General features: G+C 35.3%; 2 protein-coding genes, 1 long non-coding RNA gene and 1 pseudogene across 3 annotated transcripts; 2 read left to right on the top strand and 2 right to left on the bottom strand.

The window, feature by feature from the left end:
• Positions 1–49,300: 49,300 nt before the first annotated feature.
• On the bottom strand, positions 49,301–132,216 carry LOC149575280 (potassium channel KOR2-like). Its single transcript, XM_089815072.1, has 13 exons — positions 131,375–132,216; positions 130,981–131,205; positions 130,823–130,886; positions 127,001–127,340; positions 107,458–107,753; positions 106,341–106,421; positions 88,031–88,129; positions 64,037–64,258; positions 63,385–63,573; positions 62,805–62,880; positions 62,281–62,575; positions 50,642–50,736; positions 49,301–50,424 (listed from the first exon to the last, which is right to left on the bottom strand). The coding sequence occupies exons 1-13, from the start codon at positions 131,605–131,607 to the stop codon at positions 50,039–50,041; spliced, it is 2,601 nt and encodes an 866-aa protein (XP_089671198.1). The 5' UTR covers positions 131,608–132,216; the 3' UTR covers positions 49,301–50,038.
• On the top strand, positions 66,899–75,855 carry LOC149575282 (uncharacterized). Its single transcript, XR_016360145.1, has 3 exons — positions 66,899–66,969; positions 74,629–74,968; positions 75,071–75,855. It is a non-coding gene; the product is annotated as an uncharacterized LOC149575282 (long non-coding RNA).
• LOC149575281 (U6atac minor spliceosomal RNA) lies at positions 77,392–77,521 on the top strand (annotated as a pseudogene).
• Positions 132,217–139,209: 6,993 nt separating the features above from the next.
• Positions 139,210–139,854, bottom strand: LOC149575279 (potassium channel KOR2-like). Its single transcript, XM_089816016.1, has 2 exons — positions 139,622–139,854; positions 139,210–139,449 (listed from the first exon to the last, which is right to left on the bottom strand). Exons 1-2 carry the CDS (start codon positions 139,852–139,854, stop codon positions 139,221–139,223), a joined length of 462 nt encoding a protein of 153 aa, XP_089672142.1. The 3' UTR covers positions 139,210–139,220.
• Between the last annotated feature and the right edge of the window lie 4,325 nt (positions 139,855–144,179).

The raw sequence follows: 144,179 nt of genomic DNA, 5'->3' as shown, positions 1-144,179 counted from the left end.
CCATTCTATTAGAAATACAAATCACTCATAGGCCTTTAAAAAATTATTGGTCTAAAATGAGTTTCTTTATAATGATTTGGGGAAAGAGGACCAATACCTACACCCTAACTTCATATGCTTTTAGAGCCAAAACTACATGTCAGATTTATATGATTTCTTTTGGTTATTTTAGTATGTGAGGGTCAAGATCATCAACTGTTGAAGGGTCAAAAATTAACATTTTCTAAGTCTCATCTAATTCCCACTCAAAGATCCACAAATATATATTCACTCAAAACTACCAATACTTATGAATAAATGTCTAGTAGTCATGCACAAATGTCCTAATAGTGGTGCACACATGGACCAATTACCAACCAAAAAAAGATAAAGAGTGATTGGCTATTGGTATGCATGTTATCATGTCTAGGGCTTCTTTAAAATTAGTAATTGTGGAGCAAAGTGCACTTAAGTGCAGTTACTAGTATTCTTCCCCTAGTAAGTTTAACCATTGATTTACTAAGTTTTGTTAGACTATTGTATAGTTTATCTCTATTGTACATGTTGTATATTGCATTCACTTGTGCGAACTAGTGAAATAATATGAACTAATAAAAACACTTTATTCTTTTCATTTTAAAAATGATCATGATTTTTCTCAAGTTTATTAGTATTTATATTTTAATGATTCTTTTGGTTAATTGACTTACTAATTATAATGACATAAATTGTATGCTTGCCCATTTTTTCCTCCATTTTTTATTAATTTATAATGATTACCCATAATTAACCATGATTATCTATAAACATAATCTTCAAAATATTATTTAAAAAATATTATTTATAAAATCATCATAAGAACATTATATCAACATTATATCATAGATTATTTTTTATTATTAATTTGTAATGATTTACCATAATTACCTATAAGCATAATTTGAAAAGTATTATAAAAGTTTTGTTATTCATAAAATCATCATAGGAATATTATATCATCTTTAAGACATAACACAAATTATTTGTTATCTTCAATCTATTTTTTAAGCCATTAAATTGACCTAATTTAAGACTGAGAGGAAAAAAATTTAAACTAACTATCAAAAAGTCTCATAAAAATACTGTTAAACAATACTAATCGACTATTATAAATCAAACGCAAACAAATTTTGGTACAAGTAAATTTATTATTTACTAAATAATAATGAAATTATCATTTCCCCTTTTTAAGAAAACAATTCCTTGTTAGAATGCTCACATGATGTTGGTCTTATATTTATTTTTTTTATAAATTAAATATTGTAAAAAAATTAGTATAAGGTATTAGGAATTTTAAAACAATGTAGAATGATATTATAACAATTAAGAGTAACTCTTTAAATTCATAAAATGAACATTTGAAAATGGTTTAGTTATATACAAAAAATTAATATTCATTAATAGTTAAATTTAATTTTGAGATAGTTTTCAAATTATTACACTAAGTTTATTATGCACTTGTACAATTTATCTATTTTATATTCATGATGATCATTTATATAATTGGTTAATCAATATAAAAAAAATTTATCAATAAGAAGCAAATGTCCATTTTTTGTAATTTTATAAATATTTAGATTTTACCTAATTTAAGTGCATGCACAAAGGGAAAAGATCGAGGCTAAGAAAACCCTTGATGTAGCCCAGTGCTTATGTCCTATAGAAAAGCACAGATGCCCTACGTAGGGTCTTGAAGAGGGCATGCCCTTTTTTACAAAATTAAGAGTTACATCCATTGCAATTATGTATTTTAAAGAAGGTAAATGTTACAAAGTTCTCTCAATGGAGATATTACAAGAATCTAAGTGAGGATAATAATCCCTCTCTTCCATCCTTCCTAATATAGACTTAGAAGAAGAATAGGTTGATTTGTATGACTAATTCTGAGTATGAAAAACATTCAATTCTAAAGAGACCTATCAAACACAAGCCACAGCACCCCTTTCTCCAAACTAAACTATTTGTAAGAGCATCCTTCATAAGTGTGATCTAACTTGATAATGTAATTGATTCAGAATTGATACTAAATAGGAGCTTTCATTAACAATGAATAACTAAATAGAAAAAGATAAATCATCAATTTAAATTGGTTAAGAGACTCAATATTCCTTATCAAACCATCTCTCAGGAATGCATCAAATAATGATTGAACAAAACTTTAAAAAAACAAAGAATCCAATCTGTATTAAAAGTAAATATAAATCTAGCTAACTTCAATTATAGTATATAACTTTTATGAAAAAGTAAATTAGAGTTTTTTCAAGGACCTTCGTTTACTTCGATAAGGCTCCTAGATGTATACATCCTTTTAAGATATGTCACAATCAAGACAAGCCCTTCTATATCACTTGAAATGAGCATGACAACCTAGCCAAAATACTTAAATTTAACCAAATAGTGGAATGAGACTCGTAGTACCAAACTTTATCTTCAATCCAAACATAATGTATAATCTCGTCTCAGTGAATACACTAACCATACCAACTTAAATAGAAAAGATGGTAATTAAATAGAGCTCAATTTTAGTAGATTATTCAAAAATAACCTAATTAGTTTAAGGATTCATGTTTATTTAAGATCAAATTGTTGGTAATCTTGGGGCATAAATATGTGACACATATAACAAGAATTTATCCAAGAGCTTCTTCCTTTTAAAGTTGACTAGGCCCATCGCACATAAAAGCCATGTAAAGATAAGCTATAATTGAAATGAGACAACTTCCAAAACTATTAAAATAGGAATACTGTATAAACAAGATAACCCTTCCAAATACTAGAAGTTACCCATTTAGAAATGAGACTAATGGATCATAACTACTACATAAACTACTAAAACTTCATAAATATGTTCATACTATTATAGACAGTTTATCAAAAAATTAGAAATTTAGAACAAATTTGGATGTACTTTTATTTTAATGCAAAAAATAGTATAAATACAGAAAGTTTCAAAAGACAAAACTAAATTATCTACTACTCCTCCCTAAAGGTCGCTTGTAGGTATTCAATGGTGGTATGCAAAGTGTGTTCATGCAAGATACCTTCCTCCTCAAAGTACCTTTCAAGCCATTCATTCTCAATGGGATCGAGTATAACAAAAAAGAAGACGAGAAAACAAAGGTTCCTTTCATAGACCTTTCTATCCTCCTAGAATCCAGTCGAATCTTTTGTGAAGATTATGGGGTACATTGGAACTGGCTCCCCCCTAATGTAGAGCATATTATAACTTTCTACTAATGAAATCATAAGATCCCCTCTTATGTTCATCGGGACTGTATCTAGGCCCCTCAATACTTCATTCTTGAGAAATTCCCAGCAAAGACTAGCAATGAGGGCATTGTTCGCATAGAAATTGCTTGCTACTGCAATGAAAATTGTAACTATGTTTACATTAGAGAAGAATCTATTAGGAAAATTGATATATTGAATACCAAGGCATCAGAGCACTACCCTCCAAATGATCTTATTTCTCATAGGGATGAATTGCTTAATTATGTCCAACTTAATTGCGGCACCAAAGGCTATGAGTTGGGATGGAGTAGTAAGCTTTGTGGGAGTATCCATGGCTTCAAAGTGCAAAACAAATCCAACATTCTCCTTTTAATTGGCAAAGAAAAGTAGAAATAATGTCATCATTGGTTGAGACGCAATGTGCATTTAAGACTTGTGCATGGGAAGGAGAAAATAACACATGAAAGGGCATGCCTCCCTAGCTTTGGAAAAAGTGGGGAATAAATGTTTCAAGAAAGTACACATGATAGATGAGCCAAGGACAAGCTCTTCAAAACACAAACATTTATTGAATTTAAAGGTAGTAAATTATAATTTTCACTAGTGAAATTATAGGTATTAATAGTTAAGGTGGGTACGAGTGAGGATAAATAATAGTTTCACAAATACCATCTACTCCCTTATTAGCTAGTTTGTCTACAGTGATATTTCCCTCCTTATAAATATGATTGAGAGTTAATTTATTAAGCTTTTGGGCTAACTCCAAAGATTTAGTTAGCAAAGTACTCAATTTCCAATTATGCATCTACTGATTTCTAAGAGAATTAATCACTATGGTTGAATCTCCCTCAATTTCAACTTGATTAAGGTTCATTTTGGAGCAAATCCAAAGACCCTCTATAAGGGCTCTTAATTTAGCTCCATTGTTTATAGCCCTGCCAATTGATTTTGAGCATTTTGCAAGAAGTTCACCAAGATGGTTTCTAATACAGTGACCAATACCAATTGTACCTAGGGTGCCTCTAGAGCCACCATCAAAGTTTTTTTGACCCAATTCTTAGGAGGATGGGACGAGACACACTGAGCTCTTTTCTCCTTACTTCCCTTACCTCCCTGCCAATAAAATGGAGGAATCTTTAACCCTGGCCACTTGTTTCTCATTTTATCATCCCAAGGGGAAACTAGTACCATACACACATTATTCCTATAGATTCTACAATTTAAGGTTTCAATAATGGATACCATTATTTTAGTGGCCAGTAAGTCATAAGTCATACTCAAGTTTTTTGAATATTCTCCTACTTATCTCTTTCCATTACTCCCAAAGAATAGTAGAAGGTGATATGATCCATAATCCCTAAAAGATATTGCCTGAGTTCAACTTAGTCCAAGACTGGAGGAAGGATAAAATAGAGTTAGGTAAAGCCAACATGTAGTTCATTTTATTGCAAAACCAATACCAGACTCCTGAAGAATACAAGCAATTTAGGAGGATGTGATGAACATCTTCCTTCATTAATTCACATAAGGGGCACTAAGAAGGGCGTTCAGCCAAATATCCTTTTTTTTTTGTAGTCAAGATTCTTTTCTAGAGAGCTAACCAAGGGAAGGCACCAACTTTGGGAAAACATAAGGGATCCCAACACAAGGCTTGGGGCATCGCCACCTTGGGGTGATTCCTAAGACTATAAATGTCATTATAACCATCTCTAGAGTTATAGTATCCATTTTCAGATCCATCTCAAATAAGTATGTCTTCCTATTCATTGAAGGTGATATTTCTATCTTTTAGTAATGCATGATGTCTTTCAGCTTCCTTTAGGGGAATATTGAAAGATGAAAATGGTTTCCATTTCCATCCCTTTGGAGACTTATCATTTGTTTCCACATAGTTGATTAGATACAAACCAAGGCTTCCTTCCAAAAAAATTCTGGCTTCCTATAAATTTTTATCTTTACAATTATTTGGTAGCCTCCCAAGAGTCCATCCAAAACCTAACTTGATCACCCTTCCCTATTTTCAATGTGAATTTTTTTATGATAATGGGTCTGCAACTTATTGGAAAGTTCCATAAATTGGATCCCCTTGGTGGGTTTTAGGTTCTAAGGATAGTGAATGGATTGTTTGAGTTTAGATATTTGTTATAGAGAGTTCTAGGCAATTTTAAATGTAGAAATCTTATCATTCTCCATACCAATTGGTCACCTAGAGGTATGACTTGATCCTTAAGATTTTTGATCCCAAAGCTCCCCTCAATCCTAGGTCAGCATACCTTATCCATGCCAAAATGGACAACTTTTTCTTATTTTCTGAGCCTTTCCAAAAAAATCTTTTAATGTTTTATTAATTTTGTCTCTCTTTCAAGCAAACATATATAAGACTAATAGTTGATAGATTAGCATACTTCATAATACTAACTTAAGCAGGGTAATTCTTCCTATTAATGACATCCATTTTCATTTCCATCACTGAACCTGATGAAGGATTCTCCGCTTAATACCATAAACACATAACAGAAACAAAGACACAACAACAATTTGCGAGAACAAAATATGGGCTTCTCACTATCGCTGCAAATGTGGAATTACAAAATTCAAAATTACAATATGCTAATCCACATGGGTATTTTCATTACAATAATTTGCAAGACAAAGCTGTGAACTATCACCTAAAGTTATCTTAGACAATGTTCGGGCATTTCTTAAATAGGCAATTTTATGCCACCCAGGAAGGTTCTAGATACTCAAACTTAATACCTAGGGCCAACAAACCCCAACAATACATATAAAGTCAGTAAAATACACCTTTGACATTTATTTTGGATGTTTTGGTATGCATGACTTTGGAAGACCATAACTTTCAAACCGTTGCTCTGATTGGCTATTATAACCACTTTTCAGAAACCTCAGCTCATTAACTACAGACTCAAATATGTGAGGAAGCCCATTCATCCAGTTTTTAGGCCTCATCCGGGCACTTTAAGGACTCCAATGGTGAGCCTAAAGTTTTTATACCAAAATTACAAACCAAAAATCCACAATAAATCCATGAATACAAATGATATGACATTGAGCCTCAACTGGCAGGTTGATATATCCAAGATGAATATCCACCTCTAAAATTAGGACATTATGAGCTCATACAACTAACTTACTAAGTAGCAAGCCTCCACAGACAAAAACTCTGCATTAAGGAAACTCTTATTCAAATAACTAAAATGAAATTATTTTGGGTGATGCAAGATTTCTCTTACACCTAGGATACTCCTGCATCAGCTAATACATCCAAGATGAATATCCACCTCTAAAATTAGGGCATTCTAAGCTCGTATGACTTACTAAGTAGCAAGCCTCCATAGACAACAACTCTGCATTAAGGAAACCCTTATTCAAAAAACTAAAATAAAATATTTTTGGGTGATGCAAGACTTCTCTTACACCCAAGATGCTCCTACATCAAACACCCAGTGTAATTTACAAAGTGACCCCATAATGTCTCAGTTATTCAGAGGAAAACCAAGAGGGTTAACCTCCTCCATTGCTATCTATGATGAATCCTCTACTAACCTCCCTTTCCATTTGACTAGGTATTCTTCACAAATTCTTCTCCTTTTACTTTTTCCAACACGACTATCTAGTATCTCCTCACTCTCTTTTGTAGCCAAACTAGCTACTGGAATACTCCACTGTGCTTGTACAACTTCATCTCCATCACCTCCTTCATAATATGTTGTCAAATCTGAAATGTTAAATACTGGTGAAATATTCAATTCAGCAAGCAACTCCACTTCATAAACATTTCCAGAATCATTTCTTTTCGCTATCTTGCATGGTCCAAACTTCTTCATCTTCAACTTATTATATGTACCCACTAAAAAATATTATTTTCTCAAATAAACCATGACTTTATCTCCAATCTAAAATTCCTTATACCTCCTTTACACATCTACCTTAGCTTTATACTATGCATTCATCTTTATAATGTGTTTCCTCACCTCCTCATGGATGTTCTTCAAACGTTCAGTAAATGTTCCTACTTTACCACTATTTATCTTTCCTTTATCCAATTGTTGCAATTCAGAAACATTTTTGGGACTGCTCCCATATACAATTTGGAATGGTGATTTACTAGTAGTCTTAGTGATAGATTTATTATATGAAAATTCTACCTGTGGTAAAATCATATCCCATCCTTTTGGCTTGTCTCCAACTGAACATCTCAGCAAATTTTCCAAACTTCGGTTCACAAGTTTTGTATGTCCATTAGTCTGTGGATGATGTGATAAACTAAACTTTAAATTTGTTTTCAATTTCTTCCATTATGTACACCAAAAATACCCAACAAATTGTGTATCTCGATCTGAAACTATACTCTTTGGTAGACCATGTAGTCTAACCACTTCTCTGAAAAACAACTCTACCACATGAACAACATCACTAGTCTTCTTGCAAGGAATGAAATGTGTCATCTTTTAAAACTTGTCAACCACTACAAAAATAAAATCATGCCCTCGGAGAGTCCTTGGTAATCCAAGAATAAAATCCATGCTGACATCATCCCATGGCTTCTTTGGTATAGGTAATGATTGATATAACCTTGTATTCTGCTTCATTCCTTTTTTCCAACTGACATACTCTACAACTCTGTACAAACTTCTTCACATCTTGTTGAAACTATGGCTAGTAATAATTCTTAGCAACCAAAGCAATGGTTTTATCTCTACCAAAGTGTCTAGCCAATCCTCCACTATGTTTCTCCTTGACAAGATTCTCTCTCATTGAACTTCTTGGAATGCACAACTGACTTCCTTTGAACATACCATCTTGGATTATGAAATCCAACTACTTTGTCCTATCAAGAGTAATAGGGGGTGGAAGCACAAACCTGTGTCACCCTTTGTGATACCATAGCATATTACGACCGTAACGGTTTCGGCCAGAATAGTTACGGCCGAAACCCTGATGACATAATAAAACTGTCGTAAACCTCTTGTGGCTATCATTTTTACTATTACAGTTCCTAGGTTACCAAAGAGCAGTTGGGGTGTTTTGGCCGTAACAGGTAAGTGGTTTTTTTTTTCCCCATTTTTAAAAAAAAATTAATGTGTTTTTTGATTAGTAAATGTTAATCGTACTTAAATTAGTTATTTTTTACCTATTTTGTGAGTGAAATATTTAGAATTATTTATTTTTTAATATATTTTAATTATTTTATTTAATTAAATTGTTTTAAATTATTTTAGATTGTTTTAGAATGGTATTTAAATTAATTTGTTAGAAAAAATTTAGTTAAACATGAGATAAAAATGTATAAAATATTAATTAAAAGTGTAGAAAAACATTAGGTAAAAATATAGAAAAACATTAAGTAAAAATGTCAAAAATATTAGTTAAAAAATGTAGAAAAATATGAGGTAAAAATGTAGAAAAATATTAGTTAAAAATGTAGCAAAACTTTAGGGCACATTGTTCAATTTCTAACATAACCTGATGGATCTAGGTGAAACGAAAAAATCTTATGGTGAAATTAATTTTGACATTAAATACACCTTCTAACATAACCCTATATTAACTACAATCATAACCTATACCACATTCTAACTATAACATAGGCACTTTACTAACCGAATGAACCACACTTAGATATTCATGATGTTCATTTTAACAACTAGTTATTGTTAGGTAATAATGAGTCTTACATTACCAAACAACACATAATAGATATTGTTAGGTAATAATGAGTCTTACATTACCAAACAACACATAATAGTTATTGTTAGGTAATAATGAGTCTTACATTACCAAACAACACATTAAGATCACTTATGATACGTTTTTAGGTACGTTATCCATACATGTGTGTCTAATAGGTCATATTTACTATTTTTTATAAGTTCTAATAAGTCTTAATATGTATTATTAGGATATAATAGGTCTTATCAGGTAATGATGATTTTTACATTACCAAATGACACATAACAACCTCTTATGATACATTTCTAGGTATTTTTATCCATATATATGTTAAGGGGACCTAGGAACTCCTACTAGGTCATTATGTCTATTGTAGGTTCTAATAGGTATTAATATTTTTACTAGCACATAATAGGTATTTTTAGGTAATAATGAGTCTTACATTACCAAACAACACATTACGATCACTTATGATACGTTTTTTAGTACATTATCCATACATGTGTGTCTTAAGGGGACATAGGAGTCGTAATAGGTCATACTATTTTTTATAGGTTCTAATAAGTCTTAATATGTATTATTAGGATATTATAGGTCTTATTAGGTAATGATAATTTTTACATTACCAAATGACACATAACGACCTCTTATGATACATTTCTAGTTATTTTTATCCATATATATGTTAAGGGGACCTAGGGACTCCTACTAGGTCATTATGTCTGTTATAGGTTCTAATAGGTATTCATATGTTTACTAGCACATAATAGGTATTGTTAGGTAATAATGAGTCTTACATTACCAAACAACACATTAAGATCACTTATGATACATTTTTTGGTACGATATCCATACATGTGTGTCTTAAGGGGATATAGGATTCGTAATAGATCATACTATTTTTTATAGGTTCTAATAAGTCTTAATATGTATTATTAGGATATAATAGGTCTTATTAGGTAATGATGATTCTTACATTACCAAATGACATAGAACAACCTCTTATGATACATTTCTAGGTATTTTTATCCATATATATGTTAAGGGGACCTAGGGACTCCTACTAGGTCATTATGTCTGTTGTAGGTTCTAATAGGTATTCATATGTTTACTAGCACATAATAGACTAACCTTACTATCAATCTTAATAAAACTATATCCCATTTACTTTATTAACATTCTTAACTCTAATTCAAACTACTAAATAAAGTCATGAGTTCCAAATTGTAAACTAAAATTTGCTAACTAAACTCATTTACTTATCTAGTAAAAAAAAAAATTCTATCCCTATGTCCTAACTCTCATCTACACTCCCCATAATCATCAAAGAATTTACATCAAAATCTAGAATTTAGTCAAGAATTATATTTTTTTATTGCATATACACATGTGTACACTTAGTTATCATTTAATCAAGAAAAAAAAATTGTATCGCATATACACATGTACATGTACAAATATTTATTTTTCACATTTGCATGAGCACATTACAATGTACATTAGATATGGTCTCTAAGATAATTTGTTTTAAAATGCATACATGTTACATGATTGAATAGCACCATACATTTAATGTTGTGTATTTATATATACGTGTGTTTCAAATTAAATTTAACTTTAAATTATTTTAATTTAAATACACGTGTATGTATGTGTATATATATATATATATATATATATATATATATATATATATATATATATATATATATATATATATATATATATATATATATATATATATATATATATATATATATATATATATATATGCATGTGCAGATCTCTAGATATTTATCACTCTTGTAGCTTCACATTCATATCTTCGTATTTATATTCATATATACATTATGGCATCTGGTTATGGGGATCATGCTCCTACATCCTTAGGGGATGCCAGTATCTATGGTGGGGGTCAGAGTGTTGAGTCTGGTACAGCATGTAGATCGACATCCTCCACTTAGGATAGATAGTAGTTATTTAGAGATACAATTGCGAGATTATCTTGTGCTATGTAGATTTTGGATACCTCGCTTTCCTCTTCTACCACCCTCCCTAATAGGGAGAAGGTCACAGTGATGCGAGAGGAGTTATTTTGTATGATTCAGACCATTGAATCATACAACCCTTTTCATGATATGAGCATTGAGACATTTTATTCTTCTTTATCTCACAGTGTCATTGGCATTGTGAAGTAAAGACAGATTGACACTGAGGTTTCCACCGGCATGGTGAAATCCATGTTTCCATCTTATACAGATCGTCACAGAGTCAGAGGCTACTCTATGATGAAGTGTACTGATCCACTCATCGCACCATTGATGTATCATTGTTGGTTGGCCACTCATCATAGATGGCCATAGAAGGATGAGTTCCCTCTATATTTCTACAAACAATTGTTTCCAGAATTTCATTTACACTACAATGTTGACTATACAGATTATCCAAGTGTGAGGCCTCGCCCCGACCCGTCGTAGCATAATGATACATTATTATTATTTTGATACTTACGACTCGAGATATCGAGACATTATCAGATACTTGAACATATTATATTATTTCATGTTGTGTGATATTTACTTTCAGATATTTGAGTTCGTCATTTAATGTTTTATGAATATGTATGTTTATAAAATAAGTAAAATGCAAGATTAACACTTTGATTATGAAATTTTAATGATTAAGGATATGAGTAGGACGAAAAAAACCCTGATTGATTTTAAGATGTATGTTTTAATTTATGTGAATCCTTTATATGTATATACATATGTGCATTTGATTTTATGGGACTACTGATGTGTCCAATGAGTGTGCAGGATATTTTAGCTAAGAAACCCAACGGAGGAACAAAATTGAATTCTATGTGCTTTTTGTAGAAACCTTGTTGTTTATAACTAAATTATATTGTGAGATGTATGAATGTATCTTTCCGTGATCAGTAAATGTTAATGTTCGTAATTGTGTTATGATAGTGTCACTTCACACTCGTGAATTGCATATGCATTCTAGCATGTTAGTTAGGGTTAAATGTGTAACCTTTGGACCTGAGTCAGGCTAAGTTAGTGACCTTTTCACTAATTTGTTTCTTAATCAAGTTTAGTTACCCTTAATTTGGATTAGTACTTAATCTGCATTTTGGAGTTATTAGTTAGTCCTATATATTCCTATCTTTTGTTTGGTTCCAAATCAATTCCTAAGGCCTTAAATCATGAAATCTTTATACCCAAGGGGTATGGGTATGGGTTGGGGGCATTTTCCACCCATTAAGCCCCTTTTGTTGACTTTTGAGGTCACTCAAAAAGTCTATTTTTTCCTTAGTGCGAAAATTGAAAGTGGTTATCATGAGTTGCATAACCTCAACTCCACTTAGTGGTTAACCTTAGGTTTGGTTGGGTTAGAAACTTCTAAATTTTTAGGTGAGTGGGGGAAATTATTGCCCTTTTTGGTGGTTGAGTTTGGATCTTATTTAGAGGCCCTTTTTCGAGTAGTTTTGGTTGTTACCCAATCTATACTTTTAGAGAGAAGTCTTGGAAGATTTAAGGCAAGGAAGGAAAAGCTCTTCTCAAAATTGTTCATTTACCATTACCCCTTTGTGAAGGTAGGAGTTCTTCATCTCCCTTGTTCAGACTGTTCATGCTTGTTTCATGCTTATGCTATTGGGATTGTTTATTGGTATACTTGTATGTATATTGGGTATGTTTTGAAAGGATTGAAACTATGTTCTCCTGACTGCTTTCCTTTCATGTTTTTGTTTGAATTTCAAAGTTTTCTTGTATGGGTGTTTTGGCATTACTCACCCTTGGATAGGGCAAAAGTGGCCAATTTTAGAAAAGGTATTCAATTGGACTCCAATAGTGTAGAGTCTCTTCTCAAGACGAGAAGAGGGAGAGAGGGTAGGGTGTTATGGGCCCCTACCTATTAGCACAAACCTCGTATGAGTTTTGGCATGTAAAAAAGGAAGAATAGAAGTTCTTGAATTATAGCCCCGATTGGGCACCTATTTTGGTGTTGTGTCTAACATCTCCTATTGGAAAAATCCACCTTTCCCTAGTTTTGATTCATTATTGAATTTCTGTTGTGAAAACCTAGTATGGATATGAATGTTTGATTTTGTTCCCTTGTTATGCTTGTTTGTCACCTGGTCAGATTTTGTTCTCTCCACGATCTTAGCAATGTATTGCAGAAAATGATATGGATCCCTTGATAAGGGTCATGAAGGAAATTTAATTGGATTATTATAATTTCGGGATTGGAATCCTATGTAAATTGTATTTTAAAACTTTTTTGTAATGGCAATGATGCCAAATTTTCTTACTGGTTCTTTCCCGGCTGAGCCTTTGAATCAAGTTGCCAATAAAATAGTGGTTGAGTATTATTGTTTCTCATGATTTTACTTTGTAATTTTTGGTCTTATGAATGCACATCAAAAATAAGATGAAATGATGATGTTTAATTAGGCAAAATTCAAGTTTCATATATGTTGAAACGAAAACTATGTCATGAATGTAGGTTTAGTTTCGTGATTATTGAAAACAAAACAATTCTTGCATTGTTGTTAAAATGAATCATTTAAATTCTTGGTATATTTAGTTTGTAACAAGTCCTAATGGATTTACTTTATAAAAAAAATATAACCCCTCTTGGATAATAAATCAACTTCAAAATTTATACTTAGAAAAATAAAGACAAAAAAAAAAGTCCCAAGAGAGTAAAAACTCTCTAGTTTTTGTATGGGAAAACAATTTAAAATTTTCCCCCTTGTGATAGAGAATCTTGAAGAATCTTTATTATCCATAAAAGAAATATATAAACCTACTTTCAATATCTAAATAAACAAAATAAACCAATAAATCTATATATAAAAACACAAACTAATATCTATACTTACCCACTTTGCTTTATGCATTTAATCCTCCCTTACTTGGCGCCAGCTTTTGGTAATGTTTTGAAAAAGTTTAATAGAAAAGTCAAATAAATCTGATTTAGGGTGACATCACCCTGTACCCCCATCTTTTCCTTGTGCAGTGGTTAAATTCATATGGGAATGTGCTGGAGTTTTCCTTATATTGTGATGAGACTGCATTTAATGTATGTTAATCTCCCCCATTTGTCCTTCGATCGCCACCTTCCCACCTTGGTCAGCGCATGAAGTGGTTTTTGGGCAGGGTGTCATTGGGAAGCACTTGGACAGCGTGCAGCGATTGTGGAGGATGGGATGTGTGGGGGTGGGGGTGGGAAGAAGGAAGATTAGATGGGTAAGGGGTTTAGTTAATAGGGTAGTTTAGGATATTGTTAATGTTAGTATATTTTTTATTAAAATTTCTTTTCCTAAGATAGTATATTGCATTATTTAGTTTAGTTTACATTTTTAGTTAGTGGGTATTAAGTTTAGTTAGTATATGTTAAAGTTAGTTAGTCTTAAATTTAAGTTAATCTTAGATTTAAGTTTAGAATGTTAGTTACTAATCATGTTAGTTTTTTTTTCAGTTAGTTGTAATTTATGACTAGTTTAGATTTCCATTAATAACATTTAATTTAATATTGGTATTAGTGTTTTTTTTTTTAGCTTTATTAAAGTAGTGATGGACAAGAGGTTTTTTTTTTTTTAAGTCTTATAATTTTCAATTATTATATTTGTTTTAGTATGTCCTAAATTAAATAAAGTATGGAAAGGTTAATTACATTTTGTTATTAGTGCTTAGATTATAAGATGAAGTTAGAGATTAGTTCTATTTTAGTAGAAATTTTATCAATATATTTAGATAATGTTAGTTAGTTTTGTTTAATTAAAATCTAAGCTCAGTTTGCGTTGTCAATCAATTAATTTCAATATATTGTTATAATCTTAATATAATAAAAAATCAAATGTCGATATTTTTTTAGCAACGAGAGTTCAAATTTATTGTTTCATTTCTTCTCATGATTAAACTTAAGATGAATGTAGTAAAACTAATTTTGTGAATTAACTCTTAAACCCTTTTAGTGAACCTTATTATTAAAAAAAAAAATTACGTGTGTTTTGTGCCCACATATTTTTTGCATGATATTTTGGTATCAGAGCCTGTGTTTCAACACTAGGAACCTTAAACCATTGTGCTTCCTAAACTTAACTCAAACATTTAATTGTGTAGATGCCTCCTATTACTCGAAGCAAGTGGCGAGGCAGAGGTCATAGGACAAGGGGTGGTAGAGCAGGACAGGAGGATGGACCACCACCACCAAACCCGAATCAAGACATTATAGATGTACTTCAAACATTGATCAGTGTAGTTCAGCAGAGGGTAGTACCTGTAGTTCAGCCAGGTCAAAAAATTCTCGTAGAGGAAGCACAGGGACCCAGAGGAGGCAGACTCGGAGTCAAAGAGAGGACTAGGAGTCCCCCACCGAGGAAGTTAGAGGGACAAGGTGAGTCAATACACCAGAGAGGACCCCAACTTGATAGAAATCCTAGGCATATAGGAGATGATATCAGGGAATTGATTCAACTCGGGCCACCATTATATACCAATTCCACTGAGGGGATAGTAGCAGAGGCATGGTTACAGAGCCTACAGTGGTGCTTTGGATTACGTCCTTATGGGAGTAATCTAAAGGCACGTCTAGCAGTCCATCAGTTGAGAGGAGTTGCCTCCAATTGGTGGCATCAGGAGGAGAATAGGAGGAGTGAGGATGGATATCCTCACATGGGAGTCATTTTTGGAGAGATTCTGAGAGAGGTACTTGTCAGAGCATTTCAGACAGAAGCAAATAGAGGAGTTTCATTCTCTATATCAGAGAGGTCTTACAATAGCTCAGTACGAGAGTAGGTTTCTCGAGCTCCTTCCTTAAGCGGAATACATGAAGGATGAGAAATTGTGCGTGCATCACTTTATCATGGGTTTGAATTTCTCACTTCAGGATCCAGTTTAGATGGCCTTCCCTACCACCTTAAGACAAGTAGTGGAGATAGCACTAGTTGCAGAGGATACTCGAGGTAGGCAGGAGTCATAGGATCGGTCTCAGAACTAAAACTCTACCCAGCAGAAACCCCCTTGGAAAGGGAATCAGAACTATACAACAGGGTCCTCTAAGGGCCAACAGACTCAACAGCAGAAACCATAGTAGTAGCAGCAATAAAAACCTTCTCAGGGTTATCAGGGCTCCAATCCCAAGCAGTGGCAGTCACAGGGTCCTAAGCAAGATCAGAAAGTACAGGCCCCACAGTCACAATCAGTGAAGACTCGGCATTCTTGTAGGGGTGGATATAGTGGATCTAGCAGGTCAGGAGGCCCAGAACAGTTCGGATCATAGGGTGCATGATCTTATACCTAAGGACCATGCTACACTTGTGGTGGCATGGGTCATATATCTAGGGAGTGTCTACAAGGACAGGTATCCGGTGGTCAGAGAGGGGCTTTTTCAGAGCCGACAGTTGGTGACATGGACAAGTCCACAGAGTTTTTGCAGCGATTGACAATCACCAAGCTGAGCATCAAGCCACAGTTATCGAGGCTACAGGTATTATACAGGGTCATATGGTTGCAATTTTATTTGATTCTGGAGCTAATTACTCTTTTATATCTCCATATGCAGTGGAGCATTGCGAGCTAGTGGCAGTTAGATAGGATGTCAATTGGGAAGTAGAGTTAGCTTCAGGAGCCAGAGTGTCAGTTAGTTCCATGGTGCAAAATTGTCAGATGCAGATTGGAGACATGTCCACGATGTCTAATCTACGCATTACCCCTCTAGGTTCTTATGATGTTCTTCTTGGCATGGATTGGCTTTATGCCCACAACGCCAAGATGGACTGTCGATAGAAGAGGGTGGAATGTGTGGATGATGATGGTATCTCTAGGGAAATCTTCAGAGTGAAGAGACCTGTATCCCTTCATATGATTTTCGCTATGCATCTTAGACAGTGCATGCGAAAGGGTTGTCAATTGTTCGCTATCACCATTAGTAACAAAGAGGAAGATTCAGAGGGGGAGCCATCCCTCAATGATTTTTTAATCCTTCAGGAGTTTGCAGATGTGTTTCCTTCAGAGCTCCTTGGTATGCCTCTACCTAGAGCAATGGATTTTCATATAGACCTTGTGCTAGGAGCCAAACTAGTTTTGAGAGCACCATACAGGATGACTACTCATGAGCTCAATGAACTAAAGGCTCAATTGGAGAAACTCTTAGAGAAGGGGCATATTTGACCTAATGTGTCACCTTGGGGTGCACCAGTGATCTTCGTCAAGAAAGATGGGTCACTTAGGTTGTGTATTGATTATCAGCAATTGAACAAAGTGACCATCAAGAACCAATATCCTCTTCCTAGAATCAATGATCTCTTTGACCAGTTGTAGGGTGCCTGAGTATTTTCAAAGATTGATTTGAAGTCAAGTTATCACCAGTTGAGGATTGTGGATAGTGATATTCCCAAAACTGCTTTTCGTACTAGGTATGGTCATTATGAGTTCACCATGGTACATTTTGGCCTCACAAATGCTCCAGGTGTATTCATGAGCCTCATGAATGGAGTATTCTGTACCTTTTTGGATAAGTTTTTGATTGTTTTCCTTGATGATATTATGATCTATTCTCATGACGAGAAAGAGCATGAAGAGCACCTAAGGTAGGTATTGCAGAAGTTGAGAGAGAATTAGTTGTTTGGCAGCTTGTCGAAGTGTGCATTTTTCATACCTAAGATACATTATTTGGGTCATGTCATATCAGGTGATGGTGTCTCAGTAAACTCATCAAAGATTAGGGCCATCATGGATTGGCTAGCACCCACCAATGTCATGGAAGTGAGGAGCTTTATGGGTCTAGCAAGATATTACCGACACTTCATTTTGGCATTCTCTAGATTGGCACACCCAATCACATCTCTTCAAAAAAAAAGGGAAGAACTATGAGTGGACAAAGAAGTGTGATAGAGCTTTTCAAGAACTCAAGAGAGCCCTCACTAGTGCACCAATTCTTGTAGTACCAGATCCTTCTACAAATTTTGTGGTGTGCACCGATGCATCTTTAGATGGAATAGGGGCAGTCCTTATGCAGGATGGACAACCTATTTCCTTTGAGTCTAAGAAGTTGAAGACTTATGAACTCAATTACCCTACTCACAACCTAGAACTTGCAGCAGTGGTTCATGCCTTGGTGAGATGGTGACACTTCCTTCTAGGTCATAGATTCAAGCTTCATTCCAACCACCAGATCTTGCAGTACATATTCTCTCAAGCGAACCTTAATGCTAGGCAAAGAAGGTGGATGGAGTTTCTTTGTGAGTATGATTTTGATGTTCATTACATCAAGGGAAAGGAGAATGTGGTTGCAAATGCCTTAAGTAGAAGGCGTCATGAGCTTTCATCTGTGACTACTTGCACTGACTTGAGAGAGCAGATCTTACAGTACTTACCCATAGACAAGCTTTATGTAGAAGTGTGTCAGATAGTGCATTCTCAGAGACCGTTAGAAGGGAAGTATTTAGAGTATTCCTTAGAGTCTGACGGGATTTTGTGTCATAAAGGCCATATGTATGTACCTTCCATTGGGGGTTTGCACAAGTTCATTGTACTTGAGGCTACAAAGCACCTTATGCAGCACACCCTAGTGTTAAGAAGTTGCATGTAGATTTGAGGCAATTGTATCACTGGCCAAGCATGAGAGTGTAGATTCCTAGCATAGTTACGAGATGCCTTGAGTGTCAGAGGGTGAAGGCTGAGCACTATCATCCTGGTGGGCTTCTTCAGCTACATGAGATTGTAGAGTGGAAATGGGATACTATATCTATGGATTTCATTGTTGAGCTTCCCATGTCATCTTGCCACCATGATGCCATTTTGGTGGCAGTTGACACATTGACCAAGGTTTCCCATTTCTCACCCGTGTGTACTACATACATAGCACGAGTCATAGCTCAGGTGTTCTTGCAGGACATCGTTAGACTTCATGGTGTTCCCCTTAAGATCATCTTCGAGAGAGACTCATTGTTCACTTCTTCATTTTGGAAAGAGTTGCAGGTAGCTTTGGGCACTAGGCTCAATTTTAGTACAGCGTACCATCCTCAGATCGATGGTCAGACTGAGTGAGTGAATCAAGTTTTGGAGGACATGCTATGTATGTACATGATGGACCATCAGGTCAAATGGGAGGAATACCTACATCTTGTCGAGTTTTCCTATAACAATGGGCACCATTCCTCCATAGGTATGATGCCTTATGAGGCCTTGTATCGAAGATCGTGCAAGCTTCCCTTGAGTTGGGATAGGATTGAGGATCAAGTATCTGTTGGTCCCTAATTAGTAAAAATGATGGAGTAGCAGGTGACCCTGATTAGACAACGCCTAGAAGAGGACAGGATAGGTAGAAGAAGTATGCCGATGCGAAGAGGACAGATCGAGAGTATAAGGTTGGTGATAGAGTGTGTTCTTGAGGGTGCAACCACATAAGAGTCCGATTTGATTCGAAAAGGGCTCTAAGTTGGCACCCCAGTTTGTTGGACCATTCAAGATCCTAGAGAGGATAAGACCTGTTGCGTACCGTTTAGCTTTGCCACCTAGCCTATCATGCATCCAAGATGTGTTTCACATTTCAATACTTAGAGGATACATTTATGATGAGTCTCATATTATAGATTGGGATGCTTTGCAGGTGGAGTCGGATGGACAGCGAGCACTAGAGCCTATCCGTATTATTGTCTAACAGACCCTAGCACTTTGAGGTCGAGAGATGGACCAGGTTAGGGTCCAGTGGGATTGTTATGATAAGGTCATGGCTTCATGGGAGGATATAGCACGGATGCAATCTCAGTACCCTTATCTTTTTTATGAACTCTAGGAGGAAGTTCATGCCTAGTGGGGGAGGATGTGAGGCCTTGCCCCGACCAATCGTAGCATAGTGATACATTATTATTATTTTGATACTCACAACTCGAGATGTCAAGATATTATCGGATACTTGAACATATTATATTATTTCATGTTGTGTGATGTTTACTTTCAGATATTTGAGATTGTCATTTAATGTTTTATGAATATGTATGTTGATGAAATAAGTAAAATGCACGATTAACACTTTGATTATGAAATTTTAATGATTAAGGATATGAGTAGGATGAAAGAAACCTTGATTGATTTTAAGATGTATGTTTTAATTTATGTGAATCTCTGATACGTATATACATATGTGCATGTGATTTTATGGAACTACTGATGTGTGCAATGAGTGTGCAGGATATTTTAGTCGAGAAACCTGACAAAGGAATGGAATTGATCCCTATGTGCTTTTTGTGGAAACCTTGTTGTTCGTAACTAAATTATATTGTGAGATTTATGAATGTATCTTTCTGTGATCAGTAAATGTTAATGTTCGTAATTGTGTTCTGATAGTGTCACTTGACACTCATGAATTGTATATGCATTCTAGCATGCTAGTTAGGGTTAAGTGTGTAACCTTTGGACCTAAGTCAAACTAAGTTAGTGACTTTTTCACTAATTTTTTTCTTAATCAAGTTTAGTTACCCTTAATCCAAATTAGTGCTTAATCTACATTTTGGTGTTGTTAGTTAGTCCTATATATTCCTAGCTTTTGTTTGGTTCCAAATCAATTCCTAAGGCCTTAAATCATGAAATATTTATACCCAAGGGGTATGGGTATGGATTGGGGGCATTTTCCACCCCCTAAGCCCCTTTTGTTGACTTTTGAGGTCACTCAAAAAGTCTATTTTTCCCTTTGTGCGAAAATTGAAAGTGGTTATCATGAGTTGCATAACTTCAAATCCACTAAGTGTTTAATCTTAGGTTTGGTTGGGTTAGAAACTTTTAGATTTTCAGGTGAGTGGGGGAAGTTATTACCCTTTTTGGTGGTTGAGTTTGGATCTTATTTAGAGGCCATTTTTCGATTAGTTTTGGTTGTTACCCAATCTCTACATTTAGAGAGGAGTCTTGGAAGATTGAAGGCAAGGAAGGAAAAGCTCTTCTCAAAATTGTTGATTTACCATTACTGCTTTGTGAAGGTAGGAGTTCTTCATCTCCCTTGTTCAAATTGTTCATGCTTGTTTCATGCTTATGCTATTGGGATTGTTTATTGGTATGCTTGTATGTATGTTGGGTATGTTTTGGAAGGATTGAAACTATGTTTTCTTGAGTGCTTTTCTTTCATGTTTTTGTTTGAATTTCGAAGTTTTTTTGTATGGGTGTTTTGGCATTACTCACCCTTGGATAGGGCAGAAGTGGCCAATTTTGGAAAAGGTATTCAATTGGACTCCAACAGTGTAGAGTCTCTTCTTAGGACGAGAAGAGGAGAGAGGGAAGATGTCAAAACAAACCTCGTATGAGTTTTGGCATGTAAATATGGAAGAACGAAAGTTCTTGAATTATAGCCCCGATTGGGCACCTATTTTGGTGTTGTGTCTAACATCTCCTATTGGAAAAATCCACATTTCCCTAGTTTTGATTCATTATTGAATTCCTGTTGTGAAAACCTAGTATGGATATGAATGTTTGATTTTGTTCCCTTGTTATGCTTGTTTGTCACCTGGTCATATTTCATTCTCTCCACAATCTTAGCAATGTATTGCAGAAAATGATATGGATCCCTTGATAAGGGTCATGAAGTAAATTTAATTGGATTGTTGTAATTTCGAGATTGGAATCCTATGTAAGTTGTATTTTAAAACTTTGTTGTAATGGCAACGACGTCGAGTTTTCTTCCTGGCTCTTTCCCAACTGAGCCTTTGAATCAGGTTGCCAATAAAATAGTGGTTGAGTATTATTGTTTCTCATGATTTTTCTTTGTAATTTTCGGTCTTATGAATGCACATCAAAAATAAGATGAAATGATGATGTTTAATTAGGCAAAATTCAAGTTTCATATATGTTGAAACGAAAACTATGTCATGAACATAGGTTCAGTTTCATGATTATTGAAAACAAAATAATTCTTGCATTGTTGTTAAAATGGATCATTTAAATTCTTGGTATATTTAGTTTGTAACAAATCCTAATAGATTTACTTTATAAAAAAAATATAACCCCTCTTGGATAATAAATCAACTTCAAAATTTATACTTAGAAAAATAAAGACAAAAAAAAAATGTCCCAAGAGAGTAAAAACTCTGTAGTTTTTTATGGGGAAACAATTTAAAATTTTCCCCCTTGTGATAGAGAATTTTGAAGAATATTTATTATCCATAAAAGAAATATATAAACCTACTTTCAATATCTAAATAAACAAAATAAACCAATAAATCTATATATAAAAACACAAACTAATATCTATACTTACCCACTTTGCTTTATGCATTTAATCCTCCCTTACTTGGCGCCCGCTTTTGGTAATGTTTTGAAAAAGTTTAATAGCAAAGTCAAATAAGTCTGATTTAGGGTGACATCACTCTGTACCCCCATCTTTTCCTTGTGCAGTGGTTAAATTCATATGGGAATGCACTGGGGTTTTCCTTATATTGTGATGAGTCTGCATTTAATGTATGTTAATCTCCCCCATTTGTCCTTGGATCGTCACCTTCCCACCTTGGTCAGCACATGAGGTGGTTTTTGGGCAGGGTGTCATTGGGAAGCGCTTGGACAGGGCGCAGGGATTGTGGAGGATGGGATGTGGTGGGGGGGAGGAAGGAAGATTAGATGGGTAAGGGGTTTAGTTAATAGGGTAGTATAGGATATTGTTAATGTTAGTATATTTTTTATTAAAGTATCTTTTCTTAAGATAATGTATTGCATTATTTAGTTTAGTTTACATTTTTAGTTAGTGGGTATTAAGTTTAGTTAGTATATGTTAAAGTTCATTAGTCTTAAATTTAAGTTAATATTATATTTAAGTTTAGAATGTTAGTTACTAATCATGTTAAAAAAATTTCAGTTAGTTGTAATTTATGACTAGTTTAGATTTACATTAATAAAATTTAATTTAATATTGGTATTAGTATTTTTTTTTTTATCTTTATTAAAGTAGTGATGGACAAGAGGTTTTTTTTTTAAGAAAAAAAAGCTTATAATTTTCAATTATTATATTTGTTTTAGTATGTCCTAAATTAAATATAGTATGGAAAGGTTAATTAAATTTTGTTATTAGTGCTTAGATTATAAGATGAAGTTAGAGATTAGTTCTATTTTAGTAAAAAATTTATCAATATATTTAGATAATGTTAGTTAGTTTTTTTTAGTTAAAATCTAAGTTTAGTTTGCGTTTTCAATCAATTAATTTCAATATATTGTTATAATCTTAATATAATAACAAATCAAATGTCGATATCTTTTTAGTAACGAGAGTTCAAATTTATCATTTCATTTCTTCTCATGATTAAACTTAAGATGAACATAGTAAAACTAATTTTGTGAATTAACTCTTAAACCCTTTTAGTGAACCTTATTATTAAAAAAAAAAATACATGTGTTTTGTGCCCACGTATTTTGGGCATGACACCAGGGCATGTTGGGCAGGGTCAGGGGAGACTTTCTGACAGATTTAGACCCACGGACACTCCTGCACCCGTTAACAAATGGGCAATGGTGGGTCCAAACCTTTTGGTTATGCCGAGAGGTCCACAGATGGTTGCTGCAAGCGAGAGTGTTCCTGATGACATAATTAGGACACAGATTTTTTCAAGCATCACCACCGTCGCCACACAGTTACACGAGATTTCTTCTGATCCGTGTGGTAGATATATGCTACAATCTCGAGGTACCACATCTACATCTTCTAGTGCACTTGTTGATGATGATTATGTTGTTGCAGACATACCTTCTCCAGTAGACATTTTTGCAGTCTTAGAGGTGGATGCATTGCATCATTTGGCATCATATTTAGCATCTAATCTTTTAGATGCATATCGAGCATTATCTACACTCACAAGGATTCCACTTCATGACATGAACTCTCAGATTAGTCATGTTTTGTCACGTACAGCAGTTCCAGAGGATTCATAGAGGCAGGAGGACATTCCTGCACCTTCTACTGCTCCTACTACTACACAGGCCCAAGCTACAGCACCAACCCCAGCTACTCAAGACCTTACAGCACCCCCCCCCCCTGCTCAGGATGTCAATGCTAGATAGCCTGGTCTATTTACCTCCATGCTTTCAAATCAGGGCCGCACTATTGACTTGGATGCTAATACTATTTTTTCATTGCATGATTTAGATATCAGTTAGATCGGCAGAGCATTACATAATGCTATGGTAAATATCTCTGTATGTTTAAATTTATTTTTATTATGGTAAATAATATGTCTATATGTTTAAATTTATGTATATGTGTGTGTTTGTGTATGTGTTATAGGGTTTGTGTGATAGTATGTTACGTTTTGCTGATCTGCAGACACCGACAGATCCTACACATCGTGAGTCCCAGGTATGTTACAATTTAAATATATATATATTTGATTTATATACATGTAGATCTTGATATAATTTGTCTATACACATAATTAAATGGTCCATGTTATCATTTGACACAGGCTTCAGATGCAGCTGATAGACCCTTTTGGGGACAAGGCCCAAGATCAGGAGGGGGGATGTAGCTGATTATCATAAGTGGCCTTTTATTTTATTACCTATACATGTTATGTCCATATACATGTTTATATGGACACTTTGATGTTTTATATGTTATTTTCAGATACATACATTTTATATGGACACTTTGATATTTTATATGTTATTTTCAGAGACATGTTTATATGGGTCACACTTTGATGTTTTATATGTTATTTCCAGATACATGTTTATATCATGGACACTAAATGATGTTTTATATGTTATTTCCATCTATACATGTTTATATGGAGATTTTGATGTTTCATATATGTTATTTCTAGACATTTGATACATGATCTATTTTTATACACTTGATATGGGTACATTATATTCTCCAAATATATGTACATGTATGTTATTTCTCTTTTAATGTACACATGTGTATCTTATTGATCTTTTAATGTCTTAATCTTTTATGTAACTTATGTATGTGTTATGAACATGTTTCTGTATATGTTATTCATCTTAATGCCTTATATTCATATTTTCAATATTCAAGTTTACATGTATATGTATAGTTATTCATCTTAATGCCTTAATCTAAGTGTAATTAACTATATATTTTTAATGGTCCATGTACATAAGAATATAACATATACATGTACATAAGAACATATAAAGACTATGATCACCTAGAGAAAGAATGCATGAACTACAACATTTAATTAATAAAAGTTAATAAATGTATATGTATATGTTTTCAATATTCATGTTTATACATACATGTTACTATTTTTAATGCCTTAATTTAAGTTTAATTAACTATACTTAATGACATGTCTTAATATAAGTATAATTAAGTCTATATATTTAATCTAAGTATAATTAACTATATTTAATGGCATGTCTTAATTAACTATATAATTAACTATATTTAATCTAACTATATTTAATGTCTCATGTGTCAACTATATTTAATGACATGTATCAAGTAAAATTAACTATATATTTAATCAGAACTATAATTAACTATATTTAATGACATGCCTTAGTCTAAGTATAATTAACTATACTTAATGACATGCCTTAATTAACTATAATTAACTATATTTAATGTAATTATATTTAATGTCTTAATTAACTCTATTTAATGACATGTCTTAATTAACTATATATTTAATCTAACTATATGTAATGTCTTAAAATTAACTCTATTTAATGGCATGTCTTAATTAACTATATTTAATCTACCTATAATTAACTATTTATAATATAATTAACTATATTTAATGACATACATTCTTAATTAACTATAATTAACAACATTTAATTAATAAAATATAATGTATGTAATATGTAATATAGTTCATATAACATATACATGTAAGAACATATAAAGAGTATGAGCTAAAGAATGCATGTTACAATATTTAATTAATAAAAGTTAATACATGCAAGAACATAACGATTATATACAAACATAAAGAATGTATCATATAAGAACATATAAAGAGTATATGTACATAAATACATAACAACATTAACAATCATATGTAAGAAAACATAAACAATGTACATATAAATACATACAAATACTAAAGGGGTTGTCTTAAGGAGAGGTCAGGTAAAAGGTGGTATTAAGGGGATGTTCTAATAGGTGGTCTTAAGGGGAGTTCCTAAGAGATTGTCTTAAGGGGAGGTCCTAAGAGGTGGTCTTAAATGAGATATCCATGTCGAAATTAAATAAAAATAACAAAACATGTCTAATTTTTCATATCCAAGATAAATGATCCAATTATAAAAATTTATAAAACAAATATCCTGTCAATATTAAATATGAAAATATAAGAGCTATACAGGCATAGCTCAACTAGAGCTCCACAATAAGTACATAGGTAAACTAGAGATCCACAAACAATGTATTGTTAGGATCCTCTCTACTTTTTATTATCTCTAGAATTTTTTCATGTTCTTCAATAGGCAATTTCCACTTTTGATTTCCACGATGTCCTCTTGTTTGTATTGCTTCAAATTGTAATTTGGTTGCTATAACATGGTTACTGTAATGTAAAACCTTTTCTCCAGGCTTGTATTCAATAAATTTAATACCACTATCAATAACCCTTGTTTGTTCATAATATGTTCCTTCAATAACAACTGATCCAATTGGATGTGGCTGTTGATCAGCATCTATAGTTCCTTCTAGCAAATTGTGTTTTGCTTTTGTGCATCTTAAAAGATATTAGTCCACATTTTCTGCATTATTTGGTAAGGCTTGAACTACAAAAATATCTCTTGCATGTATATAAAAATATAGATAAATATAAATTAAATTTTAAATGAATATACATGTATATTAATTTATATATATGTATATATGCACACAAACCTGCCATAACTAAATTAGAAATGTGCTCATAATCAGTTGAATATACAGGATCATGAATGTCAATGTCAATGCCAGCGTCTTCAAAAGGAGGCTTTCTAACTATCTCCTTCAAATCCCAATGTGAAACATATCCATTCACAATATTTTCACATGCACTCACTAGATTATCCTTAATGCAGTCATCACAAAAACATGTTTTCTCTCTTACTTTAATTACTGGAGGTTTATGGTTTCCTTTAGTCATCACTTGATGTAAACTTCTAATACTAGGAATCATTTGCCAATTGTAAGGATTAGATCGATCTATATCTGTTACAAATACAAAAAATAATTATCATATTTCAAAATAAATATTTAATTAAAAACTCAACTTGATTTGAAAAATACTTTAAAAATAAGTATAACTTAGTTCACCTTTCACCTCCCAAAAGTAACGCTTATTGTATTTAGTATCTCGAGTAGCAAAATGAACTTTGCACCATTCAACAATTTGATTTGCGCTCTCTATCCTATTCCCTGTATGTACATACAATATGCATGTATATATAAAATTTAAAATATATGCTACTAGAGTATCAAACATGCACATTTTAAAAATACATATATTTACCTGCAAGTTCATGTTGTTGAAGCGCATGTTTTATACATACTCCTGCTCCATCATGCTCCCCTTTTCTATGTCCACTTTCAAGAAAATTCCATAAAAACCTAACATTGGTTCTAGCACGTTGCATTGCTAACCAATTAAATGCTTTTGTAGATTTGAATTGTCTTGTGAACATGAAACATGATAAGTATCTACAATTATCCGTGTACATATATCAAATAGAATTAGACATGTCCAAATAAATATAAGTTAAAATAAAGTTAAATAAATGTGTTACTTCATGTATACTAACCTGCACATCCATTAGACCAAATCCAGTGCTCTGAAACATTTATTCCATGATTTCTAAAATCTTCAGCAAACATTGCAAAACAATGAGCCACATAAATTCTATCATGAACTCTATCATCACTAATATAGAAATGAACCTCTTTGATGATGATGCATTCATTTTCATCCAATCTTTCTATCTAATCCACCTCAAATTGTGCATGTCTATAAGTCACTTGCACAAATATTGCAACTTGTTCAGAATGATAATATTGGCCTTGAAGCTCTATATGAGGTGCAAATGTATAATTCTCAGAAAAATCTACAACTGAAAGTATACAACCCGGTGGAAAATAATTTTTGGAATCACAAAACTATTTAGCTTGCCATCGTGCACCATGACAATGTTAGATATGTGGATATATCAATAGACAGAACTTGGTCATGAACTCATCATAATGCAATTCACTCTCCTTCAATACATTTTTTTTGGATTCATCTCCTCTCTTATTTTGGTATGTCTCATATTCATATCTCATCCATGAAACTGGTGTGGATTCATTAATATTCTCAACTTGCATAATTTTAGAAAATTTGCATAAATCTCCACAATCTTCACACTAATTTTTGATGCATTGCACTTTGAATTCATCTAAATCTTCTAATTTATCATATAATATGGACCTCACAAATTGTGTTGTACTATTAAGGATGACCAAATTAGGATCAAGTACTACCATAACTTTTTTAAATGATTACAAGTGTAGACCAAATTCAACATGATTTCTACAACAACAAGTTTCATGCATCTTATTTATGCATACAAAGGAAGGACGTAAACTCTCAAACATTCTCTGACATATTTTGACATTTGAAAAAATTTATTTGAATGTTTGAAATAATTCACTTTGAGTTATATCTGTGAAATGTTTTGGATGTTCAATTTTGGCCCCTATTTCTTGATCTTTAATTTGTATAGTATCATGCCTATTGGAAGAAATACGAGAATGTGTGGTCCAAAATTCAATAACTTGTCTTTTTACATCTTCAAAAATCTTGTCTTTTCAAAGAACTCTACAAATATTCACCCAGTTATTCTCAATGTTATCATCTAGCATATTTCTCCTCTTAATGTATCTCTGAACAGTTCTTGTAGATATATGTAGTACATCAGAAATTGCATGTACCTATTTTCTATGTGTCAATTTTCTACTAGATATAGTAGTCATCAATGCTTTATGTGCATTACTCAAATTACCTCCTCGAGTTCTGTTGTCAATTTTGTTATAAGCATTTTACAAGTTTTCAACTATTTTTTTATTAATATTATGTGCATGGCTTTTCCTATTATCAACACCCAACAACTCCAAAACAAGTCTCATATCTTTTCTCCTAAATAACTTGACAAATAATTGTGCCTGTCCAAATATACTTTTATCCTTGAAATATTCATCCCACATGTTCTAACAATGCTTTATGGTAGTATTATCATTTATCATATCTTTAGATAAAATTTGGTTAAAATTAGTTCTTCATCCAAATCCATCAAATTTTTTATGCTTTCTAATTTTTCTCTATCAATAGAACTGTCAATTTATTCCTCTTCATTACTTTCACTTTCTTCATGAATCTCATCCTATTCAGGAATTTCAGTAGGTTGGTTTTGATTATGTTTTGTATGGCCTTTCATTTTCTCATCTCTTATTCTATCATATTTCTTTGATCTTTTTCTTTTACTGCCCATTGAATACTTCAATCTATAGAAACAAAAATAAATAAATTTAGATTTCACTAAATATCAGCTAATGGTTCAATATAAAATACATAAAAATAAAAATAAGTAGACAAGAAAAAAAGCACCTTCAAAATATTCGAGCCTTTGCAATATTGATTAAATCCGCAGAATAGTTGCTAAAAATTCCTTGAAAATTAATTGTTTTTCGAAAATCCTGTTCCAATTTTCGTTGTTCTATATATTTAATTTTTTTTTTAAAAAGAAAAAACAACTTTATTTTATATCAAACAGTGACATTAACCACTGGCGGTTTAATCAACTGACAGGGGTTTCGGTCGAAACTGTTTTGGCTGAAATCGTTCCGGCCGAAACTGTCTATGTGGCAACCAAACAAGAAAAAATCAGAACTTTTGTAAACATCTCACTTTGAAGCCCAATTTGACCTACTAAATTGAAGTTTTTTTTAAAACTAAAAATATACTTTTGTAGGTCTCAGAGTCACCATTATGATCATACAAAAAAAAATTAATTTTGATTATGAATAATATGTTATAATTTGAAAATATTACAAGTAGGTATCTTAAGATTCAGGAAGATGTCTATTCAAAAATAAGAAAAAAATAGTAAATCATGTTTAAAATTTATTATTTTTTAATGATGCACTAGCGGAGAGAGTCTTCTTGAAGAATATGTAATTTGTTTTAAAAAATATGTAGATTTGATGGAAAAAGTTTGACAGGAGAAAAAAACTGTCAATTTCTGATAACTTCAACTTTGACCAGTTAAAACTTCAAAAATATTCGCCCAATTTCAATTTTTCTTTTTTGGTGGACTAGGTATACATGTCAACTCTAACATATTCCAAAATCAAACCAAAATATGAACATTTGCATATATTTGTTTGACAGGAAAAAAAACTCTATATTTTTACTATTTTTAAAAAATTCAAAAATACACTTTAAAAATTGAAAAATAAATAAAATTTTCGCTCAATTTTCTCTAAAAAAATTATAGACATAAACTTCATCCAATTTTACACATTTCATTAGTTTACATCATCTTCAAATTATAAACACAAATGCCACTTTTATGTCATTAAAGTTGAAGAGTTTAAATTATGATATCACTTTTCCTTTATAAAAGGTGACACAGGTTTGTGCTTTTACCCTAGGTTATGTACAATCCTTCCAAGATTTACCAAAATTAGGATCCTCTGGATATAAATAACTAAGTTCCTTGAACCCAACCATCTCAATCTGCATTTTTGTTAGCAAAAGTTGTCTTCTACTAAGAGCATTTGCAACTCTATTAGACTTCTCACTCATGTGTTTCAAAACAAATGTATAACTATGCAAAAACTCAACCCACTTCAAATGTCTTTGGTTTAGTTTTCCTTGACTATTCAAATATTGCAAAGTTTGATGATTAGTATATAAAAACTCCTTAGGAAGAAGATAGCGTCTCCACTTCTTCAATGCCTAAACAATAACATAAAATTATTGATCATAAATAGAATATTTTCCTTTTGCATCATTCATTTTTTTACTAAAATGAGCAACAGGTCTACCTTCTTGGCTCAAAAAATCTCCTATTACAGTAACACTAGCATCGCAGTTTGCTTGAAACACCTTGTTAAAATCTGAAAGTGCTAAAACGAACTGCTCTATAACTTTCTATTTCAACAAATTAAAAAATTTGTTTGCTCCTATAGTCCACTTAAATTATTTCCTATCTCCCTCATTGTTTTAGTCAAGGGTCCACAAATACTGCTAAAACCTCTTATGAACTTTCTATAAAAACTAGCCAGTCCATGAAAAGATCTTACCTTTGTAGCACTCTTTGGAGTAGGTCATTCAAGGATAGCCTTCACTTACTCCAAATCCATTTTCAGACCTTTTGTTGAGACTACAAATCCCAGGTACACCAACTCCTCCACAAAACTGCACTTCTTCGAGTTTATCAGCAACTTCTCTTGCCTCAACTTATCAAACAACTTTCGAATATGTATCAAATGATCCTCCAATGTCTTACTAAAGATCAAAATATCATCTAGGTAAACAATGACAAACTTACCCAAAAACTCCTCCAGTGTCTCATTCATAAGCCTCATAAAAGTGCTTGGTGCATTGGTTAGCATAAAAGGCATGACTAACCATTCATACAATCATTGTCTTGTCCTGAAAGAAATGTTCCACTCATCACCTTCTCTGATGTGAATCTTATGGTATCCACTCTTCATATCTATCTTTATAAAATATGCAGCTCCACTCAAACAGTCCATAATATCATCCATCCTTGGCAATGGAAATCTATACTTGATTGTGATCTTGTTAATAGCGCGAGAATCTATGCACATCCTCCATTCTCCATTCTTCATTGGTGCTAATACTACTGGTACAACACATGGACTTAGACTCTCTTGATCCAACCCCTTGTGCAACAACTCATGAACTTGTATGTTCAACTATTAACTTGTTGTCAGTGTCATTTTATACATTGTCTTGTTTCAAAAACTTGCTCCTGGAATCAAATCCATCTGGTGACTGATCTTCCTTATAAGGGGTAATCCATTGGGTACATTATGTAGCACAATATTAGGAAACTCTCTCAAAAAATCTACAACTTTTGTAGGTACCTCCTCTACTTCTTCTTTACCATCTTTTAGCATTACAACAAAACACATATGGTCATGCTTCATAACTTTGAAAAACTCTTTTCCATCAACAAAACATATTTTAGTGGCACTACATACCTTTTCTTCTTTGTGCTTCAATAGCTTCAACTTATATTTCACTCCATCCTTGGTCAGAGTGTAGGAATTCGTTCACCCATTGTGTACAGTATGCCTATCAAATTTTCACGATCTACCCAACAATATATGACATATGTCTATAGGTATGATATCACACAATACCTCATCCTGGTAGCTTTCAATCTTGAACTTCACTGAGCATTGCTTACTAACCATGACCTTGTTGTCATCTTGCACCAAAGCAATACGGTATGGACACAAGTGTTTTTGTCTCTTTAGCTTCAACTTTGTGACCATCATTTCTAACACCAGATTGTTAGTACTTCCACCATCAATGATCACATCACAACACGTATCTTCACATCTACACCTTGTGCAAAACAAACTCCTCATTCACATCACATTAGTACTTCCACCATCAATGATCACAGCACAACACTTATCTTCACATCTGCACCTTATGTGAAACAAACTCCTCCTTTGAACAAGTTCATTCTCACCACTCAACAGGACTCTTCTATTAATTAGAACTTCTCCTCTTTTAGCATCTTCAACATGTGATGATCTAGCATCTTCATCAACATGCACAACTCTGGCATGGCCTTCTATTCTTCAATATGTCCTTCTTCTCCACAGTGGAAGCATTTTCCATGAAAACCTCCTCTTCTAGAGCCTTGCCCTCTTCCTCTTCCTCTTTCAAGCTATTATTTTGGTCATGGAAATAATTAGAATTATTTCCTCTCTGGTTCTGACTGCTACTTCCAGCCTCATCATTGTTCTTCTGATCATCATTTTGGCCTCCATAAGATCATCTGCCAAATCTTCCACCGCGACCTCTACCACTACTTTTGTTATAGAACTTTTTTCTTAGCTTCTCCTTAGCTCTTAGGGAAAACTAGTACACCTCTTCAATACTGGTCACTCGAATAGGACTAATCTCCTCTTGAATGTTTGGCCTTAACCGATTAAGATAATGTGTTACTTTCTCCTTATCAGCTTCCACAAGTCTAGTTCTAATGAGAACTTGGTAGATCTTTTTGGTATACTCTTGAATAGATTTTCATGCTTGCTTCAACCCTTGTATTTCTTCAATGGATCAAGCTCATAATCCACAGAAATCAACTGTCGCTTCATATTAGCTACCATTTAATCCCATCTAGTGATTCTGTCATTTCCTCTTTTATATTGATACAACTGGATCTCCTACCACGAGATCTTTGCATGAGCCTTCTGTTTGGCCTTCACAAACTTGACCCTATCTTCAATATCTTCATGTTCAAAGCACTCTTGTAATGCATTGATCCAATTGATCAATTCCTTTGGGTTGAGATTTTTTGAAAATGTGGGAACATCAAACTTAAGTCTTTTTCCAATACTGGAAATGGCCTTAAAAAGCTTTGTCTCCTCTGGGTTAAGAAATTCCTCTACTACGGCTTGGTCTGTGTTTCCTTCTTCTCTTTCATCTTCACTTTCATCATCTCCTATGCCAAGATTCATCCATCTGTGCATTTGTTCTTGCAATGCTTGCATTTGCCTCTAAAGGGTTCTAAAATCCTCAGGTATAACACCTTCGACTCTTCCATCATGCTCTCTTTGTGGAGGCATTCTCGCGCTTCTATTGAAACCCTAGTGCAAATTACCTCACAATTAGTGATTTTTCTACACTCTCATCCCAAACCATGGTCCTGGTGTGAATTGCCTCACAGTCGACAATCTATCCGCACACTCAGAAACTCCAGCTCTATACCACTTGATGAAGGATATTCCCCTTAATACCATAAACACATAACATAAACAAAGAAACAACAACAATTTGCGAGAACAAAATATGGGCTTCTTATTATCGTCGCAAATGTGGAATTACAAAATTCAAAATTACAATATGCTAACTCACATGGGCCCCTTCATTACAGTAATCTACAAGACAAACCTGTGAACTATCACCCATAGCTATCCTAAACAATGTTCGAGCATTTCTTAAAAAGGTAATTTTATGCCCCAGGTGAAGGTTCTAGATATTGAAACTTAATACCTAGGGCCAACAAACCCCAACAGTACATATAAAGTCAACCAAATACACCTTTGACATTCATTTTGGAGGTTTTGATCGACCTGACTTTGGAAGACCATAACTCTCGAACCGTTGCTCTAATTGGCTATTATAACCACTTTTCGAAAACCTCGGCTCCTAATCTACAAGCTTGGATGCATGTGTGCACCTATCCATTGATTTTTCAAGTCTCATCTAGGCATTTTAAGGCCTCCAATGGTGAGCCTCAAGTTTATATACCAAAATTGCAAACCAAAAATCTAGAATAAGTCCATGAATATGCATTATATGATACTGAGCCTCAACTGGTAAGCTGATATATCCAATGTGAATATCCATCTTTGAAATTAGGACATTTTGAGCTCGTATGATTGACTTACTAAGTAGCATGCCTCTATAGACAATAACTTTGCATTAAGGCAACCCTTATTCAAACAACTAAAATGAAATATTTTTGGGTTATGGAAGATTGCTCTTACACCCAAGATGCTCCTGCATCAAAACCCTGGATTTGACTTTTCTTAAAAGAATATCCCAACTAGAAGAGGTTCTTTTCCCCATTTCGAACTAAATGCCCAAGTATTAACAGGGGAAGGAGCACTTTTGATATTCAGGATTTTACTGATTTTTGTTTCCATGGTTTCTTTAGTATTGAAAAAGATTTATTTTTTATTTGGATAGGTTGATTTCCTATCCAAATGCTAACATGTAGGTTTGGAGAATTTATTTAAAGGCTTTTGCCTCCTTAATGCTAGCTTCCTCATATAACATTGTATCATCTACAAACTCTTGGTGGGTTGTAGAAGTTTCCTTATTGGACAGATGGATCCCTTTCAGAAAATGGTTTGATTTATAGCTCAAAAAACCCTCCCTAAAGTTTCAAACATTAGGATAAAGAAAAAGGAAGAAATGAGTTCTCCATGTCTAAGGCCTCTAGAAGATGAGAAAGAACCTTCAGGGGTTTCATTGACCAAAACAAAACAAAAAATAGAAGTGGAGACCAACATTAAAAAATTAATATAGTAAAAAATTTAAAATATATTAGAATATTTATGAACAATAATTTTTAAAATTATTTGTAACATCTATTTTCTTTATTTAAATTAGCAACAAAAATGATTTTAAGAGTTATTTATTAATAAATGCATTAATTGTCAAATGCAATAATACAATTGTAGTACATGACTATAACAAGTGCAAAGAGAATTTCATTCAACTTATTAAGGAATAAAAAGTTAGAAAATGGTGCATCCCTAGAAGAACTAATGTTAGATTTGAATAAAATTATTTAGATTTTACCATAATAATTGTTATTTTTAGATTTATTTATTTATTTTTCGTGAAACTATATATCTATTGTTATATAGATATATTGTTATTTTTAGATATATACATATATAGAAAATGGTGCCTCCCTAGAAGAGCTAATGTTAGATTTGAATAACATTATTTAGATTTTACCATAATAATTGTTATTTTTAGATTTATTTATTTATTTTTGGTGAAAAACTATATATATATAATTGGTTCAAAAGGGCTCGCAGAGAAAAGACCTAGTAAAGAAAAACTCTAGTCATTGTTTGATACAAAATAGGAATAGAAGAAAAAATATTGCTCTAAGAGAGTATTAAACATTGTGAGACCAAATCTAAATCCCAAAAACCCTTATATCAAAGCTCCAAGAGAAGAGAGATGATAAAAAAGACCCCAAAACCATGCCTAAAACCTGGCCCATAAAACAATGACAACATTAACAAAATTACATGTTGAATATATTATGATTGCTCAAAAGCTCAGAGCTCATATGAAGACAAAAGTAAAGCCAAAGATTAACTAGTGCAAGAGTAAATGCCACAAAGTAGAGCCCAAAAATCAACATCTGTGTTCTTCATTTGTGCTACAACAATGAGATCATGATGAAAGAAAGAAGGCCATCTGATGTTGATACAATCTCGCTGTAATGCCCTGCCCAAAGATCCTTGGAAACAAGGATTCAAATCAAGCCAAGATTTTTTTTTTTTACAAGTATGAATGCACAAGAGAACATCATACAGGGATCACAAAAATCGCAATGGAAGACTTCAACACAATCCCGGCAACCAACGAATCTTCGAACGCCACTACCCAACTGACACACCCAAACAAAAGCCAACAACCACCACAACAAGATGAGGGCACAAGAAAAGAACACTCATCAACAAAACACCAAGCTGGGGTAAAATGCAGAATCCAGAAATTTGGCTAAGCCTGAAATCCTGAAGCCCTGAAAATTGGCTAAGTTTGGATTTCTGAAGCCCTGAAATTTCTTAAAAACATTAACTTATCTCCGAGAGGTCTGAAACCTATCTCAAACGATTTGTCGCATATATTAAAATATATCTTAAGTATAAGTTGAAATATACGTCAACTTATACTTAAACGATATATTTTAAACCCCAAGAGATTGAAACAGAACATGAAAACTCGATTTCAAGAGAAACCGACAGAATTCAAAATGCAATAGCATAGGGCCGAAGAACGCCCAGAAGGGTATCCAAAACCACTCTCAAAAAGATCAGATCACGAAGAAAAGTGCCCGCTGATAGCACGCACAGGTTTTTCACAAAAATTGTGCAACACTTTTTACTAAGGGAGGGCGATACTTCTCCTTAAGGCGTGCGACACTCTTCCAGTGTCGTACGACATTTCTCAAGAAGGCATGCGACACTTTTCAGCATCGTACGACATTTCTCAAGAAGACGTGCGACACTCTTCCAGTGTCGGACAACATTTCTCAAGAAGTTGTGCGATACTTTACAGTGTCGTACGACATAGTTTGCATGGGTGTGTGATACTTTTTAATGAACAAATGTCGCCCATAGAAACACGAAAACACTCCCAAAAGCAAAAAGGACCAAAATTAGAGCAAAGAACCTCCACACTAGGGAGTGCCGGATCCACAAAGGCTCGAGGAATGAACACTCGAGTGCAAGAACAACACAGAAAGGAGAACATCAATCCATCTAAACTACAGCAGAAAAGAACACACTGAAAGAACATTGCAGAGAACTGAACAACCAAACTAAGTGCACGGTTCCTCCCAACCGTCAATAGCATCACAAGACCATCGTGGATCCTAGCCATCCCCCGCGCATAACATCCCAAGCCACCGACCAAATCATCAGTACTGTCGTAATAGGGACGTCACTACTAAAACATGCATAATAATAGCATAAGAAAATCTAATATGCTAGTGATAATGCATAAGACAATCCTATAGTAGATAACATCACCTATCACATGCTAAACAGCAGTAAGCAATAGATATACTACTAAAGCAAATCACATCATCTAATCATATGCTAAACATCATAATAAGGGAATGCGCCAAATAAAATAACATCATCTAAACATGAAATGCAAGCATCCCAATGAAAGCATAAATCACTAGAAAGCATACTCCGGAACCCGAAGTACCAAGTGAAGACATCCAGCAACGGTCGCACTAGGACAAAAGATTGTCTCTGTACACCGATCCCTAGCATTGATAAACGTAGCTATGCCTCCCAACCACGTGGAACCCGTAGATCCACACCCGACGTGCTGATGGAGATAATGATCCAACCACAAACACACATAAAACACAACATCCATGGCTAACACTCACGCCAGACAGTATGATGGCTGAACCAAGAACCTAAGACAGTGCAAGGAGTACAGGTCCTAGTCAGACACTCAATAGGCTACTATGTAGGGGCTGACATCCTGGAGAGTCGCTTGGCATCAAAAAGCCCAAGCTCAAATCATGTGTCCTCAAACTTAAACAGGTGCTCACACATTGTGTCCTCGAACTTAATCGGGTGCTCACACATTTTACTTATCTTAAGTTTTATTAACAATCACACATTTTATTTAGTTATCACTTGCTTAAAACTTCTTATCCTCCGTCAACCTCCGGCGCCATGAACACCAAGCTGCGAAATAGAAGCCCCCTCCAGATGCTACTCTACCCTACCCATGCTCATCCTACAACAAGTGCCCGTGGGCATGCATACTCCCATCCCAACCCCAATGATCATAACTTTTGGCAAATCCACAGAAGATTGGGCCTCGCAATTCACCCAACAAATGTACGCGCACGTACTCGTGTGTGGCGCACCACCATCACGAAGATCATAACACAAGGACAGGAATGAGAACACAATGCAAAGAAAACACCTAACTGAAAGCAACACAGGAAGGATAAATTCTACACAAATCCCAAAGCCAATAAAACCATACATCATTAAATCACTCAATCAGTCTCAATCCGAGAGTATGGATTCTACACGAATCCCAATGATGCAACAAGACCAAACATCATGAACTCACTCAACCGGCCTCAATCCGAGAGTATGGATTCTACACGAATCCTAGCGTTCACGAACAAAAGCAAAAGTCCAAAAGAAACCATAACAAGTAACAAATCACTCAACCGAACACAAAGTTGGGAGTACGGGTGCGACACGCATCCCAATGCAACAAAAAGTGCAATAGAGGTCTGACTGATATCCAAACGGATCATCCACGTCCACGACCCACATTGTGCTAGGAAAACTCAAGAAAACAGGGCAGCACACAAAATGAGGTAAAAACTCCAAATTTTGGAAAAACTCCAAAATTAAAACCCATTTGGCCTTTGGGTTCAAAAACCCCAAAAATCCAAAAATAAATGGAATCGGACACCGTATGCAAAAACGGCCAGCGTAACGGTGTAAAATCTCAAACCCTCATCCCAAAAAATAGGGAAATGTTCATACCCGCCCAACCGGGTAGAACTAACATACAGAAGTGGAGTGGAACACTAGTTCTCAGCCTCCAAACAAACGGCTACCAAAAACAGAAGCTGAAATGGAGCAGAAACAACAAAACAAGAAAGCCCTACCTCACAGCCAAAAGGGCAAAACACGAATCTGAACCATAAAATAAATATCTCACAAAAGTAGCTGAAAATCGCGGCAATCCAAGGTTTTCTCGAGCTGGATCCAACGAGCCCAACCTCGCGACGATCCTGCGCCCATAGCTCCCACAACGAACAAAACAGTAAATCCTCATGAAGAGAATTTTGAGTTTTACTCTCCAACTTTCCAATTTGAAAGTGAGAAGTGAGGAATTAAATTCCTTTTTGGATACTTATTCACTTTTCGGGTGAATAATCGATTAGGGCATTTAACCAGCCAATCTAGTTAAACCTCGAATCGACCCAAATGAAAATAGGCTATTCTTATAAATAGGAATTCATCTATGGCAAAGCTGCCAGAAATTAAAATAAATCAATTAAAAAGCCCGAAAACCCAAAAACACATAAATCTCCTGAACAACTTTCGCGACAAAGCGAAACTCTAAATGCATAGACACGCTTACTGGTCTAATCACATAATGCAAATGAGTTCGAATTTAATAATCACCGAAAGGTTTAAATTAAACATTTTAATAAAGTATATGTCGACCATACAAGGACGACATTGGTAAAATATGAAAGGCCGAATCACTAACTCCATGTGCCACTGCTAGGGATATAAATCTTGCACACTAAACAACACGATCAAGTGCAATTGCATATAATAACATAGCCGAAGCAATAAATGCATTAAATCACCTAATTTAACCATTTATTTAATTATATTAAAATAATCTATTTACATCACTCACGTTCGCAAAAGGCATAGCAACACAGGAATGAAGTAAATAACCATAGCATTAAATCCATCACATAACAAAATCAGAGGTATGTCCAAATACCAGATAACCAGATATCAACATAAAACACACTGTCATCTCAAAATGGCATCATCGTGCAATATGATTAACTGAACAACATAGTAGTCTAATATCTATGATACTGGAATCAAAGTGTAACATCTGACCCTCGAGTCCTCTCAAATGTAAAACATCACATAAGAACAGATATCTCTCAGATCAAAATAAAACAAGGTAAATGTCAGCAGCACATAACCAAATAATCCAACAAGAACAATCCATTCTAATTACTTAAGCATTTAATAATGATTGATTACTCTGCATTAAAAGGGCATTTAAAACACATAAGAAAACATAGTCATAAACATGACTAACCACTGCTACAGGAACCTAATCCAATGTAGCATGGTAAAAAAACATAGTGCAATCTTTGCACACATCTCAAAGTAATCACGGAACAACCTCATGATCCACATCGATCCTGGTAACCACTGGCACAAACCTTAGTGAACCAAAATCACATCATAATCTCATCGATCAGACAAAAGCATAATCAAAGCAACTGATAAAGAAACATAAATTCAAACATCTCAACGGTGTAGACCACTCATGGTCACAATCATGATCCCATCACAACAAAAGATCATCAAGGTTGCATCCATCAGGATGACTTACAAAAGTCAAATGGGAGAGGCACTACATCATCCCCCCCAAAGACTAGGCTTACTCCTGGAAGCCTGCAATCCAATAATAGAAACCAAAACACACAAGACCCAAAATCAAAAGTGAGAAAAAGGAATGACTCAAGAAACTCTCCACAAGTCAAACCAAATCACTCCCACATTCTCAACCCATCGCGTTAACCCCCAAATAGGTTAACCATGAGAGAATGGGTGTCACACAGACACAAGGTCCTCCAACAAGGAACCTTCTATGAGCTAGGAAAAACCATCTAGCCATAAAATCAACAATACAAGGTAAGGAACAAGCCACTCTACCTTGTCAACAAGTGCCCAACAAAACAAGCACCTACCACGTGACCGCAAAATCAGGTCAAAACACGACACACTTCCAACAAGAGTTGGAATCATGGGGAAAAACCATCCCAAAATTCCCAAGAATACTATCATGTCACACATCATCATTCTAGAATCCACGTAAACTCACCCTTAGGACAAAGAGGATGAAAGTTTACCAAAAAAAGGACACACTCCAAAAGACTACTCACCACCAAGCATAGGAGCACAATGCCTCACCACGGCACAAAAGCTCAACTACCACTGGAAACTAGGGTAACATAACCCAACCAGACAAGATATCACCTTCTCACAAGGTTCAAAGACTTTCGTCAGTGGACACAATCATCAAATGTCAGCATACCAACTCACAAGATGGTAACATGTGTCCAACAATACCATGTCCCTCTAGCACCATGCTAGGAAAACTACACCTAATCTACCGCTAAACTCAATCTCTAGCCTCAAGTCAATAGTTAAAGAGAAAACTTGATTGAGACAATCCACATGAAGATATAAGCTTAGGGAGAAGGTTACTTCAGAGTATTAGGACTAAGAGGGAGTCTCTCTCAACCTCTACACAAAATCAGCCCAAGATGCATTAGGGAACTCACAATTCCCCTAACCATCAACATACTCACAAGAGAACACTAACTGAGCTAGTGGCATAACCACACTAGCCTACTCTCACAAGAGAGAAAGAATACGGAGATGTGCCAAGGTCAACATCCAGAAAAGAGAATGTAGACTCATCAAAGAACTGAGTCACTCCCAAACGATAAGGCAACATCATCCTCAAACAATGAACGCTCACAAACCACACTATACCTCACAAGGGCAGTTCAATGCAATAGAAAACACAAAAATCCAGCAGGTACCTAGTAGATTATGAAGACAAGATAACTCTTCCATTATGAATAACATGAAGAGTTAAACTTCTCCAATGGCCATAAATATGATATGTCATGATTGAATTGGCCTCTACTCAAAACGGTACTCGGAACATCAATCAACAACTCCAGAAGCCATAGCTTTCACGTTCGGACTCAGATTGAATTCATTTGAAAAGCGTCGAAAAGATATCGACAAGGACTACAACATGAAGAAGCTAAGAGAGACCTAAGACCTATGATTTGAGCCACCACTCAAATCAAAACAACAAAGACAAAACCAACAGCCTTGGTCACCAAGACAAGCAACGGACGAAATGTCCAAATCCACACAAGAGCACACATGCCCAAAACAACATAAGGCATGGAATGAAAGGTAAATCACACATTGAAACCATCATTACTTTTCTTTCATAAATTCATTAATTAAGCATAACATAAGCACTAGTGCATAAAGAACTGAAAGGTTTTCAAGCAAGGGTCCAAGAGTCACTATAGAACAAGTACATACCTTTCAATTTCTTTCAAAAATAACATTAACTTTAATCACCATTTAAACCATTCAGTTACAATAACAACTTTAGATCTAACAAAGACACACTAGCATGTTCTCCATGATATTATCCCTTAAACGTACTACCAAAGGTTCGAGATGAACATGGTAGAGTCACAACACACAACTGGGTAGCAGTAAAACACATCTAGAATAGTCATCATGAAACAAAATAAAAAGCCCAAATGGGGGAATTATCAATTCCAACAGTAAGTACCAAAAAAAGAGCTCATTTCAACAATAAGTCAAATGTGACAATTGTCACAAAGAGAGCGATAGATAAAATTTGATGACTACTCCAAGAGAGGGAATTACTAAAAACTAATGCTAGCCCAACAACATGGGGAAAGTACCTCCAGTCAAATAAAATAAGGCATCAAACAAATCACATTATAGGTGATGACTGAGTATAGTCACACAAGAGGGATAAATCACCACACAATGCTAAGGAATACATCATCCTAGCATCATTAGAGAACACACTCACACACATCGAGCAATATCCCATCAGTAATCTCATGCATATACAGAAAGCAATAATTTCCATGCAATGCAACATTTAAATATCCATCAAATTAATATAGTTTTACATAAGCTTAAGAACAATCGGATTGGGCACTTAAGTCATTAACCCGAGGATATAATGCAAACCTACTCTTTGCAATGATACACAATAAACACTCATTTTCAATGAAAGGAACCATTTCATCATTATAACAACAAAATAAAGAATCACAATAAGATTTATTCATTTACTTACAACAAGGAGAAAGAAAGGAACAATGCACCTAACTCCACAAGGAGAAACAAAGAGAGGCTCTCAAAGCCAACACATGGACACCACTCAGCGGTTCCATCCAAAAAGGGTCACACACGCAACCAACCAAACAAGGCACAACGATCCCACCTACAAAGCTAGGAAGACTCACTTCCTTCTCCACACACTGCTCTAGTCACATCTACTGGACAAGAAAATCCATCATGAGTAGATACCAAAGCAACAAAGATCACGAGTTCTCACCAAGACACTCGCACTCAACAAACGCAGCAACAACTACAAGGGAAACATAAACACAGAGATCCCAATGTTTGAACATGGGCTCTGATACCAGATGTAATGCCCCGCTCGAAGATCCTTGGAAATAGGGATTCAAATCAAGCCAAGATATTTTTTTTTTACAAGTATGAATGCACAAGACAACATCATGCAGGGATCACAAAGATCGCAACAGAAGACTTCAACACAATCTCAGCAACCAACGAATCTCCGAACGCCACTACCCAATTGACACACCCAAACAAAAGCCAACAACCACCACAACAAGATGAGGGCACAAGAAAAGACCACTCATCGACAAAACACCAAGATGGGACAAAATGCAGAATCTCGAAATTTGGCTAATCCTGAAGCCCTGAAAATTGGCTAAGTTTGGATTTCTGAAGCCCTGAAATTTCCTAGAATCCATAACTTATCTCTGAGAGGTCTGAAACCTATCTTAAACGATTTGTCGCATATATTAAAATATATCTTAAGTATAAGTTGAAATATACGTCAACTTATACTTAAACGATATATTTTAAACCCCAAGAGACTGAAATAGAACACAAAAACTCGATTTCAAGAGAAACCGACAGAATTCAAAATGCAACAGCATAAGGTCGAAGAATGCCCAAAAGGGTATCCAAAACCACTCTCAAAAAGATCGGATCACAAAGAAAAGTGCCCGCTGATGGCACGCGCAGGTTTTTCACAAAAATCGTACGACACTTTTTACTAAGGGAGGGCGATACTTCTCCTTAAGGCGTGAGACACTCTTCCAGTGTCGTACGACATTTCTCAAGAAGGCATGCGACACTTTTCAGCATCGTACAACATTTCTCAAGAAGGCATGCGACACTTTTCAGCATCGTACAACATTTCTCAAGAAGGCGTGTGACACTCTTCCAGTGTCATACGACATTTCTCAAGAAGCGGTGCGATACTTTACAGTGTCGTACGACATAGTTTGCATGGGCGTGCGATACTTTTTAAAGTGTCGCACCATGCTGAACAAATGTCACCCATAGAAACACGAAAACACTCCCAGAAGCAAAAAGGACCAAAATTAGAGCAAAGAACCTCCACACCAAGGAGTATCGGATCCACAAAGGCTCGAGGAATGAACACTCGAGTGCAAGAACAACACAGAAAGGAGAACATCAATCCATCTAAACTACAACAGCAAAGAACACACTGAAAGAACATTGCATAGAATTGAACAACCAAACTAAGTGTGTGATTCCTCCCAACCGTCAATAGCATCATAAGACCATCGTGGATCCTAGCCATCCCCCGCGTGTAACATCCCAAGCCACCGACCAAATCGTCAGTATTGTCGTAATAGGGATGTCACTACTAAAACATGCATAATAATAGCATAAGAAAATCTAATATGCTAGTGATAACACATAAGATAATCCTACAGTAGATAACATCACCTATCACATGCTAAACAACAGTAAGCAACAGATATACTACTAAAGCAAATCACGTCATCTAATCATATGCTAAACATCATAATAAGGCAATGCACCAAATAAAATAACATCATCTAAACATGAAATACAAGCATCCCAATGAAAGCATAAATCACTAGAAAGCATACTCTGAAACCTGAAGTACCAAGTGAAGACATCCAGCAACGGTCGCACTAGGACAAAAGATTGTCTCTGTACACCGATCCCTAGCAGTGGTAAAGGTAGCTACGCCTCCCAACCACGTGGAACCCGTAGATCCACACCCGTCGTGCTGATGGAGATAATGATCCAACCACAAACACACATAAAACACAACATCCATGGCTAACACTCACGCCAAACAGTATGATGGTTGAACCAAGAACTTAAGACAGTGCAAGGAGTACAAGTCCTGGTCAGACACTCAATAGGCTACTACGTAGGGGCTGACATCCTGGAGAGTCGCTTGGCATCGAAAAGTCCAAGCTCGGATCGTGTGTCCTCAAACTTAAACGGGTGCTCACACATTGTGTCCTCGAACTTAATCGGGTGCTCACACATTTTACTTATCTTAAGTTTTATTAACAATCACACATTTTATTTAGTTATCACTTGCTTAAAACTTCTTATGCTCCATCAACCTCCGACGCCATGAACGCCGAGCTACGAGATAGAAGCCCCCTCCAGATGCTACCCTACACTACCCATGCTCATCTTACAACAAGTGCCTGTGGGCATGCATACTCCCATCCCAACCCCAATGATCATAACTTCTGTCAAATCCACAGAAGATTGGGCCTCGCAAGTCACCTAACAAATGTACGCGCACGTACTCGTGTGTGGCGCACCACCATCACGAAGATCATAACACAAGGACAGGAATGAGAACACAATGCAAAGAAAACACCCAACTAAAAGCAACACGAGAAGGACAAATTCTACACGAATCCCAAAGCCAATAAAACCATACATCATTAAATCACTCAATCGGTCTCAATCCGAGAGTATGGATTCTACACGAATCCCAATGATGCAACAAGACCAAACATCATGAACTCACTCAACCGGCCTCAATCCGAGAGTATGGATTCTACACGAATCCTAGCATTCACGAACAAAAGCAAAGGTCCAAAAGAAACCATAACAAGTAACAAATAACTCAACCGAACACAAAGTCGAGAGTACGGGTGCGACACACATCTCAATGCAACAAAAAGTGCAATAGAGGTCTGACTGATATCCAAATGGATCATCCAAGTCCACGACCCACATTGTGCCAAGAAAACCCGAGAAAACATGGCGGCATGCAAAACGAAGTAAAAACTCCAAATTTTGGAAAAACTCCAAAATTAAAACCCATTTGGCCTTTGGGTTCAAAAACCCCAAAAATCCAAAAATAAATAGAATCGGACACCGTATGCAAAAACAGCCAGCATAACGACGTAAAATCCCAAACCCTCATCCCAAAAAACTGAGAAATGTTCATACCCGCCCAACCGAGTAGAACTAACATACAGAAACGGAGGTGAACACTAGTTCTCAGCCTCCAAACAAACGGCTACCAAAAATAGAAGCTGAAACGGAGCAGAAATAACAAAATAGGAAAGCCCTACCTCACAGCCAAAAGGGCAAAACACGAATCTGAACCATAAAATAAATATCTCGCAGAAGTAGCAAAAAATCGCGGCAATCCAAGGTTTTCCCGAGCTGGATCCAACAAGCCCAACCTCGCGATGATCCCGCGTCCGTAGCTCCCACAACGAACAAAACAATAAATCCTCATAAAGAGGATTTTAGGTTTTACTCTCCAACTTTCCAATTTGAAAGTGAGAAGTGAGGAATTAAATTCCTTTTTGGATACTTATTCACTTTTCGGGTGAATAATCGATTAGGGCATTTAACCAGCTAATCTAGTTAAACCCCGAATCGACTCAAATGAAAATAGGCTATTCCTATAAATAGGAATTCATCTATGGCAAAGCTGCCAGAAATTAAAATAAATCAATTAAAAAGCCCGAAAACTCAAAAACACATAAATCTCCTGAACAACTTTCGCGACAAAGCGAAACTCTAAATGCACAGACACGCTTACTGGTCTAATCACTTAATGCAAATGAGTTCAGATTTAATAATCACCGAAAGGTTTAAATTAAACATTTTAATAAAGAATACGTCGACCATACAAGGACGACATTGGTAAAATATAAAAGGCTGAATCACTAACTCCATGTGCCACTGCCAGGGATATAAATCCTGCACACTAAACAACACGATCAAGTGCAATTGCATATAATAACATAGCCGAAGCAATAAATGCATTAAATCACCTAATTTAACCATTTATTTAATTATATTAAAATAATCTATTTACATCACTCACGTTCACAAAAGGCATAGCAACACAGGAATGAAGTAAATAACCATAGCATTAAATCCATCACATAACAAAATCAGAGATATGTCCAAATACCAAATAACCAGATATCAACATAAAACACACTGTCATCTCAAAATGGCATCATCGTGCAATATGATTAACTAAACAGCATAGTAGTCTAATATCTATGATACTGGAATCAAAGTGTAACATCTGACCCTCGGGTCCTCTCAAATGTAAAACATCACATAAGAACAAATATCTCTCAAATCAAAATAAAACAAGGTAAATGTCCGCAGCACATAACCAAATAATCCAACAAGAACAATCCATTCTAATTACTTAAGCATTTAATAATGATTGATTACTCTGCATTAAAAGGGCATTTAAAACACATAAGCAAACATAGTCATAAACATGACTAACCACTGCTACAGGAACCTAGTCCAGTGTAGCATGGTAAAAGAACATAGTGCAATCTCTGCACACATCTCATGGTAATCACAGAACAACCTCATGATATCACATCGATCCTGGTAACCACTGGCACAAACCTCAGTGAACCAAAATCACATCATAATCTCATCGATCAAACAAAAGCATAATCAAAGCAACTGATAAAGAAACATAAATCCAAACACCTCAACGGTGTAGACCACTCAGGGTCACAATCATAATCCCATCACAACAAAAGATCATCAAGGTTGCATCCATCAGGATGACTTACAAAAGTCAAATGGGAGAGGCACTACACTCGCCACGTTCCTGAATTGTATATGAAATCTCAAAAGACCAAGTGAGATCCAAAAAACAATAAACATAAGTAACTAGAGAGAAATCCAAACAATTTTGCTGTGAAATCCTTTGATGCTAGCAGTCACCAAAATAAGCATAATGAGGAGCCAAAATGGAGACCCAAGCTAGAAAGGTTTTAAAGATATACTTTTGTGATAATATTAACCAGATCGGGGAAGTCAATAGGAGAAAGTAAATAATTAATAATAACCCCATTAGTACCTAGATTGGCCAAACAGTCAACTAAAAGATTGTCTTCTCTATAAGTATGTATAATCTAACATTCAAAGATTGAATCAAGAAGACACCAAACTTAATGCATTATTTACTAAATTGACTTGTTATACACATGACGTTTAATACATGTATTAATAATGATGGTCGAGTCCCCTTCCACATGCAAACTAGATATAGACAATGATTGTGCAAGTTCCAAACCAAAGAGCAAGGCTAAGACTTCAACGTTGTTATTGGTATCTGAAGGGACACGAAAAGATTTAGCTACAATCACTTGACCTTTAAAATCTCTAATGACTGTACTATAGCTAGATTTACCCGGATTCCCCCTAGAAGCCCCATCAAAATTGAATTTATAACAACCCTTACTTGGGGCAATCCACTTAGTTTGTGCCCATACCAAAAGTACCTTGGATGGGCATAATGGAGTTTGTAGGTGAGGAAAGACCAAGCCTTTCCAATGTTGAATCGCATAATTGTCCCAGGAAGACAAGCATGATTACCCTTGGTACTTACTACATCAAGCTCGATAATTGATCTTTCTTATCCTTTCAAAACTTGAGAGATTAGAGATGAAATTTGTCTTAAAATTCTCTTATTTCTCTCCCACCAAATCGCCCAAACTACTAAGGCAGGGATACACTTCCAAAGACATGAAAACATTGATTCAATGTGTACAATTGGCCATGCCTAAAAGAGACCCCACAAGGAATTAGGTAATGGTATAGAAAATTAAGCTTGCTAAGAACAAGATGCCAACTATCTTGGGCAAAGGGACAATTTAAGAGGAGGTGATATGTTGTTTCCACATCTTGGTGACAAAGTACACAATTAAAGGGATTAGAGATGTTTGGTCTGTGAAGACGATCACTTGTTAAGATCCGATGCTTTAATTCAAGCTATGCAAAGATCATGCTTATGGCGAAATTGAACTATTCCAACAGAATTTAAAAGCACGATATATGCTTTAATTATACTGAAAAAAGGAAACAAGAAAAAAATCATCAAAAATAACTAAATAAAATTATATTTCAGTATACTAACCAAACACTGAAACCACAAAGCCTAAAGCCTTTATGTATAAGGCTAGGCCATCAAGTGACAAATATATTACATAAATCAGACCATCAAGTAACAAATAAAATACATATGCCACTTAATGTTGTAATGTGTTCCACTTATCTGCTATTATACAATTAAGTACCCTATTTTTCTAGGAACAGCTCTGCCATGTACAACAGGTAGCATGGTTTGTCCTGCCACCATCCCTACTGCCATTGTCTTTCAATTATTGTCCAGGCTTCATATTTCTGCTTCCATTCCATTTGGTCTGTTGAATTTTGCAGCCTCGGTTGATACTCCGTAGATACAGAAAATACGTAAAATAAAGCAAATATTTGTTGCTTATGTTTTGAGTTGCGAGCTTAAATGCTCCGCCATTAAACGTAGCCAAAACGAACATCCGAATACATACTCCAATGTTCAACGATTTTCATCTCGAATCCCGTGAGTTTGGAGGTAAATCGCATACATCTGGACATGTGCTCTTTTAAGTCTTATTAGACAGATCAGGGTGCTCAATGATTTGAATTGAAGTGTATCTCTAAGCTGAAAGAATAGGTCAAGCATTGTCATCAAGGAACAATGACGATTTCGGAGACATCGAAGACTGTAGGAGATTTTAGTAAAGCAAACAAGCACACTTCGCAACCTTGTAGGTTTTAAACGGGACATTAACATACTTTTCAGTCACTCGTTCCGATCAATGACATAAAGTTTTTGGCAGTCTTGTATAAAGTCTGTATGCAAAATTTGCCCTGCGTCTTCTGTTAGAACACAAGTACAGATAAAACCAAAGTGTTCTGCTGCAGAACGAAGCAGATCCTCAATTGTACGAGGAACCCACATGACAAGTCCATTTTTTCGCTCCTCTCTTGGGGTCCATGGGTGAAAAGGGAACACTGTGCATGTTTTATATTTTTTTCCTACACATTGAGATACCCCTGTTCCAAACTTTCGGAAAGAATATACTTCTGAGAGATCAGAATTTTGAAGACACTCAGTGCAGAATATTGGATCCGAACTTGAAACTCTGGTATCAGGAATTGCTTGTAATGAATCCAATCTTGGACAACCTAAACAAGAAAGCAGATTGTTGGGTAGTTTAAAATCAACGGATCTTCCTATATTTAAAGTCAAGAGTCAAGAAAGGACAAATTGTTGTTAATATTTGCCTGATTGAGAAAAGTTTTAATGTGAGCTACTTCCAACATTTAACGGAACCTGACCCGATAATGTGCTTAAATTCCCTTCGAAATGCTTTAAAACTTTCATCTTATAAATAATATTTACCTTTGGTTCTCTGTAAAGCATGTGCTTCCTCTAGCATTTGGATCAAAGGTTTACTCCCGCATTTGCGTCCTTCATCCAGTGGAGTATTTCCCCACCTGCTCAAGGATGTGAAAAAATGTGAAATATTAGTATCACTGAAACCAAACAACAAGATAGAAACACCCTTCCAGTTTTCTATCCACGACAGAAGCCGAGTACATAACAGTAACATCTTGTTGCACTCGTGTCTGAGGCAAACATTGAGGAACTTTAAAGTGGAATACATCAGTAACACAAGTGCGATTAACATCTCAAAGAATCCTATCATTCAAATATCTTTTATTAAGAGCACATGTTGCAAATTACCAAGTTAAACTGGAGTATATTGCTACATATAAATAGATTGCAAACATCCTTACAAAGCCCCCACCAAAAGAAACTTTTGAATATCTCAAACAAAATGTGGGGTTGATATCCATTTCCTCTTGTCACTTAGGAGATATATCATTGAGGGGCAGCTCATCATTCCATTATCTTACATATAAGGTTTCCTTTAGAGGCAAGGTTAGCATTACATGAAGAGGGTGAATTCTGTTCATCTTTGCATTCACAAATTATGTTTCTATCAATAACAAAAGAATAAATTATTAGAATTTGTTGTCATTGATGTCAAAGAAAATCAATGAAACAATTTATATGAAGTTTGTGCCAATTCTTTCATTCACATCGCCCCACTTTGGTAGCATTACTATAGTAAAATAAGGTTAATATTAAATTGTTTTATGAGCAGTCCGAACAGTCCCTTTTTGAAGCTGCCACCGTCCAAGAAGGAAAATTAAAGCTAAATAATTTGTTTTTTTGGCTGAGGGCTGACCCCTCAAGATAGCACATCCATTTCGTGTTTTAAAATGAAAATAAATATCGTTTATGCGGCCAACCCTCCTTTTATAGTGCCACCACACTTGTAGAATTAAGAATAAATAGCATGATTGTATTTTGAGTATGTCCAACCCTTCTTGGACGGGCCATCTCCTTGGGGTAAAAGGATAATTTAAAAGGTATATGTGCAAGTAGTATGTGGGAAGAATACAACAAGCAATAGTGAATATATTTCCTATCTAAAGCACATTTAAGAGCAGATCCAAAGCAGACCTAAGTGCAGATCTAAAGCAATCTCAAGAGCAGATCTGAAGCAGACTAATGTACAGATCTAAGGCAGATTTTCAATGTGATTTAAGTTGGATTTTTAAAAAGATTTACTCTGAAGAAGACTAAAACTTTTCTGTGTTAGAGATTGGAATCTTTCAATAAAAGAGATTGCTATCTCTTGTTGAGTTGGTGCTAAATTGTGGAGATCGGTGTTTCTAGTGAGTTGGTGTCTACAAAGATAAGTGTGCATTGGTGTCTCCAATGGGTTGGTGCATACACAGCTTATAAAAGAATTTTATACAAGCAATATATTGATGCGGTATTATCCCAAAACGATTTTTTTGATGTAAACCTTCCCTCCCTCTGCATTTGTTTTAGTATTGTATTTGTCTTGATACAACAAGAAAAATTGCTATTTTGTGATGTTAGGATGCCAGCAATTATCAATACCTTTGCGAAGGGAACTATCACTCCTATGAACAACTTAGATGAAGACTTGTCAATGGCAAAGATGAAATTAATAAACTAGTCCAAACCAAACCTTGCATCTCAGAATCAACCACAGGAATACAAACATAGTCTCTGCAAAATAAATTGTTCTATCAAACAAAGAATCACATTACGTTATAATGATAGTTAGCCCAGTTGGATGTGAACCAATAGCTAACCACAGATCAAACGTGTACCATGTCAACTACCCATGAAAATATGAGAAAATTAACAGTAATAATCATGAAAGAGAACAGTAAGATGGATTCCCTTAATATTAATGTGAAGTGCATGTGTATTTATATTTTCCACAAAAGACTAGTCCAAAAAGAATCCTCGTTATAGGTATTCGTATTATCAGGTGTCTATTTTACATATCTAGAGTTATGTCACACAGTCACATGTATGAATGGATAACATATAATATATAAAGATCACCAAAGAAGTTTATAACAACAAAAACATCATTTGCTTCTACAGTCGGTTCTAATTCCATGCTTGAAGTAAGAAACCATATTTACAAACTTCAGAAAAGACTCGAACTCTGTAGAACTGTAGTTATATTTGCTCTATATGAAGTAGCACATAATGCACATGATCTGTTGTTTTATGCAATGTGACACTGTTTGTGGAATCCATTTATTGGGTGAGATTAAGAGCAAACAAGCTGTATTATTTCAGAAGTCTTTACAGATAACATTGACATTAGCACTTTCATAACCACATTTGGTTTTTACATAGGATCACTCAAAATTTACATAGAGAGCATGATTACGCCAAAGGCATACTATATTGAGGTTTCTAATCTTCAGAAGTACATCTACAGTTTATATTTATGCTGAAATAGTGCAAGACGATTGAGATATCATATATTGTCCGATCCGAAAGCTTTGTAAAGGAAGGAAAGTTTCAATGTTTATCTATTTCGGAGAGTGACGTGGAATGGCATGTTGTTTTTTTAACCCACTTGCATTGCATTTATGTTCATATTACACGTTGCAATACATGTGCCCCTCTCCACGCCACCACGCCTACAGTATGCATAATACTTATCCCTTTCCAATAGCGACCATATTCCACACATTTCTTCTCTTTTTTCAATGCACATAGGGAGTGGGAAACATTTTTTCTTTTGTTGCACTATTCCATCACCACCAATCTCTACAAAAAGTTTCCATGAAACAACTTTTTGATATTGCACCAGTTGCTTTTTCCCCCTATGGATGCTGCAAACTTGGATCTAATTCACAAGATTGGTGTTGCCGAAGAAAGAAAACCATTCCACTTAATGACATGGAGGCCCAAGTTTGGTTGAAAATCAAATCCATCGATGATTTCGACCTTCCTCGACAAGATTTGAACATTTTGCTTTCTTTGTTAGTGCAAATCTTCCCAATTTCAGGTTTGACAAGAAATCAAATCTAACGATGATGTGTGTAGTTGTGTTGATGGCTTCTCGCCCAATGCAAAACACCCATCTCAAAGATGGTGGTTGAATGGCTGTGCTCGGAGAAGACCATTACAATGCTTTGCAGCATAGGGAACAACCGATGGCTTCCATGAAGCTAAGAACAGGTACTTGCCCCAAAGGAAAGTTGTCACGTACAATGAGACAACAAAGCAGGGTTGTCGAACTGCTTGTCTAAACAATTGCTCCTACACAGCGTTTTCTTTCACTACTTCTTATCATTCCATGTGTAAACTGTGGTTTGGGGATTTATTCGAGATGTGCACTTCATCGAATAAAAGTTTGGTCTTCATTAGAGTGGCTGCTTTCGAGTTGTCGCATTCAACATCGGAGGGAAGCATTGAATCCCATGCACTTATTGTTGTACTTGTTGTAACTAGCACCACTTTCCGTGTCATTTTGGCTCTCCTCATGGCCGTCTTTGTTGTGTATAAAAGTTGAAGGCTGCGGAAGAAAAGAATGGAAGAGGACGTGCCAACGTCACTCAAAGCATTCACTTACAAAGAGCTATGAATTGCAACAAAGAATTTCAAGCGTAAGCTCAAGAGTGGCACATTCGGCTCTATGTTCGCAGGAGTCGTGCCTGACAAAATGCCTATGGTGGTCAAAAAACTGGAGGGTTCTACTAGAGCAAAAAAGCAATTTCGTACAGAAATAAGCACCATCAAGAGAATACAGATAGGGAAAGAAGCCAAATTTGTTAGCAGATTATAATAGAACATTCTCATTTCTGCTCAGAATTATTTCTCATCTTATTTTGAACCCTTCATTTTCTTTATGGCCACAAGCATACCATCAGCTGCCCTTTGTACACAGTTTTGAATCCTCCGCTCCCTAGCTTCGACCTGAAGTTCCTCTTTTAGGGTTACAGATAGGGAAAGAATCCTTTTTTGTTAGCAGATTATAATAGGGCATTCTGAATCTCTAATCAAAATTATTATTTTGAACAGAAAAAGTGAGAGTCAAGGCATAAAAAATCAAGATAGGCAAGTGTGCCCAACCAATAGCTCTTCCAACAAGGTATGCCTTATATGTTACTAATTTTTTAGAGTTAGCTAATTGTTATTGTTGCAACAATTGAAATGTGATATAATTGGTGTTTACTTAAATCTTGTTTTGATACATGTGAAAGTCATCTCAATAATTTGGTTGGTATGTGCAAAAACTTTTAAAGTGAGCTAATTGCTAGTGCAAGGAGTGAACAATTATACATGATGTTTAGAAAACAAATTCTGCAATCCTAAAAATTTGTAGAAGTTGTAATTATGGATTTGATGTTGTGTCATTTAGAACACTGGAGTCATTGTTCGAAAATATATGAAACCAGTAGATCAAAACAATAGACTTTTCCATTTATATTGGAAGTTTTTCAAATTAACGTCACAAAACATTATTAGTTGGAAGCTGTTAATAAATGACTTAAAGCAGAGTTTTGCACTGAGCCTAACCAAGTCGATTTCAAGCTCTGGCATGACAAATTAAAAACTCTCTCGAAAAAGTGGATTGATTTTTGTTTCCAATACAGAATAACATCAATTACCTGTATCTATAGTGCACACTTGCTCTCATTATAAAATTTAATGAACATATTATTCTATTACTTGTAGAAGATATACTGAGGTTTCTGAACTTCAGAAGTACATCTACGATTCATATTTATCCTGAAGTAGTGCAAGACGATTGAGATATCATATATCATCTGATTTGAAAGCTTAAAAAAGGTAGGAAAGTTTCAATGTTTATCTATTTCAAAGAGTGACATGGTATGGCATGTTGTTTTTTTCACCCACTCGCATTGCATTTATGTCCACATTACACATTGCAATACTTGTGCCCCTCTCCACGCCTACAGTATGCATAATAGTTCTCCCTTTCTGATAGTGGCCACATTCCACGCATTTCTTCTCCACATTCCACGCATTTCTTCTCTTTTTTAGTGCGCATGGGGAGTGGGAAACATTCTTTCCTTTGTTGCACTATTCCATCGCCGCCAATCTCTGCAAGAGGTTTCCATGAAACAACTTTTTTGATATTGCACCAATCGCTTTTTCCCCCTACAGATGCTGCAAACTTGGATCTAATTCACAAGATTGGCGATACCGAAGAAAGAAAAACATTCCAGTTAATGACATGGAGGCCCAGGTTTGGTTGAAAATCGAATCCATCAATGATTTCGAGCTTTCTCGACAAGATTTGAACATTTTTCTTTCTTTGTTAGCGCTAATCTTCTCGATTTCAGGTTTGACAAGAAATAATATCTAGCGATGATGTGTGTAGTTGTGTTGATGGCTTCTCGCCCAATGCGAAGCACCCATCTCAAAGCTGGTGGTTGAATGCCTGTGCTCAAAGAAGACCCGTACAATGCTCTATAGCAGAGGGAACAACTAATGGCTTCCATAAAGCTAAAACAGGTACCTGCCCCAAAGGAAAGCTGTCACATACAATGAGACAACAGAGCAGGGTTGCTAGACTGCTTGTCTCGGCAATTACTCCTGCACAACATTTTCTTTTGCTACTTCTTATCATTCCATGTGTAGACTATGGTTTGGGGATTTATTTGAGATGCGTGCTTCATCAGATAATAGTTCGGTCTTCATTAGAGTGGCCGCTTCTGAGTTGTCGCATTCGACATCGGAGAAGCAATAAATCCCATGCACTTACTATTTTACTTGTTGTAACTAGCGCCACTTTTTGCATCATTTTGTCTCTCCTCGTGGCTGTCTTTGTTGTGTATAAACGTTGAAGGTTGCGGAAGAAAAGCATGGAAGAGGATGTGCCAACATCACTCAAAGCATTCACTTACAAAGAGTTGTGAATTGCAACAAAGAATTTTAAGCGTAAGCTCAAGAGCCCTGCATTCGGCTCTATGTTTGCAGGAGTCCTACTCGACAAAACGCTTGTGGTGGTCAAAAACTGGCAGGTTCTACCAGAGCAAAAAAGCAATTCCGTGCAGAAATGAGCACCATTGGGAGAATACAGATAGGGAAAGAAGCCAAATTTGTTAGCAGATTATAATAGGACATTCTGATTTTTGCTCAGAATTGTTTCTCATCTTGTTCCGAGCCCTTCATTTTCTTTACGGCCATAAGCATACCGTCTATCAGCTATCCTTTGTACACCGTGCCAAATTGTCCGCTCACCAAATTCAAACTAAAGTTCCACTTTTAGGGTTATAGACAGGGAAAGAAGCCAAATTTGTTAGCAGATTATAATAGGGCATTTTTTATCTCAAATTAAAATTATTATCTTGAACGGAAAAAGTGAGAGTCAAGGCATAAAAAATCAAGATAGGCAAGTGTGCCCAGCCAATAGCTCTTCCAACAAGGTATGCCTTGTATGTTACTAATTTTTTAGAGTTAGCTAATTGTTATTATTGCAACAATTGAAATGTGATATAATTGGTGTTTCCTTAAATCTTGTTTTGATACATGTGAAAGTCATCTCAATAATTTGGTTAGTATGTGCAAAAACTTTTAAAGTGAGCTAATTGCTAGTGCAAGGAGTGAACAATTATACATGATGTATAGAAAACAAATTCTGCAGTCCTAAAAATTTGTAGAAGCTATAACTATGGGTTTGATGTTGTGTCATTTAGAACACTGGAGTCATTGTTCAAAAATATATGAAACCAGTAGATCAAAACAATAGACTTTTCCATTTATATTGGAAGTTTTTCAAATTAACATCACAAAACATTATTAGTTGGAAGCTGTTAATAAATGGCTTAAAGAAAAGTTTTGCGCTAAGCCTAACCAAGTCAATTTCAGGCTCTGGCATGACAAATTAAAAACTCTCTAGAAAAAGTAGATTGATTTTTGTTTCCAATTCAGAATAACAACAATTACATGTATCTATAGTGCGCACTTGCTCTCATTATAAAATTTAATGAACATATTATTCTATTACTTATAGAAGATATACTGAGGTTTCCGAACATTAGAAGTACATCTACGATTTATATTTATGCTGAAGTAGTGCAAGATGATTGAGATATCATATATCGTCCGATCTGAGAGCTTAAAAAAGGTAGGATGGTTTCAATGTTTATCTATTTTGGAGAGTGGTGAGGTATGGCACGTTGTTTTTTTCACCCACTTGCATTGCATTTATGTCCACATTACACGTTGCAATACTTGTGCTCCTCTCCATGCTGCCATGCCTACAATATGCATAATACTTATCCCTTTCTGATAGCAACCACATTCTGCACATTTCTTCTCTTTTTTCAATGCACATGGGGAGTGGGAAACATTCTTTCCTTTGTTGCACTATTCCATCGCCGCCAATCTCTACAAGAGGTTTCCATGAAAGGACCTTTTGATATTGCACCAGTTGCTTTTTCCCCGTATGGATGCTGCGAACTTGGATCTAATTCACAAGATTGGCATTACTAAAGAAAGCAAAACATTCTAATTAATGACATGGAGACCCAAGTTTGTTGAAAATCAAATCCATCGATGATTTCGACCTTCCTCGACAAGATTTGAACATTTTGCTTTCTTTGTTTACGTCGATCTTCCCAATTTCAAGTTTGACAGGAAATCAAATCTAACAATGATGTGTGTAGTTGTGTTGATGGCTCCTCGCCCAATGCGAAGCACCCATCTCAAAGCTAGTGGTCGAATGGCCATGCTCGAAGAAGATCCTTACAATGCTCTATAGTAGAGGGAACAACCAATGGCTTCCATGAAGCTAAGAACTGGTACTTTCCCTAAAGGAAAGCTGTCACATACAATGAGACAATAGAGCAGGGTTGCCAGACTGCTTGTCTCAACAATTTTTCCTGCACAACATTTTATTTCGCTACTTCTTATCATTCCATCTGTAGACTGTGGTTTGGGGATTTATTTGAGATGCGCACTTCATCGGTTAACAGTTCAGTCTTCATTAGAGTGGTCACTTCCGAGTTGTTGCATTGGACATTGGAGGGAAGCAGCGAATCCCATGCACTTACTATTGTACTTGTTGTAACTATGGCCACTTTCTGTGTCATTTTGGCTCTCCTTGTGGCTGACTTTGTTGCGTATAAACGTTGAAGGCTGCGGAAGAAAAGCATGGAAGAGGACCTGCCAATGTTGCTCAAAGCATTCATGTAAGAACCCCAAATAGGCTCTACGCTGATCACTGTTTGTTTCCCTGGGTGTAATAATTGTTTTTGGTTTGTTTTTGAATGTTTTAAGCTGTTTTTGGGTTTTTGAGTTGATGAAAACAAAATACAAATATTGAAAACTAATCTACCTCAAATTATAACTCAAATCTGATTATAATGCTAATCAAATTCATTTATTCAGATGGCTCCTAATGTTTGTACAGTACTTATTGCTGGAAGCATACATTAAAAACATCATCATTAATAGTTGAAAAAACCTGATTTTTGTCTCCGATACGCAACCACGCTGCTGGTTGCTTCCTCCTTGGGCAGCGCCTATCAAAAACCTCAATATTAAATCTCTGATTTTTAATTCACTGTAGCGCTATACTGTTCACAGCACTGTAGCTGCTGTTATAACCCCTTCCAACCTGTAAACAGATTCATCCACTTTTTCCCTACTGAAACACAATATTGACTCCAGAATGAAGTCAACTCACAGGCAAAATTCAAGTGATATTTCACACCCTCAAATTGCATCAACTCTGAAGATACTACGTTCTCCACAGTCTGAATTCTTCTTAAACTTGTAGAAACCCTTGTTGCCACAACTTCAAGAAATTTCACAAGGCAAAGTTTTTAAGCAATTCTCATAACCCCCTCTTGAAGGAAGACAAGGTTTGTTTATAAGGACTCCTCAACTGCAGAATGAGTCTCCACGCTCAATGTGGGATAAAAGATATAATAATAACATAAAAAATGTTATTACATTAAAACTTAGAAAACCCCTTTTAATTTTTCCATAAGCTTGGACCCACAATTAATTGAAACGATGGCCCCTTTTATGATATCATGACCCTCACTTAAGTTATATATTATAACTTAACAATATAGGCTCAAAACCAATAATGTTTATTTTATCTAAATAAACATTAATATCTCCATTATTACTCAACATTTTTGAATGTCGTTTGGACTGGAAGCTAACATGATAGAACTGCATATGACCATACCCCTTTTCTAAAAATAGCAGGGGTCTATCTTTATAACTCCAAAACTGCTAAAAATAGCCTGACCAAGCCAAACTCAAAGGAAAACTCATCATAAACAAACTCTGGCAACCCAGAAGAGTACTCTGCTCTGGTCCTTGGAGGATCTCCACACCAAGGTGACCCTCTATCCAATCTCATTAGCCTACGAGGGTCTCTAATAGGCTAATCACCAGCTAAAGTGATGTCTCTAGCTAGAAGGGGACATCACAATTCACTTATAAAGAGTTGTGAATTGCAACAAGGAATTTCAAGCGTAAGCTCGGGAACCCCGCATTTGGTTTTGTGTTCACAGGAGTCCTACCTAACAAAACGCTTGTGGCAGTCAAAAAATTGGAGGGTTCTACCAAAGCAGAAAAGCAATTTCGTGTAGAAATAAGCACCATCGAGAGAATACAGACAGGGAAAGAAGCCAAATTTGTTAGCAGATTATAATAGGGCATTCTGATTTCTGCTCGGAATTCTTGCTCATCTTGTCCTGAGCCCTTTCTTTTCTTTACGGCCACAAGCGTGTCGTCTATCAGCTATCCTTTGTACACCGTGTCGAATCCTCCGCTTTGCAACTTCGACCTGAAATTCCTATTTTAGGGTTACAAACAAGGAAAGAAGCCAAATTTGTTAACAGAGTATAATAGGGCATTCTGAATCTCTAATATCCCTAAATACACAGAGCCTATCAAAATTATTATTTTGAATGGAAAAAGTGAGAGTCAAGGCCTAAAAAATTCAAGATAGGCAAGTGTGCCCATCCAATAGCTCTTCCAACAAGGTATGCCTTGCATGTTACTAAGTTTTTGGAGTCAGCTAATTGTTATTGTTGCAACAATTGAAATGTGATGTAATTGGTGTTTCCTTAAATCATGTTTTGATACATGTGAAAGTCATCTCGATAATTTGGTTGGTATGTGCAAAAACCTTTAAAGTGTGCTAATTGCTAGTGCAAGGAGTGAACAATTATACATGATGTTTAGAAAACAAATTCTCCAGTCCTAAAAATTTGCAGAAGCTGTAGTTATGGATTTGATGTTGTGCCATTTAGAACACTGGAGTCATTGTTCGAAAATATATGATACCAGTTGATCAAAACAGTAGACTTTTCCATTTACATTGGAAGTTTATCAGATTAACATCACAAAACATTATTAGTTGGAATCTGTTAATAAATGGCTTACAGCAGAGTTTTGCGCTGAGCCTAACCAAGTCAATTTCAGGCTCTGGCATGAAAAATTAAAAACTCTATAGAAAAAGTAGATTGATTTTTGTTTCCAAATCAGAATAACATCAATTACATTCATCTATAGTGCGCACTTGCTCTCATTATAAAATTTAATGAACATATTATTCTATTACTTGTTGAAGATACCGAACTAGAGAATTTGCTTATGATTCATTGAACTTGAGATAATTGATAATCTAAGCAATTTGCTTAGGGTTTAAAATTTGAAGATTTGCTGCAAAATAAGCAGAGGCTGAAAATAACGATGAGTATTTTAAAATTTATTGTTCAGGGTTTTGATTATGTTTAGATTGATTGTGTGTCATAGTACTATCGAACTCACAGATATGAGAAAACTCTGCTGCTAGCTGTCAAAAATTCTACTTGACTGAGTGAAGCCAGCAAAGCTTGCTCCTGTTGGCTCAGCTCAGGTCTTTCCAAGTGTTATCATAGATGCATGGTGTCTAGAAATTATGTAATTGTCAATGTTATTTTGTGTTTTTGGGACAGGTCGGTGGACTTTGGAGGTGAATTTTTTCTTAGTCTTTCCGGACGACATTAAAATTGGTTCGGGTTGCTGATTTGTGTCTAGATTTATTTTTCCTTGGGTACAGGTTTGTTTGGCCTACACACAGACATGACACAGATTTTAATGTTTGTACGTATTATTGCGAATATTTGTTTTTATATTTACTATTATATATTATGTATTAACTGATTGTTGCTATCAATAGCATTAAGATCAAGGTTTACAATTGCAATTATGATAAGATTTAGGATTAATATTTTGGGGATATTGGTAACTCGGAGATTTTACTACAAATATCATTCATTAAATAGTTTCTCTCTTATTAGTTGTGCAAAAATATCAACCATTTTCTTAATTGATCTTCAATATCTGTTCAGCATACCCATTGCACCCTGAGGTGCGATTCTTAGTATATAAATTAGCTTAGCATGTAGTTGAGAGCAGACAAAACCTATAAGCTATTGAAATGTAAATAAAAATTATTCTTCAGCTACAGAATAATAAACCTATTTCATGCCAATTAAAATTGTAAACAAAGTCATGAGCAACATGTACTTGAGACTAGACAAAACCTATACGCTATAAAATTATAAACAAAAACTAATGTTCAACTACAAAATTAATAAATCTTATTTCAAACCAAAGAAAACTGTAAATAGAGTCATGCAAACCTGTCTGTCGCAAAAACACTGGCCCCTGAATCCAGCAAAATCTTTGCCAACAAATGTAATCCTTCAGCTGCTGCCATGTGGAGTGGTGTTCGATTGTTATAGTCCTTTGAGTTTGGATCAATTCCATAGGCTAAAAGACGTTTCAAGAACTCTGCATTCCCATTTGCTACTACTTTGCAGAGAAAATTCCCAGCATCTTCTAAAATCAGAGATGCTTTATTCTCAGCAAGTAAAGACGCAACACGATCATGCCCACCCTTGACAGCCTCTAGCAAGGGTGTATTTCCAAATTTATCTGCACAAGGCAAAAATGAATACATATTCAGGAAAGAGATGATCAGACTGCCATGTAAATTACACAATATGTTGTTACCAAAGGAGAACTTGTATTGAGGCTGTGCCCTATATATCAGGATAAAAATATGCTAATGAAAGTCTTTAATAAAGATCTTAAAATAATTATTTTTTGAGATAATGTGTTATAAAATAAAAGTGGTTTAGTCTCCTATATGAAAGAAATGTACCTATAGAATTGACATCTGCTCCGGCTTGTATGAGAAATAATATGATCTCTTCGTATCCTTTAGATGCAGCCAAATGCTGTTCAAATATTATAGCAAACGGTTGTCAGGATTTAAAACATTCCTCTACACTTATGAACACAATATACCAAGACTTATAAACAAAATTTTGAATTGAGTAGTTGCAACATCAGTAAATCTACTCTTTAACAGAAGTAACTTCAAAGGACCATAACAGCTAACTTGTTGCATAGTCTTGCCATGTTATAATGGAAATTACACTTAGGTAGTATTATTTTAATAGGCATATTTTGCGCCATAGAATTTGATGAGAAATAGGTTACCTTTACTGCCATGTAAGACTCAATTTCAATTTCTTTATTTCATAGGGATTTGGGTTATTTTAAATACAATGTGATTCCAATATTTTTGAAGGATATCATTTCCTTCATTAAGCTCAAATAATATTTGTCAAACCACTAGCAGATGAACTTGTAGGAACTTGAAATTTTATTAGCTAAGAAAGATGTACAGGAATTAGCCATATCACAAACTACGAATTCACTTTCTTTATAATACTTACCAAAGCTGTCCTTCCATCATAGTCAGCCCGAATTGGATCTTCACCAGCCCTAATTAAATTCTTCAGATGATATAAATCACCATGGTAAGCAGCACTGTTTACTTGTAAAGCTAACTCAGCTTCTTGTTTTGCAATTAGAAGAGTGATATCTGATTCCAGCTGCTTGATTCTCAGGTCTGTTTCTTTTCCCTGCATAGGACTAAGAAAACCCTTAGGATGTAATTACAAGCTACACAACCAATCAAAAGCCATACAAGATGCTCGGATATAGAATCCTCGACATTAACAGTTCTCAAATCATAAATATGCTGGTTTTGTTCATCCTCGTGCAGAATTAACAGACAATTTAGAAATGTAAAGTCAAACAAAACAAAAAACGCATGCTCATCTGCTTATTATTGAAAATAATCAATCACAAGACATCCTAGAGAAAAGGTATAAATTTCCTTCCAGTTAGTACATATCAGTGTACTGGAATCCCCACTAGACAGGACCTTACACACTAGCAAGTATAAACCTAACATTCATTGTATAAACTAAGTTAAATGAAATTGTTAAGAAACATTACATTAAATCTCAACCAAATTCCATCGAAGGATAATGATATGTAAAATCTATATTTTTGGAAAGATAAGATATAAATCCCTCTTACCTCAAGGAGGTTCGTTAAGACCTGTCGACCATCTTTGAAATAAAGTTGAAGAATGTTAATAAAAGATTGTTTTTCCAGTCGCAACAACCTACACAGCTCACAAACACGGACTGTGTATGGTTGTAGAATCTTGCAAAGCACAGCAATTTCACCAAATACACTATGTGGTTCAAGCCGTGCGATAGTCTCCTCCGATCCATCCGCAAGAGCAAGTACTTCTTCCTTCATATTTTACAAACATTATTAAGCACCAAAACATTTTATTAGTGTTCTGGTGTCAAAAGTAAGACTCAAACATGAAAATTCCATTCCTATAGTTCAGATACACAGTGCATGATTTCAACCTAGAGAACACAGGAGTATATTTCAAATTTTCAAATTAGTAAAAGAACATAGAGTTTTGAAATTTGCATTTTATTACAATAAATCAAGATTAACAATGATCCTTAATTAAATATAGCAACATATAGCTGAATTCTCCAAGGATTGTGCATAGAGCTGATGATGCCATAAAGATTAACAAGCAAGGATTTTGAAAACCTAGGACCAAATGAATGTTTTGGCAGAGAAAATTTGCACCGAGGACATCAATAAACAAGATGAGAACTACTTGGATATTGATTTCGAAGAAACGCTCTACTTTTCTCCCACACTCAAATTATGTACAATAGCCTTCTAACCCATATGGTAACCAAAACATAAATTGTTATTTTTTCATAATATGAAAATGATGAGTCCAATTACAATAAAAAAAATGTCATAGAGATAAGTTGTATTAACAGTTTCAATAAGTAGGTTATGACTGCCCAAACAAGGGAACATAAATAAATTTAATATGGGTCTCACAAGAGACTGATGTTTGTACTTATTTCTATACTCCATATAGAACGAATTAAGTAAACCTTTGTCACTGCAGGGTTACAATATTTGTGCGTTGGCAATTTACTCTGTCGTCAAAATATCTCTTTTTAATCAATTAGCTTGTGTGGGCCCTGTCTTTATTTTTCTAATGAGAATATATATGTATAGAGAAATGCCATAGTTTCATGTTAACAAATCAAATAATAATAATAAACAATAGGAGTTCTGGTTTTCCATAAGAATTTGTTGTAAGCCCTACTACACTTAGCAACTTCTTTATGACAAATTCTATGACAAGAGATTAATAAGGAGTTACAAAGAAAAGTTAGGCTATATTTAGAAAAGCGTCCCACTATCTTTGAGAGAATTTAGAAATGTACTTAGTTTTTTCTGTCATAATTTGTCCCTTGTGTTTGGTTATAGGATTCTAGTACAAAAAAATTGATTCTAGGTTTCCTAGAGATTAAAATAAAAACCCTTTAGTTTCCCAAGGCCAATCTACATGGAAGTTGCATTTGTATTCAATGCTTTGTTCGTGTTTTTAACATATAATTTGGTAGTCTTAGCAAATTTTGTATTTTTTAACATTCAACATATCGCAAAAACATAATATATATGTATAGAGAAATGGATTGTGGAAATCTAATTGCATTAACATAATAAAGTTTGTAATCAATATAGCAACACTTTACAATGGAGGAAGCCTTATTCATATTAGTGAGAAATTGTGTGAAGCTTCAACATATCTACATAGTTTTTGTAATCAACTATTACATCTATCTAACAGTGATGTCACAGATCAATTTCTACACCAGAAATTTTCACTCTCCACAATCCTTAATAGAGGAGTATTTTTGTCAGATTGTTTTCAACCTTCTTTGTAAGGTTTACATTCATCGCCAATTTTTTCATTCATTAACAAAATAAGAACATTTGCACTAACTAGTAAAAAAGGATATCATTGAAATTTTATGCAATATACTGTTGTAACAAGAGTAGATCACAGAGATTAAGCATATACAAGTTCTGACCTTATTAACCAGGAAAAGTCACCTGGTTGAGGAGGCTGCAAACAACTAAAATATCAATATCTTTTCACTGGAAAATCTTCTAACTTCAATAGCTCTTGCCACTCCTAAGTCTCATGAAAAAGCCAAGAATGACTGCCAGAACCTCTACAAATCCCCACAAATGCCCTCACAACGCAGGAAAAACATATTACCACAGTACCACCAAACCATCCCAAAACTGATCTCAACAATGGCGCTCTTCTTCATGCACTCAAACACCCATCTTAATACAATCTCTGCATCCACCTATTCAGGGTCATCAACCAGCTAAAATGATTCTGAAGACCTTCATACAATTGGTTTTCTGCTATGTTCTACCAAGTTTCCAGAACGTAGATATAAGGTGTGATGACCACCCCTAAATTTGCTTTGAAACAAATGTTTCAAGATATGAGTTAACCCTGAGGGGTTGGCTATAGATCACATGCATGCAACTCAAACCCACATATAAAAATACTCTAAGGCCCTGTTTGGTTGCGAGAATAGGAGTGGAATAGGAAAAGTTGTATACTGGAATTCACCAATTTAACGTTTGTGTGCGAAAAATAAAAGTGGAATAAGCATCCTGCTCTCCATATTTTACCTTAAAACGGGCATAGCGGAGTTCTCAAAAAAAGTTGGAATAAGAATAGTCTATTCTTATTCCACTTTTTATAAAGCAAATTTTATATCCTGTCGGGTCCGTGAGTTTTTGCCCATTTCATTTTGCCGCTCGATTTTTCCATCTTCATTTTGCCGCTCGATCTTGTTCACGCATTTGAGAAAGCCATCGTTGCAAGATTTTCCCTTCTGAGCACGTCAAGCATTTGAGAGCACCAGAAGCAGGTATGAAGCGAAGCCCTTTCAGTTTGATATGAAGTGAAGCCCTTTCAATTTCTTGGATTTTATATTTTTTTGCATCTAATCGATTTGGGTTTTGTATTTTTTGACAGGGTTTTCTTGTGTTGCAATCACCAAACACACTGCATATTAGCGAGCAAAGGGAGGGTTTCCAAGCACTAGGTATGGCATCTTCTATGCATTCTGGCTCCAGATTTGTTTTGTTATTATAAGGTAGGCTATGGAGCTACCAGTTAGCGCACCAGATGACTGTTCATTATCTTTGTTTGTGAGTGCTTATCTTGACTTACTAGGCTGTTCAATAAGACCAAAGCTACAAACCCATTTGATATCTACGTATGGGTATTTCAAGTTTGGGAGCAGTGAGTGCAGCCTCCTGAACAGCAAGCTTCGCCTCCTCATTCTTGTCATAGAAGGGCTCTACTATTTCTCTTCTTAGCATTCTTTACCGTATAACAAGAAGCCTGAGGGATGCTGACGTTAGCTCTACGATTTCTCTTCTTAGCATTCTTTACCCAACACTTTTGTACAAGACTTCAAAAATTTCAAAAGACTTCGAGAGTTCACCGACCATGCAAGGTTACCCACATATACTCTGTGCGGACTATCTACATAGCTCCTCTCTTTTGGATCCATCGCACGTCTATTGGGAAATATCCTTGTTGATTGAATCTTTTGAAAGTTCACTCTAAAACTCCGGCGCATTACAACAACTGTTTATTGAGCTCCTTTGATTCATCATAGTGGGATTGAATCTCTTGAGCAGTTGGGTTCTGCTGCATTATTTTTTCTGCAACGTTTTCCAACGTTTGCGTCAATGATCATATTGGTGGCCAGCTCTTACCTTCGTCGCATCTTGTACTCGTTTCTGACACCTATAATTTGTGATGATATTTATTCACTGTTCTATTCTCCCGTGGCTGTATGTGATGTGATCATTTAAAAACCATTCTCTTTTGAAGGCCGGTGCATCACACCTTGGTTCTTGGATTTAGAAGGATTCAGAAAAAATAATAGAACATGCAGCCATTTTCTGCATGAACAAAATAATTTAGGTCAAAAACACTAGATCAGCTTATCCAGTATCATTCAACAAGTAATATTGAATGCCACAGCCTTTGAACTTTGAATCATATAGAATCTAATATAGTTTATTGAACATAGAGCTTTAGGCAAGAGCCAGCAATACAATGGTAAATTATGAGTCTTTCATCTGGAAGTTTTGATTCTATGGGAAAATACATAACAATAATTAATCTGAACAAAGAATAATAATAAATAGTTCAGACTTCAACCTATTACCTATAAAAAAAAGAAAAAACACAGATGGAGCTTTGAGCTTTGAATATTTTGATGGGTTCCCTGTATTTTATTTGAATGAATTGGGATTCATTTTGCATATATGCTATTCATTTTGATGATCAGTACAAACATTGACCTATTTTTATGGGGTTGATTTATAGTCTGAACAACTGAAAGTTGTGGTCCTTTCTATATAGGTTCAAGGTTGAACTCTTGCTGCCAGGCTTGTCTGGTGGGTGTAGCTTGCAGGCTGCTGCATAGATTCTGTGGTGTGAATTCCACTAAAAATGAGATTCATACAGATTGTTAGATTCCACAAGTAGAATGACAACTCTGAGATTTTATTTCTCTTTTGTGCTGGGAGAGTAGTTTAAAATTCAAATCCATTTGATCTGGTCTCACACTCAAGCCATATGAATTCACTTGGCCTCTAGCTTTGTTGCTACAATTCAAAAGTTTATTGTTCTGTTTGAAAAATTGAATTTAATGATAATAGATTTCTACAATCTATAATTTTATATTTATGCTTCTGGATGAGATTGTGTATATTTTTTAATCATCAATGTTTCAGACCATACTCAATGATCCATCATCCTGATGATGGATCATTGAGTATGATCCGAAAAGTTGATTAAAAAACACCCACAATCTCATCCAAAAACATAAATATAAGTCAAACTTAACTAAAAACCTGTTTTACTGCTAAGGAAGACATACACATATGTTATAAAAACCCTAGTTTTGATGACCAAACAGCAAGGAAATTTTCATCCTTCATCAAACAGCAAAAGAGACAATATATTGTCATTTCCCATTTATCACATAAATGTTCAGCACCATTTTTCAAATCAGAGGTTTTCTATTCTCTCCATTCAGAAAATCTCAAGCAGGCTTCAGTGGCACCAGCAAATACTAGCACAAAAACTGATATTAAAGAGCTTGCTGGTATACCTTGCTTGAGTTTTGGATTAGTGTGGAACATATTACGCGGCAATTGCAGCTATAGATAATTCGACAAAGAAAGTTCTCAGTTAATTTGAATGTATCTCATTAGTTTGTTAAGCTGATCATTGTCATTTGTGTGCTTCGATTTTGAGCTGCTATAATTTAGTGTTCAAGAAAAATTCTTCTTTCTATTAGAATTAATGAACAATTTAAGAATGAACAAATCAATACCCAATTGCCTTAATCTTATTAAAAAAATGGAATCTTTGAGGCCACAAAGTTTAACAAAATTCTGAAGACAAAGCCTGAAAACTAAGTCTGAGGAGTTAGTCTGCAGACTAACTATGCACCCATGTATAACCAGCTTTCAAGACTATTCAAGCATGCCCTTGAACATCTAAAATTATGTCTTAAAATGACAAAAATCAGACTTAATCAACAAAGTAAGAACTCTGATTTTCTAAGGACTACACGTGGTAAGTCTGAAGAAATCCTTGAATCATGATCCAAGGTTTCAATACAAATTAGGGCTCAAATTGAAAATCACACAGGACAGCAAACTTTCAACAAAAAATAAGACCTCATTACCAAAGAAATAGCTACAATATTTTAAGGATAACCCATGGTAAGTCTGAAGACATCCTTAAATCAGTCCTAATACTACATCAAATTCATTTCAAATCATGATCCAAGGTCTCAATACAGATTAGGGATCAAATTACAAATCGAGCATGATAGCAAACTACCTTTCATGAGTTTGATAACATTTTACTTCTGAGGACGAGTCTGAAACTCATCTCTTTCCGGATGATTTTGACCCTTAAGATTGGTGCCTTTGGTGCAAGAAACGCCCCTAACACTCAGAAATAACCCTTATAATGATTGGACAGTTTGGTAAGTTGCATTAATTTTTCTAAAATGCGTCCCTATTTTGGTGTTTTCAGGCTTAAGTCTGAAGATAAAAGTGTTTCAGGCCCCTCTTGACCTTGGAATGAGCATCAAAACACTTCAAAAGGTCTACATTGAAGATGTATTAGTCTTGAGGGCAAGGAATAAACTTAGAAATTGTTGTAAAACATCGAATCTTATGGAGGAATTTTTCTGACTTATTCTGAAAACTTACATCTTCAGCCCCTTTAATGTGTGGACTCAGTCCTAAAATTTAGATTTTGAACTTGCAATTGATCCCCAATCATGTTGGGGATGGTTTAAAAGCTTGAGAATTTTCTATGATTTTCCAAAAGCAATCACCCCATGTAGAGAAATTCTCATACTTCAGTCTGAAGGCTCACACTTTCAGCCACCTGATGTAATTAAAATGTTCTTGAAACTCATGTTTTTCTTTGCCAACATCCCTACAGTCAAGTTTGACCTTGTTTGGTAAATGAGAAAAGCCAAGGGTTTTGCAAAACAAATCAGTCCTCATGGAAAAAGTTTCAGATTAAAATCTGAATGTACTTTTGTCACTCGATGAATTTCTTCCTTGGAGGCTAAGAAAAGTTTCTGATTTTCCATCAGCAATCAGATCTCTTGATTCCATGGCACTAGGCCTTCATACTGTTCTACATTTCAGATCTTACATAAGAATCTTTGCCATGCTATTATAATATTATAATATTATAAGAATCTTTGCATTATTAAATGGAAAACTCGGTATTACCCCATTGATTTAACAAACAACAACTAGACCTGGCAATGTGTTGTGAATCAGAATGATGTAAAATGTGGGTTTTTCAGAAAGCCTATAGGTTTGTCCTTATAAATGCTTGGTTTCTCATTTTTTGTCTTTTGTTGATTTTTGTAACTCGAGTGTAGGGAGGACATTCCAGCCTTAATTGGGCAAAGATAGCATAACAGTAAATATGTTATAAAAAAAACTAGAGTGCAGTGATCATATAGTATTGCCAATTGCTTATAGAAAAATTAAGTATGTTATTTGTCTATTAATAATTTTAGGTTGTGGCTAATGTAATGCTAGTATGATGGTTAGACTACTATGACCAAGATGCTTGCTGATGACTTGTTGATTTGATTTTTGTATTATAATAATGCTGATTGTATTCCTTTTTCTTCCTTATGTTTGATGCTTATAACATTATGTGGTTGATTATAGGATTACTACATGTGTGCACATTGTTACCTGATGTGATTACTTAAAAACAATGGACTTTGATTATAAAAGAATAATTGTAAATATTAGCGAGACATACTATATTAATCTACCTCTATGATAATATGCATGTTTCATTGCATAGCCTATAGATAGTATATACTATTGGCATTTCATTACTGTCATTTGTTTCAAATTTCATGTTAGCAAACTGATTTTTGTTTTAGATTTTGCTTTCCTCATCTTTGGTACTGATTTTTATCTAGGTCATTGATGGATCTTGCTAATGATCCAAGGATTCATGGTCTCATTGGTAGGAGGACTAGAATCATGCTTGCACTTGTAGCTGCTCTTGTCACCCTTGCAATATCCATTGCAACATCTGCACAAGAAGCAAGAAGAGAGAGGTGTAAGCGTAGAAGAGATGAAATCCCACTTTATAAGATTATTATTCATTCAAATGAGATTGATTGCCATGACCAGCTTCGTATGACTAGATCAACCTTCTTTCGTCTATCCACTATTCTTAGGCAGAAAAGAATTATTAGAGATTCTTGCAACATCACTTTAGAAAAACAACTAGTGATGTTCCTCCACACACTTGGGCACAATTTGAGGAATCGTAAGATTGCTCATAATTTTGGTCACTCAGGAGAGACAATTAGATACTTCCATAAGGTCTTGAGGGCTATTTTAGCGCTCCATGCTAACTATATGTTGCCTACTGAGCCAAACACTCCTCAAATTCTTGGGAAGGATCGTTTTGATCCCTACTTCAAGGTACATCTCGTATTGCCATATATTTGTATGTTGATTATTACTCATAATAATATGTTTTTTAATGCAATTTCATGATTTATAGGATTGTATTGGAGCAATAGATGGGACCCATATACCGATTACTACTGATGTTGACAACCAAGCTAAATATCGTGATAGAAAAGGCAACCTATCACAAAATGTTATGGGTGTGTGTTCCTTTGATTATAAGTTTCAATATGTTCTTGCTGGTTGGGAAGGATCTGCAGCAGATAGTTGTGTTCTTGCTTCTGCTTTGTCCAGATCAGATCCACTAGTAGTTCCCCCCGGTATGTGCAATCAACTTTTTAATGTTTAATTCCTTTGATTTTATGAGAGACGTGTCAAGGTTATATCAATATAATTTTCATAAATTTGTGTACGTAAATTTTATTTGGTTGATAAAGGATATCCAAATGTACCTGGATTTCTTGCCCCTTATCGGTGTACACGCTACCATCTAAAGGAGTTTTGCAGAGAAAATTTGATTAACTCTCCACGAGAGCTATTTAATCACTGACACTCCTCACTTCGAAATGCAATAGAGCATACATTTGGCATTCTAAAGCAACGTTTTCCTATCTTGAAGCATGCAACATTGTATCAAATAATGACACAAACTAAGATTGTCTTAGCATGTTGCATCTTGCACAACTTCATTACGATAGAGGATGACATTCCTTGTGAAGTTGAAATTGAAGAGGATGAGCGTGATGGGATAAATGTACCCATACTTGAGACATATGGGATGACTCGGCGAGATAGAGATGATTGGGGAAACTTTCGAGATGAAATAGCTCGGAGGATGTGGGAAGACTATAGGTCGCGGGCTTAGTTGTAGTTGGAACATTACATTTTGTTGTAGAATATATATTGGCAAATATTTTTTGATATATATATTGACAGTTGTGTGTTATTTCAAATGAATGAATTATATCTGACATTTTCATCATCATTATAATGTGGCTGTAAGTATATTGACTAGTGTGAGTTTGTATGATATTTGTTTCTTTGATTTGTAATTCAATGCACACCTATGAAAATATTTGACCTAAAAAGGTACCCACAGATATGTAATCATGCTAGCACATAATGTACTACAGATGGCTTAGAATGGGCTTTTTCTCACCACATGTTGTTTTCATGATGCCACTGTGTGCTTAATTTTTCTCTACCAGCATCTCTGCTAGCCAAGCATCCAGGCCATATGAGAGTTCACATAGGAGTTTACACAAATTTATCTTGTTGGGCAGATGTACACCATCTATTGTGCTTAATTATTTTTTCTGGCCTTCATTTTCAGCCACAAAATGGACTTTTTGGAAAACAATTTTAATTTCATTTTCATGTAGGTCTGATTCAGATATCTCTATTGTTCACTCGTCTTCCCCAATGAACCATGACCTCTATGCTGTCACATTTTCTTTATTAAAAAAACATCATGCATATGCACACATAAATGATCATATTTAAGATCTTTGTGAATTATAAGGAGGTGATCAAGTTGTCTATGTTGAGGATGACAAGTCTTCCCTGATATTATTAGTTCATTGCTTTTTATAATTTGAACATATTCCTCTGATTTGATAGATCTAACACTTTTGTTTTACAAATGCTTGGTTCCATTTACAGTTCAATTTAGGTGTTAAGTTTCTTTTGTCTTTTGACCAATTTCCCAAATATCAGCTGTAGAACTGAAGCTGTTTAACAATTACACACTATGGTTTTTGGTTATTTTTCTTTTTCTGGTAATAGATATAAATTCGCTTCAGTTTTCAACTACAACTATTGCATCCTTGCCCTCAGGATATTGGGTTTTTTGTCTCATTGTGGTCATTATTAGTTTGATAGCTTTATACATACATGCTTATAGTTTGGCTTCTCAGCCATGTTTATGTACTGTTGTTTTTGCAAGACACCTTTGTCAGTAATTCCTGTCATGCCCCACATAGAGATTGACGTAAGATTGCTGCAGCACTTGGTTAAGGAAATCTTGTACAAGCAAAAACCAAAAACTTTGAGTGAGAAGTGGCTACGGAAGTTCTTAATTGATAATAGAGAAAGTAGAGGTTGGGGTACAACATTCACCTCAGTCTCCATTGTTTGATGACTTAGTTTGGGGTTGGGGTACAACATGTTGTTTCTTTCCCTTTCATTGTTAACATTCATGTTTCATTCCTCCTTAACTCACACTATAACACTACTCTAGTCAACTATGTCAGGAAGTTGAGCTATTTGTGCTGCTGATGTTGTTTTATATACTAACAAGTTATTGAATTTAAGGGTGCTAATGTTTGTGCTGCTGATGTTGTTTTATGTTCTCTCTTAAAACTTGATTCCTTGAGCTTCTCTAACTCTATAAGATGCGTATTGCTGTAGAGGGGTTAAGCTTAATTTTAATGTGCATTTGAATTGAAGACTAGAGCTTGTAGGTTATGAGTTTTCACTACTAAATATTGATTTTGTTAAACTTACCTGTAGGTTATCCACATTTGATGCAATCTATGTTGAATTTTTTGGATACATAATGTGGTTGTATGCATATTGATTGATGTGGGTTTGTGTTATGTTTATTTATTTGACCATCTTCATTTTTCCATACACATTATTAAGGTCTAATATTATATGGTCGTATATTTTTTACCCATTTTTGTTATGTTCCTGAGCATGGCTCAAGAAACACAAGTCAGCAATGCACCTTCTACGAATAGGGTGCTATGGACTAGGGATATGGAGCACAAATTCCTTGAGTTGCTTCAAGAGCAAGTACAGCTAGGTCGAAAAGGTGAAGGTGGTTTCAAAAAGGAAGCTTGGACTACCATTTAAAGGCGGTTCAATGATGAGCTGGAGCAAAATCTGACTAAGGATAATTTGAAGAATAAATTGAAAACATGGAAAGCCGGATTTAGATTAATGAAAGATTTAAGAAATACAAGCGGCTTTGCATGGAATGAAGGTACACAGTGTGTGGATGCTGAAGATAGCGTTTGGAATGAGTTGTTGAAGGTAAAATGGTATTTAATATTCATTTTGTTTACATATAACTTTATATTTGTAAATTTAGTATTGAAAGACAACTAACCATTTCAATTGTTTCCCAATTTGCAGAGGAAAGAATTCAAAAATGCAAAAATGTATAAAAGGCAGCCATTCCAATACTATAATGAGTTAGCTATCATTGTGTGAAATGACATGGCAGAAGGTAATGTAGCTGCCACAGCTCAGGAGACGGAGGAAGGGAACATTATGGATGAGGCCATCGATCTTGATGATGTTGGGGATTTCAGTATACCAGTTGATGTTGAAAGTCATTTGGATGATGACTTTTCTTAATCCAACCAATCAAGTGCAAGTGGTAGTCAGGGAATATCACCATCTTCATCAAGGAGGGGAAAGAGAAAGAAGGCGAGCATGGCTGGTTCGATGGATACCATTTGTGAAGCCATGAATAGGATCCACGAGGGCATGTTAAAGCCTTACATTGTCAAAGTGGATGAAGAGGATTCTGAATCTGATGGAGAGAAAATATATGATGCCCTCAAAAGTATTCATGGGATTAGTGAAGATTCAATGATAAAGGCCTATGATGATTTTTTGGTTGAAACCAAAAGAGCAAAAGGCTTCTTGAGAATGACCGAGGGGGAGAGAGTCAAATACATACAACTTAAGTATGGAGGACTCTAGAGTTTTTGTTAAAACTATTTCGAATTATAGTGACCTTTATATTTGACTGCTTCATAGCATGCCTTATGCATGCCTTATTATGATATCATCAACTGCAAAACATATTTTTATCAGCTGAAAACATATTTTTATCAGCTGCAAAACATATTTTTATCAGCTTTTTTTTGACTTTATGACATGCGTATATCGAAAATTATTCATTGCCTTTACTTGTTTAAATATTTAAAGATGCTTGTACCTACTCTTCTTATATATTAACCCACACTGTGGACTTAGTCATTTGCATTAATCATAGATTTATTTGCAGATTTGATAGTTATTGGTACCAAATTCTTTACACATTAGTCCCCGACATCTATTGAGCTACTTGGATAGGCATTTGATCAAATAGTTTGCGTGGTGTCTAGGCTATTTCATATTATTTTGTTGGGTAAAATGTAGAATATTGTGATATTCACTTGTGCTGTTTGACTCCTATGAGCATTACTAACTCTTGTGCTGTTTGACTGTAGTATTCATTTGTACTGTTTGACTCCGATCAACATTACAAACTCTTCTGTTGTTTGACTGTATATTCACTTGTGCTGTTTGACTCCTATCAGCATTACTAACTCTTTTGCTGTTTAGTTATATTTACATCAACATTACTAACTCTTGTAATGTTTGGTTCCTGTGGATAATGTCTTAATTTGGACAATGTCATTTTTTTTTGGGTGTGCACAATGCTGATATCTTTTGAAACGTATTGTTTGATTCTTTGCTCCCATAAATAATGCAACAGTAGGAGATGCTATTCATACCATTTTTAGGATTTCATATCACTTGATATAATGATCCAATCGAGTTGCAAATTGAAATAGATGCAATGATGTATTTTGTTGTGAACGACTCCTCAGCTATATAAATTGATATTTAAATAGGCTTTTAATAATGATTATAAAGATTTTGTATAGTGATTTAAAAGATTGTTATTACAGTATGTGTATTTTCATATAACTAATGTATTTTTTATGTTGTAGAGTTGATGGCTTTAATCAATGTGCCCACATGTCGATGTGGTGTTGGCCCTTGTTTGTTGAAAATCTCCAACACACAAAAAAATCTTGGGCGTAAATTTTGGTCTTGCCCGAATAAGAAAAAGGTTGTTATAAATTTTCTTAGAAATTAGTGTAATGAATAAATAATTATTATACTAGGAACTAATGAAAATTTGCTATTATAGGGACACGATGGATGTGGATTCTTTGAATGGGTTATTGATGCAAAAACAAGTACAGTGCATGATGGAGTACAGTGCAAGTGTTGCAATAGTCAGAAGGTTGGAGTAGAGTGCAAGTGTTGCAATAGTCAAAAGGCTGAAATTTACTTTTTACGATGTCTTGTTTGTCTTTTAATTGCATTTATTTGTTGGGAACATATGTGAAAAAATGCATAGCTATAATTTGTATAAGGATTTTTAACGATGACAAAATGTCTTATATCAGAGTTGATATTTATTATAAACTTTTGTTGGTTGTTTCCTATCTTTTTTTGGTGAATCACATTGTTGTATTTGGGCCTTATATTGTAATATTTTTAGATTTGATGTACAAGGTTTCGGGACCTTTCAAAACCTATTTTTACGTAATCGAAACTTTTGTTAAAATTATCTTTACAAATAAATCTTATCTTTAGCCTTCTAAATAAAACTAGGTTCAAATATCGTATATTTTATTTTTTTATATATATTTAAAACAGAAATGTTTGTGTTTGTTGAAAATGAGAGACAGGTGGCATCTCCCTTGATAAGGACAGGAATAGTCTTTGGACTTTCCTTCACACACAGTTTAAGGCTATCAGTCATTGATGGTTCTTACCCAAAAATAAAATAATTTTAGTTTTGATATTATATTCAAATTTATAATTATATTTAACATAATTTTTTATATTCTTTATGTATACAATAGTATTTATAATTGAATTCTTCAAATGTAATTAAAATTTTAAAAAATGTTGTCAAATATTTATAATTAAAAATTGTAACTTTTGACTTCTTTAACAATGAACATGTATATTAAAAAAACACGCTTATAATGGAAACAATTTTAGGCAATGTTGAATATAATTATAAAATAACTAGATTTAAATCCAATGAAAAGATCAAAAAATGTGGGTATAACAAAGCAAATTGATTAAACTTGGTTGCTTGCAATGTGGGCTAAGCAAGCAAATATATTTGTGGATAAGAGAGGTCTAAATATTTAAACTTTGTAAACTTTCAAGTTTAACTCGGTATAAGTGAAATATGTGATACACCTTTCTTATGGATAAAGTCAATTTATAATGAAGAGGGTAGTAAAAATTAATTTGACTTTTAAAAATTTAACAAAAATATAGTTTTTATAAATTCATATTAAGATTTTAAAAAAAAACTTATTCTAATTCCTATTTTTATTGATGCAACCAAACACAGAATAGTCATCTACGGATTCCTCTTCTGGGACAACCAAACACCTCCAAATGTTATTCCAAAATTTATTTTCAGAATGCGCGAATTCCGGAAGAGAGCTTATTCTAGCATAGTTGAATTCTGCATTGACCAATTCTCGCAACCAAACGGGCCCTTAATGATAAAGAAACTAGTTGAGAGAGGGATGCCCTCTCCAACTCAATCAGTACAATCAAATAAAAGCCACAAAAAACAATACTCTTAAAGATAAACAACTTGGTGAGTAGGGGATATCCGCTCCACTTAATTAGTACAATAATGTAAATTAGATAATTAGCATGAAACTATCTAATGAGTGTGGATTCATCACCATCACCATAATGAAGAGTGCTTATAATTAGCAATAAACTTAGAAATACAATTTAAAGATCAAACTTGAGATACCTAGATGGTGAAATTTAATTACAAGCAGATATTTAAATACCCAATTGCTGATAATTTCTAATGATGAACATGCAGCAACAGATCAATAAGAAATGCCACTCAAAGCCCTAGACATCCAACTCAAGCTTCACAAACTGAAATGGAATAAAGAAATCAAACCTATCTATACTCAAATGCCTCCCAACAACAGATTATTGCATGCAAACCCCAAACAACCAGCTCTAGGAAGTCTCATGCACAGCTAAGTAGTATGGTCAGCCCAAGGAAGTATGGCCAATAATGCCAAGAATAAACAACAATAACATCTCCCAACTCTTCTTCAATCAACAAGCTATGAACATTTTTTGCAACCTTGGACTGAAGAAGATCAACCAAAAACAGTTGATGTTTAGCTGTGATCTCCATATGGAATCACCAACTAATGAACATTTTTATAGAATCTGCAGCCTTGGACTGAAGAAGATCAACCAAAAACAGTTGAAGCTTAGTTGTGATGTCCATATGAAATCACCAACTAATTCCTCAGATTGTATCTTCCAACAATGTGAGGAATGTTGCCTGCAAGGGTTTCAATCCTCACAAACCATCAAGAAGAAGCCACAACTCCTTCAAAACCAGCAGCATAACAATATTCAAAGTCACAACATAAAAAATGAGCTCCACAAATTTGTTTTTATATCATTTCCAAGACATTCCTACCTCTTCACCAAGCCATGTGGGATTAAATAAAATCACTATTATGGTCTCCAGGCCCCATTCTTTAAAAATATTAATTTTCTCCTCCTCCTTGGGCATTAAATTAGGATATTGAATGAAACCTTTTAAAAATATTGTGTTACTCGGCCAAGGGGTACAAGCCGCTTGAGTCATAAAAGTGACAATACCCCAAACAACCAGCTCTAGGAAGTCTCATGCCCAGACATGTAGTATGGCCAGCCCAAAGATGTATGGCCAGAAATCCCAAGAACATACAACAATAACACCTCTCAACTCTCCTCCAATCAACAAGCTATGAACATTCTTAATAAAATCTACAACCTTGGACTGAGGAAGAAGATCAACCAAAAATAGTTGAAGCTCAGTTGTGATCTCCATATGAAACACCAACTAATTCTCCAGATTGTATAATTTAACTACGAGAGGAAAATTGTCTGCAAGGGATTTTACCCTCACAAACCATGAAGAAGAAGTCACAACCCCTTCAAAACCAGCAACATAACAATATTCAAATTCACAACATAAGAAATGAGATCCACAAAATTGTTTTATGCAAATTCACAACATAAGAAATGAGCCCCATAAATTTGTTTTTATACCATTTCTAAGAAGTTCCTACCTCTTTACCAAGCCGTGTGGGATTAAATAAAATCACTTTAAAGGTCTCCAAATTTGGAGTCCAAAATATTAGAGGACTCGTTCTTTATAAATATTTTCTTTAAAAGCAACATTGTGTTACTAGGCCAAGGGGTACATGTCACTTGAGTCATAAAGTGACAATATAAGAGACTTAAGTGATTAAAATCAAAATATATTTCTCGAAAGATAAAAAAAACTTCACCCAACATCCAAATTTGAAATATTGCACTGCTAGAGAAACGAAGGCTGGCTCAACAGCTTGAAATAGATGATTACTAAAACCAGCAACTAATAAAAATAGTGCGTCCAAAAACCAAATTAACCTAATCTGTAGTGCCTCTTGTGTTTGCAGTCTGTATCTTGTCTATTTTGATTCGAGAGATACTTGATACTCTTTTATATGTTCCTTGAGATGACCTAAGCGTCAGATGTTATACTTTGATTCATTACCATAGATGCTTTATTGCTAAACTGTTCAGTTTATCATATTTGCATGTTGATGCTATTTTGAGATGACAATAGATCTATTATGATATCTGGTTATATGGTTTATTGGACATATTTGTTGATTATGCTATGAGATGAATTTTATGCCATAGTTATTTACTTCATTCTGGTATCTTTACGCTTTCTGTGAACGTGAGTGATGCAAATGGATTAAATAGGTATTTTAATACATGTTGCTTCAGCTATTATATTATATGCAATTGAACTTGATCGTGTATTTTAGTGTGCAAGAATTATATCCTTGGTAGTGGCACATGGAGTTAGTGATTCAGTTGTTCATTTTTTACCAATGTCGTCCCTGTATGGTCAACGTATCCTTATTTAATTGTTTTAAATTAAAACCTTTCGGTGATTAGTAAATCCGAACTCATCTGCATTATGTGATTAGACCAGTGAGTGTGTCTGTGCATTTAGAGGTTTGCTCTGTCGCGAAAGTGTTGAGTGTTTTTATGTGATTTTGGGTTTTCAGGCTTTTAAGCCTTTTTGGATTTAATTTATGGCAACTTTGCCTTAGGTGAATTTTCGTTGCGGAGAATAACCTGTTTTCGTTTGGGTCGATTCGGAGTCTAGCTGCTATAGTTGGCTATTTGCCCTAATCGGCTATTCACTTGAAAAGTGAGTAAGTATTGAAAAAGTGAATTCATTATTCACTTCTCACTTGATGAAATAGAAATTTGAGAGCTCTTTTGTGAATCCTCTTCTGAAGGATTCGATTTTTGCTTGTTTTGGGAGCTATGAGCATGGGATTTTCGCGAGGTTAGTCTCGTTGGATCCAGCTCGGGGAGTTTATGCTTTGCCGTCACTTTCAGCAGATTTGACGGTTTAATTATTTTATTGCATGGGTTTCGGTTTCTGCCCTTTTTGCTGATAGGTAGGGCCTTCCTGTTTTATTGTTTTTGCTCTGTTTCAACTTCCGTTCCTTATAGAAGTATGTTAGGAGGCTGAGAACTAGTGTTCCCCTCCATTTTTGTTTGCTGGTTTTGCCCAATTGGTCGGGTATGAACGTTTTCCCTATTTTTGGGATGAGGGTTTGGGATTTTGAGCCTTTATGCTGGTCGTTTTTGCATACGGTGTCCAAATTCATTTATTTTTGGATTTTCAGGGTTTTTGCACCCAAAGGCCAAATGGGTTTTAATTTCAAAAAAAATTCAAAAATTTGGGGTTGTTACCTCGTTTTGTGTGCCGCACTGTTTTCTCGGGTTTTCTTGGCATGAGTTTGGACACGAGCTTGGATTATCCATTTGGATGTCAGTCGGACCTTTATTGCATTTTTATGTTTCATAGGGATACGTGTTACATCTGTCCTCCCAAATTTGTTTTCGGTTGAGTGACTTTCTGCTTGTGTTCTCATCTAGTCCTTGTGCTTTGATCTTCGTGATGGTGGTGCACCACACACGAGTACATCTGTCGAGTGACCTACAGGGCCTGATCTTCCATGGTACTTCAGGAAGTTGTGATCATTGGGGTTGGGTTGGGAGTTTTCATGCCTACGAGCACTCATCGTTGGATGAGCATGGGTAGGGTAGGGTAGCATATGGAGGGGGCTTCTATCTAGCAACCTGGCGATCATGATGCCATAGGTATGGCAGAGGGAGTTTTAATTAAGTGATAACTAAAGAAAATATTGGATGGTAATAAAATTAATGATAATAAAATGTATGTGTGAGAGCCTTTCCGTTGAGGGATGTTGTATCCGCACGATCCGAGCTTGGGCTTGTCGATGCCAAGCGACTCTCCATGATGCCAGTCCCTACATAGTAGCCCATTGAGACATCTAACCAAGATCTGTAGTTTATGCATTGCCTATGGCTTGGATTCAGTCATCATAGTGCTTGGCGTATGTGTTAGCCATGATGTTTGTTTTGCATGTGTTTGCGGTTGGATCATTATCTCCATCAGCACGGTGGGTATGCTACCTTCACCACTGCTAGGGACCAATGTATAGTGACAATCTTTGATCCTAGTGCAACCACTACTGGATGTTTACACTTGGTACTTTGGTTTCTGGAGTATGCTTTCTTGTGATTTATGCGTTCATTGGGATGCTTGTATATCATGTTTAGATGATGTTTTTTAGTGACGCATTTCCTTACTTTGATGATTAGCATGTGATAGGTGATGTTATCTACTTTGTAGGATTATCTTGCTTTCCACTAGCATGTTAGATTTCCTTATGCTTATGATTGTAGCATGTTTTAGTAGTGACATCCCTATTATGATAGTATCGATGATCTGATCGGTGGCTTGGGATGTTACACGCGGGGGATGGCTAGGGCCCACGATGTTTTTATGATGCCATTGACGGTTGGGAGGAACCACGTACTTAGTTTGTTTGTATTTCTCATTGCAATGTTATTTTCAGTATACTGCGATGTTCCCTTCGGTACTTTTGCTTCTTACTATTCGATAGATGGTTAGTTGTTGTTTTCCATCTTTCAGTTGGTCCGAGTGTCCTTCCCTTGAAATGTGGATCCGATACTCCCCTGTGTGGAGGTTTTATACTCTATTTTACTCCTTTGTGTTGTCCTCAAGTGTTTCTTGTTTTTCTTGGGTGACCATGTGTTCAGCATGGTGCAATACAATAACATATCGCATGCCCATTATAACTGTATCGTGCATTCCCTAATTGTGTCGCACGCCTCTTGGAGTTTTATCGTGCGATACTTTCAAGTATCGCACCCCCTTTTAAGAACTGTTGTACGATACCCTTAAAGTATCACATGCCCTTGAGAGAAGTATCGCCCAATCCCTGAAAGTGTCGCCCTTCTTCTTTAGAAATGTTGCGCAATACTGGAAAGTATCGCTCGTGTGCTGATTTAAAGTCTCACCTAGGTTTTGCAAAAACCTGTGCAGGCGGGTAGCAGGCACTTTTTAGTTTGATCCGAACTTTTTGGGAATCGTTTGGGGTACCCTCTTAGGTGTTCTTCAATCCTTTGGAGTCGCATTTTGAATTCGGGATGTGTTCGATTCGAATTCAGTTATACATCTTTCGTTATTGGTTGTTTTGGTCAATAGTGGCATTTGGAGATTCGTTGGTTGCTAGGATGGTGGTTAAGTCTTCCGTTGCGATCTTTGTGATCCGTGAATGTTGTTGACATGTGCACTTACACTTGTTTTTAAAATAAAATAAAAATCTGGCTTGTATTTCATCCTTGTTTCAAGGATCTCTAGGCAGGGCATTACACAATCTGAGGTGCTAAAAACGACCACTACTAAAGATAGTAATTCTCAGAGACGTCCCAAATCACTCAAAAAAGTGTATTTCATCTCCATTTATTCTTCTGAATACACACAACATAAAAAAAACCTCTAATCCTACTAACACCAGCCCAGAAAACTAATACTAGACGCACTTCAACAAAACTAGAAAATGGGGATGTTATATATGGTATAAGGGGACACATGCTGAGGACGGTTTTTTAAGGATATTTTAGGGACAACAGGTGACAACTATATAAAAATATACTCATTATAGAATCGTTCATCATGTTAACACAAAATTATAAAATCCTTAAAACGCAACAATCTACATGTTATCAAATGTTGGATGCATTTTTGCAAAAAGCTAGCATATATGACTTCATTGAAATCCCAATAAATTGCTCAAAGCATGAGTGTCACAACTAAGGAAACATTCCCATGCCATCCATGTTCCCAGTAAGCTTACATGAGCAAAAAACCATGGGGACAAATCCCCATGTAATAGAGGTTTTTTGTGAACACCCAATCCATGATTTGCCTTTTGATCTAGCATGTATTGTATAATTATGGTGACAAGCTAGATAACAACCTCTCAAAATACTTGGTAGTCTATCAGCTATCATTCACTATGCAATCTATGGAATCTCCATTTATAACCTAAAAGTTTCAAAATTTCCAAACATTCAATTAATTTTATCTTGCTTGCAAAACTTGACAAATTAAATCTTCAATCTTTGAGCATTGTGTCAAACCTAAGTTACCAATTCGGGTTTGGGGACAGATTCGGATTTGGGGACAAGTTTGTGGGCTCGAGTAAAAACCAAATTCCTATTTGGGTTTGTGAGTCTGTGTGTGTGCATATATATATATATATATATATATATATATATATATATATATATATATATATATATATATATATATATATATATATATATATATATATATATATATATATATATATATACATATGCATTATATATACAAAAAAATAAGAGAAATGTGCATAATTGCTAAACTTAGTCATTTCATAGTATGATTATATGCTACTTGAAAATTGACCAATGCCAAATGTCAAAGATATACATTACGCACCTGCTCATTAATCTATGTCCATGATTGTAAAGAAAATCATACATTGAATTGCTAAATTGCAAAATGAAATTTCAAAACATAACATAGTTCATCAAAGAACAAAGTTTGAAACATAATGATAAATGGCAAGTATTTAGTTTATCAATGATCATAGTATCAAATGCCCTTCAAGGGTCAAATGGGTCATCAAACAATGAGGGATTAATGGCTTCATCTCCGGCTGCAACTATATCTAGATCCTCGTCATTGGAACAAACAATCTCTACAACCTTCTCTTAAAACTTGCAAAATGGACACACCAAAATGAGAGATTATATGAGATCAAGATTGTAACCTTCAGATGCATGTGTCTAGCACCCTATTATTCATGCAAATCTTTAACTCCGCCTTTTTCTTTTCTCCCCTATGTTGGTCGATCATCTTTCAATATAATTACCAGACACTTTTGGTCTTTTTTTTTTGCAAAAGTTCATTCATTAATATAGCCAAGTTTGTGATTGTACTCATTTCAAGAAGAAATATACTGTTACCCAGGTACACACACCCAAGGTAAAATCCTATCGCAAGGGGTGCGCATACGTCCCAGGTGTGGGTACGTCACACACCCGCACTCCGCCACTACCACCAGAGCAATGCTATAGTGCAACCGCACACCCAAATGATATGCAAGTGTGTGGATGTGTCTTGGGTGCATGGGTGCACGAGCGGTGCTTCCAAGGGATGCGCGGGGCCAATTTTTTTAAAGTGTTTTTTATAATGTCCTTTTTTATATGGGAACCCTAAATGGAGAGACTAGATAAAAAGGCTATTGGTCATTTATAGTGCATGATCATTTATCTTTAAAAGAAAACTAGATAAAAAGGGTCATTGGTCATTTATCATTATCATTATGTTTGAAAATTTAATGTTATTAATGTTACAACTTACTATTTGTATGTTACTAAGTTCAATGGTCATTGGTTATGAAGTATGAAGTTTGAAGTTTGAACTTATGGTTCGTGAATCGCATTTCAATTTCTATATTCATTGTTCAAATATATTTGGTATATTGAAGTATCATTCCATGATTAGCATTTCAAGTCATATATGTATACCATGCAACCTCCCCCCCTCCCCTTCCCCCCCCCCCCCCCCCCCCTCCACACCCTTTTCGTCCCCCCGTTGTCCCCAAATTAAGGCTCTCTTTTTCCCACTTCCGAAACTCGTCCCAACATCCACCCACACCGTCGCACTCCCACATTAGTGTTATACTGGAAATATATTATCATACTCAATTAAGAATACATAGGACTATGATATCAGCTAAGGAATTCATTGGAGATCATTGTCATTGACTTAAGCAAGTAAGCTACAAAGCGTAGTCCCTTAACTAGGTCGTTTTTCCTTGAGACTGTTCATTTAGTTTTTCCCATGACAATGATATTAGATTATCATTCTTAACATACACAAAAAGGGTCTAGATGGATTTTTGAATGCAATGTAAAAAAATTGTGTGGACCAAACTAGCGATATTAGACTAGTCATGACAGGAGCAGTATAGTCTGAAAAATTTGCCTATGTTATATAATATTCTTTTTTTTTCTAAAACTTATTCATTTTCGAGTCAAGGAGAATCAGTTGGTCATGCCATCTATATTTTCAAAAGATACAATGGCGTTAATTGCATTTTTCCCTTAGATTTTATGGAAGGTGGCCCATGGTTGAAAGTAAATCTGACCACACGGAATTAGTCTTTGCTTTTCTTTGATTTCTGAAAATTTATGAATACAAAAAGATAATCCTTTACATAACTACTTTATGTGTGTGTGTGTGTGTGTGTGTGTGTGTGTGTGTGTGTGTGTATGTATGTATGTATGTATATATATAATATTGCCTAGAGTACACACTAGAGATCATCAAGGATAGCCAAGAATGGCTCAAGTGAGTGGTGTAGCCCACATGAGTTGGACAGAGTATTAAACTTGTGAGAACAAAGAAATGAATCAGAACTATGTAGAATGATTGAATTTAGTTAATATGGTCAACTCATAGTGGGAACTCGACATTAGTTAGATCTATCAAGTAGAGTAGTGGGTGATCGGACACATAGTGTCCTTTGGAAATTCCTAGCCAAGGTAGATTAAGTGGCGAATGATGGTACTATGACCACCAAAGGTCAGGATAACTCATAGTTGGATGGATAGTCTATTGGGAGGTACCCAAGGTTTAGCCAGTTGTGTTGACAACTCCAACACCAGGTGTCTTATCCCATGCAGGGTAGGGCCATTCTCAATAGAGAATGAGTGAGGATTACACTAGGTCCGCGGTTGGAAGGTTAAGCCTCTGTCAATGCTTTCTCTCTCCTCCAAATGCCTAAATTTGCACAAAACGGATCAATTCCAACTACTTTTAACATGGTATAATCCAAACCTTGATGGTATTCTGTCATTTCCTTTAGTAGTATCTTTATTTCAATTCAACTATTATATAGTTACTTTCCTATTTCACATGAAATGGTAGTTAGAATTTGTAGTTGATTTATTTTTCTTATCATGTGTAATATAATTAGTTAATCTATCCTGATCATTCTTTCTAGCTTTAAAATATATAGTTAAATCTTCCAGTTGGTAGTTAAAATATTATCAAGAGAATAAAATTACTCAGTTAATTTCTGTTATTCCTTTTCATGTGAATGGGTAGCTATCTTTACTTCTATTCAATAATAGGAAAAAAGAATTTGAAGGCTTTTAGTCTTTAGGAAATTTTAGTTGTTACATGTGATCAAATTAAACTTGCGTATGTGTGCAAAGTAGCTTCTATTTATCTGAATTATTGTATCTTTGATGTTAATTGACTAAATGATGCATGAAAAAAGATTTAAATCCATGAGAATAATTGAATTTCTCTGGTCATTCAATTTGCCATGTCTAAAACAAGTTCGAGTCCTAGCCTAAAACTAGCTTGTCAAGTCCGAGTCCTATAACTACGGTATGAAGTTCAAGGTTAAATTTGTTGAGAATCAGGTCAAGCAGATTTTCAAAACTTTGAAGTGGAAAGAAGCTTCCAAAGGGAAGGGGAAGAGAAACAACCTTGATGATGTTTCGATGATTCCCTTCTAATATTGGGTTTTTGTATAACAGTTATATACAACAGTTCTTTTCTTTTGCTTCCTGCAACTAGTTTTGTTTAAATGTTGTCTTAAACTTGTGCTCTTTGGGAGCTATAACTTATTAGGATTTGTATTTCAGTAGTTCATATTAGCTATATACGTACAATTTTACCCAGTATAAAAATAAATAAAAATCAACTTTTTGTCATAGTAAATTGCACATAATCAAAATATGTAGGTTTATGTTGAAAGATATGTTACATACCAGAGAACCACTAGAAATAATATAAATTTGATCGACCGCATTGCCTTGCTCCATTATGACTTCACCAGGAAGAAAAAACTCCTCATGCAATCTTGTAACCTATAACACAAATTGAACTTTTAAAACGTCAACCATGAAAAGATAAAATAATCCATTCTTGATTTCTTAATAAGATGTCTTTAAAAGTAGAAAGAATTGTATCTATTTTGGGATTTAGTGTATGGAAGCAATATTGTGGGAGTAAGACATTCCATTTATAGCCAATTTAGAGCAGTGTGAGCTTTCAAATATTGGGTAAAGTGGATGGCCATTCTTCTATGGAATCTAAATGTTGTACTCCCATGGGTAGTTATCTTGACAATGAATTGTCGCCAACTTGAGGGTACACACTTTGGTAGATTTATGAGAGCATACTTATTCGCAAACTCTTTGAATATATTATGGTTCTCAAGCCTGGGATCCAGGGATTTGCATGATAGATGGAGTACTTCTTAGGTTGTTGCAGATTGATGAAAATTATTTCGTGTAGCATATCGATGGAGCCATATCTCTAAGATTTACATACGAACATGATATTCAAACTACCATATATGTTCAATTGTAGTTGGTTTGGTATGTAAATGCAGATCACTTAAGGGAAAGCAATATTTGGGAAGGCTGGACTATAATGTCCCCTTTTAAGCATCAAAATTTGTAGAGGTTATCCTATGACTTTGTTTTCCATGCTAATTAGGGGACCCTTTTGACGGTGTTCTATGGCTCTTCACCTGACCTTTTTTTGTTTATTTCTCCATTCCTCAATTCAATGTCCTGTTTTATTTGTGATATTCCTTCTAGGGATTGTTCAAGGCTATTTGGTTCACACTTGCTATTTTTAGTAAGTCACTTAGATGTTTTACTTATACTTAATATTTATAGTAAGTCGCCAAAGTGGTCAGTTGGAATCAAATATCTGGAAAGTGGATAGATTATTCCCACAAGTTAATATTGGCAATTATCAAGAGTTTGATTATTTAAATAAAATTATTGAAGTTGATTCAAACTTTAATTATATTAAATGATTTTATGATATAATGACACAAAGGAGGTTAAACTGAATTTGAAGTTGTTTTCGTGAAGTGACTTTGTTTTGGTACTAGGGGAGCTATAAGGCTTCAAATAATTTAATAAAGTTTTTTAGGGAGATAGGCACCAATATAAGGAGATATAAGATGACCCTATTGTAGTTAAAAAATTATATAAGGGGGTCACTTTATTATTTTTCCCAATAGTAAGTAAATATGAAAATCAAAAGAGGGAAGATTTAATGGATTTTATAGAAGCTTCCTTGGAGAATCATAAAAGGGCTCATTTGAAGCTCATTTCCATATACTTGGTTAGTTTGTTTTCTCCCTAAAAACTTGGGAGCTCTAGCTTCATTTTTAGGAAATTTGGGGACACCCGTGGAATTTTTCAGTGGTATTGGATGGAAACCCAAATCCATTTTTGGTGTAGATTCATTCAAGATTCACCATTGTGCTTCGTCATTAGACTATTGGATATTTCAACAAGAAATCTCTCTGCAAGATTTGATGGGCGTGTTTCAGATTATTGAAGGGTTTTATTATTTTCATAAGAAGAGGATGCCATTCTAGGGTTCCTAGTTTTGGGGTGTTGGAAATTGAGTAATGCAGTTTATTCAATTGTTTGTTTGGATGGTTGTACATTGTAATCAACATTAAAGGGTCTGTGGAAGATATCATTTGGGCATGGTTTGATCAATGGAAATTTTGAGGCTTTAATGTGCAGCTGCTCTTAAATGCTTTAAATCAGTATATGTTCTTGTCATTGTAGCATTCGGACTTGTGAAAGTTATAAAATCAGACCTCTTTCCTTGTTTTTCTGTAACATCAATTCGAAATATAGAGAACAATTGCATTGGTATGCTTCTATGCTGATTGTTTAAAATGAAATGAAAAAATGTGTATTTAGCTGGTGCTGGACATGTAATAGGAACTACTCAGACAGTGCAAGTAAAATACACTCCATTATTCAAGGTAAGAATTATATGGTTAATCACTGCTATATTTCATTAATTCACTGTTCATCTTAAAAGATTGCAGTGATTATATGTTTAGTCAGTGTTCTTGCTTGCATAGTAAATTAAATGTCATTATATGTCATCTCTACAAACATAAAACTGAATATTCAAACTTGCGAGAAGACTGTCTATTATAAAGACAGGATAAAAAAAGCAAAAACTAAGGTGCCTACTGTTTGGTAAAACTCCTCCGTAGATGAGTGGTTAGGAATGTCAAAAAAATTATTGGCAAACTGCGGTGGGACATTTCAGTGGGGTATCAGAAACCAAGTTCATGCCATCCTATAGGATGATTCAGTAGAAGAAAAAATATTCAGAGTTACGACGATGGCTCTCTCTTCAATAGGAGTTGTGAACAGGAAACTACCCAACTGATTGACAATTACTAAAGCATGCTTGAGGGGCTTGAATAACATGTTTCCTTTGATAATTTCTTAAGTTTGGTTGTAACCTTGAAAACTGGAGAAATGGGCGTGGTGAGGTACATCAGAAGTATTATGAAAGAAAATTTGAAAGTTAGCCTTTAAGAAGGGTCAGTGAAAGGAATAAGCCATGTCTGTGACTTGCATATTACAGGTGATCTTGGAGGTGATAAAAATCTCTCAACGTGCATGGAAGGTTGGGCTCTAAGCTGTACAGAAAATAGAGCCACAAGTTCACTTCAGCCCTATGAGGACAAGGATGTAGGAGAGTCATCTACTGAAGCTGTAGATGAAGAGAACATGTAGATTGAAGGAGATGTCGTTACGAAGGTTGCCAAATCAGAAAATCAGTCATCTATTGAAGCTGCATCCAAGGAGTAATATTTACTTGAAAATGCAATTTTCAGTCATGAGGAAGATGTTGTAGTTAGTAACGAATTTGAATTTCAGTAAGAAACACATCATGGTTCAGTAACTAATGATAGGCATATTAAGCGCGGATACAATGGAGCCTCCAAACCAAGTAATGATGACAGTTCTCCATTTGATTTCAGTGGTGATACAGGTGGTGTTTTGGATTGAACCTCAAACCAAGCCCATGGAGTTGACTGACCGTCATGATGACTGCACTCAGGAATTGGAGAATGATTTAGTCACAAAGGAAACCACCCATGAGGAATACAGTGGTTACATAATCCTTGAATAGGGAAAACAACATTTTATCACTTCGGATTTGGGAGTGATAATCCCTACATAAGGTGTAGGTCCTACTTGGGATGGATATACCTTTGACCATAGTGTTGTTCCAACTTCATCTACAGAGTTGGGCATGAAAGATGGCATCGATAGCATATATGATGATGATTCCACATCTTATATGAGTATAGATGACTATGATGGTGTGGATGTATTAGCAGCTAATCATGATAAAAATTGGATGTGAATAATTTTCCTCTTAATGCTGAGTTAACGTCTCAAGGGTTATGCATAAAGGATGACAAAAAGGGAGATAATTTTGGGAAGCTTGAGTGTGGATACAAATAATTTGTAAAAAGAGGATGGTTCTCATGGGTCCCATCATTTGGCAAGGCAACTGAAGATAAGTGAACTCATGATCATTGGATCCATAAACCATTTTGATGATACTTATTGATTGATGGAATCGTATTGCTGGAGGACTCTAGGATCACATAAGAACTTCAAAGAAGAATTTTCAGTGATACCCTTTCAGGCACTTAAAGAGGAAATGGTGGCAATAAAAACAAATTACCGACATCCAAACTCCGTAAAGAGATCATCTTCTCAAGCTTGATGACATTCATTTTTATGAGGTAAAAGAAAAAGAAGAGAAAGTTAATAGCCTTTCTCATGAACTCAAGGTTACCATATATTCCTTAACGAGCTCTCAAATGATCCTTTAAGAATCAGAAATTCAGGTTGATGAGCTTTGCTTGGAGTTGACCTTGGCACATTCTTTATCATCCTACAGAAACTAAGTCTCCTATAGGAGCCTCTTCTAATGAACAACAATACCATACAAAGAGTGTGAAGACTAGACGAAGAGATGCATAAATTGAGGGACACTATGGTAAGGTATTAGGGATGAAGAGACATGCTCACATGAAGATATAATTTGCACCCATGGCAGAAATGATGACAAAAGTTATAAATGGTTTATAGTGCTGCATTTCCTCTACATCAGCACATGATACAATGCATGAAGAAAAAAAGAAAGAAGTGCTCAGGAACCTTAAATACATTGTACAGCAATGTGAGGAAGGGTCTGATTTTCTGGTTTTCATCAGTTTTTCATTACCCTTACATAATCATGAGTTGGCAGCCATAACACACGAGGGGGATAGAGACACTCACAATTGAGGGAAGAGCCTCTTATGATGGACCAGCACATGGAGGTTTCAATTTTGCATGGGCTTGAGGGCTTGTATGATTCTAAAATCGTTGAGCATATACACAAGCTACATCATGGAGATCATGAGTCACCTTTGTCAGAGTCATTTGAGGGCTCAAGACATAGATGAAGATGTGATAGTTGAGCATGCACTTGGTAGATCAACCACTAGTATTATACCTACACGTGTAGAGGAAGACATAAATCATTGATATTTGGTTGGGGCCTTGGTCATGCATGGAGAGTTTGAGCTCTGTCTTCTAGAGGCTCACAAAGTAGAGGTTACATCTTTTGAACCAAATTTTGAAGGAGTGTACATGGCTGGTGGTATTGTTGATTCAGGATCATTTGAGCATGTGGACACTCTTGAAGAGGCATAATATCCCCTTATGTTATTTCTTATGAATAAGGGATTGTTATCTTGCAATTTGATTGCAACTGACTTCTTCTAAGTTGAAGACACTTCTTGTAACACAAAATCCTCTGCAGACTTTTATTGATGATTTTGATAATTCTTCCTATAAGAAACATACTTATGATCTGTTCTATAATTGATTATGCTTAGAATATGTAAACGATACCACTTGTATGATGATAATCTTAAATCACTGTATAATGTTCAAGTATTATGGTATGCAATGAATATCTTTGATATTCAGATCTGCCATTATATTTTTTTGTTGATAACTAAAGATGAATGATTGTTACTGTCTCTGATATGATTGTGAGAATTTTGTAAGATAATCTCTATATACTCCTTATCTCCAACTCTATGGAGTAAACCTTGTTGTGACAACACCAATTGTGCCGTAAGTTCGCTTTCAATTGCTTATAGATATGTTCATGGTTGTACTGCCCTAAAAGTAAGCACTTATTTTTAAGCACTCTTTGGACCATTTTAGCCCTCCTTGGTGTGATTTAACAAAGTGAAAGCCAAGACTCAATGTCTCCTTGAAATAGTGACTTGAATAGAGGAATGCTTAATTTGATAGGTGCACTAACTATGGAATCACAGACAAAGTTGTTGAATTGTTTTTTAAAATGCTTGAAATAAGTATCATGTTTAGAAACCTTCTTTCAAATGGGATTGAATGCAGTCAAGTCCATGTTATCCATCTTAATTGCAAATCGTTGTGAAGATGGAAAACTCATGGAGATCACAAAATTTATTTGATGAAGTGTAAGATCTTGAGATGTCAATGAAGAGCATGCCACACATTTGACAAATGCCTCTAGTATTGTGCCGTCTATGGGATGTGGAAGTCCGAGTAGACAAGAACACCAAACATGGATGCACGGACAACGTGCAAGAATTGTTTGCCAAAACTCTCAAAGAGGTAGTATCTTAAATAAGGAAGTCTATAAGTGTTCTCTTATAAAATGCATGATATGTATCCAAAAATGATGGAGCATACACAAGAGCAGCATGTATGAAACATCCACAAAGCATGTGACATTTTGACCATAGAATTTAATTAGAGCTCGTAGACTTCCTTTAGGAATGTGGAACAAAGGCACACAAATAGCTTGACAGTGTTGATTCTATGGATTGATAATGGGGTGGCAATGCCATATGGAATACAACCAAGCACAATGCCATTCTCATGTTTCGTTGATGACCTCACACTTTTTGTCAGTCAAAATTCATTGAAGTAATCAGCCATAACCCAAAAGGCCTCACAGCTAGGCATGTATGAAGATATTTTGATGAATCAATAAAAGTATTTTTGTCTTCTCATCCTTTGGTTGCTGTCCACTTGTGTTTGCTTCCGTTCTATTAACTCTTGCAGGGTGGTTTGGATAGCTGGGTGAGCCTTTGGCCCTAGTCATTCATCCCTTTGCCTGCGACAAAAACATTCAATGAGATGGCGCCTCTTCTTATCATGTCTAAGAACTTCCATTATTGCGTGTACAAGGTGGAGATTTCGCACGGTAGCAGAACACTCTTCCAACTAGCTGGTCACATGCTCTATACCTCAGCACACACTAAATGATATAAAATGCTCCATTGAAATCGCCAATATAATTTGACAAACATCTTTAACATCCTTATTTTTTTCAAGTCACCTTACTATTTGGCTAGACTTCTATGATATCTATGTGATGCCATCAAACATGTCCTGGGTATATACTGCAACCAATTTGCTTTGTTTGTGGGACCTTTGTCCATAAAGTGCAACGGCTTTCTATCGAATATTTGGTGTGCTTTCAAAGACATAATGTGAAATAGATTGCATGCTTACCGTCCATTTCTTCCCTCCAATTGTATTTATACCTATCGAGCTTTCTCTTCTTCCATGAGCAATGGTGGAATATTTATAGGCCTTCTTATCCAAGATGCCATCTTTGCATGATTTGATGCAGTTCGAGAACACGAACTTTATCATCAAAGCCCGTCCGACTCTTCTATGGTAGAGGCATCGTTTCAAGTAGTCCTATGCCCAACATAGTTCCTACCCAACACTTATCAATTCACTTCTCTTCATGGCATGTGTATCAGGAAGTTCATATGGAAGTTTTTGTTTAGATCCACATCCATGCTTCATCACCAATTTGTAGTAATGCATACATTTTGTGCATCCTCATGTGTTCCTAGTGCCCGCGGTCTCTCAGAGATGCTTTTGAGAGTATTTTGATTGTGCACATTTGACTATGCATCCACGAAGTTCAAGCTTTTTCACTTAGTAGTGATGAATGCCTTCTAATCATAGGGCAAAATGACTCTTTCCAAGAATTTAAGTTTACCAACCGCTCATAGCGAGAAGCCAATGGTCCTATTTCCAAGTAGAGTCTACTATAACACAAACATTGCATCTCACGCCACAAAAATGTTCAAAGAATCAAGTATGGCTTCTCATAGGCCATTCAAAGAATCAAGTATACATTCAAAGAAGCCATACTTGATTCTTTGAACATTTTTGTGGCGTGAGATGCAATGTTTGTGTTATAGTAGACTCTACTTGGAAATAGGACCATTGGCTTCTCCCTATGAGCGGTTGGTAAACTTAAATTCTTGAAAAGAGTCATTTTGCCCTATGATTAGAAGGCATTCATCACTACTAAGTGAAAAAGCTTGAACTTCGTGGATGCATAGTCAAATGTGCACAATCAAAATACTCTCAAAAGCATCTCTAAGAGACAGCGGGCACTAGGAACACATGAGGATGCACAAAATGTATGCATTACTACAAATTGGTGATGAAGCATGGATGTGGATCTAAACAAAAACTTCCATATGAACTTCCTGATACACATGCCATGAAGAGAAGTGAATTGATAAGTGTTGGGTAGGAACTATGTTGGGCATAGGACTACTTGAAACGATGCCTCTACCATAGAAGAGTCGGACGGGCTTTGATGATAAAGTTTGTGTTCTCGAACTGCATCAAATCATGCAAAGATGGCATCTTGGATAAGAAGGCCTATAAATATTCCACCATTGCTCATGGAAGAAGAGAAAGCTCGATAGGTATAAATACAATTGGAGGGAAGAAATGGACGGTAAGCATGCAATCTATTTCACATTATGTCTTTGAAAGCACACCAAATATTCGATAGAAAGCCGTTGCACTTTATGGACAAAGGTCCCACAAATAAAGCAAATTGATTGCAGTATATACCCAGGACATGTTTGATGGCATCACATAGATATCATAGAAGTCTAGCCAAATAGTAAGGTGACTTGAAAAAAATAAGGATGTTAAAGATGTTTGTCAAATTATATTGGCGATTTCAATGGAGCATTTTATATCATTTAGTGTGTGCTGAGGTATAGAGCATGTGACCAGCTAGTTGGAAGAGTGTTCTGCTACCGTGCGAAATCTCCACCTTGTACACGCAATAATGGAAGTTCTTAAACATGATAAGAAGAGGCGCCATCTCATTGAATGTTTTTGTCGCAGGCAAAGGGATGAATAACTAGGGCCAAAGGCTCACCCAGCTATCCAAACCACCCTGCAAGAGTTAACAGAACGGAAGCAAACACAAGTGGACAGCAACCAAAGGATGAGAAGACAAAAATACTTTTATTGATTCATCAAAATATCTTCATACATGCCTAGCTGTGAGGCCTTCTGGGTTATGGCCAATTACAATACATTCACATTCAAAGATCCAACAGCAAATTCGCACTTTCAGTTTTGTTCCCTCAAAACTTTTCCCCTCTAAAACTTTTTTAGCTCTAAGCCTAAACTCTCTATTTATACTTGCCAAAACAGCTTATAGAACATTCTAGAACATTAAATAAGAGGAAGGCCGACCCAACAACGGTTTGGACTCATCCCAAGAAAAGATCTTAACATAAATGTCGCCAATGAAATAAATCCCGCAATTCGGCTCGCAAAATCACGTCCAAATACTGGTGCTCAGCACATGAAGAAATGTTATAGTAACTTGGCACATGAAGAGTACTATAGTAACTCGGCACCAACTAAGTGCTACAATAACTCGGCACATGAAGAGTGCTACAATAACTCGGCACATGAAGGAATGCTACAGTAACTCAGCACATGAAGAGTGCTACAATAACTCAGCACATGAAGAGTGCTACAATAACTAGGCACTTGAAGAGTGCTACAGTAACTCGGCACATGAAGGGTGCTACAATAACTCGGCACATGAAGAGTGCTACAGTAACTCGGCACATGAAGGGTGCTACAGTGACTCGGCACCAACTGCAAAATGAGCAAGATAACAAGGCAACCCAGGATGCTCCTGCATCAGTTTTGCTTGAATTCCCTCCAAATTGAGGAATTTTAAAAAAATATGAACAAAATTTATTTAGCAAAATTGTTGAATTGAATATCATCTAATGGTAGAGAACCAAATGGTTATAGAATTTATACAAAATGGATTTGACTGAGAGGAGTTTGTCTGTGGCACTTATATCAAATATAAGCCATGTATGAGAATGCCCAATAAAAACAAGTCACAGTTTGAGGGAATGACTTAAAGATTCAAAAATTTAATCAAGAAATCCTCTAAGGAATTTCTATTTCTTAAAAAATTAGTTGTGATGGAAGAGTTTAAGCAATGCTCGTGCAAAGCAGATAGCACTGGACTTTCTTGTGTTCCAAGTGTTAACAGAATGCCAAAGACAAAGTATGAAACATCCATTAAAGCTCTTTGATGAGAAGATTTTTTTGCTAGTCTAATATGCTCGACACCATGCCCACATAGTTTGGAAATGTAGTTGTTGTCTTTAATGCACAGTATGAAGTCAAATACAGAGTTGTGAATCATTTTGCCTCAACGACCTATCATCTTATTGAATCAATGCTCGTGTATGTTCAGAATAAATTTGTAGACGAAGATTTGGAAATTTGAAAGCAACTGCAAGTGACTAGTATAATACAAATTTAGGCATAATCTCTTTGCTTATGACAATATGGGAGCTTCTAACTAGAGTTTGAGCATTTGCCAAAGCACAAGTCATAGATGACTCGAATATGATCCAATGGCTATAAATTTCTTGGAGGATGATTCCAAGTTGAATGGAGAAGTTAGAGGGAAATGTACAATGGATACAATACCAAGAATATCAAAAAAGCCAGAATGTTAATTATTTCCACTAACCCTGTTTTCTATTTTGCAAATTTACATAATTCCAATTGTATTGAAAAGTTTGTGATCTCACATAGTGGGGATTCATTTCACTAAAGAACGAGTTTCCTCTCGTACGAGTCATTTTGATAAGATCAACACATTGTCCTTCATGTGATGAAATAGTTTTAATTTGTTATTTCTATAAATAGTTACTTTTGTCACTTTTGATCAAAGGTTAAGGATTTGAACATTTTTGCGCAAAATAGTAAGGTTAAGTAACCTTTCCCAAAATGCGTAAAAGGGAGTTAGTTATTAGCCCAAAGAGAAGGTAGTTATCCCACAAAGCCTATAAATATAAGACATTTTGTAATGTAAGGGGGTAACTTTATGAGGGGGAAATGCTAGAGAAATTTGTAAAGAGACTTTTAGATTTGCATTATGCATTGGATATTCTTGAATTTGTATATTTTCAAGAAAATAATGAAGAACTCTTTCAGTCATATGTCTTGAATGTGTTCAATGTTTATTGACTCACTTGTTTCTCGTATGTTTAGTGATCTATTTTGTACTGATAGTCTTCCTATTTGGAAAATGTATTCATTCCATGGTATCTTATAATGAATATATCAAAATAGTATATTTTTTCATATGTCAAGGTTTGTTATTCGTGTTTTTTCATCATTACATTTATCTTCTTGGAATCTCCACTATGGAGTCTCATTTGGTCTACATAGGTCTATCAATGGGGTTCTTGTTATTCATCTTATTTAGTTTCATGATCTATCCTTTTGTACTTTCAAGTGGAAGTACACAAAAATCACAAATACACCCATCTTACGAGGGAGTGGCCCCCTCAAATGCAGAGGAAGATTAAAATATGATAGTGATTGGATTCAGTCTCTCCAACTAATGGCATAGTCGTTACTATTCACAAGTTGAACAAGGTCAGTTTTGAAGAGTACTTCACAGTGAGAAATCTGTTTACTAACTGGTATGAAAGTTGGGGAAGCGAAATACCAAGTCTAGAAGGAAAATGATTTGTTTGAGTAATAAGCATTGGGGCTTATGGTGAGCTATGTGGGGAAGTGTTGCAAAACCAACTATCTATGCTTAGCGGTATCAAAGGGGTGTTTCAGTGGGTGCGCATCCAAGCTACTTTGTGGTTTGGATTAGCATTGGGATAAGGTATCTCAAGGGTCGTGGTGGTCCAGTATGGCAATCGAGATATTGTGTTTTAGAGAAGTGCTCGAAGTGATCTGAGCCATGAGGCAGATCAGTGTCAAGTGACCAGAGATGTAGTTAATAGGCAATGGCTCGAAGAGGCAAGTCATGATGGATAGCAAGAAGAGGTATCTTGTGGTGCATGACTGAAATGGTGTGAAGTGATTCATAGGTGAAGCTATGGTGGCATAGCCAAGTTGGAAATGGAGTATAGCATCCAACGGATTGGGTGAATCATGGAACAAGGGTATGGTACTCAAGTAGGTATGCATTACAAAGGAACCCCATGAGTAAGATTGCATGTGTGCAAGGGGGTTGGTTTGAGTGCAGCAAATGCATGAGTAACAAGGTGTTCACCAATGGGGCATGTAGACATAGACATGGTATTGAGGCAGTCAAGGCTCAAGGTTTGGATTTAGTGTTTGGCTAAGGTAGTCAGTAGTTCCATGGGTTATAAGGCTGGTGCTTCAAGGTTCATTGCGAGTTGGGGGAGACCAACATGGAAAGCTAAGTCGTAGAGACATTGGGCATGTTACAATAACATGCAAGGATGGACTTGAGGACTCAAGGATGTTCAGAGGTACTCTAGTAGTGTTGAGTATGCTTTAGTAGAATGTACAACAAACATAGGAGGACTCATTGGTCCACGTCACCCAGGGTGGATGCATTTGTTTAACAAGGGAGTTATGGTGATTCTCGATGCAACGGTGCACTGCATTGCTTAGAAAACATACATAGTTGAGCAAAGGGAGTTGTGGTAATTCTAAGAATTCACGAGTGGCGTATTGGTAATTGAGGGTGATTAAGAGACTCGAGGAGTTGAGGTCACATATGGCCAATGTTGGAGTAAGGTTCTCTTATGGGGGATGTTGAGGCAAAGACAGGAAGGGCTAAGTAAGGGGTTCATCTTGGGTTGAACAAGAGTAGAGCTTGGAGCTCGAGGATGCATACAAAGTGTAGAAAAGGAAATAGAACCATGGTCATTTGTCACGCACTTCTATTCCATAGGAGTGTATGTTAAGGCAGTTGGGTGCGTAGGCACTTGATGAAGATTGGGGTAAGGCATAGTCTGGGTGAAGGAAAATGGTTGGACAAACAGGAGAGTCACCAATAGTGATCACTAGTATTGCGCATGGTTGAAGATTCTAACAGAGAAGGCCCATCCTAGGCATGAGCTAAAATCCAGCCCCGTGACAATCCATAGTATCATTTTTTTCTTTCCTTTCTTTCCTTGATGCTAGGCTCATTTCTAAAACAAAAGAAATCAAAAACCACTTTGATGTTGTCATAGAATAGTTGGAAGATCTTGAAACTTTTAGAGAACAACAATATGAACTGTCGAAAACTGAACAAAAGGCCAAATCCTAGGCCTCTACACCAATCCTGAGTCCACTCCTCTAGCAGGTGTGGAAAAGATTGACCAAGGGCGGATTACTAAGGAGCATTGGAGATACGTCTATGAACTTAATCTCAAGGTTTAGGGCCTCCCTAGCTTCACCACTGATCCTATGACAACTGGACACTCCTTTCTCATTGATCAATTAGGCATCTCAAATATCACTTTAGACAAGTGTTGGGTGAGATCTGATGGTAACCTTTTCTTGCGGTTCCTCTCACTTTCCGACAAGTTACAAGCTCTTTGATCGAAGAGGAAGCTATTCGATCTCCTTCAAAGATCTTTTTAAAATGAGGGCCTTACTAGAGCACACGTTCCCAAGTTGAGACACTCTAGGGGTTTAGTTGCAAAGGCAAGACGTGTTGGGAAGTGGGTGGTAATCCGCAACCACAAAGCTATTATTCGAGATTTCCCTCTTAGCAGATGGGAACAGAGAGAAACTCCTCTACCCAAATGATGGTCTCGCCAGCAGTCGCATGGAAGAGAGCCATCGAATGGTAATGTCACTCTTTGATCATTACCTGGTCTATTTTTGGATATGGTTGGTCCAATGGATATTTTGGTTGTCAAAAACTCATGAGAATTTGACCCACCCTCTCCTAGGGTTTTTTGGATATTAGTGGCTATCTGTTTGTAGCGAGGAGGTTTAAGTGTCGAGTGGTGTCCGTGGTTCTAGTGGTGTGGCTTGTTTGATCAAAGATGACCTCATCAGTGCTACAACGATGGTTCACTCGAACACCTCAAGTAGATTCATGTGGATATGTGGATCCATATTTTCCATTCTACTCACTATCTCAGAGACATCTTCATAGCAATTTGTTATTTCCCACAAAACACTTGTTTATATGCCATACATAGTCTGATGGATGGAGGTCCCTTGTCTAATCTATACGAGTGCATCTCCAAGTTTTTGAGCTTGGGTAACTTCAATGCATGGACTAGAGATCTTTAGACCCCTCTACATGACCACATTTCTGACTTGACTTGTACTTAGGAGACAGATCCTGCTAGTATGGGCTTTCAGCGCCACGCTCAGGACTTCCTTCGGCCTCTTTCATGTTATGGTCGCCATCTCCTCCAACTCTGTGAGTCTTCTGACCTGTTAATCCTAAATGGCCTCTCCTGTTTCCCAAGTTTTGAGCTCTTCACTTATTGGCCTCACTATGGTAGTGCTAGTGTGGTCAACTACATTCTTGCACTAGCCTCCTTTATCCCCTCAATTAGCCGCTTCACCGTCACCCGCCTCCCTTTGGCCGACCACTTCATCCTTAGCCTCATTGCCTACTTCACCCCTCATTCCTAACCTTCCCCACTCCATCCCTCCCCACCCTGTACCCCACACTTTCTCTTGGGCCCTCACATCATTTTTTGCTTCTCTGAGAGCAATTGCTACCTCTTCACCCTCCACCTCAGATGACTTCTCCTCCCTAACCTCTTTTCAGATTCCTCCCAAGCTTTGTCCTTATTTGATCTCCCGGCTGCTAGTATTTGGGAGTCCACCCTCCTCTCCATTCCTCACCACACTTCTCCCTCCCCTCTCAACCCTGCAATTCAAAAATCTATCCAATGAACCGGTGGTATGAGGATGAATGTAAGTCCTTACATCACTCCCTGCATGCTTCCTTGTTGCTCATTCCCCCTCCTATAGTCAGTTATATTCCTCGTACCACTGCTTTCTTCGTCAAAAGAAGCGGTCATTTATAGCTTTGAAGTGTACATCCTTATGTGACAAGATCACTCGTGATCCGAAAACCTGTTGGCATACCCTATTCCCCCGGCCACCCTCCTCTGCCCTCCACCCTTGGTTGGCACTCTCTGGTGTCTCGTGCCTCTACTCTCTATGATATCCCTGGCCAACAACTCATTCACCCTACCTCCTCCCCCCCACTACCATCTTTTTACTCCTTCCACCATTAACAAGTTCATAAGATTCATGAGATGCGCCAAAGCCGATGATGAAGAAGAATTCCAAGTAGAGCTTTTCAAGTTCAATAGTCTGATTCTGTGCTCTTCAACAAAGTGGTGTGTACTGGGTTCTCTGATTCATTGTCGAGGCATGTGATCTATTTGATCTATAAGTCCAGATTGATTTTGGACCCCAGCAACTATAGGACCATTATGATTGGACATACCTTTTCCAAGCTCTATGTCATTGTCCTAAATACTATTCTTTCCAGACAGCTTGACAAGATACAATGTCTGCCTAGAGGGAAGATCGGGTTCCGTGTTGACTTCCAAACTATGGATCATATACTGACACTGTGGGCTATCATTGAAGAGGTGTGACACCATTCCAAGAAAGTCTACTACTGTTTTATAGACTTTCGTACAGCTTTTGACTCTGTCCCTCGTGGAGCCCTTTTCCAAAGGCTCGGAGACATTGATATTTCAGATATTCTTCTGACTGCGATTATGAGACTTTGAGAAAATGGTTGGCAAATTTAGGACTCTTGAGGGTTTCTCCGATCTGATTCAAAGCACCACTAGGATGAAGCAGGGCTGCCCTCTCTGCCCCACTTCATTCAGTATATATATTGATGAGCTCGAGGCCTTCCTCAATAAGGCTTCGCTCCTCGGGGATGGTTCCTACTCACACCAGGTTATGATCTCCATTCTCCTCTTTTCCGATGATGTGATTATTTGAGCCTCCTCTCCAAAGGGGTTCCAGAGGCTTATTGACGAGTTGGCCTATTTTTGCAACCGACATGATCTTGTGAGTTTGAGCAAGACTAGGGTAATGGTCTTCAATTGTCTGAAGACCTCACATCTTCTCTTTAGCTTCTAGGGCCAAGCGATCAAGATTGTCTCTTCATACACTTATATCGGGGTCAAGTTCTTTGGTCCCTGCTTTAGTATAAGACCCACCCACATGCCCAGGGTTGCTAAGGGGATGGGCTCCCTTGCCCTTCTGGAGAGACAGTGCTTTTGACATCACTTTCAAGTCAATGAGTCCAAGTTATCCCTCTTGGAATCATTAGTCAGACCAACTATTTTATATGGTTCTGTGTTTTAGGGACTATCTCTCCTTGATTCGAATTGGGCCTTGGTTGAGCAAGACTAGACCCTTCTCCTCTATCGAATTATCAGATGTCACCAGTTCATTCCACAGTATTTTCTTGACCGCGTTCGAGGCTCACCCTTTCAGACTTCACACCATCTTTGATTTGAGCTGGTTCATTCACCGCCTCAAAGGCTTTGGGGACTCTATGATAACTAGAAACTAAAACAATTCATGCCCCTGGTTCCAAATAAATATCCCGAGCGAGTGCCAAAAGAAGAAACTGAGGGGGAAGCCTCTCTACGAGAACTCTGCATCTCAACCAATAGGAGAAAATATGTCACCACTCAAGGGGACTAGTGAACCACACTCAAAGTGAAAATCAAATCAAAGAAAGGTTGAGTGGAAACACAATAGAAGGTATAGCCAACTTGGCTATTTTGGACGCAGTAGGGAGGAAGGGGGAAGAATCCTGAAACCCCTACACAAAGAGAGCATCAACAGAAACAAAGCACCAACTAGACAAAAGGAGAACCACAAGGGGAAGGAGATATATTGGACTAAGATCCCAAGAATCTAGCCAGATAGGAGGGAGCATCCTGGCAAGAGGGAACAAAGGAAGGAGAATGGAGTTAGAAAAACAAAACTCTCTAGATTTACTGGGGAAGGATCTAAGGACCCCGTGCGTCATTGTAAAACGTGTATAACCATATGGCAGGGCAATGGAAAAAATGATGCAGATGAATGGTTAAAATTGTTCCCTGCCACGCTATGACATATAGCTATTGATTGGTACACAAACTTGAAGGCTGCGAAGAAGACCACATCGAAGGACCTCTATACCACCTTTGAGGAGGAATTTGGACTTCTATGGGACAATGACGAGATACTCACAGAAACTTATAATACACAAGGGAAAAATGAATCTATCAGAGCATATAGCAGGAGACTCAAGGAATTGATAGGGAAGTTGGACAAAAAACCATTCTACAGATGTTAACATTCAAGAGTGTCTAATTAGCAATGAAGAAATAAAAAAATCTGTATGGGAAAAATTTAGGAGTATCATATGGTCAAAGTAAAATGGATCAAAAATAAGTTACTATGTCACAAACTTTAACCCCATGGCAGATATTGAGGAAAAAGCAAATATAGGAGCAAATATTAAATGGAAAGCAAAAATGCTTATAGCCCTACTTAAAACTAACTCTCACCATTTGAGGGGCAGAAAATGTAGATGGTTGATAATAAAGAAGAGTAGAAAAACAAGACATGACTAGTTTACAACATGGAGGTGGTTGAGACTAAGCACCATTTTATCATGGAATGCCCAACATACAATGTCATCAGATCCGGTTACGTGTATATTGTAGAGGCCGGCAGCTTAAACTACCTATTTGAAAGAAAAGAAGTTAAGCAAAACAGAAAAGCTGATGATCAAAATCCACCATCTGAGAGCAGATTTAACTAAGAGATTACAGCTTGTTTAAGTTTCTTGCCATCTTGGCTGTGGCGTGTGCTAGTTTGTGGGTCCCATAGGCTGCTTTGGCCATGTGGATGTTATTAAAATCTTTCCTTCATCCAGATCCTTTCATGTTCTTCTTTGCTAGAGAAGGCTTAATGTTGGATGATGTGAATCTGTTGTGTTGCACTTGATTTCTACTTATCTCCCACAATCATGATAGGCTACATACTAAATCCTATCACATCCTTGTATATTTGTACAATGTCTAAGTGTGCAAATTATGGAAAGGTATTGCATTCTTCGTAAATTTGGTTCACTAGTTATCTATGCATAGAGATTAGGATTCAGATGTGCACAAGTAGCAAAGAGATTAAGCATAAGAATCATCATGGAAATCTATGTACAGATGTTACATGTACACTTACATGTGTATGCATATAGATATATTTTACAAATAGATATGTACACACACATATAATTAATAATATATACCAATATGCATTATTTGCACAATTTGTACAAAAGTAAATGCATAACAAAGCTGATAATTGTTAATTCAAGTTCTCTAACAGTAAAAATAAATGAGAATTACTTATATTAGTGTATTGGCACATATAAATCATCATATTGTTCTTCATCAAGAGAATCAATAACATCAGCTAGTATGTTAGAAGGACAAGCAACATCAATGCCACTCCTACTACACATACCAAGGAAACAATGTTGGTTTGAACCGCTGTGGCCTTATACCTCAATCGAGACTGACGACATATGATAGTGAAGCTTAGCGGTTTTCATTTTTTCATTTTTTTCATTTAAAAAAATCAGTTCAAAGTAGATTCTCCTCAATTCATTGTCAATCAATTAGGGTTCAAATCCAAGCCTCTATATTTGGTCCAGGCACAGCCAAAACCTACCCCGGCTAAATCTTCAGGTGTGAGGTAAGACCATGGGTAAATCTAGGCCAGACCAAAAGGAAGATCCATACCATTCAGAACTGTTTTCGGTTTGGCTCAGGTTCCTAGACAACTCAACATAATTACTTTATCTTATATGTAACAAACCAAGTTATTCAACAAGAAACTGATCCCTATGGAATGGTACTTCTCAAAAAAGGGGAAAGAACTAATGCCATTGTAATCAAGGAAAATTAAAATATTACATGTACATTTGAGAATACCAAGCAAAAAGTAAATAGCATGTATATCATCTATAGGATCAACAAAATATTGTTTCTTCCACTGAAAATAGAACAGAGATGAGAAGTACACTTACAATCTGACTTATAAATTCAGTACTGCATCCCTTGAAAAGAGGCACCTGCTCAACCTCCGACATGTATAATGATTGGGAGACCTGTATATAAACTAGAATTATATCAATACAAAGAAATGATACCAAAAAAGTTCATGGCTTTTCATATTTGAAGATGTTTCAGTTTAAGTATTTTCACACAAGTAGCTGAAAAACAATTTTCATTTTGTACTCTTAGCTACAGGTGTGCGTGTGGGTAAGGGTGGGCAAGTAATTTCTGACAGCCTGATATGGTGACAAGAATAACATTCAAATAAGAGTTTGGAAGTAAATGGTTAAGGATATGACCAAAAGATATGGATACAGATATGGGAACAAGGATGGGAACAAGGATGGAAATCGGGGCACACGTCTTATCACTATAATGGAGCTTCCCAGTGATTGATATTTTTATAAGTTGAAGTTCTATTTTCAGGTTACTTCATTGTTTTGATTGTTGATCTTTCTATCATAGAATTTCCTCTATCCATGTCTTTGCTATTATGACTCGGTGTATTTAGAAGTCCAACTGATCTATTTTGGTTGCTAATGGGCACTTAAGTAATTTCTTCCTTTCTTCCAGACTGTTCTGAAGTACATAATAGATCGTCTTTCCTCAATGTTTTGTCACTTAAATTAGAAGTAAACCAGAAATTTGGTGCATTCTGATCCAACAAACATTCAGAAACAAGGAAGATTATTTTTTTAGGCATTGCCAACGATATATTAAATCATTGAAATGTTTTCAAAATAGTAGTTTTGACATGTGGAGGAACCCAGATGCCAAAACCTACTATTATAACAGAAAATAGAACTTTCAGGGTCAAAATGTTTTACTTTTCAGTTCAATAATTCTAAGACAAAAGTGGTTGCAAAATATAAATCACATCAGAAGCTAACAAAGGCATTCCTTAAAGAAACAAAAATAGTCATTTGGTAGAAAAACAAACATAAATAGGGGAACAGATGCAAATAACAATAGGTGACATCAATATGTAGAAACCTGATTGTAAGAATCCAGCTCAAGCAACTAATGCTTTTGGATAAAAGAATCAACTGTAATATGAAATGAATCCATTTCGTGAATGGCTATACATACCTTTGCACGGATAGATATTGGAATATCTTGGAGAACAATAGCTTCACTATAACTACTCTCATACTGCAAGCGGACATGGCCCTTAATTTGTGCCCTTATGTCCCTCCCAAGCTTATTTCTATTCATGTATCTGATTAGATCAGTCATTTTATCTCTGAATCTTTCAGTCTTAGATCCCTTAACAATTAGTGCTGTCATGTTACCAATCAAATAGGCACCAAGAATCATGTCAAATGAAACAAATATCATAACAAATATCATTTCTCTTGTGTTCACAGCATGTATGTCGCCATAACCTGTAAGATTATCAGAAAATGGATTCAGATGAGAATCAAATTTTTCATTGATCAGCCAATAAAAATTCCCAGATTATTTTGACACGAGAACAAGATAAAATTTAAGTATTAGAACTTCTCTCTTCTCATGAAATCAACACAAAAGAGTTTGCCGCCTCATTGGTTTCACACTATGTAATGCTATGTTATAAAGATGTAACTTGATGCAATGTGTTTTGATTCCATGAAACAAGAGCTGCATAGCAGAGGAAATCCCCGTATTTTTGTTTTAATTTATTAAGTTATGAATTTAAATTTATTTTCTTTTTTTTCATGTTTTTCGTTTTACTTTCTTTTACATATTCTTTGTGGGGGTTCCAAGCAAGAAACTATTCATTGAAGGCTAGATTGAAGCAGAAGGCACTCTGCAACTAGTCAATGCAAGTTTGAAGGATCTCCAGCAACGTTGGCTCCATAAGGAGCAGGCCATGAGCTTGTCTCCCTTAAGTTGTCCTGGCCATGTTAGTGGCTTTTCCTTCCTTGGCACTTCTCCTCAGTTGTTGTGCATCATATTCTTTCTTTTGCTTAAATGTATGCTATCTTTTGTTAGTGGTATTTTATCCTTTTCTATCTCTATCTCTGTTTGGGTTTTCAGATTTTTCTGCATTTTTTCTCCCTACACAAGTAGAACACCGCATTAATTCAGGGGCATCCTCCCAGCCTGTATAATCTCATCCTACCATCCTCTAACCAGCCAACTCAGAAATCTTTCAAAGACATGGTTCTAGAAAAAATACTAATCCCCCTAATTCCACTTCCTTCATTGCTAGACTAGGGATAGTAAGCAACTCTCTTCTTTCCCTCAAATTCTCTATGTTTCTCTAAAGCCAGTTATTCTTAATGTCATTTGTGGTGAAAAGGAAAGTCTTAAAAATATAGCTAAATTTCTCTCTATTATTGACTTTAATAAAATTCCAGCTACAAAGTTTATTGATGATTGGTTTAGAAATGTTCGGTTTAAAAAGCTTGGCACTCAAATTTCATTCTGTCAGTTTATTTAAAAAGGTTTATTTATCATTTTTCTCATGTATTTGAATATGCAAGATTTAGGTACCAGAAAGTAATTCCAGAACATTGGTAACTATTCTTTTAGGGCCCTTAAATAGTCTACTAAAGCAATTAATTTGGAGATTCTAACACTTCTGTGCTCTACATGGCTTACCCTGTAGAACATCCCAACATTGTTCTAGTCTTTTATTCCCCATATCCTTGCTTATATTGGGGATACTATTTGTATAAATTACCCTAGAGTCACCCTCCTGCACCACGATGCTAGGTTTTGGTGTCTCTAAACCCATGAGTTGACATCCTAATAAATTTGAGATCGTAGATAACTGTTTTTCCTATGGTGTGGAAGTTTTTGGTGGCATTACTGCATGCTTCCTCTATCAATATGAAGGGCATATCTGTTGTAATTGCTCTATTTTGTGGAAGGGTGTGAAAACCATTCCTACTCCTGACCTTAAACTTCCAGTCTCCTCCATGGATAAGTTGGTGGACCTTGCCCCTTATAGCTTCAGATCCTCCTCTAGACATCTCACCTCCCTTCATCGGTTCCTCCTCTACTAACCCTGCTCCTAAGTCTTTAATCCTAGCTTCAGAGAAATGTGACTCAACCCCCCTAAGGAGTTACCTATCCCTTTTGTTGTGTGTTCTATCAGTTATGAACTTTTACAAAAAAGTGTCCACAGCTAAAGACAGAGACGCCAATTGCTTTGAAGTTAGAGCTTTTGCAGATCTATTATACCTAGTAAACTTTCTAACGAGGACTCCTCTTCAATGGAAAAGGTTATCTACATAGGGGGAATAAAATATGCCATCAGATCTCTATACACTGACAAGTCTCTTCGGCATGATGGTTTCCTAGCAGAATTTATAAGGCAAACATAGAGTGGAATAGCGAGAATTTTCTTAAGGTTTATAAGAAGTAGAAAGCGAAGGATCTTTGGAAAAGATATAATGAAGAGATTATTAAATTACTGCCCAAAGATGATAACAAAGCCTTAATTAAGCACCAAAGACCCATAACTTTGCTAAACGTAACTCATAAGATTTTGGCAAAAGTTCTGGAGAACAGATTGACTAATATTCTTCCCAAATATTAGCAGAAACACTCATACAGGTTTCATCCAAGGCATCTACATTCTTGAAACCCTTCTTACTAGCTAGGTAGCTATGCATTGGGCTACGAAGGAAAACCAGGAAACAAGAATGTTCCTAATAGAATTTGAAAATTTCTACGATAGAGTTGAAAGGTCCTTCCTCACCATGACTCTCCAAGATTTTGGGTCTTGTGAGTGCAAACTCTAATGGACAATGCAAAGGAAAAAATTGAAATAAATGACTTTATGTCCACAAGTTTCAAATTGGAAAGGTCCATTAGGCAAAGGTGTCCACTAGCCCCCTCCATCTTTTTTATTGCTTCAAATTCCTTACACTATCTGCTTAGATTCTTTTCATGCCCCAAGAGTCGAGGCATTTCTTTCCCTAATCATGAGTTTAATCAACATGCAATTCGCTAATGACAAACCCCTTTGTAAACATGAGTGAGAGCAACATGTTATGAAGAAAATGAACACTTTCTGCCTAGCATCTGGTGCTAAACTTTCCTCTTCAAAATTCATCCTGTTAAGCTAGAATGATGACCCTCCTCCTTGGTTTCGCTAATTTGGTTTCAGTTGGGGAGGTCACTTTTAACTTATGAGATACCTTGGCATGCCTTTTACCATTAATCCTTTCTTGAAAGATATGTGGGATTGGACTAAAAGTAAAATTGTTAGTAAGCTCAACAAGTGCAACAAGCAGCATTTATCTTTGGCTGGTAGGATTCAGGTCTGCCAAAAAATCCTATCTTCCTACAACATCTACTACTCCTATGTATGGCTCTTTAATGGATACCAAATACACAACATTTAAAATCATTTCGGAAAGTATTTGGGGTCTCATGGGAAAGTTAATTAAAAGTAACACTTAATCAAGTGGAGATGGTGTACTAGGAAAAAGAGATGGGATAGTTTAGGGCTGAAAGACCTCGAAATTCATAGTATGGCCTTAGCAATCAAATGGATTTACAAGGCTATTGAAGGAAACATACAATGGAAGATATTGATTCATCATAATATCAGCAAGGCAGTCCCTAAATGTCCCAAATTCTGGAAGGATCTGCCTTTTGTGATATCTTGATAGGTACTTCACCTACTTGAGGGCTCCAATGTCTTCAAGAGCATTTAGAAGGCATGGGAGTTTGTGAGAACCTTGCTCAACAACAATTTCCTGTCCATCAATTCTAAGATTGTCAAAGACTATTTGTTGGAATCTCCATTATAAGGATAAGCCTTCAGCTCTCCTCTAAGGATACTCTGCTAAAAGTGGAACAGAAAAAGCATTAGATGTTTTGAGGGTATTCTTATCAACCATCACCTCAAAGACCTGGCCTGATCTTTGAGGGAAACATGATATTCCCAACACTCAATGGAGAACGTACTCCATTCTTAGGGAGGCATGATCTACCCTTAATCTCCCCAAGAACTTCCACCCTAAGGATGACTAGTTGCATGATATTTTTTGGACCGAAGGCAGTAAAATGCTTAAGATTACTCTTAGAATTATTTATAGATCTCTAGGTAACATTAATTCATTCTTTAACAACAGCAATAATTGTTGGAAAGTTTCTCTTTCTAACAAATCTTGGTAAGACACTATATGTGGCTAGTGGAACAATGTTCTAGAACCAGAAAAACACATTTGAGATGGCTCCTTCTCCAAAGGCTTCCTTGTAAAAGTTATGTCTAAAGAGGTTATTCTTTGCAATATCTACAGAGTTCCTAAATCTATCAAACATATATTCTTCGATTGTTTTATAGCTAAGAAAATAGAGAATATTTTTTGTTCTGCTCTTAATGGAAGGAAATGTAATGACTAGATGGATATCTCGTCCAGTAAAGTCAGCTATATCTCTAGAATGTTGAATTATTTCTGGTTATTATTATCTACTGAAATTCTCTGGCAAATTTGGATTTTCAGAAATGAGAAAAAATTTCAAGGTAAGGAGACGTCACTAACTGAGCTTGTAAAGAAACTTTTTTTTTTCCAATATATCCTCGCAGATCAAAGAGGAAATTGAAGAAATTGCTCAAGAAAGGATTGGAAACAGTCAATGCCTCTGAGATTACGTACAGGCAGACTTGGGTCAATAAGAAGCAGGAGAATTAACCATTATTCCAAGAACTTCTGAAATTTGTGGAAAGGTATAACAAGAAGGATACAGCTGAAGGAAGTAATCAGCAAACTGAAAAGAGAAGCAAAACCCAGTTCTAGACCAACAAAGGAAATGATCTAGAGTGTGAAGAAGTTAGATCCAATATGGACCTAACGGTGTACAACCAACCAAGTGATAATGATGAAACTTAAATATGTAGCAAAAGTAAAAATCTGTAATTAATGATAACTAATGTTTTAGGTTTTTGTACATACTCGGCATAGTCATTCCCTGTAGCTATTACCTAGTATTGTAATGACCCGTCTCAGTAGTCCACTAACATACTGATGGAGAGTAGTAGTTTATGGTCTGTTAAGAACAAAATAGTTTTGATTTATAATTCTGTAATGTTTAACATCTATATCTAATACAAAAAAAGGAAACTAGTTATTCTGAATCTATGTAGCTATATCTTTTGAAATATGTACCAAAGGAAAACTAATTAGTATAGTTTTGTGTACTGCAATGTTTGTGATATATGACACAAAACTTGGATAAAACTTATCATGCCAAATGGAAAACATGTTTTAAAACAGATGTGGCAAGACAAATGCTCTAAAGACGAAACTGTGGATTAAAAGGAAAATCAAGCATAAAATAGGAAAATTGTTATATTTATACAACTCCAGGAGAAAATCATGCTTGCTCACAAATGCAAACAAGAAATTAACGTGTTGCATTTATTTTCCTCTGTTACAGATGGAGAAAAATATGCATAAGTTAGTGCAAAGAGCACAGTTAAATATATAGAATAAAGAATAATAACTATGCATAGCTAGAAAGCGTATCAAGTATGAATACTCACAAAAAGAAAGTACAATGCACCATAGAAGAAAACTATCAGGGATAAAATAACAAACCAACTAAAGTGCAAACAATGTTTCCTCAAAACAAAAACTGGAAAAAAAACATCGTCTAACTAGTTTATATTTCTGCATATCAATGTTTCTACAATATACTAGCATTTCCATAGCAAAAAACCACATGGGCACACAACATACTATTGTGAGGTTTTCACACCATCGCCCCAAAAATTTTGGGGACCCCCTTTTTCGGGCAAGCCTTGGCAATTTTCGCGGATTTTTGGAATTTTTTCGGTTGCCTTAGCAAGTTTTCGGAGTTGTCCAAAAGTTTTTAATTTGAAAATTTTACACCTTGGACACCTTCGGGCCAGAAGGGATGTGGTTGGATTTATTTTTCATCCAGTGCGAAACTTGATATTCTGGAGCATGTAATTTTATCCTTAGGCCAAACAAATTTCAAAAACAACATTTTTGTTTCGATGGTTAGAACAATATTCGGCAGGATAAATTTGCAATTTTTTTGACTTAGACAAATTTTGGAAATTGGATATAATTGTATAGACTTGAGCATTTTCAAAATGCAAATTTTTTAGATTTAATTGTTTTGGAAAATCTTGAATTTTTCAATAAAAGAGAACTTTTTGATAGTGAAATTAAAATTGGAAAATCAATTTTGAATGCTAGAGAAATGATTTATTTTGGTTAAAAATTAAAATTGCATTGCAAAATTGAAAGTGGACTAAATTGCAAAATTACATTAATTTGGTAGAAATATTGCTTAGGAGATTTTTAAATGTCAAAAGAAATTGGTAATTTGGAATTAAAATTTGATTTTAGCTTGCTAAATTCAATTTTAATGATATTTTAATTGCTAAAACGTTTTTAAATAAAAATTTTGACATCTCCTAGGCTTTCCTTGTTTTATTTTGCAATTTTTGATCAAATTTAGCAATTAAATGAGCTAATTTCACTTTGAGCTAAGTAATTTTAGCATGGCATTTAAATCTGGGCCATTAATAAAGATGCTAATTTAAATTTGCTTTCCCCCAGGGCAAGTCGGCCAACTTGGAGGGACATAGAAATTTTGGTATAAGAGGGGCTCCCCCCTCTCTCATCTACTCATTCCATCTTCCTCCTCCTCATGTGTTGAGCGATTTTTCTCTAGAAGGGTTGCTTGCAGACTTGGGCAATTAATTTAAGCAGGATTTTCCTTGCTTGGTGGCATTTCTCTTCTTCTATCTTGGGCAAATTTCTGCCCTAGGCGATTTTGGGAGCAGATCTAAAAAAATTCTCTTGCTTAGGCGATTTCTTGAAGTCTGATTTTCTTGCTAGAGGCTGCGAATTTCTGCCCTAAATTTGGGCGATTTTATGTGGTAAAGGAGATACATGATCCAAAGTCTGATTTTTTGGCAAATTTGGGCAATTTCAAAGAGGTCAAAATCCTGATTTTTGCCAGGGCATCATTATTTGCAAGGAGGCTTGAAATATCAAAATCTGCTACAAATTTGAAGAGGGCCCGATTATTGGTAAAGACAAAATTAAGGTAAAATTCTATTCATTTTAGAGGTGAAGATTGGTTTAAAGGCAAATTACACTTTTGTTCTTGCTTGATTTCATTTCCCTTATATTCTTCTTGCATTCATCATCCACCACTTCATCATCCCATTGATAGGTTGAAGTTTGGAGAGATAAGTGTAGATTTCATGATAGGACACTTGGTGAGGTAGAAATAAGCTAGACCACCCTAGGCTGAAGTTGGGAGATATAAGTGTAGTCAATCCTAAGGTAACAAAGAGGCAGAAATAAATGGTAGTCCCACCCCTAGGTTGAAGGTTGGAGATTGATAAGTGTAGAGATAGGACTTGGCAAGGCAAAAATAAGCTAGATTCCATTGATAGAAAGAAAGTTGGAGATCAATAAGTCCATATCATTTCGAACGAAGAAGCGGAAATAAGTGTTTAAGATGGTAGATGTTAGTGCAAGCAAGAACCAAAAGAGAACGAACACCAAAAAGTGTCATAGGAGCAAACAATCTTGCATACCCCAACATCTAGCAATATATCCCTATGGTATTTTAGATAAGGGATGCAATTCTTCACCAAAGAGAAAGGCTTGAATGGACAAACACCTTTCTTGAGAAGAATCTTCATAATCTTATATGAAATGCCTTCAATGAAAGGGATGGAAGGAAGGGCTTGAGGTGTGATGGGCTTAATCCCATAGAGAAATCATCACTTAGATTGGTTGAAAGGTTTGGAAATCTACTTATATTAGTGCACTCATTCAGATTGAAAACTTTCCAAATATGGGCTAACTCTTGACTAATGTTCTCTTCATCACAAAAGCAATAGTCTCTCATGGCCATAGTCTTCAAAATGTCAGTTTGTTTTGACTAGGGTAGTGATGAGTATAAGAATAAAGGTAGAGGTCGGTGTGCATCACTTTGGGATAAACATGACGATCAAGAAATGCATCTTCTTTCTAATTATAAAAATAATATCAAGAAAGGAGAGATGACTACCAATTTCTAGTTCATTGGTGAAAGAAATGCAATGAGCTATGCTATTGAGGTGGGCATGAAATTCTTTAAGGCTCTCAATTCCATGCAGCCAAAAAATGTTGGTGTCATTTACATAACATTTCCACCACATTAGCTTGAGAAGGAAAGAGAAAAGGGCCACTTCTTCAAATTGCTCACCCATAGCCACCCCATCAACTTGCTCATAGATCACATCTTGGAAAGAGAAAAAAGTCGATCTTAGGCAAAGCTTAACAAGGGAGGCAACTTTGTCATTAGATTTTCTCTTGATAATATTAATGGCATTGAGAATGTGGACCTTAGTACAAAGTGAGAGCACATCAAAGCTCACCAAGAGGCCATGGTCCTCCAACCTTTTTGTCGTTGATAAAGTCAACGAAGAGGGTAGAATCATTGATGAAGGATTCAAACTTGCTTGTGAGAGGGTGGATTAATTAACGACTATAGGAATTGTACAATGGCAGAAAGGGTGGAGTGGGATGGTGTGAGTGTACTTTTTTCTTTCTAGGTTAAACTTGACAACTATCTACACATCAAAATTTGTAATGTCCCTTGTCTGGACAAAGAGGTGGTGGATATAAGACCGTACATCAAAAAATTTTGTGAATACGGAGGGATATATAAACTGTGGCATACGTATGGTGAAGAGGACCCTAGTATGGTGGTTAGTAGTGGAAGATCAAAACTGAAGTACGAAGGGAATGGAAATGTATGGAATATGAAATGCAGAATATGGAAGTGTATGGAGGAGTGCAGAGGGGGGTAGTACGAATGATAGATGGAGGGAGAAGTACAAATGGAGGGGTAGTACAACGAATGGATGGGGAGGTACAAATGGAGGGAGTTGTACGAATGGGAGGAGGTAGTACGATAGATGTTGGGGAAGTATGGATGGATGGAGGAGTATGGATGGAGGGAGGTAGTATGGCAAATGGAGGGAGGAGTGCGAATGAAGGGAGGAGTACGAATGGAGGGAGGTAGTACAACAGATGGAGGGAGGAATATGATTGGAGCGAGAGGTACAGAGGGAGGTGGATGGAAGATGACATAAGGAGTAAAAGGAGTACACAGGGATGGAGGAAGAAGTACAGAGGGGTGGAGGGAGGACTATAGAGAGAGGTGGGTGGAGGAGTATGGAAGGTAGTATGACAGATGGAGGGAGGAGTATGAATGGAGGGAGAAGTAGGAGTACAATTGGAGGGAGAGGTACAGAGAGAGGTGAATGGAGGAGTACGTCAAGTATTTTATAGAAATTGGAAAGAACATACAAACTCATATGCAAATAATATTAGAACACAACTCCATCAAATAAATGTCAATCATGAATAGATATTGAATACTGATATTCTCCAATTAACACTCACAGACAAAGATGGTGCTCCGATTTGCCAGATCCGAGCAAAGTATTAGAGGTGACAAAATAGGGTGAGGGTTGAATCCCACCGAAACCAGAAAGCCAAGTAGGGAAGATCTTTTACTTCCAAAATGGCGAACATTAGAGAACTCCAACAGGAATTCGTCGTACAAAGAAAATAATCCAAATAACATACCAACTACTACCTACAAGCCATGTTTAAATACTCGTTGGGGAAACCTTTCCAAGGATGTACAAAGATAGTTGACGACAACACTTACCAACGACAATTAAAAACTAAAATAGGTCTGAGATATATTAAATCAATCGGAATCACAAATACAAATATTAACTTGGGCCCATATTAATTAATTAAAGTAACTAATTAAATGCCATTTTATTAAATTATTTAAATTATGGGACTAGTTAATTAATTAATTAAATTAAATTATTACATTAAAAATTGGGGACATTATAAAATTTAAATTTTATTATAAACAAAATATACTTTTAAAAATAATTGAATAAACAACTGATAAACTATTTGTTAAAATTATAATCATTGGAGATATAAATATCAATCTTTTTTAGAAATTAATGAATTGTTGGTTGTTCAAGGCATTAGACAACAAATTAAGGTTTTTTGTTGGTAGTTCAACTTTGGCAAGAAGATTGGTAGGATTATGAATGGGGTCAACTATACATAAAGAGAGTCTCTAAATATCCCTAAGGGTTGGATGGCATAGCACATTTATTTTTCACATATTGGTGGCCTTTTCTTGTTCTTAATTTCTTCCCATTTCCAATATTTGCAATTTCATTTGCTTTTCTTGTTTAATCTCCATTGTCATTCCCTATCAGTTATGTTGTGTGCTTTACACAGATTTTCAACAGTTATTTACTCAACCCAGATATGTTGTAGTACCACAAAGGCATCAACATCCTTTTAACTTATGTATCTGAATAAAAAGGGCTTCATCTAAATACATAATTTTGAAGATGCTGATCAAATTTTATGTACAAGGCTCATGAAGCATACTATAGCTCATTGAAAGGTTCAAGATTCCAACAAGCCATACAATCATCATGAAAGACCTGCAATCCTTCAAGCTAGACCATGTAGACCTCATATTCTGAATTCCCATTCAAGAAGGCACTCTTCACATCCATCTAATGCATGTTCCAACTAAATTGGGCTGTTCTACAGAGAAGCAACCAAAATATGACCATCTTTATCGTTAGATTAAAACTATCACATCCCAATTTTTGACCTAATTTAAATTTATTATAGTTGTTGAATCAAATGGATTTTCTTTCATAATCATGTGAAAAAGGTAATTAAATATAACCGTTGTATTCTATGAAAATGTTTGTTGTCAATTATTTGTCTAACTGTTTAATGATGATGGTCGTTATCCATTATTTATCATACGATGATGATAGTAGTTAGCAGTTTCTTGGTTTCGAAATTATGGTTAAATTCCTTGCTAATATCTACGTTAAATGTTATTATGGATTTATCATGAAACTTGTTATTAGTATGGAAAATGTTGCACAGGTGATTGCAAGAGAAGACGAAGGGGAGAAGCATTGCTAAATGGGATCAATGGAATGGGGTACTATCTTAGTCCATTTATCCGGTCGACAAGTCTGACCTCTAACTATCTTCATAAGGACCTAGCAACTTGTATAACAGGGTACAATCATTTGTACACACATGAGATATTAGATAAACATTAAAAACATTAATGATTTTAACTTAACTAAAGTACATACCTTTAACAGCTTATGGTTGACATTTCCATCATTTCATTGTACATGCAAATAGATATAGAAATAAAGGTGACACCATAATATTAGTTTTATACAAGATTCTATCTAATACATACATTTAATACATGTACAAGAAGATAAAATAATCTTCCAGATAAAGTATGTATTTAGGTCAATGTTCCAAGACTCTGCAAGTCTGAGGTAGAGGCGGCTTTTCCGAGGCAAATGGCCTCTGGACTCAGACTCGGCCGAGTCCTGGCAGAGTCCACATGGACTCGCCGAGTCCCGAGCCCAGGACTCTACCGATTTTTTTTTTTTTTTTTAATTTAATTTTTTTTTCAAAAGATAGAGATTTCTAGAAGGTGTTTTCTTTTTTCAGTGTTATTAAAATTGTTATTAAAACACTTTTACTGTTAAAGGTTGTGTTTCACCAAGCAAATTGATAGACATACTTGAGACTGAGAGCCTTGTTGTTGTCTACAATGTGCACATAAGCTATAACAAACATATTTCTCAATATCTGAGTCTTCCGTGACTTATCTTAGGTGTATTCATAGAAGGGCATAGGCTACTATGAACCTTAGTATTCTATACTCTAGCTGATATTTTGATATATGTTTTCAATTTTTGATTCCATGGATTTCATATATTGTAGACATTTGGTAGTGACACTATGTTTAACTTTATATTATGTTATTCAGTTTTTTTCCTTTAGAAATTCGCTATTATACTTATGTGATCCATGCAAAATTGTGTATGAGTGTTAAAAAGCTTCTATATCTCAATTATTGTGTATTTGATGTTAATTGACTAATTAATGCATGAAAAAATCTTTAAATCCTTAAAAATCTTCGAATTTCATGGGTTTTCATTTTCCGAGTCCTTGTCAAGTCCTGGCCGAGTCCGGTCATCGAGTCCAAGTCCGAGATAGATTTTGACTTTTTGAGTCAAAGGCGAGTCCGAGTCCCGTAACTATGATTTAGATATACATAATAAAAGATACGACCTTGGATAAAACATATAATATGATGCCATCTTATAAATACATCTACATGTAAGTAGATAAATATATTATAAATTATCCTTGATTTATAACCTTCAAATTATTTTCCATATTTATTCAATTCTTTACTAGAAACCGAAATGTACACTTGGCATATTATATCGATGTTCAAGAAGGCAAATCATTTCTTTATGAGTTACGGCTTCTTGGAAGCCTTTGAGAAATCAAATGCCTCTACACATATTTGGAAGCCGAGAGAAGACGGATATGAATATTGCCTCCACGCGATTTTACCTCTACATATTTTTCCACATTTATACTCCTTGTTCTACCCCTTGCTAAAGGTTGGGAATTAGATATATTCTGGATTTTGCATACGGATTGCTTTCTGTAAGGGAATCAATTGTTAAACATCCAACGAAGACACATGTTTCCATTAAGTCAGACCAGGTTAGGTGGTCATTTCCTTTTTCTACATATTCATTCTTTTATTCTTGCATTAGAAATTATAGCAAAAGGAAGTACGTCCATGAGAAATTTGCACTGTATTATCAAAGAGACTAATCTTTCTGTATTCAGTAAAGACAAATCATCATGTTAAGTCCAAACATCTTTATTTTTTGTTCTAAGTCAGAATCGAATTGTACTTTTGCAAGTCTTAAGATTATTTTTTTCAAACCATAAAAGCTGTGATGTACAGAAGCATGTAATATTCATACACTAGCTGAGGATCAGAAGAATGAGTTGGTTTACTCTGAGATTTAAACACTTGGGACTCACCCGGCTGTATGGCCAAGGAAAAGGTGAAGAGGTGATAAAGAAATTTGCAATAACATGGAAACAAAATCAGAAATGATATAACAATTATATATTATTTTAAAAGAAAAATCGTTTATTGTCAAGTCGAGCGGTGGTGATCAGGTAATAGAACCCATCCAAAAACCTTGGCCAAAGTCCTTAAAGAGCATGTTTGCCTTCATAAGATCACTGGATGTCAGTAGTGTCAGTTATTCAGACATGTCCGTCCATAACTGTGCAGACATTCTAAACACCAAAAATGCTCAGGTGGCTAGACTAATAGTACCCCAAGCCCGATCCTGGGGTAGGGAGGGTCTTTCTTTTCAAAAGATTGTGTGGGGATGGATATGGTCCGAGGTTGGGAGGTCAAGTCTAAGTCAGTATTTCTCCTCTTACCGAAAGTCGAGTCTTACACAACTAGTTAAAGACTTGCCAGTTACTCCTTGTATGTTTCTTCTTTCCATTTCTGATATGCATTTATATTCCTCTTTTAATTGATCATGTATTCACTTTAATATATGCAAGGAAAGATTGGAAATCGTTATTTCAGTTAATTCAGTTAATCATTACTTTAGTTACTTCAGTTAATCGTTATTTCAGTTACTTTAGATTAATCATTATTTCAGTTACTCCAATTAATCGTTATTTCAGTTACTTCAGTGAATCGTTATTTTAGTTAAAATCTCATGAAAAGGATTTAAGATATTTTGTTTTGAAAGTTAGTTGAAGAAAACTCTTTCATTTCTATGTGAAACCAGATTTTAGTTCTTCTTTATTTTGTTATGAAAATACGTTTGTTACAAAAACTCGACTTATAGTCGATTTCCTCCTTCCACAATAAAAAGGAGCCTTCTACTTATCTAAAGTACTATTGGCTATTCATTTGATCTGCTATATCTATTCACAGCCAATGCGATAATCTTCCTATGACTGAATCCCAAGTGTGATTTTCTTCAACACATGGTAACCATTCTGGTTCATAGATCACTATGATCATTTGAAAGGTCAAGTCGGAAGATCAATTTCCTGCACATCCTAAAAGATAGAATAATACAACTTTGAGCTCATTGTTGTCATATGACTCCTAGCTCCTATGGTGAAACAACCACATCTAAATTGAAGTCGACTAAGATCTACATCTCTAATGTACCAGTGGTATACAAAAATATTAACAGATACTAACACACTAGTAGCTATGATGAGGTATAAGAAACAAAGTCTATTGTAAGGAACCACAACAATGGCTCCAAAGTGATCACTTAGGGTTACAAGAAAAGGAAGAGCTTATTTATTTTTCCATAAACATCCCAAATGACTATGAATTTATCAGTGGGAATATCAATGAGTCTTGACCATTAAAGAGATTGAGCATGACAAGATATTCCCAGACTGAAGTGATCTGAAGCTTCTAAGAACAGTTAGCTGAAAAAAAGCCTACACCACACAAGAATAATCAATACTCAGCATATACATCACCAGCATAACCTCAACTTTGTGCCCAACCAGCTCATCTTTTTTCCCATGTCCCAAAGCATCAATGGTAACTAGGGAAAAAAGTTTGTATCCCCTACAATGCCAAGCACAGTCATGCCAAATAGAATAAATTACATCTAAGGATCTAACCTTTCTCACAATCTCCACAATCGCATGGTGTCACTCAGCTCTCAAAACCGTATGACCAAATTAAAATGCATTGTAATGCCCACAAAGCTTCATGGGACATCTCCAATCTGCAATGTTTTCCATGGCTTTCACATGTAAACTCAATGCCTAGCAAAACAAACCTTCGATAACAAGGTGTCAAAGTTGATAAAACCAAGCAATAACAATTTCCCAGCAGTAAGAATGAACTGTGACCAGATATGAATACCACAATCACTACAAACCTGAAACTTACTGATCCAAGCCAAAAACTCTTTTCTGGAATCTCTGTAAAATTCAGCATAAATCAGTTGCCTAAAAATCATTCTAGCACAACCTGCAACTCTGAATGAGTCCCGCCGTTTTAACCAACAATGATCTTCCACAACCACGATTAATCTTCTTCAAGAGGGTTTTTGTCCTTGAGAAGGCTAAGATGAACCAAGTTTGAGCCCACAAAACTACAAGGCTGTCACAAGATAAATCAAATCATAACATCCACGTAATAATAATAAGCTCTTTAAACCTCCTTGTATAGTTTTACCACCAAAATTTCCAGAAGATGTAATTTCAAATTCACTTTTAATTAAAATACTTCTTAAAGATTCAAAAGACCCTGCCATGAAATAATAAATATATTTGATGTGCAATGTCCTTTTTATGCATACATGATTTAAATTCCCATTCTCTTTCCAACAAGCTATTACACTAAGCCATTTTTGAATTAATTTAATTAAATTATAAATCCATAAAAAAAATTAATTAATGCCAATAATACACCCTGATTGCATAAACTATCAAAAACCATCAAAATCAAAATCTAACCATACTGGAATGATATTGATGATGAATGGTAAGAATCCGGCTGACCTAGTGACTTCCTAAATATAGACACTCTCTCCAAGAATCTTTTAGAAAATACATTGAAAATTGGAATTCATCTCAGACAATGTCATAGGAGTCCTCAAGATCATTTGAGCTCACTACAGACAATGTCATAGGAGTCCTCAAGACCATTTGAGCTCACTACAAACAACAAAAATTCCCTTTGATGAGGTTGGCTCTCACTGAGGAAGCACAAGATAATTACCACGCTAGGGAGAAAAAAATGGAACATTTCAATTATGGAGAAGCATGCATATTCTCTTGACAATGCAATGAAAATCCTCAAAGTATATCTTGTATGAGCCAGAGTCACTGCCTTTGTGCCACAGACAGCAGTTCAAAATATTCTTGTGCAATAGGAGGTATATAGTAAGAGGTGTAGATAGATCTGCAAGATCCAAGACTACAGCATGAATTTGAAAACAACCAAGGCGATTAGCGGTCAAGACCTACAAAAAATAATGGCTGGCACAAATTTGGATATTGTTGAAGTCCACTAAGTGAGTTCTTTCCCATCTTTCTTATGATGAAAATTTAAATTGCCTGTTTGAGCTGAAGTTAAAGCTAATGTGTTTCTCAAAGATCAATGGATGTGGAGGAACATCACTGTTGTACTCATGAGTTGCTTAAATGTAGAGAAATTTATAGCAGTTGAGGAATGTTGCCAAGAATTGTGTGGTGGTCATATCAAGTCAAGAACCACTGCTTATAAGGTTAAGAAATTTGGTTATTTTTGGCCAACATTAATTAGAGATGTGGCCAAATTTGTAACACGTGTGACACTTTCTCAAAGTTTTTTGGTAAGCTAAAATTTACAAGAGCACTTCCCTTTACCACTGAATCAACAAAAGCTCCATTCCAATAGTGGGGTACATAGAGGAAATAAAAAGGAAAATATAATGGCCCCTTCCTAAGCACAGTCAGCTTGGTGACCATTAGTCTATTCAATGGGTTCCCATGGAATATTTTTATTTGAAAGTTTAAATTGCCAACTTGAGCTGAAAGTTGAAGCTAAAAGTTGTGTTTCTCAAAGGTCAAAAAATATGGATGAAGATCAATGTAAACTCCTGAGTTGTTTAAATATAGAGAAATCTATAAGAGTTATTGAGAAATGTCCCAAAGAATTGTGTGATGGACATTTCAAGTCAAAAACCGCTACTCGTAAGGTTATGAAAGTTTGTTATTGTAGGCCAACATTATTTAGTGATGTGGCCAATTTTGTAAAAGGGTGAGATGCTTTCTAAAGGTATTATGGTAAGCCAAAATTTTCAAGAGCACTTCCCCTTAACACTAAGTCAATAGAAGCTACATTGTGATGGTAGGGTACTAACATCGTAGAGGGAATTAAAAAGAAAATTTTGATGCTCCATTCCTAAGCAAGATCAGCTTGGTGACCGTTAGCCTATTAAATGGGTTCCACTGGCTAATGAGTCAGGGTTTGGATTTGCATTGTGACCCTTTTGGAATGAATTTAGAAAATTTGTACGGTTTTACTATTATTAGTAAGTAATTATCTAGAGACTCTAGACACTATCTTGGAAAGTTGCAATGTTTCTATTTGGGAGTGTTTTTTATATTAAACAATATCAAAAGAAGGGTGTTGTCCCTTACAAATCCACAACCCAAAGGTGTTTTAAAATATCAAGGACAGCGTGAATAAGGGTGCTAGCCCTTACAGAAACAAACCAAAAGGTTCATTTATAACAAGGTCAAAAAACAAACCATTGACACCACACTAGCAAAACAACTAGTGACCCACATCAAGTGTGTGGGTAGACAACTCACCTACGGCACGGGGAGAAGAATGAGAGCCTAAAGTACGATTTTAACTGCATCGTTGGGCAATTATCCAAGCAATACTATCACTAGGGTCTACTCAATGGAACCTCTTTGTGAGACTGTCAACGTAAGGGTAGAGTGTTGGCACAATTACGCAACATCATCCAAAGGTTGGAGTAGAGCAAGAGCAGCAATCAAAAAAGGGTCCATGCAGTAAAAGGGAGTCACACAAGTAGCAAGAGATGGAGTCGGGATCACTGAGTCTAAGGAGGCCAAATCAACAATAGGAGCATTATCCTGAGGGGAGTCATCATCAGCTTGTTTAGAAAAATCAAAGGGATCAAAAGAAAAAATAGCCAAATGATCCTCATTAGTGTACTTCCACCAAGTGGTAGCACCTTTACAATGCGAGAGAACAATCTGTTGCCAGATGACTAGTGGAGAAGCACCACCACCATTGAAAGCAGAGACCCTCATAATCTAGTAATTGATTCTATGGCCTACCCCCAACCATGAGAACCACATCTCTCGGAAGAGGTGTGTCAGTGTCAGTGTCAATGTCGACCATAACATGAATGAAGGTAGAGAGGTGCATAACAATTGTGGTATCCTCTACCTTTAACAAATGACCAAGAGATGTCAATGACCTCAAAGCAAGAATTCTTCGAAAAATGAACAAAAAAGCTCTATTTTACCCAAATCTAAGGATATCTCTAAATATCTATCATCCAGTAATGAAGTTCCAAATGAGAAGGCCAAAATCCAATGAATCTACAAACCAATCACAATGTTGGCAATAATCCACATTATTTACCAAATCGAGGCCACGCAACACCATAGGGAAGGTCTCCACATGGGCAAGGGATTGAGATTTATCCTTTGCAAGAATAGAAATAACAGATTTGGCCACATGAGAAAAGCTCTAGCCACCAACAAAAGATTAAGGTTTCAAGGAAGGAACCCCCCACTTTTAAAACATCAAATCCAATATCAAGTCTCTAAGAAGAGTACCCAATGAGCACTATTCTAGTGGAAGCTCCCCCCCACCATCAATAGTATCAAGAATAACATCAAGAATCCTTGAACCACCCATAGCCAAAGATAGAACAAAAGAACCCAATAGCAGAGGAGCTTCTAGCACACCCACAAAAGAAGAGGGTGGATTGGGTAGGAGCTATGAACAAAAGTAGTTGTTGAGGAAGAGGTCCCCAATTGCAAGCCATCACCCGCACCCGACAACCTCCCACTCACAGAAAGCATTTGGTGATGGTATTTTGGGAATGTTGGTAAATGCATTTGATGATACTATTTTTTGGCAAACTAATGTGGTTTGGAGTGATTAATTTATATATTAATATTGTAGCAAAATCAATACAAATTGCTTAAAATGGCATTTAGGGGAATTAAAGTTGTTTTATTTAATATAAAGCACCTAGATGTGGGTACCAAGAAAGGGTCATAAGGTATTATTTTATTTGATTAAATTGTTGCAACCTTAAAAAGAGCATGTGGTTTTAAAGCTCATTTTAGGTTGGGTTGACATTTGACACAACAATGGCTCTATGAGAATAAATACCCTTGCAGAGAACATCTTCTTTGTTAGTGAGAGACCTAATTTGGAGGATGATTTCGTGTTTTCATTTAAGAATTACATATGAGCTTCATTGTTCCACCCTAAAGCCTTCTAACCTCAATCAATATATCATGTGTTCTACACTAAAGCCTTCAAGCACCAACCTTTGAATCATCATAACTTGTCATTCTTTATCCATAAATTATTTATAATATCTTTAGAATGACCACATGACTGGAATCAACTATCCTGGTAAGAATTTTGACCATAAATGTTAAATGTCTCATGTAATGCAAAGTTTTGTAGGGTTACTAATAGTTGGCCTAAAAAGCCTGTTGCATACTAGTTATTTTTTCCAAGCTATAATTCATAATTGTATGCAATAGATCTATTTTAAATCAACGTGATTATTGACTATACTGTTGATACAAAAAAAAATTCCAAGTTAAAAGCAATGAGTAGTTGAAATGAAATCATTGCAAAATGTTTATGCCTCAAGCAATCAAATAAAAGTCTTGCACTGCTTGCAAGTTCTTTCTAATATTAATTATCCTTGGCTTTGCTCTAAATAAATTCAATCAATTTTTTTTCAATGTTAACTATATCATTACTATTTTGCACATTTGTTGATAGCTTGTTAAATTTACATCTACAGAAAACTGGAGTATTTATTACAACTAAAGCTCATCATTAAAGAACTTGCAAGCCAAAAACAACAACTATGAGTATAAGAGACTTATTTAATAGCAGTTATAGTTGGGACTATTTGACCTTTAACTTTTGAAGGTTAAGAGATAAATACCAACGGTAGCCATGGTAACAATGGCAAAATATAGTGATGTCATGTACCGCCTCTCAACACTGATCTCTCTGAAATCTTTATAGTGGTAATCACCCAAAGTTAAGCTTCCGATCCATGTAAATCCTTCTTTTGATTCTGGAAGTGTTGTTGCCAGATAATAAAAAATGCAAGCAGCAGTATGTGTGCAATAGAGCTCTACAGCTATAAGTTTCACTATTCTTGTGAATAGGTAGTTTATACGGATATCCTTCTCCAATTTCTGGAAAAATTCTGTAAGCTTCCTCACTCGATACAATCGAATCCACAAGAGGTATCTTAATGCTTCCTCTTTCCCTGCAGCCTGATCAACTTAAATATCTCAGAAAACAATATAATTAAATCTAATCTAATTTCAGAATGTGCATCAGTGTCAATATGTTAATCTTTAAACGTTAAATTTAACATTGCAACAACATAATTCCTAAATATTTGAAATTGGATAGAAGATTTGGTCTAGGCATATGCACCATGCATCTCCTAGTAGATGTTAATATCTACTACCTATTTATCCCAACCAGTAAGGTTTAGCTCAGTGAGTTTGCATATGGAAAATGTCATTCATAGAATGCAACCAGTAAAAATTCAAATTATTAGAAAAAATAACAAATGTAGCCTTTACTTGACATCCGGCTAAAATAATCTGTAATCCTCATGTAGAATTCAAATAATATAGTACATTCCTCAGGATCCACAAGCTCTGCTGACATTGAAAAGCAATACTTAAACTGTGACATTACCCCCAAAAAATAAAAAGCACTGGTATATATACAGTCAGGAGGGAATGCCAATGTTTTATCTGCTAATAAAGCATCACAACCAGTAAGGTTTAGCTCAGGGAGTTTGCATGCAACGAAAAACGTCCAATCATGTAATGCACCCAGTAAAAATCAAACTAGACGAAAAAACCAGTGTGACCTTTGCTTGATATCCAACAAGAATAATCTGTAATCCTCGTGGGAAATTCAGATATACAGTACTAGCAAACATACCCGAACCGTACTAGTACTGGAAACACATACCCATCCCCTATAATATCCCCATCCCTGAAACTATGTGAAGCATAGTTTAATTTAGTAACATTGAATTTTCTTGCTATCTCTATAATATACAAATTTAAGATCCTCTATTTTCCCCTTATGTCTGAATAGTGTTTCTATCATTCTCTTAAAGGTGGGGCGAGTTTCCTGACATGGCCATAGGCAACAGTTGGCCCCACACCACACCTTATCAGCACAATTTTAGCAGCGTGGCTTTTTGGCAATAAGCTATTTGACAATATAGTTTAGAAAACAGGACAAACTGTCCTGTGTGAGGGTTGTGGTTTCAATTGAAAGTGAAACAATGTTTTTCTTAATTTGAAGATAGTTCACAGTTATTTACCAGTTCACAGGTTTTCTTCAAACTAGCTTTGATTGTGTCCAGATCCAATATTATCTTATACATTTATAAGTTTAATAAAGTCAATGTAACAAAAAATACTAGATAAATAAACAATATTAAGAAGAATAGATTGACTATAAACTGAAACCTACGACAACAGATGACTCGGTTGATTTGTGTGAAGAAGGATGAATGATCATGTTAGAATCTGAAGTGTTCAGGCCAGATCCTAGATTGGATCTTGCCTACAATTTATGAACTGCTTTCATAGCACATCAAGTTTTGGTCTGTAATGTGTACCTCACTGTGGATGATTAGGTGATACATAAACAGGCCTCTCACAAATTCTTACTTGTATGAGGAGTTCCTTTTTGCATTTAAATCTAGGAACGGTTAACATCTTAAAGAGACAGAGAGAGATGAAGAAAGCAACCTGTATTACATACTTATAACCCCAGTCCCCTGTTAATCTACCGTATGTCTTTGATTTATAAATGAATTACTCTGAGGTTCTAATCTTGGCTCGGCCACATATAAATATCAAGCATAACGTAAGACAATTTGAGGATTGTCTCAATTACACATATTTACCTATGTCTTCTTTGTTTTACTTAATTTGTCTTCTGTTTCTCAACATCTTAGACCTAATGCCATCTCAAGTTTGAATTTACCTCATTATGAAGAGATTCCAGGATTTTCTTTTTTCCAAACTGTGGTTAGGAGCAGAAATCCTTACTTGTGATCAATAGTAGAACTCTTTTTATCTCATAAATGCCTCAGATGAAACATAAGTTGCACTGGTAGTTCAACAAGGGAACATTCTTTGGAAATCTACTGTAGCAAGCAATGCTATCCGCGGCCACCTATTCCCATCACTATGTGATAAATAATGAAATATCATTTAAATAATCAGACTTCAGATGGCAACTGGAATGAATTGAGCATTGAAAAGAAGAAAATTACATGCAGTAAATAATATTTCCAAATGAGGAGAGGCGCTACTCATCTTTTTTTATTTATGATGCGTTTCTGCAGTAACTTGTGGACCTTGCATAAAAATTTATTAAAATTGGAATGGCAGTTGGATAAGTGTTCTATTAAGGGCCGCGTGACTGACAGATAGAATCATTGCAAACTGTCTGTCACACTACATTTGTGTATATTCATCTTGGTCTTCTGCAGTTTAAAATATTTATATAATGGCCCTATTTGATTCCCCTAAAATTGACAGGCCCTCTCGGCACCTAGACTAGCATAAAATTTGTCCCAGTTAACCGTAATATCATAAAATAATGAATAAATTCTGCAGATTTCATTTTCCTTTTCGATTTTGAAGTAGATATTTATAAAGTAGTTCATTGAAAAATCTAAATCTACGTAAATCAGCCTGCAACTTAAAGGACTATCTATCTGAATTTAATTCGGCTGCTAAAAATGAGTCATAGATGTATAAGCTAACAATCTTATAATCATGTGGTCGCTAAGCAATGCGTATCAATGACGGCTCGCTCACTTTTTTAACTCAACCCATGTCTTGTGTTAGACTTCTTCTACCCAGACTGCACCACACCGTGTACTTATACTAAACACACAAGTGCAATTCCTTTATCAATGTCAACCTCGCGATACGATTTCAGAGATTTTAGGCTGCGATTTGATTAGGGGCATATTAAAAAAATATTACTCTCAGATGATTGATAAATTAATTTTGTCTGATTAATTTCAAGTCCCATTCCTTATATTATATATCCATTCCGTCGGCTGCTTCGCCATTTCGCTCTAAATGTACCCTTCCCCAAATACATCTCTCAAACGATAAACTGAAAATAGAGATTCTTATTCTTTTCAAAATTCTAATTTATCAAATCACTATCAGATATTTTCTTAAGTTAATTTTTTATTATTTATAAGTATATCCTCTGCAAATTAAAAATGAGAAATCAAGAAAAAAACATAATCAATTAAAAACAATCTCCGAGTTAGATATGAAAATCAAACCCCGATATTATTTTCAGACTATTCCGCAGTTCGTTACTTCCAAAGTTCTCACGTCAAATTTGAAATACAACGGAACAACATGGCAGACGCTGTCAGTTACCAAATTTGTTTTCACAAAATTATCTGCCTCGAATTACTGTTATACGGGATGCTGTCCATGCACTCGCAATATTTAAATAAATCAACGACAATATAGTAAAATATTGAAATCAACAGTACCCGATTATTCCTCTACAATTATGTTTTATTGGAATACGTCCGAAATAAGATATCAACTGCCAGAGAAGTTACGTTAACGTCACGTCATTTCACTACTAAATTTCAATTCTCCGAAAAAAAATTGCATCGAAACTTTTGTAACTCTACATTTTCAAATTTAGTTTTGAAAAGAGTAAAACTGAATACCTTGTAAAGAATATCCCACGGGAAGCAACCAAGGAAATCCAAAACAAAACTCGTTTTAGCGTAGCTGCTCCAACCAATAAGATAAACATTCAGGTTAGATATCAGCGGCTCAGACCTGCAAAAACAAGAGAGCGGGATGAAAGCATTTTATATTTTACCGCAAAGCAATGCTACGGCGGTCATAAACCATCGTGTACGAATGCGAGTCCCTGTACGCAAGAAAAAACTGCACAACCACGTCTGCTAAGAAAATGATCTGTGCCGTCACGTCCAGAGGCCACAGATGTTTCGGCAAGCCCCGGAAAAATCCGAACTCGAAGGGAGTAAAGAATGAGGAGTAAATTGCCCAAACGAGAATAAAACGCGTCCACCATCGATAAGACCTGCAAATGCACACAAAAATCACTCAAATTTTCCTAAATTTTAAGCGTGTTCGCATGCGATGGAAACCGTGCAAGATCTTCTCCAGAAATTACACAAAACTCGGAAATTTTCCTCAATTTTACAGCTCGAATGCAATGAAAGTTTCGAAGGATCTTCAAGAGAAATTACATGCCATCTGGATTTATGACGAATTTCCGAGAGCGTCCGTTCGAGAAGCATTCAGACCATCTGGTGTGGATTGTAAGGCCACTTTCTTGGCTCCGGCCATGGCGGCCTCGATCAAACCCTAATTCTCTGCCGAAAAGCGAAAGCCTGCTTCCCAAAGATGATTTAATTGACTCTGCATATTCAATTAACTCGAATTCCTCCGGCACCTCACGTCTGTGATTAATGGAAGACATGTTCAAGGAAAGAGAGAAATTCCGTATCGTCGAACTAAAAAATAAACTAGCCGCCTACGGCTTCGGAACATAAAACAAATACACAGGATTCTTTGCAATTTAAGGTATCAAACGAATGGCACTCAATCGTTTCGTTGCAATTAACAGATAATGCCTCACTTTAATATCAGTTGCTCTCGACACGATACGCAATTTGAAAGAGTTTAGCCTTTTCTATAGTCCACTGAGAGCCGCATCTGTCTAAAACTACTTTTTAATGCAAATATGTCTTTCTCTGGCCAATGGCCTCCTTTCTGTTTCAAATGCTCCTTCCCGTGTTCCCGCTCTGATGTGTCCACACGTGATTGTCCCTTTTCCTTGCTTTCTTTCTCTGACAGGAAAAGGGCAAAGATTTTTTTTAAACCAAAAACACAGCTCCAACGAAGGAATATGCCGTACTGTCGCAATTTGCACATTTGAAAGATGAAGACAAGTTTCTCAGATAAATGTCAAAGGCTCTGCGCCGACTGCTAAATCTGATCCAGGCAAGTGTTAGAATTAAGTGAATAAGGATTATCAGGATCTCGACTGACGCCTGCACAATTCAATTTTAATCTATTTTCGCTCAAGTGGAGGCGCAACCTGCGCGAAATTAAGGAATTTTGAATTGAATACTTTATAATTTGCGATTATTGTGCGGAATAGTGGATAGGCGTTGCCTAGGTGGTACTATGATCTGGCACCACTGCTGTTTTTTTAATTATTATTATTAAATGTTAACGTAATCCAATTAACGCAAAAATCAATCTACATCATGATGATTAAATTATTTATTCATTTAATGCAATCAGATTTCCACAATCCATGATTTAAAATGTTTATTTTCTGGAATAGATTGTGTAGAGATTTTTCATCAACGTTTCGAATCACACTATGTGATCCATCATCAGGAAGATAGAGCAAGAGATGTCAAAATCTGAAAAGTGAAATCGACAAAAGATATTTAACATTTTTATTTTATTTCTTTTGAATTAATTAAATAAGATAATTATTTGACTAATTATCTTTAATGTCAACAAATCTTTACAAATTATTTTTTATTTTTTATTGACAATAGGTGACAAAGTCATATATTTAATATATTAATAATGCAATTATTATATATTTAATAAATGAGGAACAAGGACTTGAGATAAAATTGGTCAAGAATAACAATATCAGATTTTGACAATCCATTTCTAATGTTACTTTTATTTTTAGATTTGATTGTGTATATTTTTTGATGTCAACGTTTCGGATCATAGTGTCATCCATCATCATCATGATAAGAGAAATGATGTAGAATCAATGTGACAGTGATGGATCCTTCTCTCTCCTCTTGATGATGGATCACAGTGTGATTTGAAACGTTGATGTCAAAAAAAATCATGATCAAATCCAGAAAGAAGAATAGCATTGGTCAAGAATGGTTATATAAAGAATTAAAATTCAAATAATATGAATAAACATAAATCAATGAACTCCAAAAATTAAAATTGCAAACACATTGTATAAGATTGAAGGAGAACACGACAAAACACCTTATGAAAATTTAGCTTGAAAAACCTCCAATAAAGTTGGTCAAATCCAAAGGCAATGAGGCTTAGGAAATAGAAAGGTCAAAACCCACCTCCAAATGCTTAATGGGGAAGTGAGAGAATAAGAAACATTTGTTGCCTTGATTAGAAGATGATCCCCACCACTAGGATAAAGGTAATCAAGATAAATAATTGTGTCCACAAGAGAATTACAAATTAAACTAGAGTGAATAGTGGAAACTTTGAAGCACAATCAAAGTTTGAATCGATACCATCTTCTCAACAAGTACTCCAATAGGATTTGAACTTAAAACCAAATAAAATTTATCCAAAGCAATATTAAAGAATGTGAGAAAGAATATCAAAGGTTGATATAATTATCGACCAAGGTGAGAACAAACAACTTACCCAACAAGAAGTCCAAAAAAATTAATAATCTATGGATACTTGTTCATAAAATAAGGTACCCAAATTCAACACATTCTAGTCACACTTGATAATCCTTCTAATGGTCATTTTAGATAAACTGAAGTGAATGGAGAATATCTCCTAAATTTTCTTTATCACATTCATGGAGATCACTTATTTCCCAAATGCTCTTAGTAGGAGACATATGCCATGAAGAAATTGTCTAAAATTTCCTATAGAAATGAAAATAAACACCAAAGTTATGGAGACCCCCTCGAGATAATTTGAGGGATCTATCAATCCAAGAAAATAAATGAAAGAATCATGTCGGCATGAAGCACAAGGGAACTATTAGGAAATAATTGTCAACACCTAATTAGATTGAGTATGTTCCTACATAAATAATGAGACACAAACATGCATAAAAGGTTACAAAATCACCATTATTCAAAGATCAAATAGACAAACAACAAAATCACACAAGATATAACCTGGAAAATCCTTGAGAGGGAAACACCTAGCCTCAAAGCATCCATACTCCATTGTAGTATTTAGTAACAAAGCAATACAAAGAAATTACATAATTATAATGAAAACCTCTAGAACATCAAACTCTTGATTGCATTACCACACATTCAAGCATTTATCCACACATCTCATGTTACAATGCTTCACAAATGCAACCTTTACAAAGACTCAGTAATGTTATCCCACTAAACTAAACAACTAACATGTGTTTGCTTTTACAAACAAAAGATCACAAAAGTACAACTTGTGGCAAATTAAATCATGTGCCACAAACCATGTGAGCACAATACCATTGATACATCATTTAATATTGGGTTTTAATTTTACACTTTATTAAATATCTTTTCCAAATATCAAATAATTACAATATCCTAAATCCCAATGTAACACCCATATTAAATATAATCCCATTATTACATTACAACTAATAAAGTAGCCCCAAGAATTGAATCTGTATAAGACCTTTGCATGATACACATCCATCTAGGTGTTATTAGGTGAAACACACATAATAATAAACAATAACATTAAAAATAGTATGCAACATGTACAATGTCTTTTCCCAACACGAGTTTCAGTGCATTGAAGAAATATAGAGTATTTAGCAAAAATTAACACCAAATGGAGAAAATGAATGACACTCAAGTGAGTCATAGAAAGCATCCCAAATGGAAGAAAGTTGTACAAAAAATATGTACGTAAAATAAAAGAAGAATATGTAGCAAAAATGTTAGGATCAAATATTATTAATAACATGGAAGGAGTTGGATCCTACACACGCCACAAACTACTTAAAAGGACCCATCATAAATAGAGCCATAAAAAGTGTGATAAAATAGTTAAAAATTTGAGCCATGACTTTAAATCCCACCTCAAATAATCATTTCCACTAAAAAGAATGAGAATAAAATACACGACATAATATATATTACTACCATGTTTATTATCACTATACATATATTACCATGTTTATTATCACCATATATATTACCACCATGTTTATTATCATTTTGTTTATTACCACCAAAATATATATTTTTCTAGCAATGAACACATTTAAGAAAAAATTGTGTTGAAAAGAAAAGAAAATTAAGTGTCAAAAAAAAGAGAAATTTATAAAATTAAACAACCAAGACATGATGATTATCTTTCCATTTTCCCCCAAATAATTGAAAATTTGTTTTTCTTTGGAAAAAGATGTCTCAACCTTGTATTTAGACATAAGGTTTTATGTTTATCAACAACATAGACCTAATGTCATCTCAATTTCTGAATTGCCTTATTATGAAAAGATTCCAAGATTATTTTTTTTCCAAGTTGTAGTTAGTTGAAGAAATCCTTACTTGTGATCAATACAAGAACTCTTTTCTTTTCGCATAATGACTAAGGTGATTTACATAAGTTGCATTGGTAATAGATATGTTTGTGTTAGGAAGAACAAAACCACTCAACATGTATTAAGGTGAACAAGGGAACATTCCTTGGAAATCTACTCTAGAAATGTTATATGTCGTCACTTATTCCCATCACTATGTCATATAATTAATGAAATATTAGTTACATATAGAAAATTTAGATAGCAATTGAAATGAATTTGGGATTAAGAAGAAGAAAATTACATTTAGTACGTAATATTTCCAAATGAGGAGAAATGGTGCTCATATTTCTTTATTTATGATGTTTTTTTGCCGTAAGTTATGAGGCTTGCCTAAAAATTTCACTAAAATTAGACTAGGAGATGGATACGTGTATTGTTAAGAGCTACATGACTAATGGATAAAATCATTTCAGACTCTCTATCACACTATAATTTTATATAAGACACAAATATTGATTTGGATCTTGATTTATAGTTCCTTAAAATTGACAGGCCCACTAAACATTGAAGCTAGTATAAAGGTTTTTCCTAGTTATTTGCATTACCATAATTTAATAAGGAACAAAATTTGTGGGTTTTTTCCTTAATTTTGGAGTAGACATTTTTAGAGAAATTCTTTGAAAAATCTAGATCTACAAAAAGAAACATGTAACTTAAACTTACAAATAAAAAGATAAAATAGAGAAATCTAAGTGCATGGAAAATTATTAAAACATTACAATCATATTACTATAGTACATAGAGACAAGAAATTTTTATTATTCATTATTCATGTTCTAGTTACAATTCGTTGCCTTTTTTATAAAGGATTTTACATGCAAGAGTTAAAACAAACTAAACCATTACTAAAATGTGAAAGAAAACTTAGGTGATGTGGCATAGAAATTGATTAATTTTTAGTCAACAAAATGAACAATTATCGTGGACTGTAGTTAGATTGTAACTGAACATTTATGTGGAGGACTAACTTAAATTTTTTTACGATACTACTAAGAAATTCTTTTGGACTATGTGAGAATATTTATACCGTTTACAAATAGCATGTGCAATCATAGATTTAATGTCTACAAACATGGGAGCTAGAGATTAACTACTTCTGACACTTCCCGTTAATTTCTACAATAAATGTTACAATGTTCATGAAAAATTGATCTTGGCAATTATCTTTCATTTGTCTCAATTCTAGTGTCCAAGTCTAACTCTTCACAAATTTTAAAATTCTTTAAAACATCAAATCAAATCTAAGATATTCAAATTCAAATTGAATCTAGGAAATTCCATCGCTCTCCTAAGATGTTTTAAGCTCATGATCTAGCACACTTGGTCTCTCGTCCGTTGTAGGTCTAGGTGGAAAATACTATTTTGTCAACCCCTCTTTATGTTGGCATCAAACATGCTAACACAAATTTAAAGACAATTGTCTTGACAATTCAAATGGATCCTTCTCTTATCTATTAACAACTTCATTCATATTTTCATAATTTGATATCCTCCTCTACTTTTTCATTTGTTTATTTATACATCTTGATTACCTTGTTGTAGAGACTTCAAATATGTTATTTCACACAAATCTCTCACTTTGTTACCACCTAAATATTTATCATAAATTTGCTACAGTACTTACTTCAAAATATACAATAGTAAACACATTATGACATTTTCTAAACTTGCAATATCCTTTCTACAAAGATGTTGTAGATTCATTTCATCATCAACCTAAATAAATGTCAAATGCTCCTTGCAAGCCTTAGTTTTTTCCTTCCATTTTTTAAAATTCCCTTGACATCATATATATCTCAAGACTTAAACAATTCCCTTAGATCTAATGTGTTTTGATACTAAATATAAATAGATAAAAAAGATAAGAGAGATAAATTCTAAGTGCATAGACAACTATTAAAACATTACAATCATATATGTTAGTTACATCATAAGGAAAGGCAATCATTTATTATTCGTTGTCTATGTTATAATTACAATATCTTGCCTCTTTTCTAGAACATTTTACATAATAGAGTTGAAAACAAACTAAACTACTATTGAATGTTGGACAAACTTGCCCCATGTCTTCATGGGGTTCCTTAAGGCATTTTTCGATTAAATCAAAATAATTGGACTATTGCATGCAAATTTTCAATCATGAGAAAAGGATAAAAAGAATCTTTAGAATGGCTAAAGTTTAAGAATTTATTGAAAAAATATTAGGTAAGAGATTTCTTTCCCTCCTCTTTTTAGCATTTCTTTTCTTCAAATTTTATGTTAAAATATACTAATTTTATTCAATAATAATAAGAAATGAAATTCAATATTCATAGATAGGATCATTGACACCACAAATTGCTTCTTAAAAAGTTGAATTATGACACAAAAATTGACTAATTTTTAACCAACAAACTAAACAATTAGAGGAAATTGTAATTAGATTGTAAATCAGCATTTATGTAGAGGACTAACTTAGGTTCTATTCAATTCTAGTTATTACGTTGAAGAACTAAATGGGAAAATTTTATAGATTTGATGTCTACCAAGGCAGAAAATAGAAATTAAATACTGTCTATTTGAATTTAATTCGACTGCTAAAAACGATTCATGTGTATTCACTTAACCATTTTAGAATTATTGTAGTTGCTGAGCAATGTGTGCCAATGAAGGCTCGCTCGCTATTTTAACTTCATCCGCCACTACTGTACCAAACTGTGCACATATATTTAGACACAGAAGTGCAACGGCGTTATCAGTGTCAACCTCGCTCCACAATTTCAGCGCTTTTATGCTGCGGTTTGATTGAGGGGCTTTCTTGAAAACAAAAAGCTTTTTATATTTATTATAATTTTGTACATTGGATTCAGGAAAATACAGTAATGTTAAATAAAACAATTAATTAATTGACTATAATTTTTTTTTAAATCTAAACGCATCCTTCCCAAAATACATCACTTTAAACCGATCAACTGAAAGTAGATATTTTTTTTTTTAAGATTCTAATTTATCTTATGATCTATCAATGAAAAAAAACTCACCAGTTTTGGAAAAAATTACACTACTTATCAACATCTGAAGATTCAAAAATTTCCTCAGTTAGTCTTTTATGATTAAAAATTATATCCTCTGCAAATTAAAAATTTAGAGACCGGGAAAATAAATAATCCATTTTTAACAAAAGTTAGATTAGAAAATCGGAACCCCAAATTCTTTTCACGCCCGTTGCAAAATGAAATCCAGCCCACCTGATGAATACTTTGAAAGTTCTCACGTCAAATGTTCCCTAGTTTTTACATGATTCTGTCTCGAATACCTGATGTACTACGGGACGATCATGTCCATGCACTCGATCTATTTAAATAAATCAACGGCAATATAATAAAATATTGAAATCAACCCGAAACGATTATTCATCCACAGTTAGGCTATAGAAGGGACGGCCATGTCAAGTGCCAGATAATTTACTTTAACGTCACGTCATTTCACTACTGCATTTCAATGTTCTGATAAAAAAATTGCAAATAACTTCTGTACGAATCCCAAACGTTGACAGGAACTCAGACATATTTATATTTACTTTTGAAACAAGTGAAATAAAATACCTTGTAAATAACATCCCACGGGAAGCAACCAAGGAAATCCAAAGCGAAACTCGTTTTAGCATAACTGATCAAGCCAATTCGTTTAACATTAGGGTTAGATATCAGCGTCTCCGCGGAGCTGCAAAAACAAGAAATAACCGGATGAAAGCATTTTAAATTTTACCGCAAAGCAATACGACGGCGGTCATAAACCATCTTGTACGAATGCGAGTCTCTGTACGCAAGTAAAAACTGCACAATCACGTCTGCTAAGAAAATGATCTGAGCCGTCACGTCCAGAGGCCACAGATATTTCGGCAAGCCCCGAAAAAATCCGAACTCGAAGGGAGTGAAGAATGAGGAGCAAGTTGCGCAGAGGAGAATAAAGCATGTCCACCATCGATAAAACCTGTAAATGCATACGAAAAAACTCAAATTTGAACGTAAGCTTTAAGGCGTGTTCGCATGCCATGAAAATGTTGAAAGTTCTTTATAAATTATATTAAACTCTTAAATTTTCCTAAATTTTGGAGCGTGTTCTCATGCGATAAAAATGTTGAAAGATATTCTTGAGAAATTACATGCCGTCTGGATTTATGACCAATTTCCGAGAACATCCATTCAAGAAGCATTCAGACCATCTGCTGTGGCTTGTAGGGCCGATTTCTTGGCTCCGACCATGGCGGCTTCGATGAAACCCTAATTCTTTGCCGAAAAGCGAAAGCCTGCTTCCCATAGATGATTTAATTGACTCTGGATATTCAATTAACTCGTATTCCTTCGGCGGGTCAAGTCTGTGATTAAAGGAAGACATGTTCGAGCAAAGGAATGAAGTCTGTATCGTCGATCCAGTTCGGAATATAAACGAAAAACACAGGATTCTTTGCAATTTAAGGTATCCAAGGAATCAACATATGAGATAGACGAATCGAGTTCGAATCAGCGGCACTCCATCGTTTAGATGGAATTAACAGAAAATGACTTACTTTATTCTCAGCTGTTCCCGACGTGATACGCAATTCGCAAGAGTTATATCTTTTTTAGGACGCCATAGTCTGTAGTCTAAAATAATAATAAGTTCTACGTTTTGGAAAAAAAATTTAGAAACTTCTCCTATTTGAGATTTTTTTAATATTAATTATTCATTAAGAATTTTGCACACATATTATTGATTAATATTTATTATTCTCATTTATAAAATATTTAAATTTAAAATAATCTTTTAAATTATTTTAAAATACGTCATTAAAAAGTCATATGACAGGGAGGGCGACCGTCAAATTTCAGACCTCTTTCTTAGGTCAATCTCCTCCTTTCTGGTGCATGTGCCCCTTCCCATGTGCGCGCTCTGACGTGGCCGCATGTGATTGGCATTTTTCCTTGCTTTCTTTTTCTGATAGGAAAAGGACAATTGTTTTTATTAAAAACACAGTTCAACAGGAAGAACATGCCGTACTGTCGCAACTTTGCCAATTGGAAAGATAACGACAAGTTCTCTGATAAATGTCAAAAGCCCTGCGCTGACTGGTAGAACAAATCCAAGAGACAAAGAAAATAATTTAAAAGAGGTGTACAATACGCAAATAAGGGCTAACAGAATTTTTGATTAACGCAACATAATTGTATAAGGGTGTACAATACGCAAATAAGGGCTACCAGAATTGTATAATATAATAATAATAAACATTTCCGCTTAAGTGGAGCGCAACATGTGCGAAATTAAGGAATTTTAAATTGTATAGTTTTGGGATTATGGTGCTGAATTGTGGATAGGGCTTGCCGAGGTGGTGCTATTACCTGGCATCACTGCTGTTTTTTTTTTTTTTAAATGTAAACGTAGTCCACACTTTATAGAGGCAAAATCAATCAACAATTATTCATTATACGAGTGAAATAGGGAGGGAGAAGATATTTTAAGTCTTAGTTTTATTTCTTTAAAAATTAATTAAATAAGATAATTATTTGATTAATTATCTTTAAAGGAAAGTAGTCTTTATAAATTATAAATTGTAAGGAAAGTAGTCTTTATAAATTATAAATTGTTTTCATCTTATTTTTTCTTATTAATTTAATGGATCAAAATTTATAAAGAGAGCAATTTTTGTAAATTCATTGTTGACACTATAGGCTCTCCCACTTACAAGTTAGCTTCATACATTCCTAAACTAGAAGAGATATCTTAAATAAATCTATCTAAAGAAATGTCGATAGATATCCATTACAAAATCATTAAAATTTTTAATTTCTGAAAAAGATTGATGTTTATATCTCCAATGATTATAATTTTAACAAATAGTTTATCAGTTGTTTATTCAATTATTTTTAAAAGTATATTTTGTTTATAATAAAATTAAAATTTTATAATGTCCCCAATTTTTAATGTAATAATTTAATTTAATAAATTAATTAACTAGTCCCATAAATTAAATAATTTAATAAAATGGCATTTAATTAGTTACTTTAATTAATTAATATGGGCCCAAGTTAATATTTGTATTTGTGGTTCTGATTGATTTAATATATCTCAGACCTATTTTAGTTTTTAATTGTCGTTGGTAAGTGTTGTCGTCAACTATCTTTGTACATCCTTGGAAAGGTTTCCCCAACGAGTATTTAAACATGGCTTGTAGGTAGTAGTTGGTATGTTAGTTGGATTATTTTCTTTGTACTACGAATTCCTGTTGGAGTTCTCTAATATTCGCCATTTTGGAAGTAAAAGATCTTCCCTACTTGGCTTTCTGGTTTCGGTGGGATTCAACCCTTACCCTATTTTGTCGCCTCTAATACTTTGCTCGGATCTGACAAATCGGAGCACCATCTTTGTCTGTGAGTGTTAATTGGAGAATATATGTATTCAATATCTATTCATAATTGACATTTATTTGATGGAGTTGTGTTCTAATATTATTTGCATATGAGTTTGTATGTTCTTTCCAATTTCTATAAAATACCTGATGTACTCCTCCATTCACCTCTCTTTGTACCTCTCCCTCCAATTGTACTCCTACTTCTCCCTCCATTCATACTCCTCCCTCCATCTGTCATACTACCTTCCATACTCCTCCACCCACCTCTCTCTATAGTCCTCCCTCCACCCCTCTGTACTTCTTCCTCCATCCCTCTGTACTCCTTTTACTCCTTCTGTCATCTTCCATCCACCTCCCTCTATACCTCTCCCTCCAATCATACTCCTCCCTCCATCTATTGTACTACCTCCCTCCATTCGTACTCCTCCCTTCATTCGCACTCCTCCCTCCATTTGCCATACTACCTCCCTCCATCCATACTCCTCCATCCATCCATACTTCCCCAAAATCTATCGTACTACCTCCTCCCATTCGTACAACTCCCTCCATCTGTACCTCCCCATCCATTCGTTGTACTACCCCTCCATTTGTACTTCTCCCTCCATCTATCATTCGTACTACCCCCCTCTGCACTCCTCCATACACTTCCATATTCTACATTTCATATTCCATACATTTCCATTCCCTTCGTACTTCAGTTTTGATCTTCCACTACCAACCACCGTACTAGGGTCCTCTTCACCATACGTATGCCATAGTTTATATATCCCTCCATATTCACAAAAAGTTTTGATGTACGGTCTTATATCCACCACCTCTTTGTCCAGACAAGGGACATTACAAATTTTGATGTGTAGATAGTTGTCAAGTTTATCCTAGAAAGAAAAAAGTTAACACACTCACACCATCCCACTCCACCCTTTCTGCCATTGTATAATTCCTATAGTCGTTAATTAATCAACCCTCTCACAAGCAAGTTTGAATCCTTCATCAATGATTCTACCCTCTTCGTTGATTTTATCAACGACAAAAAGGTTGGAGGACCATGGTCTCTTGGTGAGCTTTGATGTGCTCTCACTTTGTACTAAGGTCCACATTCTCAATGCCATTAAGATTATCAAGAGAAAATCTAATGACAAAGTTGCCCCCTTGTTAAGCTTTGCCTAAGATCAACTTTTTTCTCTTTCCAAGATGTGATCTATGAGCAAGTTGATGGGGTGGCTATGGGTTTTCATCTCTCTCGTATCATTGCCAACCTTTACATGGAGCAATTTGAAGAAGTGGCCCTTTTCTCTTTCCTTCTCAAGCTAAAGTGGTGGAAATGTTATGTAAATGACACCAACATTTTTTGGCTACATGAAATTGAGAGCCTTAAAGAATTTCATGCCCACCTCAATAGCATAGCTCATTGCATTTCTTTCACCAATGAACTAGAAATTGGTAGTCATCTCTCCTTTCTTGATATTATTTTTATAATGAGAAAGAAGATGCATTTCTTGATCATCATGTTTATCCCAAAGTGATGCACACCGACCTCTACCTTTATTCTTATACTCATCACTACCCTAGTCAAAACAAACTGACATTTTGAAGACTATGGCCATGAGAGACTATTGCTTTTGTGATGAAGAGAACATTAGTCAAGAGTTAGCCCATATTTGGAAAGTTTTCAATCTAAATGAGTGCACTAATATAAGTAGATTTCCAAACCTTTCAACCAATCTAAGTGATGATTTCTCTATGGGATTAAGCCCATCACACTCAAGCCCTTCCTTCCACCCCTTTCATTGAAGGCATTTCATATAAGATTACGAAGATTCTTCTCAAGAAAGGTCTTTGTCCATTCAAGCCTTTCTCTTTGGTGAAGAATTGCATCCCTTATCTTAAATACCATAGGGATATATTGCTAGATGTTGGGGTATGCAAGATTGTTTGCTCCTATGACACTCCCTATATAGGGGAATTAGGTTGCTCGATTTGCACTAGAATTAAAGAAAATGATGTAGACATTAGACATGAGTGGACCATCAAATTAGCTCTAGCTAACTACCCCTCTTCTACCAAATATCATATTTGTTTTCAAGAACACCCATGTTTTGTACAAGAAATATAAATTCTCCAAAAGAAAACTATTGAGCCATTGAAATCTCGAATCACCTGACCAAATTTAATTGTAATTTGATGGTTGGAATATCAATGCTTTGTGGTGTCTTTCATCCTATCTCAAATATTCTTCTTTCTCTCTCCTCACTCTTGTCTTCCCCCTTGGTTGTGTTCCTCTCTCCTCCTTCCTTGCTTTTTGTAAGGAAAAACATCCTACTAAGCACTCTAC

Source organism: Cupressus sempervirens, chromosome 2 (genome assembly GCF_028749045.1).
Source record: "Cupressus sempervirens isolate cs-2001-9-10 chromosome 2, ASM2874904v1, whole genome shotgun sequence".
In the NCBI taxonomy this organism is placed as follows: domain Eukaryota; kingdom Viridiplantae; phylum Streptophyta; class Pinopsida; order Cupressales; family Cupressaceae; genus Cupressus; species Cupressus sempervirens.
This window is presented reverse-complemented; position numbering and strand designations above follow the sequence as displayed.

What these genes read in the sequence shown, in the direction of transcription:
- LOC149575280 (XM_089815072.1), bottom strand. Translation starts at nt 131,607, where the DNA reads ATGTCTTCCATTAATCACAGACGTGAGGTGCCGGAGGAATTCGAGTTA. An exon ending in GTCATAAATCCAGATGGCAT is followed by an intron (nt 131,206 to 131,374) that starts GTAATTTCTCTT and finishes GTGCATTTGCAG; the next exon opens with GTCTTATCGATGGTGGACGC. An exon ending in CAATATCTATCCGTGCAAAG is followed by an intron (nt 106,422 to 107,457) that starts GTATGTATAGCC and finishes GTTTATATACAG; the next exon opens with GTCTCCCAATCATTATACAT.
- LOC149575279 (XM_089816016.1), bottom strand. Translation starts at nt 139,854, where the DNA reads ATGTCTTCCTTTAATCACAGACTTGACCCGCCGAAGGAATACGAGTTA. An exon ending in GTCATAAATCCAGACGGCAT is followed by an intron (nt 139,450 to 139,621) that starts GTAATTTCTCAA and finishes ATGCATTTACAG; the next exon opens with GTTTTATCGATGGTGGACAT.